This window comes from Triticum urartu, chromosome 1A (genome assembly GCF_056163025.1).
Source record: "Triticum urartu cultivar PI428250 chromosome 1A, HENAU_Tu73, whole genome shotgun sequence".
In the NCBI taxonomy this organism is placed as follows: Eukaryota; Viridiplantae; Streptophyta; class Magnoliopsida; order Poales; family Poaceae; genus Triticum; species Triticum urartu.
The window spans coordinates 538620037-538761645 of NC_141873.1; the positions used below are offsets into that span (position 1 = coordinate 538620037).

The following is a 141609-nucleotide window of genomic DNA, read 5'->3' on the forward strand; positions in this document are numbered from 1 at the left end:
CGAGGCACGTGGAGACGACGATGTATCCCGAAGTTCACACCCTTGCAGATGGTAATCTCCGTTTGGAGCGGTGTGGAGGCACAATGCTATCCAAGAAGCCACTAGGGCCACCGTAATCTCTTCACGCCCTCACACAATGCAAGATGCCGTGATTCCACTAAGGGACCCTTGTGGGCGGTCACCGAACCCGTACAAATGGCAACCCTTAGGAGCGGTCACCGAACCCGTACACTTTGGCAACCCTTGGGGGTGGTCACCAAAGCCCGTCAAATTGTTCGGGGCGATCTCCACAACCTAATTGGAGACCCCGACGCTTGCCCGGAGCTTTACACCACAATGATTGAGCTCCGAACAACACCAACCGTCTAGGGCGCCAAGGCACCAAGAGGAACGAGCTCTAGGGTGTCCAAACACCCAAGAGTAATAAGCTTCTCAAATTTCACTTTCACGTATCACCGTGGAGAACTCAAACCGATGCACCAAATGCAATGGCAAGGGCACACGGAGTGCCCAAGTCCTTCTCTCCCAAATCCCACCAAAGCAACTAATGCTAGGGAGGAAAATGAGAGGAAGAACGAAAGAAGAACACGAAGAACTCCAAGATCTAGATCCAAGGGGTTCCCCTCACTTAGAGGAGAAAGTGATTGGTGGAAACGCGGATCTAGATCTCCTCTCTCTTTTTCCTCAAGAACTAGCAAGAATCATTGGAGGGATTGAGAGTTAGCAAGCTCGAAGAAGGTCAACAATGGGGGAAGAACACGAGCTCAAAGGATAAAGTTCATTGGGGAAGAAGACCCCCTTTTATAGGTGGGGAAAAATCCAACCGTTATGCTCACAGCCCGCACCGAGCGGTACTACCGCTCCAAGGAGCGGTACTACTGCTAGGGCGGTAGTAGCCCTTTGAAACACAACAACGAGGAGGCATAAAAGCCAGAAGAACCGTCGGAGCGGTAGTACCGCTTGACCTCACGGTACTACCGCTAGGGGTAGCGGTACTACTGCTAAGGGTAACGGTACTACTGCTTGCGAGCGGTACTAAAAAATTACATCCGTGCCTACCACCGCTGGACTTGTGACGAGTTTTTGGTCCCGAGCGGAAGTAGCCACGGAAGTAGCCGCGGTAGTACTGCTCCAAGCGGTAGTACCGCTCCCAAGAGCGGTAGTAAAAAATTACATCCGCTCCTATCCGCGGTAGTATCGCTGCAGCCTTTTCAGAACACCAAAACTACCACAACTTTTGCAAACAGACTCCGAATTCGACGAAACCAAGTTTGTTGGAAAGCTAGCGACAAGGGCTAACACAATCTTGAAAGAAATACCAATAAGAAGCAAATGGGAAAAGGCCCAAAAGAAAAAGGTGAGAACCCTTTCTTGGAAAAGACCGGTAAAACCTCCAACACCGAAAACATCATAGAAGACGCATGCAAACTCCGTTTTCGATGAACTCAAGCTTGTCATCAAGATGACCATAAGCTCTAAGACTCACAAAGAGAACCAAACAAGAACCAAGAAACATGATGCAAGGATGCAATGGTTTGAGCTCTCGACGAACGATACGATCAAGCTACTCACTTGAGAGCCCCCCTTGGTAGTACGGCAATCGATCCTATAACCCGGTCTCCCAACTACCATCACGAGACCGGTAAAATAGAAAATCTATCAAGGGCAAACCTTTGCCTTGCACATGATCCACTTGAGCTAGATGATGACGATCTTGACTCCCTCAAGTTGGATACCTTTCTTGATTGCGTTGGCTCGATGAAGACTAGTTGATTGCTCCCCATACTCCACTATGGGTGAGCCACTCTTCCACACATCTTCACAAGTCCATTGTCACCACAATGGACGGCAAGCTTCAAGCATTTGATCTCTTCGTGATGCTTCACTTGAATTTGCACACCGCAACCTAACCCCACAAAGAACTCTCACGAAGACCATGGGTTAGTACACAAAGCGTAATGGACAATGCTTACCATACCATGGGATCACTTGATCCCTCTGTACATCTTGTACGCTTTGTGTGTTGATCAACTTGATTCACTCTTGACTTAGTCTTGATCAACTTTGATTCTTTCCAACTCTCTTCATTTGGATGATGTCTTGAAGGTAAACATGAATGATCAAACAATCTTCTTCTTCAAGACATGCTTGCAATAAGCTCAACTCTCAAATGACCAATCTTTGGATAATTCCTTGAATAGCACCTTGGTCGACACAAACTCTCCTTGAAACCAATACATGTACTCCAAGAAAAGCCTATGGACAAAACCTTCAAATATAACTCAAGGCAACCATTAGTCCATAGAGATTGTCATCAATTACCAAAACCAAACATGGGGGCACCGCATGTTCTTTCAATCTCCCCCATTTTGGTAATTGATGACAATCACTTTCAAGAGAGTTTATACAAGGAATTATGCATCACCAAGCAATGCAACAACCGATAATGCATGTGTATGAGATGCAAATGCTTATGAACAAAACCAAAGCAAGGAGAAAACTCTGAAGACTTCTCCACAAAACTCTCTGAAACTTCTCCCCCATTGGCATCGATTGCCAAAATGGGCGAAAAGCTTAGAAGGCCAATATAAATTGTGTATTTCTCAACAAGAGAGTGGAATGCAATACACATATCCAACGGTAATACTTGGAGGAAGACCAACTATATTGAGGCACCAAGATTGCTAAAGGAAGATATGCCACAAGGACATAACAAAGAGAGACGCAAGCAATCAAGCGATCAAAAGATACCAATTGAAGCAAGCAATCAAAGGATATCAATTGAACCAACTAGATCAAAGATCCTACGAGCCACAAGAAAAAAAGGATATTATGATATGAGCATAGGAGTGTTCTAAAGAAACTAGAGAGGCTCCCCATGATTTGTGCACACATAAGAATATTTATATTTGGATACAAAGTGCACAAAATAGGATCATAGCTCCCCCAAAATCAATAGAAACTTACAATAAGTGCAAGTGAGCATATAGGAAACCAAGCCTAGTACTTGCAACAAACACATGGTTGAGCAACAAGTAAAAGAGGCAACTTAAGAATGGGCTCAACCAAAATGATGTGTGTGAGTCAAGGCAATGCACTTGAGAAGACTAATGTACGGATGCGCATTAAGCATCAATAAAGTCTTGAAAGAATGAGGCACACGGTGCAAGGCCTATCATTCTCACACACAACTAGCAAATGGATTCACAAGCTTACTAATAAGCATATAAAGAACCTATGCTTGTGACAACCCATGGTGAAGATAGAGGATGAAGGCCTCATCAAGACGAGGGATACCAATTAAGATGGCAAAAGCCTCGTAAAGATAAGCATGAGGAAAATAATCTTCACCACACAAGAGTGCATCAAGATGCAACGATAAAAGACACGCACTCAAGGCAAAAGCTTTCACGGAGCCACCAAAGAAATAACATAAGAAAGACAAGGTGGACGTGAAAGAAAGGATATCAACTAGATATGCAACTTCTCTCAAGTGTATAAGATTCTAGGTAGACAAAATCATGATGATATATATCTACAAAGAAGGATGTACACCCGAAATAGTTACAACACGAGGAACAAGATATCCAAAGGGAGGTCATACATATACCAATAAGATATTTTCTTGGAAGCATAACACATGGCTAGATATGGTCTTATAGTATATAAATGAATTCCTACCACAAACCCATCAAAGACATCACAACTAGCAACAAGAGATCATTGTTGGGATGCTTTGAGAAAGGGAACAAGTATCACAAGAATGAATGAATAACATGCCATGATACAACGTACACAAGGTTGATGCAAGAAATGTGTGCATGAAGAATATGAAGATACTTGTTACCGAGTTAACATTGGAAGGATGTGGTAGATACCAATTGAAGGTAGATAGTAGTTCATTGATCATCGTAGCTCGACTCCAATAAGCACATGATGACAACACCTTCCTTGTGAGTGAGCCGAGCATCCAATGTATCTCCAATTGTTCCTAGAACAACAACACAAACAAAATGGTACCCAAACTTATTGGGACCAAAGAGTTAGAGAACCAACAATACATAGGACAAACTCCACATAAAAATGTGCATATAGATACGAAAATGAATTTCATGCACATCTCATCCAATTTGAGACTGGAGTTTCTCGTATATATTGGGTCAAAGAAACAAAGCATGCCAAAGATACTACACGAAGTTAATATGCATGCTCAAGACTTTCAAGAACCGATACCAAATGACAAAGAAATACCAAGAGAAGAAAAGATACCAAATGAATAACTCATCACTTGAAAGATATCAATTGAAAGATACATCAAGGAATGAGATATCCATTGATACACACAAAAATAAAGATGTCAAACTCCCAAAAGAGAGAATGGTTCCAAACAAACCAAGCCCTCTACAAAGTTTCATAATGGCACAAAGTACCAAAAGAAACGGCTTGCCTTCCACAAACACACACTTGATAAGGATCACAAGATGAGTGTTTTATAGAGAATAGGATAGCTCCCCCAAGACTAGTGCATTATAGAGAATTTGCATTTGAATACAAAATGCACAAGGTGGGATCACCACTTTCACTATATATAGAAAACACTAGACAAGGTCAAGAAATAAACAAGATCCACAAGTGGTATGGAAGACAAAGGGAGTTGATACAATCCTTGGCAAGAGAAAAAGGCAAATAAAAAGCAAAAGCCAATGTAAAGATGATCAATAAATTCTACCACAAAAGTGAGTACCAATTGTCAAAAGACAAGAAGTAAATGGAAATAATTCCCGATGGTAGATAGCAAGGATATCCGACATCATCTTCACACCAAACAAAAGGCAAATTGTAACTTGTAGAGCTAACATGCTGTTGGGGAACGTAGTAATTTCAAAAAATTTCCTACGCACACGCAAGAACATGGTGATGCACAACAACGAGGGGAGAGTGTTGTCTACGTACCCTCGTAGACCGGAAGCGGAAGCGTTATAACAACGCGGTTGATGTAGTCGTACGTTTTCACGACCCGACTGATCAAGCACCGAAACTACGGCACCTCCGAGTTTTTGCACACGTTCAGCTCGATGACGATCCCCGGACTCCGATCCAGCAAAGTGTCGGGTATGAGTTCTGTCAGCACGACGGTGTGGTGACGATCTTGATGTTCTACCGTCGCAGGGCTTCGCCTAAGCACCGCTACAATATTATCGAGGATTATGGTGGAGGGGGGCACCGCACACGGCTAAGAGATCAATGATCAATTGTTGTGTCTCTGGGGTGCCCCCCTGCCCCCGTATATAAAGGAGTGGAGGAGGGGGTCGGCCAAGGAGGGTGGCGCGCCCAAGGGGGGGAGTCCAACTCCCACCGGGAGTAGGACTCCTCTTTTTCCTATTAGGAGTAGGAGAGGGAAGGAAGAGGAAGGAAAGGGGGGGGGGGCGGCCCCCCTCCCAATTCGGATTGGGCTTGGGGGGGGGGCGCCCCCTCCCTTGCTCCTTTCCCCTCCTTTCCACTAAGGCCCAATAAGGCCCATATACCTCCCGGGGGGTTCCGATAACCTCCCGGTGATCCGGTATTGTCCCAATCTTACCCGAAACCTTTTCGGTGTCCAAATATAGTTGTCCAATATATCGATCTCTATGTCTCGACCATTTCGAGACTCCTCGTCAAGTCCGTGATCACATCCGGGACTCCGAACAACCTTCGGTACATCAAAATATATAAACTCATAATGAAACTGTCATCGTAACGTTAAGCGTGCGGACCCTACGGGTTCGAGAACAATGTAGACATGACCGAGACATGTCTCCGGTCAATAACCAATAGCGGAACCTGGATGCTCATATTGGCTCCTACATATTCTATGAAGATCTTTATCGGTCAGACCACATAACAACATACGTTGTTCCCTTTGTCATCGGTATGTTACTTGCCCGAGATTCGATCGTCGGTATCTCAATACCTAGTTCAATCTCGTTACCGGCAAGTCTCTTTACTCGTTCCATAATACATCATCTTGCAACTAACTTATTAGTTGCATTGCTTGCCAGGCTTAAGTGATGTGTATTACCGAAAGGGCCCAGAGATACCTCTCCGACAATCGGAGCGACAAATCCTAATCTCGAAATACGCCAACCCAACATGTACCTTTGGAGACACCTGTAGAGCACCTTTATAATCACACAGTTACGTTGTGATGTTTGGTAGCACACAAAGTGTTCCTCTGGTAAACGGGAGTTGCATAATCTCATAGTCATAGGAACATGTATAAGTCATGAAGAAAGCAATAGCAACATACTAAACTATCGGGTGCTAAGCTAATGGAATGGGTCATGTCAATCACATCATTCTCCTAATGATGTGATCCCATTAATCAAATGACAACTCATGTCTATGGTTAGGAAACATAACCATCTTCGATTAACGAGCTAGTCAAGTAGAGGCATACTAGTGACACTTTGTTTGTCTATGTATTCACACAAGTATTACGTTTCTGGTTAATACAATTCTAGCATGAATAATAAACATTTATCATGATATAAGGAAATAAATAATAACTTTATTATTGCCTCTAGGGCATATTTCCTTCAGTCTCCCACTTGCACTAGAGTCAATAATCTAGATTACACAGTAATGATTCTAACACCCATGGAGGCTTGGTGCTGATCATGTTTTGCTCGTGGAAGAGGCTTAGTCAATGGGTCTGCTACATTCAGATCCGTATGTATCTTGCAAATCTCTATGTCTCCCACCTGGACTAGATCCTGGATGGAATTGAAGCATCTCTTGATATGCTTGGTTTTCTTGTGAAATTTGGATTCCTTTGCCAAGGCAATTGCACCAGTATTGTCACAAAAGATTTTCATTGGACCCGATGCACTAGGTATGACACCTAGATCGAATATGAACTCCTTCATCCAGACCCCTTCGTTTGCTGCTTCCGAAGCAGCCATGTACTCCGCTTCACATGTAGGTCCCGCCATGACGCTTTGTTTAGAACTGCACCAACTGACAGCTCCACCGTTTAATGTAAATACGTATCCGGTTTGCGATTTAGAATCGTCCGGATCAGTGTCAAAGCTTGCATCAATGTAACCATTTACGATGAGCTCTTTGTCACCTCCATATACGAGAAACATATCCTTAGTCCTTTTCAGGTATTTCAGGATGTTCTTGACCGCTGTCCAGTGATCCACTCCTGGATTACTTTGGTACCTCCCTGCTAGACTTATAGCAAGGCACACATCAGGTCTGGTACACAGCATTGCATACATGATAGAGCCTATGGCTGAAGCATAGGGAACATCTTTCATTTTCTCTCTATCTTCTGCAGTGGTCGGGCATTGAGTCTTACTCAACTTCACACCTTGTAACACAGGCAAGAATCCTTTCTTTGCTTGATCCATTTTGAACTTCTTCAAAACTTTGTCAAGGTATGTGCTTTGTGAAAGTCCAATTAAGCGTCTTGATCTATCTCTATAGATCTTAATGCCCAATATGTAAGCAGCTTCACCGAGGTCTTTCATTGAAAAACTCTTATTCAAGTATCCTTTTATGCTATCCAGAAATTCTATATCATTTTCGATTAGCAATATGTCATCCACATATAATATCATAAATGCTACAGAGCTCCCACTCACTTTCTTGTAAATACAGGCTTCTCCAAAAGTCTGTACGAAACCAAATGCTTTGATCACACTATCAAAGCGTTTATTCCAACTCCGAGATGCTTGCACCAGTCCATAAATGGATCGCTGGAGCTTGCACACTTTGTTAGCTCCTTTTGGATCGACAAAACCTTCCGGTTGCATCATATACAACTCTTCTTCTAGAAATCCATTCAGGAATGCAGTTTTGACATCCATCTGCCAAATTTCATAATCATAAAATGCGGCAATTGCTAACATGATTCGGACAGACTTAAGCATCGCTACGGGTGAGAAGGTCTCATCATAGTCAATTCCTTGAACTTGTCGAAAACCTTTTGCGACAAGTCGAGCTTTGTAGACAGTAACATTACCGTCAGCGTCAGTCTTCTTCTTGAAGATCCATTTATTTTCAATTGCTTGCCGATCATTGGGCAAGTCAACAAAAGTCCACACTTTGTTCTCATACATGGATCCCATCTCAGATTTCATGGCTTCAAGCCATTTTGCGGAATCTGGGCTCACCATTGCTTCTTCATAGTTCGTAGGTTCATCATGATCTAGTAGCATGACTTCCAGAACAGGATTATCGTACCACTTTGGTGCGGATCTTACTCTGGTTGATCTACGAGGTTCAGTAGTAACTTGTTCTGAAGTTTCATGATCATCATCATTAGCTTCCTCACTAATTGGTGGAAGGTGTCACAGAAACCGGTTTCTGTGATGTACTACTTTCCAATAAGGGAGCAGGTACAGTTACCTCATCAAGTTCTACTTTCCTCCCACTCACTTCTTTCGAGAGAAACTCCTTCTTTAGAAAGGATCCATTCTTAGCAACAAATGTCTTGCCTTCGGATCTGTGATAGAAGGTGTACCCAACAGTCTCCTTCGGGTATCCTATGAAGACACATTTCTCCGATTTGGGTTCGAGCTTATCAGGTTGAAGCTTTTTCACATAAGCATCGCAGCCCCAAACTTTCAGAAACGACAACTTTGGTTTCTTGCGAAACCATAGTTCATAAGGCGTCGTCTCAACGGATTTTGATGGTGCCCTTTTTAACGTGAATGCAACCGTCTCTAAAGCATAACCCCAAAACGATAGCGGTAAATCTGTAAGAGACATCATAGATTGCACCATATCAAGTAAAGTACGATTACGACGTTCGGACACACCATTACGGTGTGGTGTTCCGGGTGGCGTGAGTTGCGAAACTATTCCGCATTGTTTCAAATGTAAACCAAACTCGTAACTCAAATATTCTCCTCCACGATCAGATCGTAGAAACTTTATTTTCTTGTTACGATGATTTTCAACTTCACTCTGAAATTCTTTGAACTTTTCAAACGTTTCAGACTTATGTTTCATTAAGTAGATATACCCATATCTTCTTAAATCATCTGTGAAGGTGAGAAAATAACGATATCCTCCACGAGCTTCAACATTCATTGGACCACATACATCTGTATGTATGATCTCCAACAAATCTGTTGCTCTCTCCATAGTACCGGAGAATGGCGTTTTAGTCATCTTGCCCATGAGGCACGGTTCGCAAGTACCAAGTGATTCATAATCAAGTGGTTCCAAAAGTCCATCAGTATGGAGTTTCTTCATGCGCTTTACACCGATATGACCTAAACGGCAGTGCCACAAATAAGTTGCACTATCATTATCAACTCTGCATCTTTTGGCTTCAACACTATGAATATGTGTGTCACTACTATCAAGATTCAATAAAAATAGGCCACTCTTTAAGGGTGCATGACCATAAAAGATATTACTCATATAAATAGAACAACCATTATTCTCAGATTTAAATGAATAACCGTCTCGCATCAAACAAGATCCAGATATAATGTTCATGCTTAACGCTGGCACCAAATAACAATTATTTAGGTCTAATATTAATCCCGAAGGTAGATGTAGAGGTAGCGTGCCGACTGCGATCACATCGACTTTGGAACCGTTTCCCACGCGCATCGTCACCTTGTCCTTAGCCAATCTTCGCTTAATCCGTAGTCCCTGTTTCGAGTTGCAAATATTAGCAACAGAACCAGTATCAAATACCCAGGTGCTACTGCGAGCTCTAGTAAGGTACACATCAATAACATGTATATCACATATACCTTTGTTCACCTTGCCATCCTTCTTATCCGCCAAATACTTGGGGCAGTTCCGCTTCCAGTGACCAGTCTGCTTGCAGTAGAAGCACTCAGTTTCAGGCTTAGGTCCAGACTTGGGTTTCTTCTCCTGAGTAGCAACTTGCTTGCTGTTCTTCTTGAAGTTCCCCTTCTTCTTCCCCTTGCCCTTTTTCTTGAAACTAGTGGTCCTGTTGACCATCAACACTTGATGCTCCTTCTTGATTTCTACCTCCGCAGCTTTTAGCATTGCGAAGAGCTCGGGAATGGTCTTATCCATCCCTTGCATATTATAGTTCATCATGAAGCTCTTGTAGCTAGGTGGAAGTGATTGGAGAATTCTGTCAATGACGCAATCATTCGGAAGATTAACTCCCAGTTGAATCAAGTGATTATTATACCCAGACATTTTGAGTATATGCTCATTGACAGAACTGTTCTCCTCCATCTTGCAGCTATAGAACTTATTGGAGACTTCATATCTCTCAATCCGGGCATTTGCTTGTAATATTAGCTTCAACTCCTGGAACATCTCATATGCTCCATGACGTTCAAAACGTCGTTGAAGACCCGGTTCTAAGCCGTAAAGCATGGCACATTGAACTATCGAGTAGTCATCAGCTTTGCTCTGCCAGACGTTCTTAACGTCGTTAGTTGCATCAGCAGCAGGCCTGGCACCCAGCGGTGCTTCCAGGACGTAATTCTTCTGTGCAGCAATGAGGATAATGTAAGTGCATCTAGTGCCTCTTAGTGATTTTGGTGTATTGAAGACTTATAGGTTAAGGGACTAATGCGTTTGTGAGTGTACACATGTCTATAAGTCTATGAGGAGTTTGATATTTACAGGAAAAGTCGACCCCTAAAAATGAATATCTTTGACTGAAGATTTTGGTATTTCTGAAGACTTTCATGAAGACTTTGAAAGTGAAGAAATTGGTGTGTCCGTGAAGACTTGATATTCATACGAGGAATATGAAGCTTGAAGACTTTCATTTTCATAGTTTTGTTTTTCTCTTTCTTGAGTCATAGGAAACACTGTACTGCTAAAGGGGGTCGAGGAAATACTAAGGAAAAATTTCCATGTGATGCTCAACTCAAAATCCTACACCTACCAATCCCTTCGAGTGAAGCCATTCGAAATCTCATACAGTTCAGTCAATTTCTTCAGTGATAGAGACGAAGTTCTTCTGGTCTATGAGGAATTTGTCCTGACTAAGGAGTTAGGAATTCGCCAGTGCGGATTGCCTACACAGTGAGGAACATGATAGACCTGAGGATTTTGCTACTCAAAATTCCGACCGTTGCTGTGCTATGCGCCAGCTGTCCCAAAATATCTATCCACCTAACGGTCATATCATTGAAGGGCATTTATGTCTTATCATGTCGGACTGCTCCCTAGGCTATAAATAGCCGCCCCCTACAACCACTAGCTGGTTGGCTGCTCCGAGAGAAACTGACACTTGTCATTTGAGAGCAACCCATCCTCTGAGGACTTTGAGCGAAAATCATCAAGTGAGGAAAAACCAAAACCCAAACTCCTAAAAAACCCAAGTGATTGAGCATCACTGAAGAGATTGATCCTGAGTGAATCTGACACTTGTTACCTTTGAAGACTGTGCTTCTTCCAGACGGTTAGGCGTCATGGTCTAGAGCATCCAAGAGGAATTGTGGATCGCCGAGTGACCAAGTTTGTGAAGGTTTGGAAGTCGCCTGAAGACTTACCACGAGTGATTGGATGAGGTCTGTGTGACCTTAGTTCAAGGAGAATACGGTGAGGACTGGGTGTCCTGAGCTGTGTGTTCAGGACTGGGTGTCCGGGACTGTGTGTCCTCGAGTTTAAATACTCAGCCGCTCTAACCAGACGTACAACTGAGACAGCAGTTGGAACTGGTCTACCAAATCATTGTCTTCACCAAGCTTACTGGTTCTATTTCCTCAACTCTTTCATTTCCTCATAACTGTGCTGTGTGTTTGTTCATATCTGTGTTTGAAGACTTTGACCAAAGACTTTCTCAATTTCCTCAGTTCAATTTCTTCAGTCTGTTTGTCTTCATCCCGTGTTATCCTGTGATTACGCTTCCTGTACTCTGTGCCTGTCTTCATTTCGTCATGATGACTATGCCTGTATTCTGTTATGTTTACTTTTGAGTACTTATTCCGCTGCTAGTAGTTCTTCGCTAAGGAATTTCCTCACTGGCAAGTTCCTCAGTGAAGAATTTCATAAAAATCACCTATTCACCCCCTCTAGTCGATATAACACACTTTCAGTTGGTATCAGAGCAAGGTACTCCCTTGTTCTGTGCGATTTTGGTTTAACCGCCTAGAGTTTTAGTTATGTCGACCGCAGGTATGATCAAGGTCTCTGCTGGGTGTCCTACCTTCGATGGGACGGACTATGCCTACTGGAAGAATAAGATGCGAATTCATCTTGAAGCAATTGATAACGATCTCTGGTATGTTGTGGAAAATGGTGTTCCCTCAGTCACACCTTCTCTGAATGCTGCGGATGTCAAGAGATTCAAGCAACTCGACTCTCAAGCGAAGAATATCATATGTGGCCATCTGAGCAAAGGACAGTATGGCAAAGTGAATGCTTTGGAAACAGCGAAGCTTATCTGGGACAGGTTGTCCAAAGTGAATGAAGGAGTCTCAACTCAGCATGACTCTCGAGTTGATGTTCTTCGCAATCTCTTCAACCGCTTCAAAAGACTCGACAATGAAAATGTTCAACAAACCTTCGATCGCCTCACTGACATCTCAAATGAGCTTCAAGCACTTGGTGCCACTGACATCACCGACCATGAGGTGGTGAAGAAATTGCTGAGATCGCTTGATTCCTCATTTGACACTCTGGCATTGATGATACAAGAACGTGCTGATTACAAGTCACTTGATCCCGCTGATATTCTCGAGAGGCTAAATACTCATGAGTTCCAACTTGCTGAAAAGAGAGATCTCTATGGTTCAAGCTATGGCAGAACACATGCACTGAAGGCCAAGGCAGTATCTGAGTTCGAAGATGAAGACTCTGGTAGCAGCCTTGGTGATCCTGAAGAACTGATCCATGATCTGGCTCTGCTCATGAAGAAGTTCCAAAAGTTCTCAAGACGTGGTCGCCTTGGAAGATCCTCAAGGAGTAATGATTCCTCATCTAGTGACTACAAGAAGAGGCTCTGTCACAAATGCAAGAAACCTGGACATTTCATTCACGATGCAGGGCTGAAGGGATTGTACACGACAGGCATGTACAAAAGCCTCAAAGGGCATCAGACTCTTTGTGATGTTCTTAGAAAGCAGATCCTCAACAGGAACCCTAGGAAAGAGGGTATCACCTTTGAGAGGAAACTCAATGCTGATGGTACATATTGGAAGCCTGAGCAGTACCCCAAAACTACATGGGTTGCTGCAAAGGGACCTCCAGTTGATCCATCTAACTTATCTGGATTTGCATGTGAATCTCCTCATTCTGATGATGAGTCAGTTGACTCCAACTATAAGCTATTCAAAAATCAGAATGGTGAAGTATTTGCTAGATATGTTGGCACTAACTGCAGGAACGGCTCCCCTATGAAGAAAATCTGGGTTCCCAAAACATGCCTTGAAAATCTTCAGGTGAATGTCATCATGACGCCACCTGTAAGAATAGGAACCCCAGATCAAATTCTTCATATGGATCAAATTCTTCATATGGACCAAATTTCTCATATGGAGCAGAGTCCTCATATGAACATCATCGTGCTAACCCGTCTGTTTCGCAGGGAAGATCTAAGGATTATGGATATGTGCATTATTCTTCAAATCATTATGTCCATAAGTCCTCGAAGAATTTCTCTGCATACTCTTATGCTTACTCTAACCCCTCTTATGTGAGACGAAATGGACTGACTTCTATGCCATCCTTTTCGTATGGAGCTCGCAGAATGATGAACTCTTTGCCACCCCTTCAGATGTGGGTGGTGAAGAAAAAGAACTAATCTCTTCTGCAGGGTCAGGTCTCCAGACGCACGTAATCGTCTGAAGAATTTGCTGGAGACCTGAGCATGCCTAATAGGACGCAGGCTAATCATGAAGAAATGAACTTTCATTTCTCACGTCCTCATATTGCTTTATCAGTTCTTTTACTTGATGAAATTGATCTGATGAATTGATGTCATATTCTTCACTGATGAAGTATATGAGTTTGTAAGCTACACTAATTCATCTGCATGATGATCAACCCAAAGCCACTGAGTGGGTCCTTGATAGTGGATGTACAAACCACATGACTGGTGACAAGAATCTATTGATGGATGCTCCATTATCTCCGTCGCATCTGAAGCATATCATTTTTGCTGACAAAGGCAAAAGTCAGGTATTGGGTCTAGGTAAGGTTGCGATTACAAAGGATCGACACGTGGACAAAGTCATGCTTGTTGAGTCCTTAGGATACAACCTTATGTCTGTCTCAATGCTTTGTGATCTTGGTATGGTTGTTGTCTTTGGCAAGTACCGTTGTGTTGTGGTTATGGAAGCTGACAATTCCAAAGTCTTCGAAGGCTTTAGGAGAGGAGATCTGTATATTGTTGATTTCTCTACAGGACCACAACCAGCCGTGTGCTTACTTGCAAAAGCTTCAGAAGGCTGGCTCTGGCATCGACGACTTGGTCATGCAGGCATGAGGAATTTGCACACGCTTGCAAAGAAGAAGCATGTCATTGGCATCGAGAATGTCAAATTCCTCAAGGATCACCTATGCGAAGCCTGTGAAGCTGGGAAGATGACGAAGGCCAAGCATCCAGCAAAGACTATCATGACCACCACTCGCCCGTTTGAATTGCTTCACATGGATCTCTTTGGTCCTAATCATTATTCTGCTATTTCAAATGAAGCATCTCAATATGGCTTTGTTATTGTTGATGATTATTCTCGCTATACATGGGTACACCTTGTTACTTACAAACATGAAGTGCAGGAAGTCTTCAAACGATTTTCCTCGAGGGCTTCAACCAACTTTGGTGTGAAGATCAAGCACATCAGAAGTGACAATGGCACTGAGTTCAAGAATTCTGGTCTCGATGACTATCTTGATGAACTTGGTATTACTCATGAGTTATCTGCTCCCTACACTCCTCAGCAGAATGGCGTCGTGGAGCGCAAGAACAAGACTCTTGCTGAGATGGCTCGCACTATGCTTGATGAATACAAAACGCCTCGTCGTTTCTGGACTGAGGCAATTGATACTGCGTGCCACATCATCAACAGAGTATATCTTCACAAATTCTTCAAAAAGACTGCCTATGAACTCCTCACTGATAAGAAACCCAATGTAAGTTGTTTCAAAGTCTTCGATGCTAAATGTTGGATTAGAGATCCTCATCACAACTCAAAATTTGCACCGAAAGCACATGAAGGTTTTATGCTTGGTTACAGAAAGGACTCGCACACCTACAGAGTCTTCAACAACGTTCTTCACAAAGTTGTTGAAACTGTAGATGTGCGGTTCGATGAAACTAATGGCTCGCAAAGAGAGCACCTACCTACTGTGATAGATGAACCAGCACCTGTGGAAACTATCAAGTTCAAGGCTACTGAGGATGTCATTCCTACTGAAGAATCTACTGAAGAATTCATTCCAGAACATGAAGAACATCGAGCTAATGCACCTGAAGAAAATGCTGATCAAACTCTTCAACAACAACCAGCTCATCCTCGCATTGCAAAAGAAGTGCAAGTTGAAAAGATCATCAATGACATCAAAGCGCCAGGTCCTCTCACACGCTCAAAAGATTCACATTTGTCTAACTTTTGTGGGCAGTATGCTTTTGTCTCTATTACAGAGCCCACTAAGGTAGATGAAGCATTTCTGGAGCCTGAGTGGATTCAGGCCATGCAAGAAGAATTACATCAGTTCGAGCTCAACAATGTCTGGGAACTGGTCAAACGTCCAGATCCTCGCAAGCACAATATCATCGGCACAAAGTGGATCTACCGCAACAAGCAAGATGAAAATGGCCTTGTGGTGAGGAATAAGGCACGGCTTGTAGCTCAAGGCTACACACAGGTTGAAGGAATTGATTTCGATGAAACTTTTGCACCTGTTGCTAGACTTGAGGCTATTTGCATATTACTTTCTTATGCTAACCATCATGATATCACTTTATATCAAATGGATGTGAAAAGTGCATTCCTCAATGGTAAGCTTGAGGAAGAAGTATATGTTGCTCAACCCCCAGGTTTTGAAGATCCAAAGAATCCTGACAAAGTCTTCAGACTCAACAAGGCCCTCTATGGCCTCAAGCAGGCCCCACGGGCTTGGTATGATACCTTGAAGGAACTCATCATGAAGAAAGGCTTCAAACCCGGTTCACTCGACCCTACTCTTTTCACTAAATCTTATGATGGTGAATTATTTGTGTGCCAAATATATGTTGATGATATTATCTTTGGCTGTACTGACCAACGTTATAGTGATGAATTTGCCTATATGATGAGTGAAGAATATCAAATGTCTAAGATGGGAGAGTTGAAATTCTTCTTAGGTCTTCAAATTCGTCAACAACACAATGGCATATTCATCTCTCAGGAGAAATACCTCAAGGATGTACTGAGGACATTCGGCATGCAAGATTGCAAAGGCGTCAAAATTCCTATGCCCACAAATGGCCATCTGTGCACTGATGAAAATGGTATTGACTTCGATCATAAGGTATACCGCTCCATGATAGGTTCCTTATTGTACTATGTGCATCTAGGCCAGATATAATGCTTAGTGTTTGCATGTGTGCCCGATTTCAAGCTACACCGAAGGAATCACACCATAAGGCTGTGAAGCATATTCTTCGATATCTAGCTCACACACCAACACTTGGATTATGGTACCCCAAGGCTCGGTTTTTGATCTTGTTGGATATTCTGACTCTGACTATGCTGGTGATCGTGTGGATCACAAGTCAACATCTGGTACATGTCATTTCCTTGGACGATCTTTGGTCTGCTGGTCCTCGAAGAAACAGAGCTGCGTATCACTATCTACTGCTGAAGCTGAGTACATTGCCGCTGGTTCTTGCTGTGCCCAATTGCTATGGATGAAGCAAACTCTCAAGGACTACGGTGTCAACATGAAGAATGTGCCTCTCTTCTGTGACAATGAGAGTGCCATCAAGATTGCTCACAACCCAGTTCAGCACTCGAAGACAAAGCACATTCAGATTCGTCATCATTTTCTTCGTGATCATGTGTTGAAGGGCAACATTTCTATTGAGCATGTGAAGACTGAAGAACAGCTAGCCGATATCTTCACAAAGCCCTTGGATGAGAAGAGATTTAGCAAGTTGCAGTGTGAGCTAAATATCCTAGAATCTTTGAATGTTCTTTGAAAGGACACTCATCCTAACACTTATGCAAAATTGATGACTTAGATGTGCAACACATGAAGAAACGTTTTTCTTCAATCAATGAAGAATAACACTCTTAGTGTGAACAAATTAACGAAGAATTTGATTCTCAGAACCCTACGATAATTGTACGCGGTGTCTGAAATCATCATTCTTATACGTGGGTCACGCCACCACCAAAATTTGAAATTCCTCAATTATTCATATTCTTCAACTTTGCATAGTCTTCAATGGTTCCGTCATTTTTCTTCATTGGCTATATATATATATATGAGTTTATGTCCTCTACAACATTCACTTATTGCTATTTCTTCAAGTTGGTTTTCTGCTAAGTGAATGTGATCGGACCCTTCCCCTCTATGCTTTACTCAACCCAATCTGTTCACAAATTCTTCATGTGCATTCTATTTGAAACTCGTTCAAAATCTTCACTGTGTCCTTGTCAGCTAAAGAAATTGCGAACGGAACTTTAAAACCTATCTTATCTAAATTTTCGGCTTTGCCGCTCAAACCGTTCCGCATCCCACGATACACTTATCCACTCACCCACGATCTAACACGATCTCCACGTCTCACTACGTGGGTGACACATGTCATGCGAATGAGAAGGGTCAGGGGCACGTTCGTCCAATTCTTCGGGCGAGCAGTTTTTCACCGTGGCTATAAATACCCCTCCTTCCCTTCCTCACTTCTTTTACTCCGCTCGACCTCTCTCTCCAGCTCAAGCTTCTCAAACCCTAGCGCCGCCGCTACTTCATCGCCGCCGGTGAGGAAGAGCTTCACTGCCTCGACCTCATCGCCGATGTACTCGTGCCGACCGCGGACATCTTCACTCCGCCGCCGCCGTAGCCGTCTTCCTCTGCCAAGTTAGGGCGTGGAAGATCTGCACAGACGAACTTCACATCTCCTCACTCCAGTTCGTCGTGTTCTTCATCCAGGGTAATTAAAAGTTACTTTTACTGCCCTCATTGATTCGAATGATTATCTACAAAATCTTCAAAAGTGTTTTTCTTCATATCTTCACACACTGAACACATCACAAGTCATCTATTCTTGATTCGTTTCTCTAAGCATCATTTTTCTTCAAGATTCCTCAATTGTGTGGATCTTTGATCTATACAACTCTGGAACCTAAGACAAAGAACGCTTAGTGAAAATCTTCAAGACTCATCTGGTCAAATTCCTCAAACTTGTTCTTTTTGAAAAACCTTCTGAGAACGCATATGACCTCTCCAAATTCCTCGCAACTATACTCTGTTCACAGGTACACATGTCAGCTGCTGAATCACTAGGTTCTCATCAACTTAACTCATTTGCAGCGTTCCTCGAAGAAAAGTTGCGTACTTCTTCAGAGAATTCGATTGTTCAAATTTCTCAACTGAAGAAAATGGCTGATGCTAAAAGGCCACAGAAGGGAGGAAAGAGGCCTGAGGTAAATACAGCGTTTGAAATCCCTGATGACATATATGCTGGGTACTGCACACCTACTGAGGAAACCAAGAATGAGCGCAAAGTGTGCAAACAGAGGATAGAGAGGAGATGGGCAAGAGAATGGAGGGAGTACAGATATGTCACTCCTAAGTACATGAAGAATTTCGCACTCAATCCTCCATGCCCAAGAGCTCCATTGGCACCTGGCCAAATAGCAGATCCCACCAGTCTCAAGCACGGTGAGGAATATCCTGATAAATGGGCCAAGCGCCAAACCAAGTTGGCTAAGCAAGCCAGAGAAGCAGTGAGGAAATTCAATGAAGACTGTGCCGCTGCTGCTGCCTCTGCTGTCAAGCCAAAGAAGGCTATGTCTAAGAAGCCTGCACGCAGGCCAAGTTCCTCAGCAATGCCTTCACGGCGATGGCATCAAAGCCCTCACGGCCAATTCCTCATCCTGCTCCTGTTCCTCCAAAGTTCTCAGCTCCTCCGCCAAAGCCTTCAGCTGTTCCGACCAAATCCTCAGCACCTGTGCATCTCGCTTCATGCCAAAGGACTGCCGGCATCTCCGTTGCCTCAGGTGTCTCAGCTAGTTCCTCAGCTACACCAAGTTCCTCAGCTGGCCCCTCACTGCTGAAGACAAAGGCCACTGCTGGACGAGGTCCTCGCCCAGGTCCTCAAAAGAAGCAAGTCGCTTTCCAAGTGCCGTCTGATGAAGACGAAGCTGATGATGATGAACTTGCAGAAATCATCAGAGACAGGCAAGTCAGGGCCGCTAGAGCCAAAGGATCAGAAGTGTCACTGCTTTTGGATCCCAAGCTGATACTCGACTACATTGATGATTGGCACAAGGACCCCAACACTCCCTTGCCTGACTTCAAGCTAACTCCTGGCCAGAGTCACATGCTGACCCACTTCATTCAAGAAGAAAAGTGGAAATTTGAGAAGGCCAGGCAGATCAAGAAAGCGCAGTACAAGAAAGAGTGCTATCTGAAGAAAAACGTTGTCTCTATGACAACTGAAGAACTTGTCACTATTCAGACTGAGATTAAGAAACTCAGTGATAACTTTGACGCATATCGCTCTGATTGGCTTGGAGCCAAGGTTCGTTTTGTGAAACTTGCGAATAACTTCACTTCCAATGTTGTAGCCCCAACGCAACAGGAAATTCCTCAGGCTAAAGCATCTGCTCAGCCTACTGAAGAAAATGCCAGCACCGCTGATGATAATCAGGCTGCTGAAGATAATGTGAGTTCCAGGGCTGATGACTGCATTCCAGCCACTGAAGAAATTGCCAGGGCACCCACTAGTGGTGTGCCTGAAGAAACTGAAGAACTCAGGGCAACTGCATCAGTTGTGCCTGAAGAAAGTCAACCAGATTCCTCAGCTGCTCCTGCACCAACTTCAACTCCAATCCTTCCATATGCATCAGATGTGAAGAAGACCAAGGCTGCAGAGCGTGCTGCAGTGAAGAAAAGGAAAGCATCAGCTGCTTCAGATTCTTCAGCTCCAAAGAAAATGAAGCCTATGACAAGTTCATTTGCAAATCCGATTGATGTTGTTCCCATCTCAACCAGGCCATCAAAGGACCTTGTTCCTTTTGATGAAGAATATGTGATACCTAGCGGATCGGATGAAGAAACTCCTTCTGCTGCTTCGTCTGAACCGTTGGATGAAGAAATTGAAGTGGATGCAATCCCTTCAACACCTATCATCTCCTAGCCTATGCCTCAGTTCACAGCTGAAGAGGCTGGCGTTGAAGAAATGGAAGATGAAGATGTGGACATTGGCTGCTCCACACCCGTAATCAGTGATGAATTCTGGGAAAGTCAGCATCCAAACTCTCCAATGTTCACCCCTCTACAACAAATTCCTCAGTCCCCCACACAAACTGTTCACATGGGCTCTGAAGAAACTCATCCCACTGCATCTATCCATGAGGAAATTCCAGCCACTAGCACTGAAGAAACTGCTGCTGCTGAACAACCAATGACGCAGACTGCCACTGAGGAGGAACTAGAAATTCCTCAGCCTAAAGAACCTGCGATTGAGATTCCTGAGGTCGTGATGCAACTCACTGACACTCCTCTGCCGAAGCCAAAGGATCCTTTCTCACACAAGCAAAAGTTCAAGGCTGATGATTTCTTCAGCGAGCACGTATTCTTCGAAGATTACAACCCATATGACTCGGCTCGCATTAGGAAGAGATACTTCTGGACTGCCAGTCAAGCAAATTTCTATTCCTCAGTGTTGTTCAACAAGGAGAAAATCTTCTACCATGAGCATATTCCTCACGTGGATATGGAATCTCTGCCGTGCTTCGCACCAGTCCTCAGTGTTCTTCATGACGCTGGACTGCTCAACTTTTTCTCTGACATCTGCGATTGGAATGAAGAACTGATTCTTCAATTCTATGCAACGCTGCACATCATCGGAGATGCTGAAGATGTGAATTCATGGGTGTTGGACTGGATGTCTGAAAACACTCACTACACTGCACCATCCTCTGAATTGCTTCATGCTCTACCACTCAGTCCTCCCCTTGAAGAAGCTCGCTGCATCTACATTGAACCTGAGCTCACACATCATTACATGCAGGTGCTGATGAAGCCTTTGAAACCAGGTCAGGCACCACGAACCAAATTCCTCGTGAAGGAATTGTTGTATGTGCCCAGAACTGTCTATCGTATTCTTACGAGGACAATCAGTCCCATCAAAGGCCACGACTCATCTGATGAGGAAATTGTTGGCATCATGAAGAATTTGGTATTCAACATCGTTCATGGCATTCCTATCAATTATCACGATTTCTTCATGAGGACTATGGCCAATGTTGCACTGTCTCCGTTTGAGCTGAAGCCTTATTCACCTTGGATTATGAGATTCCTCAGGACAAGGTCTTCACTCAACTACAAAGCTGATTTCCAGAATCACCTCAGCTACTTGCCCCCAATTGAAGTCCTCAAGCAGACATATTCCTCAGTTGATGGAAAGGGCAAGGCACCAGATGTAATTGATGAAGGCATTCGTCCATTGGATGGTCAGTTTCGCAAAGCTGCATCTTATTCCACCAATGATGACTCTTCCACACATGACTCTGCCAATGCACCTAAGTCCACTCCTCAAGCCACTGCTCCGCGTGTGATGACTGACCGTGAACTTTTGCTTAGTCTTCACCAGAAGGTGGATCGAAATCACAAATGGGTTAAGCGTCAGTTTGGTTCACTTCTTCACAACATGACTGCCACACACAATGCAGTGAAGAAAAACCACTACTACCTCCATCAAGTCTTCGGTCGCACCTGGGCAATCATGTCACATCTATATGGTGAAGAAGATCTTAAGAACATGGGTCTCAAAGAAGATTTTGACTGGTCTGCACCTCCACCGAAGAAATTCAAGAAGGTCCAAGTTCCTTCTTTGGTGGCCAGCTCATTTTCTTCATCGCGCGACACTGATGAACATGAAGATTTGGACGACACTGCGGTAGGCCCTACATCAACAAACGACCCCAACAACGCTGGCGCTCCTTCATCAACATGATTATCTGCAGGGGAGTTAGTCCTCATTTTCGATCCTTTTGGTCATTCGATGACAAAGGGGGAGACATATGAGTTAGTCTTCAAGCGGGTCTACTATATGGGTGTTTTTTTATTTGCTAAGTTACAACTCTCGTTCTTCTGAAACTTTATTGGATCGAGTTGTAATCTTAAACCCGATGGTGCTCTGATACTTTTGATGCACTGTGCTCTGATACTTTTGATGCACTATTCTGCATGCTTATTCCTCGTTAATATTATTGCACGCATGCTGAATTTCATCAGGCACCATATTTCATCATGCATTTCAAATTCTTCATATTATATGTTAAATGTGTGTATGAATTACAAGATATAGGGGGAGATCCCCGTGATTCAACTCTTCAAGTGTGCATTGCTTCAAAGGCAAATTCCTCACTATGCACATCTTCAGGGGGAGTTCTTCTATATCTTGCAATCAAATTCCTCAATATCAGTAGTTACACTTCATATGCTTATCCCCGTTGAAAACTTAACCTATATTGTCATCAATCACCAAAAGGGGGGAGATTGTAAGTGCATCTAGTGCCTCTTAGTGATTTTGGTGTATTGAAGACTTATAGGTTAAGGGACTAATGCGTTTGTGAGTGTACACATGTCTATAAGTCTATGAGGAGTTTGATATTTACAGGAAAAGTCGACCCCTAAAAATGAATATCTTTGACTGAAGATTTTGGTATTTCTGAAGACTTTCATGAAGACTTTGAAAGTGAAGAAATTGGTGTGTCCATGAAGACTTGATATTCATGCGAGGAATATGAAGCTTGAAGACTTTCGTTTTCATAGTTTTGTTTTTCTCTTTCTTGAGTCATAGGAAACACTGTACTGTTAAAGGGGGTCGAGGAAATACTAAGAAAAAATTTCCATGTGATGCTCAACTCAAAATCCTACACCTACCAATCCCTTCGAGTGAAGCCATTCGAAATCTCATACAGTTCAGTCAATTTCTTCAGTGATAGAGACGAAGTTCTTCTGGTCTCTGAGGAATTTGTCCTGACTAAGGAGTTAGGAATTCGCCAGTGCGGATTGCCTACACAGTGAGGAACATGATAGACCTGAGGATTTTGCTACTCAAAATTCCGACCGTTGCTGTGCTATGCGCCAGCTGTCCCAAAATATCTATCCACCTAACGGTCATATCATTGAAGGGCATTTATGTCTTATCATGTCGGACTGCTCCCTAGGCTATAAATAGCCGCCCCCTACAACCACTAGCTGGTTGGCTGCTCCGAGAAAAACTGACACTTGTCATTTGAGAGCAACCCATCCTCTGAGGACTTTGAGCGAAAATCATCAAGTGAGGAAAAACCAAAACCCAAACACCTACAAAACCCAAGTGATTGAGCATCACTGAAGAGATTGATCCTGAGTGAATCCGACACTTGTTACCTTTGAAGACTGTGCTTCTTCCAGACGGTTAGGCGTCATGGTTTAGAGCATCCAAGAGGAATTGTGGATCGCCGAGTGACCAAGTTTGTGAAGGTTTGGAAGTCGCCTGAAGACTTACCACGAGTGATTGGATGAGGTCTGTGTGACCTTAGTTCAAGGAGAATACGGTGAGGACTGGGTGTCCTGAGCTGTGTGTTTAGGACTGGGTGTCCGGGACTGTGTGTCCTCGAGTTTAAATACTCAGCTGCTCCAACCAGACGTACAACTGAGACAACAGTTGGAACTGGTCTACCAAATCATTGTCTTCACCAAGCTTACTGGTTCTATTTCCTCAACTCTTTCATTTCCTCATAACTGTGCTGTGTGTTTGTTCATATCTGTGTTTGAAGACTTTGACCAAAGACTTTCTCCATCGTAGCATCATTGTCGTCTCGGCAATCTTATGCTTCTACGACTATCGCTACCACTTAGTGATAAAGTAAAGCATTACAGGGCGATTGCATTGCATAGAATAAAGTGACAACCATATGGCTCCTGCCAGTTGCCGATAACTTGGTTACAAAACATGATCATCTCATACAATAAAATTTAGCATCATGCCTTGACCATATCACATCACAACATGCCCTCAAAAACAAGTTAGACGTCCTCTACTTTGTTTGTTGCAAGTTTTACGTGGCTGCTATGGGCTTAGCAAGAACCAATCTTACCTACGCATCAAAAACAACAAGATAGTTTGTCAAGTTGGTGTTGTTTTAACCATCGCAAGGACCGGGCGTAGCCACACTCGGTTCAACTAAAGTTGGAGAAACTGACACCCACCAGCCACCTGTGTGCAAAGCACGTCGGTAGAACCAGTCTCGCGTAAGCGTACGCGTAATGTCGGTCCAGGCCGCTTCATCTAACAATACCGCCGAACCAAAGTATGACATGCTGGTAAGCAGTATGACTTATATCGCCCACAACTCACTTGTGTTCTACTCGTGCATATAACATCAACACATAAAACCTAGGCTCGGATGCCACTATTGGGGAACGTAGTAATTTCAAAAAAATTCCTACGCACACGCAAGAACATGGTGATGCACAACAACAAGAGGGGAGAGTGTTGTCTATGTACCCTCGTAGACCAGAAGCGGAAGCATTATAACAACGCGGTTGATGTAGTCGTACGTCTTCACGGCCCGACCGATCAAGCACCGAAACTACGGGACCTCCGAGATTTTGCACACGTTCAGCTCGATGACGATCCCCGGACTCCGATCCAGCAAAGTGTCGGGGATGAGTTCCGTCAGCATGACGGCGTGGTGACGATCTTGATGTTCTACCGTCGCAGGGCTTCGCCTAAGCACCGCTACAATATTATCGAGGATTATGGTGGAGGGGGCACTGCACACGGCTAAGAGATCAATGATCAATTGTTGTGTCTCTAGGGTGCCCCCTGCCCCCGTATATAAAGGAGTGAAGGAGGGGGCCGGCCAAGGAGGGTGGCGCGCCCAAGGGAGGAGTCCAACTCCCACCGGGAGTAGGACTCCCCTTTTTCCTATTAGGAGTAGGAGAGGGAAGGAAGAGGAAGGAGGGAGGAAGGAAAGGGGGGGGCGGCCCCCCTCCCAATTCGGATTGGGCTTGGGGGGGCGCCCCCTTCCTTGCTCCTTTCCCCTCCTTTCCACTAAGGCCCAATAAGGCCCATATACCTCCCGGGGGGTTCCGATAACCTCCCGGTGATCCGGTATTGTCCCAATCTTACCCGGAACCTTTTCGGTGTCCAAATATAGTTGTCCAATATATTGATCTCTATGTCTCGACCATTTCGAGACTCCTCGTCAAGTCCGTGATCACATCCGGGACTCCGAACAACCTTCGGTACATCAAAATATATAAACTCATAATGAAACTGTCATCGTAACGTTAAGCGTGCAGACCCTACAGGTTCAAGAACAATGTAGACATGACCGAGACACGTCTCCGGTCAATAACCAATAGCGGAACCTGGATGCTCATATTGGCTCCTACATATTCTACGAAGATCTTTATCGGTCAGACCACATAACAACATACGTTGTTCCCTTTGTCATCGGTATGTTACTTGCCCGAGATTCGATCGTCGGTATCTCAATACCTAGTTCAATCTCGTTACCGGCAAGTCTCTTTACTCGTTCCATAATACATCATCTTGCAACTAACTTATTAGTTGAATTGCTTGCCAGGCTTAAGTGATGTGTATTACCGAGAGGGCCCAGAGATACCTCTCCGACAATCGGAGCGACAAATCCTAATCTCGAAATACGCCAACCCAACATGTACCTTTGGAGACACCTGTAGAGCACCTTTATAATCACCCAATTACGTTGTGACGTTTGGTAGCACACAAAGTGTTCCTCTGGTAAACGGGAGTTGCATGATCTCATAGTCATAGGAACATGTATAAGTCATGAAGAAAGCAATAGCAACATACTAAACGATCGGGTGCTAAGCTAATGGAATGGGTCATGTCAATCACATCATTCTCCTAATGATGTGATCCCGTTAATCAACTCACAACTCATGTCTATGGTTAGGAAACATAACCATCTTCGATTAACGAGCTAGTCAAGTAGAGGCATACTAGTGACACTTTGTTTGTCTATGTATTCACACAAGTATTACGTTTCCGGTTAATACAATTCTAGCATGAATAATAAACATTTATCATGATATAAGGAAATAAATAATAACTTTATTATTGCCTCTAGGGCATATTTCCTTCAGTCTCCCACTTGCACTAGAGTCAATAATCTAGATTACACAGTAATGATTCTAACACCCATGGAGGCTTGGTGTTGATCATGTTTTGCTCGTGGAAGAGGCTTAGTCAATGGGTCTGCTACATTCAGATCCTTATGTATCTTGCAAATCTCTATGTCTCCCACCTGGACTAGATCCTGGATGGAATTGAAGCATCTCTTGATATGCTTGGTTTTCTTGTGAAATCTGGATTCCTTTGCCAAGGCAATTGCACCAGTATTGTCACAAAAGATTTTCATTGGACCCGATGCACTAGGTATGACACCTAGATCGAATATGAACTCCTTCATCCAGACTCCTTCGTTTGCTGCTTCCGAAGCAGCCATGTACTCCGCTTCACATGTAGGTCCCGCCATGACGCTTTGTTTAGAACTGCACCAACTGACAGCTCCACCGTTTAATGTAAATACGTATCCGGTTTGCGATTTAGAATCGTCCGGATCAGTGTCAAAGCTTGCATCAACGTAACCATTTACGATGAGCTCTTTGTCACCTCCATATACGAGAAACATATCCTTAGTCCTTTTCAGGTATTTCAGGATGTTCTTGACCGCTGTCCAGTGATCCACTCCTGGATTACTTTGGTACCTCCCTGCTAGACTTATAGCAAGGCACACATCAGGTCTGGTACACAGCATTGCATACATGATAGAGCCTATGGCTGAAGCATAGGGAACATCTTTCATTTTCTCTCTATCTTCTGCAGTGGTCGGGCATTGAGTCTTACTCAACTTCACACCTTGTAACACAGGCAAGAATCCTTTCTTTGCTTGATACATTTTGAACTTCTTCAAAACTTTGTCAAGGTATGTGCTTTGTGAAAGTCCAATTAAGCGTCTTTATCTATCTCTATAGATCTTAATGCCCAATATGTAAGCAGCTTCACCGAGGTCTTTCATTGAAAAACTCTTATTCAAGTATCCTTTTATGCTATCCAGAAATTCTATATCATTTCCGATTAGCAATATGTCATCCACATATAATATCATAAATGCTACAGAGCTCCCACTCACTTTCTTGTAAATACAGGCTTCTCCAAAAGTCTGTACGAAACCAAATGCTTTGATCACACTATCAAAGCGTTTATTCCAACTCCGAGATGCTTGCACCAGTCCATAAATGGATCGCCGGAGCTTGCACACTTTGTTAGCTCCTTTTGGATCGACAAAACCTTCCGGTTGCATCATATACAACTCTTCTTCTAGAAGTCCATTCAGGAATGCAGTTTTGACATCCATCTGCCAAATTTCATAATCATAAAATGTGGCAATTGCTAACATGATTCGGACAGACTTAAGCATCGCTACGGGTGAGAAGGTCTCATCATAGTCAATTCCTTGAACTTGTCGAAAACCTTTTGCGACAAGTCGAGCTTTGTAGACAGTAACATTACCGTCAGCGTCAGTCTTCTTCTTGAAGATCCATTTATTTTCAATTGCTTGCCGATCATTGGGCAAGTCAACAAAAGTCCACACTTTGTTCTCATACATGGATCCCATCTCAGATTTCATGGCTTCAAGCCATTTTTCGGAATCTGGGCTCACCATTGCTTCTTCATAGTTCGTAGGTTCATCATGATCTAGTAGCATGACTTCCAGAACAGGATTATCGTACCACTTTGGTGCGGATCTTACTCTGGTTGATCTACGAGGTTCAGTAGTAACTTGTTCTGAAGTTTCATGATCATCATCATTAGCTTCCTCACTAATTGGTGGAAGGTGTCACAGAAACCGGTTTCTGTGATGTACTACTTTCCAATAAGGGAGCAGGTACAGTTACCTCATCAAGTTCTACTTTCCTCCCACTCACTTCTTTCGAGAGAAACTCCTTCTTTAGAAAGGATCCATTCTTAGCAACAAATGTCTTGCCTTCGGATCTGTGATAGAAGGTGTACCCAACAGTCTCCTTCGGGTATCCTATGAAGACACATTTCTCCGATTTGGGTTCGAGCTTATCAGGTTGAAGCTTTTTCACATAAGCATCGCAGCCCCAAACTTTCAGAAACGACAACTTTGGTTTCTTGCGAAACCATAGTTCATAAGGCGTCGTCTCAACGGATTTTGATGGTGCCCTTTTTAACGTGAATGCAACCGTCTCTAAAGCATAACCCCAAAACGATAGCGGTAAATCTGTAAGAGACATCATAGATTGCACCATATCAAGTAAAGTACGATTACGACGTTCGGACACACCATTACGGTGTGGTGTTCCGGGTGGCGTGAGTTGCGAAACTATTCCGCATTGTTTCAAATGTAAACCAAACTCGTAACTCAAATATTCTCCTCCACGATCAGATCGTAGAAACTTTATTTTCTTGTTACGATGATTTTCAACTTCACTCTGAAATTCTTTGAACTTTTCAAACGTTTCAGACTTATGTTTCATTAAGTAGATATACCCATATCTTCTTAAATCATCTGTGAAGGTGAGAAAATAACGATATCCTCCACGAGCTTCAACATTCATTGGACCACATACATCTGTATGTATGATCTCCAACAAATCTGTTGCTCTCTCCATAGTACCGGAGAATGGCGTTTTAGTCATCTTGCCCATGAGGCACGGTTCGCAAGTACCAAGTGATTCATAATCAAGTGGTTCCAAAAGTCCATCAGTATGGAGTTTCTTCATGCGCTTTACACCGATATGACCTAAACGGCAGTGCCACAAATAAGTTGCACTATCATTATCAACTCTGCATCTTTTGGCTTCAACACTATGAATATGTGTGTCACTACTATCAAGATTCAATAAAAATAGGCCACTCTTTAAGGGTGCATGACCATAAAAGATATTACTCATATAAATAGAACAACCATTATTCTCAGATTTAAATGAATAACCGTCTCGCATCAAACAAGATCCAGATATAATGTTCATGCTTAACGCTGGCACCAAATAACAATTATTTAGGTCTAATATTAATCCCGAAGGTAGATGTAGAGGTAGCGTGCCGACTGCGATCACATCGACTTTGGAACCGTTTCCCACGCGCATCGTCACCTTGTCCTTAGCCAATCTTCGCTTAATCCGTAGTCCCTGTTTCGAGTTGCAAATATTAGCAACAGAACCAGTATCAAATACCCAGGTGCTACTGCGAGCTCTAGTAAGGTACACATCAATAACATGTATATCACATATACCTTTGTTCACCTTGCCATCCTTCTTATCCGCCAAATACTTGGGGCAGTTCCGCTTCCAGTGACCAGTCTGCTTGCAGTAGAAGCACTCAGTTTCAGGCTTAGGTCCAGACTTGGGTTTCTTCTCCTGAGTAGCAACTTGCTTGCTGTTCTTCTTGAAGTTCCCCTTATTCTTCCCCTTGCCCTTTTTCTTGAAACTAGTGGTCCTGTTGACCATCAACACTTGATGCTCCTTCTTGATTTCTACCTCCGCAGCTTTTAGCATTGCGAAGAGCTCGGGAATGGTCTTATCCATCCCTTGCATATTATAGTTCATCATGAAGCTCTTGTAGCTAGGTGGAAGTGATTGGAGAATTCTGTCAATGACGCAATCATTCGGAAGATTAACTCCCAGTTGAATCAAGTGATTATTATACCCAGACATTTTGAGTATATGCTCACTGACAGAACTGTTCTCCTCCATCTTGCAGCTATAGAACTTATTGGAGACTTCATATCTCTCAATCCGGGCATTTGCTTGTAATATTAGCTTCAACTCCTGGAACATCTCATATGCTCCATGACGTTCAAAACGTCGTTGAAGACCCGGTTCTAAGCCGTAAAGCATGGCACATTGAACTATCAAGTAGTCATCAGCTTTGCTCTGCCAGACGTTCTTAACGTCGTCAGTTGCATCAGCAGCAGGCCTGGCACCCAGCGGTGCTTCCAGGACGTAATTCTTCTGTGTAGCAATGAGGATAATGTAAGTGCATCTAGTGCCTCTTAGTGATTTTGGTGTATTGAAGACTTATAGGTTAAGGGACTAATGCGTTTGTGAGTGTACACATGTCTATAAGTCTATGAGGAGTTTGATATTTACAGGAAAAGTCGACCCCTAAAAATGAATATCTTTGACTGAAGATTTTGGTATTTCTGAAGACTTTCATGAAGACTTTGAAAGTGAAGAAATTGGTGTGTCCGTGAAGACTTGATATTCATACGAGGAATATGAAGCTTGAAGACTTTCATTTTCATAGTTTTGTTTTTCTCTTTCTTGAGTCATAGGAAACACTGTACTGCTAAAGGGGGTCGAGGAAATACTAAGGAAAAATTTCCATGTGATGCTCAACTCAAAATCCTACACCTACCAATTCCTTCGAGTGAAGCCATTCGAAATCTCATACAGTTCAGTCAATTTCTTCAGTGATAGAGATGAAGTTCTTCTGGTCTCTGAGGAATTTGTCCTGACTAAGGAGTTAGGAATTCGCCAGTGCGGATTGCCTACACAGTGAGGAACATGATAGACCTGAGGATTTTGCTACTCAAAATTCCGACCGTTGCTGTGCTATGCGCCAGCTGTCCCAAAATATCTATCCACCTAACGGTCATATCATTGAAGGGCATTTATGTCTTATCATGTCGGACTGCTCCCTAGGCTATAAATAGCCGCCCCCTACAACCACTAGCTGGTTGGCTGCTCCGAGAGAAACTGACACTTGTCATTTGAGAGCAACCCATCCTCTGAGGACTTTGAGCGAAAATCATCAAGTGAGGAAAAACCAAAAACCAAACACCTACGCATCAAAACAACAACGATAGTTTGTCAAGTTGGTGCTGTTTTAACCTTCGCAAGGACCGGGCGTAGCCACACTCGATTCAACTAAAGTTGGAGAAACTGTCACCCGCAAGCCACCTATGTGCAAAGCACGTCGGGAGAACCGGTCTCGCGTAAGCGTACACGTAATGTCGGTCCGGGCCGCTTCGTCCAACAATACCGCCGAACCAAAGTATGACATGCTGGTAAGCAGTATGACTTATATCGCCCACAACTCACTTGTGTTCTACTCGTGCATATAACATCAACATATAAAACCTAGGCTCGGATACCACTGTTCGGGAACGTAGTAATTTCAAAAAAATTCCTACGCACACGCAAGATCATGGTGATGCATAGCAACGAGAGGGGAGAGTGTGATCTACGTACCCTGTAGACCGACAGCGGAAGCGTTAGCACAACGCTGTTGATGTAGTCGTACGTCTTCACGGCCCGACCGATCAAGCACCGAAACTACGGCACCTCCGAGTTTTAGCACACGTTCAGCTCGATGACGATCCCCGGACTCCGATCCAGCAAAGTGTCGGGGAAGAGTTCCGTCAGCACGATGGCGTGGTGACGACCTTGATGTACTATCGTCGCAGGGCTTCGCCTAAGCACCGCTACAATATTATCGAGGATTATGGTGGAAGGGGGCACCCCACACGGCTAAGAATATGATCACGTGGATCAACTTGTGTCTAGGGGTGCCCCCTGCCCCCGTATATAAAGGATCAAGGGGAGGAGGCCGGCCTGCCCCTATGGCGCGCCAAGGAGGAGTCCTCCTCCTAGTAGGAGTAGGACTCCTACTAGGAGGGGGAAAGAAGTGGGGAGGGAGAAGGAAAGGGGGGCGCCGCCCCCCCTCTCCTAGTCCAATTCGGACCAGGGGGGAGGAGGCACGCGGCCCACCTTTGGCTGCCCCTCTCTCTCTCCACTAAGGCTCATATGGCCCATTACTTCTCCCGGGGGGGGTCCGGTAACCCTCCGGCTCTTCTGTTTTCTCCGAAATCACCCGGAACACTTTCGGTGTCCAAATATAGCCGTCCAATATATCAATCTTTAAGTCTCAACCATTTCGAGACTCCTCGTCATGTCCGTGATCACATCCGGGACTCCGAACTAACTTCGGTGCATCAAAACTCATAAACTCATAATATAACTGTCATCGAAACCTTAAGCGTGCGGACCCTACGGGTTCGAGAACAATGTAGACATGACCGAGACACGTCTCCAGTCAATAACCAATAGCGGAACCTGGATGCTTATATTGGCTCCTACATATTCTACGAAGATCTTTATCGGTCAGACCGCATAACAACATACGTTGTTCCCTTTGTCATCGGTATGTTACTTGCCCGAGATTCGATCGTCGGTATCTCAATACCTAGTTCAATCTCGTTACCGGCAAGTCTCTTTACTCGCTCCGTAATACATCATCTCGCAACTAACTCATTAGTTGCAATGCATGCAAGGCTTATGTGATGTGCATTACCGAGAGGGCCCAGAGATACCTCTCCGACAATCGGAGTGACAAATCCTAATCTCGAAATACGCCAACCCAACATGTACCTTTGGAGACACCTGTAGAGTACCTTTATAATCACCCATTTACGTTGTGACGTTTGGTAGCACACAAAGTGTTCCTCCGGCAAACGGGAGTTGCATAATCTCATAGTCAGAGGAACATGTATAATGTTGGGGAACGTAGTAATTTCAAAATTTTCCTACGCACACGCAAGATCATGGTGATGCATAGCAACGAGAGGGGAGAGTGTGATCTACGTACCCTTGTAGATCGACAGCGGAAGCGTTAGCACAACGCGGTTGATGTAGTCGTACGTCTTCACGGCCCGACCGATCAAGCACCGAAACTACGGCACCTCCGAGTTCTAGCACACGTTCAACTCGATGACGATCCCCGGACTCCGATCCAGCAAAGTGTCGGGGAAGAGTTCCGTCAGCACGACGGCGTGGTGACGATCTTGATGTACTACCGTCGCAGCGCTTCGCCTAAGCACCGCTACAATATTATCGAGGATTATGGTGGAACGGGGCACCACACACGGCTAAGAATATGATCACGTGGATCAACTTGTGTCTATGGGGTGCCTCTTGCCTCCGTATATAAAGGATCCAAGGGGGGTGCGGCCGGCCCTAGTAGGAGGCGCGCAGGAGGAGTCCTACTCCTACCGGGAGTAGGACTCCCCTCCCTTTCCTTGTCCAAGTAGGAGAGGGGGAAGGAAGGGAGAGAGGAGAGGGGGGCGCCGCCCCTTCCTCCTTGTCCAATTCGGACTAGGGGGAGAGGGGGCGCGCGGCCTGCCCTGGCAGCCCCTCCTCTTCTCCACTTTAGGCCCATGAGGCCCATTAACCCCCCGGGGGTTCCGGTAACCCCCCGGTGCTCCGGTTTTATCCGAAACTTCCCCGGAACACTTCCGGTGTCCGAATATAGCCGTCCAATATATCAATCTTTATGTCTCGACCATTTCGAGACTCCTCGTCATGTCTGTGATCACATATGGGACTCCGAACTAACTTCGGTACATCAAAACTCATAAACTCATAATATAACTGTCATCGAAACCTTAAGCATGCGGACCCTACGGGTTCGAGAACAATGTAGACATGACCGAGACACGTCTCCAGTCAATAACCAATAGCGGAACCTGGATGCTCATATTGGCTCCCACATATTCTACGAAGATCTTTATCGGTCAGACCGCATAACAACATACGTTGTTCCCTTTGTCATCGGTATGTTACTTGCCCGAGATTCGATCATCGGTATCTTAATACCTAGTTCAATCTCGTTACCGGCAAGTCTCTTTACTCGTTCCGTAATACATCATCTCACAACTAACTCATTAGTTGCAATGCTTGCAAGGCTTATGTGATGTGCATTACCGAGAGGGCCCAGAGATACCTCTCCGACAATCGGAGTGACAAATCCTAATCTCGAAATACGCCAACCCAACATGTACCTTTGGAGACACCTGTAGAGATCCTTTATAATCACCCAGTTACATTGTGACGTTTGGTAGCACACAAAGTGTTCCTTCGGCAAACGGGAGTTGCATAATCTCATAGTCATAGGAACATGTATAAGTCATGAAGAAAGCAATAGCAACATACTAAACGATCGGGTGCTAAGCTAATGGAATGGGTCATGTCAATCACATCATTCTCCTAATGATGTGATCCCGTTAATCAAATAACAACTCTTTTGTTTATGGTTAGGAAACATAACCATCTTTGATTAACGAGCTAGTCAAGTAGAGGCATACTAGTGACACTCTGTTTGTCTATGTATTCACACATGTATTATGTTTCCGGTTAATACAATTCTAGCATGAATAATAAACATTTATCAGGATATAAGGAAATAAATAATAACTTTATTATTGCCTCTAGGGCATATTTCCTTCAGTCTCCCACTTTCACTAGAGTCAATAATCTAGTTCACATCGCCATGTGATTCAACACTAAGAGTTCACATCACCATGTGATTAACACCCATAGTTCACATCGTCATGTGACCTATACCCAAAGGGTTTACTAGAGTCAATAATCTAGTTCACATCATTTATGTGATTAACACCCAAAGAGTACTAAGGTGTGATCATGTTTTGCTTGTGAGATAATTTTAGTCAACGGGTCTGTCACATACAGATCCGTAAGTATTTTGTGAATTCTATGTCTACAATGCTCTGCACGGAGCTACTCTAGCTAATTTCTCCCACTTTCAATATGTATCTAGATCGAGACTTAGAGTCATCCAGATTTGTGTCAAAACTTGCATCGACGTAACTTTTTACGACGAACCTTTTGTCACCTCCATAATCGAGAAATATTTCCTTATTCCACTAAGGATAATTTTGACCAATGTCCAGTGATCTACTCTTAGATCACTATTGTACTCCCTTGATTAACACAGTGTAGGGTATACAATAGATCTGGTACACATCATGGCATACTTTATAGAACCTATGACTGAGGCACAGGGAATGACTTTCATTCTCTTTCTATCTTCTGCCGTGGTCGGGCTTTGAGTCTTACTCAATTTCATACCTTGTAACACAGCCAAGAACTCTTTCTTTGACTGTTCCACTTTTGAACTACTTCAAAATATTGTCAAGGTATGTAATCATTGAAAAAACTTATCAAGCGTCTTGATCTATCTCTATAGATTTTGATGCTTAATATGTAAGCAGCTTCACCGAGGTCTTTCTTTGAAAAACTTCTTTAAAAACACTCCTTTATGCTTTGCAGAATAATTCTACATTATTTCCGATCAACAATATGTCATTCACATATACTTATCAGAAATGTTGTAGTGCTCCCACTCACTTTCTTGTAAATACAGGCTTCACCGCAAGTCTGTATAAAACTATATGCTTTGATCATACTATCAAAGCGTTTATTCCAACTCCGAGAGGCTTGCACCAGTCCATAAATGGATCGCTGGAGCTTGCACACTTTGTTAGCTCCTTTTGGATCGACAAAACCTTCCGGCTGCATCATATACAACTCTTCTTCCAGAAATCCATTCAGGAATGCAGTTTTGACATCCATTTGCTGGATTTCGTAAAATGCGGCAATTGGTAACATGATTCAGACAGACTTAAGCATAGATACGAGTGAGAAACTCTCATCATAGTCAACACCTTGAACTTGTCGAAAACCTTTTTGCGACAATTCTAGCTTTGTAGATAGTAACACTACTATCAGCGTCCGTCTTCCTCTTGAAGATCCATTTAATCTCAATGGCTCGCTGATCATTGGGCAAGTCAATAAAAGTCCATACTTTGTTCTCATACATGGATCTCATCTCAGATTTCATGGCCTCAAGCCATTTCGCGGAATCTAGGCTCATCATCGCTTCCTCATAGTTCGCAAGTTCGTCATGGTCTAGTAACATGACTTCCAGAACAGGATTACCGTACCACTTTGGTGCAGATCTCACTCTGGTTTACCTACGAGATTCGGTATTAACTTGATCTGAAGTTACATGATCATCATCATTAGTCTTCCTCACTAATTGGTGTAGTAGTCACAGGAACATATTTCTTGTGATGAACTACTTTTCAATAAGGGAGAAGGTACAATTACCTTATCAAGTTCTACTTTCCTCCCACTCACTTCTTTCAAGAGAAACTCCTTCTCTAGAAAGGATCCATTCTTAGCAACGAATGTCTTGCCTTTGGATCTATGATAGAAGGTGTACCCAATAGTCTCCTTTGGGTATCCTATGAAGACATATTTCTCCGATTTGGGTTTGAGCTTATCAGGATGAAACTTTTTCATATAAGCATCACAATCCCAAACTTTAAGAAACGACAACTTTGGTTTCTTGCCAAACCACAGTTCAGATTGTGTCGTCTCAACGGACTTAGATGGTTCCCTTTTAAACGTGAATGCAGCTGTCTTTAATGCATAACCCCAAAACGATAGTGATAGATCGGTAAGAGACATCATAGATCGCACCATATCTAATAAAGTACGGTTATGATGTTCGGACACACCATTATGCTGTGGTGTTCCAGGTGGCGTGAGTAGTGAAACTATTTCACATTGTTTTAACTGAAGGCCAGACTCGTAACTCAAATATTTTACCTCTGTGATCATATCGTAGAAACTTTTATTTTCTTGTTACGATGATTCTCCACTTCACTCTGAAATTCTTTGAACTTTTCAAATATTTCAGACTTGTGTTTCATTAAGTAGATATACCCATATCTGCTCAAATCATCTGTGAAGGTCAGAAAATAATGATACCCGCCACGAGCCTTAACACTCATCGGATCTCATACATCAGTATGTATTATTTCCATTAAGTCAGTTGCTCGCTCCATAGTTCCGGAGAACGGCGTTTTAGTCATCTTGCCCATGAGGCATGGTTCGCAAGCATCAACTGATTCATAATCAAGTGATTCCAAAAACCCATTAGCATGGAGTTTCTTCATGCGCTTTACACCAATATGACCTAAACGGCAGTGCCATAAATAAGTTGCACTATCATTATTAACTTTGCATCTTTTGGTTTCAATATTATGATTATGTGTATCACTACGATCGAGATCCAACGAACTATTTTCATTGGGTGTGTAACCATATAAGGTTTTATTCATGTAAACAGAACAACAATTTATTCTCTTACTTAAATGAATAACCGTATTACAATAAACATGATCAAATCATATTCATGCTCAACGCAAACACCAAATAACACTTATTCAGGTTCAACACTAATCCCGAAAGTATAGGGAGTGTGCGATGATGATCATATCAATCTTGGAACCACTTCCAACACACATCGTCACTTCACCCTTAACTAATCTCTGTTTATTCTGCAACTCCCGTTTCGAGTTACTAATCTTAGCAATTGAACTAGTATCAAATACTGAGGGGTTGCTATAAACACTAGTAAAGTACACATCAATAACATGTATATCAAATATACTTATGTTCACTTTGCCATCCTTCTTATCTGCCAATCACTTGGGGTAGTTCCGCTTCCAGTGACCAGTCCCTTTGCAGAAGAAACACTTAGTCTCAGGCTTAGGACCAGACTTGGGCTTCTTCACTTGAGCAGCAACTTGCTTGCTGTTCTTCTTGAATTTCCCCTTCTTCCCTCTAAACTTTTCTTGAAACTAGTGGTCTTGTCTACCATCAACACTTGATGTTTTTCTCGATTTCTACCTTCGTCAATTTCTGCATTACGAAGAGCTTGGGAATCGTTTCCGTTATCCCTTGCATATCATAGTTCATCACGAAGTTCTACTAACTTGGTGATGGTGACTAGAGAATTCTGTCAATCACTATCTTATCTGGAAGATTAACTCCCACTTGATTCAAGCGTTTGTAGTATTCAGACAATCTGAGCACATGCTCACTAGTTGAGCGATTCTCCTCCATCTTTTAGCTATAGAACTTGCTGGAGAATTCATATCTCTCAACTCGGGTATTTGCTTGAAATATTAACTTCAACTCCTGGAACATCTCATATGCTTCATGACGTTCAAAACATCTTTGAAGTCCCGATTCTAAGACATTAAGCATGGTGCACTAAACTATCAAGTAGTCATCATATTGAGCTAGCCAAACGTTCATAACGTCTACATCTGCTCCTGCAATAGGTCCGTCACCTAGCGGTGCATCAAGGACATAATTCTTCTATGCAGCAATGAGGATAAACCTCAGATCATGGATCCAATCCGCATCATTGCTACTAACATCTTTCAACACAATTTTCTCTAGGAACATACCAAAATAAACACAAGGAAGCAACAACGCGAGCTATTGATCTACAACATAATTTGCAAAATACTACCAGGACTAAGTTCATGATAAATTTAAGTTCAATTAATCATATTACTTAAGAACTCCCACTTAGATAGACATCCCTCTAATCCTCTAAGTGATTACGTGATCCAAATCAACTAAACCATGTCCGATCATCACGTGAGATGGAGTAGTTTCATTGGTGAACATCGCTATGTTGATCATATCTGCTATATGATTCACGCTCGACCTTTCGGTCTCCGTGTTCCGAGGCCATATCTGTATATGCTTGGCTCGTCAATTATAACCTGAGTATTCTGCGTGTGCAACTGTTTTGCACCCGTTGTATTTGAACGTAGAGCCTATCACACCCGATCATCACGTGGTGTCTCAGCACGAAGAACTTTCGCAACGGTGCATACTCAGGGAGAACACTTCTTGATAATTAGTGAGAGATCATCTTATAATGCTACCGTCAATCAAAGCAAGATAAGATGCATAAAAGATAAACATCACATGCAATCAATATAAGTGATATGATATGGCCATCATCATCTTGTGCTTGTAATCTCCATCTTCGAAGCACCGTCGTGATCACCATCGTCACCGGTGCGACACCTTGATCTCCATCATAGCATCGTTGTCGTCTCGCCAATCTTATGCTTCCACGACTATCGCTACCGCTTAGTGATAAAGTAAAGCATTACAGCGCGATTGCATTGCATACAATAAAGCGACAACCATATGGCTCCTGCCAGTTGCCGATAACTCGGTTACAAAACATGATCATCTCATACAATAAAATTTAGCATCATGTCTTGACCATATCACATCACAACATGCCCTGCAAAAACAAGTTAGACGTCCTCTACTTTGTTGTTGCAAGTTTTACGTGGCTGCTACGGGCTTAAGCAAGAACCAATCTTACCTACGCATCAAAACCACAACGATAGTTTATCAAGTTGGTGCTGTTTTAACCTTCGCAAGGACCGGGCGTAGCCACACTCGGTTCAACTAAAGTTGGAGAAACTGTCACCCGCAAGCCACCTATGTGCAAAGCACGTCGGGAGAACCGGTCTCGCGTAAGCGTACGCGTAATGTCGGTCCGGGCCGCTTCGTCCAACAATACCGCCGAACCAAAGTATGACATGCTGGTAAGCAGTATGACTTATATCGCCCACAACTCACTTGTGTTCTACTCGTGCATATAACATCAACATATAAAACCTAGGCTCAGATGCCACTATTGGGGAACGTAGTAATTTCAAAATTTTCCTACGCACACGCAAGATCATGGTGATGCATAGCAACGAGAGGGGAGAGTGTGATCTACGTACCCTTGTAGATCGACAGCGGAAGCGTTAGCACAACGCGGTTGATGTAGTCGTACGTCTTCACGGCCCGACCGATCAAGCACCGAAACTACGGCACCTCCGAGTTCTAGCACACGTTCAGCTCGATGACGATCCCCGGACTCCGATCCAGCAAAGTGTCGGGGAAGAGTTCCGTCAGCACGACGGCGTGGTGACGATCTTGATGTACTACCGTCGCAGGGCTTCGCCTAAGCACCGCTACAATATTATCGAGGATTATGGTGGAAGGGGGCACCGCACACGGCTAAGAATATGATCACGTGGATCAACTTGTGTCTATGGGGTGCCTCTTGCCTCCGTATATAAAGGATCCAAGGGGGGGTGCGGCCGGCCCTAGTAGGAGGCGCACAGGAGGAGTCCTACTCCTACCGGGAGTAGGACTCCCCTCGCTTTCCTTGTCCAAGTAGGAGAGGGGGAAGGAAGGGAGAGAGGAGAGGGGGCGTCGCCCCTCCCTGCTTGTCCAATTCGGACTAGGGGGAGAGGGGGCGCGCGGCCTGCCCTGGCAGCCCCTCCTCTTCTCCACTTTAGGCCCATGAGGCCCATTAACCCCCCAGGGGGTTCCGGTAACCCCCTGGTGCTCCGGTTTTATCCGAAACTTCCCCGGAACACTTCCGGTGTCCGAATATAGCCGTCCAATATATCAATCTTTATGTCTCGACCATTTTGAGACTCCTCGTCATGTCCGTGATCACATCCTGGACTCCGAACTAACTTCGGTACATCAAAACTCATAAACTCATAATATAACTGTCATCGAAACCTTAAGCGTGCGGACCCTACGGGTTCGAGAACAATGTAGACATGACCGAGACACGTCTCCAGTCAATAACCAATAGCGAAACCTGGATGCTCATATTGGCTCCCACATATTCTACGAAGATCTTTATCGGTCAGACCGCATAACAACATACGTTGTTCCCTTTGTCATCGGTATGTTACTTGCCCGAGATTCGATCGTCGGTATCTTAATACCTAGTTCAATCTCGTTACCGGCAAGTCTCTTTACTCGTTCCGTAATACATCATCTAACAACTAACTCATTAGTTGCAATGCTTGCAAGGCTTATGTGATGTGCATTACCGAGAGGGCACAGAGATACCTCCCCGACAATCGGAGTGACAAATCCTAATCTCGAAATACGCCAACCCAACATGTACCTTTGGAGACACCTGTAGAGCTCCTTTATAATCACCCAGTTACGTTGTGACGTTTGGTAGCACACAAAGTGTTCCTCCGGCAAACGGGAGTTGCATAATCTCATAGTCATAGGAACATGTATAAGTCATGAAGAAAGCAATAGCAACATACTAAACGATCGGGTGCTAAGCTAATGGAATGGGTCATGTCAATCACATCATTCTCCTAATGATGTGATCCCGTTAATCAAATAACAACTCTTTTGTTTATGGTTAGGAAACATAACCATCTTTGATTAACGAGCTAGTCAAGTAGAGGCATACTAGTGACACTCTGTTTGTCTATGTATTCACACATGTATTATGTTTCCGGTTAATACAATTCTAGCATGAATAATAAACATTTATCATGATATAAGGAAATAAATAATAACTTTATTATTGCCTCTAGGGCATATTTCCTTCATATAAGTCATGAAGAAAGCAATAGCAACATACTAAACGATCGGGTGCTAAGCTAATGGAATGGGTCATGTCAATCAGATCGTTCACCTAATGATGTGATCCCGTTAATCAAATAACAACTCTTTGTTCATGGTTAGGAAACATAACCATCTTTGATTAACGAGCTAGTCAAGTAGAGGCATACTAGTAACACTCCGTTTGTCTATGTATTCACACATGTATTATGTTTCCGGTTAATACAATTCTAGCATGAATAATAAACATTTATCATGATATAAGGAAATAAATAATAACTTTATTATTGCCTCTAGGGCATATTTCCTTTAGATATTACCTTAGCAATCATAGCCTCATGAGCTATTTTTAGCACATTATGGGATACAAGAAGATCATCATGAGAGCTAGAAAGCTTTTCGTGACTTTCTTCCAATTTCCCATAATTGCTAGATAGCAACTCAAGTTGAGCCCTTAGCTCAACATTCTCCTTTAAAATGGATGCTTCACAAGAAATAGAGTTAGTAGCACAAGCATCATCATTAACAACAAGAGGAGAAGGCAACTTGGCAAGCTCTTTTAAATAAGAAGCTTCAAGTTGAGCATGAGACTCGGTGAGTTTGATGAGCTCACCCTTGATGACCCTTGAGCCATTTACGAGGTGCTCAAAATCCTCAAGGAGTCCAGCATGAGCAACTTCAAGCTTAGCATTTTTAGTTTCAAAAACATTGGCCACCTCAAGAGCTCTATCATGATATTCCTTCACTCTAGATAACTCTAGAGCAAAAGTCTCCTCAAGAGATTCCTTGGTGGTTTGTTCAAGTTTAAGAGCTTGAGAGAGGTCCGCAATCTCATTAGCGTAATCACGCTCATGACCTTCCATTTTATCAATGGTGACCTCATGCTCCTCAAGATGAGATTCCAACTCATCAATATATTTCTTGCCCTCAATAGCAATAGACATGATTTCCATGAAGTTGGAACGAGCAATTTTATTCTTAAGAAGAGCTTTAAAAATTATTTCCCCCTTAACTTTTAAGGAGGCAACATCATCATTCTCTTCATCATAATCGACATCATCATCACTCTTGCCATCATCAATATTATCACAAGATATATTGGGATTCAAAGTGGGAGATACCTTTGAAGCCTTGGCCATAAGGCAAAAGCAATCGATGATGATGTAGGATCCCTTGAAGCACCGTTCAAGACCACATCTTGTTCCATGGAGTGTTGGGTTTCATCTACATTGTTAGCACAACAACTCGAGGAAATAGATACATTTTTATCATGGCAACAAGACATAGCAAGCATATCATCATGAGATTTGAGCAAGCAATTTCTACAAGATATGCAAGAACTTTTAACACAAGCATGTGAAACATTTAGAGTGCTCGAAGTGTTAAAGTCCAAAGGTGAAGAATTGCAATAATAAAGTGATGAAGGATCATCAATAATAAGCTCACTATAATCATTGCAATGAACACCACTACTCACCATATCATTACCTTGTGGCAAACCACATGTAGGTGAAGTACAAGAAGTTGAGAAAACTATACGACCGGAGGTGGAAGGAGGACAATCATCTCCACAAATCTCGGACATGCCATATTTGTCTTGAAGCTTTGTCCACAACTCATGAGCATCCTGAAACGGCATGAGTTGAAATATAACTACATTGCTCAAAGCATCAAAAAACACATTAGAAGCTTGAGCATTGAGATAAGCATTTTTCTCATCCTCTAAAGATAATCTTTGTGGATCCTTTGGAGGAGAAACCCCATATCTACCATTTGCTCTAAATTTGGGTCCATGACCCTAAAGAGATTAAGCATGCGAATTACCCAAACATCAAAATTTGTGCCATCGAAACTAAGAGTGTCAGAGAATCCTAAACCCCTGGTCGACATCCTTACTCTCTAGGCAGTTAAGCCCTATAAAGAGACATGAGGCTCTGATACCAATTGAAAGATCGTGGATGTCGCCTAGAGGGGGGGTGAATAGGCGCTTTAAAATAATTATGGTTTAGGCTTGAACAAATGCGGAATAAACCTAGCGGTTAATTTGTCAAGCACAAAACCTACAACAACTAGGCTCACCTATGTGCACCAACAACTTAGGCTAAGAAAGATAAACTACTAGGTGATAGCAAGATATATGACAAGAAACAATATGGCTATCACAAGGTAAAGTGCATAAGTAAAGAGCTCGGGTAAGAGATAACCGAGGCACGCAGAGACGATGATGTATCCCGAAGTTCACACCCTTGCAGATGGCAATCTCCGTTTGGAGCGGTGTGGAGGCACAATGCTCCCCAAGAAGCCACTAGGGCCACCGTAATCTCCTCACGCCCTCGCACAATGCAAGATGCCGTGATTCCACTAAGGGACCCTTGTGGGCGGTCACCGAACCCGTACAAATGGCAACCCTTGGGGGCGGTCACCGAACCCGTACACTTTGGCAACCCTTGGGGGCGGTCACCAAAACCCGTCAAATTGCTCGGGGCGATCTCCACAACCTAATTGAAGACCCCGACGCTTTCCCGGAGCTTTACACCACAATGATTGAGCTCCGAACAACACCAACCGTCTAGGGCGCCAAGGCACCCAAGAGGAACAAGCTATAGGGTGTCCAAACACCCAAGAGTAATAAGCTTCTCAAAATTCACTTCCACGTATCACCGTGGAGAACTCAAACCGATGCACCAAATGCAATGGCAAGGGCACACGGAGTGCCCAAGTCCTTCTCTCCCAAATCCCACCAAAGCAACTAATGCTAGGGAGGAAAATGAGAGGAAGAACGAAAGAAGAACACGAAGAACTCCAGGATCTAGATCCAAGGGGTTCCCCTCACTTAGAGGAGAAAGTGATTGGTGGAAACGCGGATCTAGATCTCCTCTCTCTTTTCCCTCAAGAACTAGCAAGAATCATTGGAGGGATTGAGAGTTAGCAAGCTTGAAGAAGGTCAACAATGGGGGAAGAACACGAGCTCAAAGGATAAAGTTCATTGGGGAAGAAGACCCCCTTTTATAGGTGGGGAAAAATCCAACCGTTATGCTCACAGCCCGCACCGAGCGGTACTACCGCTCCAAGGAGCGGTACTACCGCTAGGGCGGTAGTAGCCCTTTGAAACACAACAACGAGGAGGCATAAAAGCCAGAAGAACCGCCGGAGCGGTAGTACCGCTTGACCTCACGGTACTACTGCTAGGGGTAGCGGTACTACTGCTAAGGGTAGCGGTACTACTGCTTGCGAGCGATACTAAAAAATTACATATGTGCCTACCACCGCTGGACTTGTGACGAGTTTTTGGTCCCGAGCGGAAGTAGCCACGGAAGTAGCCGCGGTAGTACTGCTCCAAGCGGTAGTACCGCTCCCAAGAGCGGTAGTAAAAAATTACATCCGCTCCTATCCGCGGTAGTACCGCTGCAGCCTTTTCAGAACACCAAAACTACCACAACTTCTGCAAACGGACTCCGAATTCGACGAAACCAAATTTGTTGGAAAGCTAGCGACAAGGGCTAACACAATCTTGAAATAAATACCAATAAGAAGCAAATGAGAAAAGTCCCAAAATAAAAAGGTGAGAACCCTTTCTCGGAAAAGACCGGTAAAACCTCCAACACCGAAAACATCATAGAAGACGCATGCAAACTCCGTTTTCGATGAACTCAAGCTTGTCATCAAGATGACCATAAGCTCTATGACTCACAAAGAGAACCAAATAAGAACCAAGAAACATGATGCAAGGATGCAATGGTTTGAGCTCTCGACGAACGATAAGATCAAGCTACTCACTTGAGAGCCCCCCTTGATAGTACGGCAATCGATCCTATAACCCGGTCTCCCAACTACCATCATGAGACCGGTAAAATAGAAAACCTATCAAGGGTAAACCTTTGCCTTGCACATGATCCACTTGAGCTAGATGATGACGATCTTGACTCCCTCAAGTTGGACCACCTTTCTTGATTGCGTTGGCTCGATGAAGACTAGTTGATTGCTCCCCCATAATCCACTATGGGTGAGCCACTCTTCCGCACATCTTCACAAGTCCATTGTCACCACAATGGATGGCAAGCTTCAAGCATTTGATCTCTTCGTGATGCTTCACTTGAATTTGCACACTGCAACCTAACCCCACAAAGAACTCTCACGAAGACCATGGGTTAGTACACAAAGCGTAATGGACAATGCTTACCATACCATGGGATCACTTGATCCCTCTGTACATCTTGTACGCTTTGTGTGTTGATCAACTTGATTCACTCTTGATGTAGTCTTGATCAACCTTGATTCTTTCCAACTCTCTTCATTTGGATGATGTCTTGAAGGTAAACATGAATGATCAAACAATCTTCTTCTTTAAGACATGCTTGCAATAAGCTTAACTCTCAAATGACCAATCTTTGGATAATTCCTTGAATAGCACCTTGGTCGACACAAACTCTCCTTCAAACCAATACATGTACTCCAAGAAAAGCCTATGGACAAAACCTTCAAATATAACTCAAGGCAACCATTAGTCCATAGAGATTGTCATCAATTACCAAAACCAAACATGGGGGCACCGCATGTTCTTTCAACAAGTCACCACTTACATGGTCACCAACTCAAAATTTGTTTCAACGAGAATCTGCCTCGATAATTAGACTTGCACCACCTATCATCGTAGCTTTATTGCAATATGTTCAGAAGTGTGTGTCGCCGCCACCTGCTCTCATGTATGGGCACAAGAAGTGCAGCTTACTAGATGTGAGTGGTTCTTCCCTTTTTGCGCCGAGAGGCAATAGAAGTGATATGATTCATGTTCAAGCAGCAAAGGAATTGGATGATATGTTTGTTATTGGCAATCTTAGTGCTCAACAATATTTGGGTCAGTGGATAGTTTTCAAGTCACAAAAAAGGCTCCACAAGGTAGTATTAGTGGCAGATCAACCCATTTCTAGTATGCATTATAAGTTACTAAAACGGCCATGGGATGTAGGAGATTGGAGTTTTGGTTGTTCTAGGTTCTACCTATTGACAATAGGATGGGCTAAGTGGTCACACACAAATGGAATTGACACAAGTAGCAAGCTACTTGTTACAGCTCATGTTGTCATGGCTAGCTTATTTGCTGGTATCTGGTACAGTTCGGAGGAATTACTGACATTTCCGTGGAATCCTGAACAGCAAGCAATTTCTGGTCCCAAGTACCTAGCTAGCATTGAAGTAACTGCAGCTATTTGTGTTCGACCCCTCAGTTGTTTATGGACTTCAGTTGAGTTGAAAGCCTGGTCTCCACCAGTGCGGCATGTTCCTGGTCACCATTACATGCGACTAATGATTTGGAGGATAACTGAAGATAAACCTATTACTGCATGTTTGGTTATGCTACAGACCACTGAATTTTCTTCCACAGAAATGAGCTCATGGCAGATATCTAGTTTCAACATCACTGTCAGTATCCCAGCTGATTACTCCTCTGCATGCTCTGTTCCTGACAATACATACCTGCAGTCTGTGTCCGAGTGCTATCCTGTTAAGATGGTGATCAGTAAATATTGTCATGCTAGTGTTTCTCACTTGATGGTATGGAGGATTGCTTGGGTGTTCTGTTCACTGTCTACTATCGAGGATTGCAACTTCCAGTGTCCAGCCTTTATAAAATTGACTCATTGGTTTGTACTGACTCAACCAAATGCCTTGCTTCCGATTGTGATTCCTTGGGTGCTAACTTTCCAAGCTTCGCAAGTGACTTTGGATCCAGGTGACAGTCTATTGATTCCTGCTGCATATGTTATTGTTACCATCACATTCTGGAGACACTTCAAACTGGGCATACTTTCTCCATTGCATTACAAGGATTTGAGCTTCTGGAGATATTTAAGTGTGGACCAGATGAGCTAAAAACTGGGCATGTTATTCAGTCTGGTCTGGGGCATATCCAATGGAAGATTGCATGGTCGCTTAACTTGAAAAACTTAAATATTGTCAGCCAGTCCGAGCAAAACATTCTTGCCACAACATACCCTAAGTTGTATTTTCTGTGGCACCCAGGCGATGTCCTAGTACAACATATCCTCTTGGTGGAGGTCAGCTGCCTAAACTGCAAAAGGCTCATTGTAGAAGCTGCTACACAATATAATTTTGAATGTTTTGCTTGGGAATTTACATGGTCACTTCACTCAGTGTGTTGTGCTGGCATGGAAAATATTGTACCATTTCAGTTCTCTATTTCTATTGCCATGAGGAGCTTCCGGAGCCTTGAGTTTTGTCAAGGGAAGTTGTCATGGGATCCGGGCATCGGGGCCCTTCTCTATTTCTTCGGATTTTTTGCTCAAACTGAAGTAATAGGAAGGAGGAATCTTGCAGCTCCAGCTTTCTACTCAGACAATGCATGTGTCGACCACCCCTACTACCTCGACGCATTTTGTGACCAAGTGAACATCAGCGACGACTACTTCCTTGAGCAAGTCGGCGTTTTCTGCTCCCTCAATCTCGCCAAGTTCCGCCTCAACTACGCCACCCACCGCGACCTGGGCGAAATCATGAAGCATCAAGTAACATGGGATCCAGGAGGTTCGACATGGCATCGGCTTGAGGTCAAGCCGGATTTCAAGGAAGGGGGAATGTTAGCGACCGCCCCTACTCTCGTCATGGGCTGGACTATTGGGCGCGCATATTGGGCCTGGGCTACTGGAAGGCAGCGACTACAAATACAAGTGAACAGGCTACGGACTACTCGGCTAGGATTTGGACGGCTTCGGCCTCCTCTGCTTCTGTATCTTCTTCCTCTCGTGTTCCTCTCCTCCTCTGTACTAGCTAAACCTTGGTGAATCCATGGCTTGTAGTTCAAATCCTTGAGCAATTGATCTCTGTACTAGTGTGTTGCTAACATTCTTCCATCCTGTTGCATACAAATCCCATTTGAACAACATATTAATTCGGAACTTAATATATCTAATGCATATATTTAAACAACATTTCAAATTCAAAGACAACGCAGAGCCCAAATGAAGTAATTATACAAATAAAACATGACAAAATGCACAACAATCAAGTGACGTGAAGTTGCCACAAGTGCTAAGCAAGATCATCTAGAGTTGGCGATGAGTTTCTTGCTTCTCGATCCCATGTTGTGAGGAATCTTTGGATCATGGTTGCTTCATGTTCTGGCTCCACATGTTCCCCATTGTAGACGCACCTAAGGTCCCCCCGCTGACCTTTCTCATCCTCAATGATCATGTTTGTGCAAGATTGTACTTGTTGTCATGATATCCCACAATATCTTTGGGTTTCAATGCTCAACGGGGTCACCTAATATTGCAAAGAAAGCATGAAGCACCCCAAAAACTCTCTCAACATTCTTTCACATAGATTTTTTTCACTTTGTAAAGTGAGATTTCTTGTTGCCCTCCGAATGTTCAATTGCCTTCACAAATGTGACCCATGAAGGGTAGATGCCATCATCAAGGTAGTAGCCAATGTTGTACAGTTGTACTTGTTGTGGGAATCATTGGGCTTTTAGCCCATTTATTGTTACCAATAATTTTTGATAATCCTAGAGGCCCATGTGGCCCATTCATGCATGACAAGGGTTGTATGAAGTTTAGTCCCACCCTGGTTGGGGAGGAGGCTTTGGACCAACATATAAGGTTGGATGGTCTCACACACCCCTAAGAGACTGAGAAGAGGGCACATACACGTGTGCTCCTCCTCCGTCACCCATCTGACACGTGCGTTGTGAATGAGCCAAGCCAGGTAGTCATTTCTCTTCCTCTCCCTGGTGGGCCAGTTGCAACCCATCTATAAGGGCGATCCTCCATAGACACCAACGTATTATCTCGCATGCCTCTGGGTTCCAAACGTTGTGTCACCTGCCACTTTCCCATCTTGCTCCTTGGCGCACACCTTGAAGAGAGACAACTTGCCTTTGAAACCCTCCCTCTTGTGATCTTGTACGGCAGAGAGGTGGTCACGGTTTTTGGGAGCACTTTCATGCGACTACTGGATTCTTCATCACCGTGGTTGTGGACGACAACTTCCCGACGTCAATAACCTCCTCAAAGACATGGCGATCTATGCACCTGGTTCTTCTTCCACCACGTCGTACGTTCTCATATCCCTTATGTTAGGGATTGTTTCTGGATCTCGTGCCAACAATCGATATGGATATGATGTTTGTCTTTTCTGTATCCGATTGGATGACTAGTTACATCACTATGCTTCTTGATTCGGTTATCGTGGTTATCATGTCTTACTACTATTTTCCTAGATTCAACTTATTGGAAATGTTCAAATCTTCAACACTCGTGACCATTGAGTGTTGGGGAACGCACTAATTTCAAAAAAAAAAATCCTACACACACGCAAGATCTATCATGGTGATGCATAGCAACGAGAGGGGAAGAGTCTTGTCCACGTACCCTCGTATACCGTAAGCAGAAGCGTTATGACAATGCGGTTGATGTAGTCATACGTCTTCATGATCCGACCGATCCTAGTACTAAAAGTACGGCACCTCCGCGATCTGCACACGTTCGGCTCGGTGACATCCCACGAACTCTCAATCCAGCTGAGTGTCGAGGAAGAGCTTCGTCAGCATGACGGCGTGATGACGGTGATGATGAACCTACCGGCGCAGGGCTTCTCCTAAGCACTATGACGATATGACCAAGGTGGATTATGATGGAGGGGGGCACCGCACACGGCTAAGGGATCAATGATCAACTTGTGTGTCCTAGGGTGCCCCTGCCCCCGTATATAAAGGAGCAAGGGGGGAGGTCGGTCGGCCCTTAGGGCGCGCCAAGGAGGGGAGGACTCCTCCTCCTAGTAGGAGTAGGACTCCCCCTTTCCTAGTCCAACTAGGAGGAGGAAGGGATAAGGAAAGGGGGGCGCCGCCCCCCTTCCCTAGTCCAATTCGGACTAGAGGGGGAGGGGCGTGCGACCCTTCCTTGGCCGGCCCTCTCTCTCTCCACTAAGGCACATGTGGCCCATTAGTTCCCCGAGGGGGTTCCGGTAACCCTCCGGCACTCCGATTTTCTCCGAAATCACTCGGAACACTTCCGGTGTCCGAATATAGCCGTCCAATATATCAATCTTTATGTCTCAGCCATTTCAAGACTCCTCGTCATGTCCGTGATCACATCCTGGACTCCGAAATATCTTCGGTACATCAAAACACATAAACTCATAAAACCGATCGTCACCGAACGTTAAGCGTGTGGATCCTACGGGTTCGAGAACTATGTATACATGACCGAGACATGTCTCCGGTCAATAACCAATAGCGGAACTTGGATGTTCATATTGGCTCCCACATATTCTACGAAGATCTTTATCGATCAAATTGCATAACGATATACGTTGTTCCCTTTGTCATCGGTATGTTACTTGCCCGAGATTCGATCGTCGGTATCTCAGTACCTAGTTCAATCTCGTTACCGGCAAGTCTCTTTACTCATTCCATAATGCATCATCCCGTAACTAACTCATTAGTCACATTGCTTGCAAGGCTTATAGTGATGTGCATTACCGAAAGGGCCCAAAGATAACTCTCTGATACTCGGAGTGACAAATCCTAATCTCAATCTATGCCAACTCAACAAACACCATGGAGACACCTGTAAATCATCTTTATAGTCACCCAGTTACGTTGTGACGTTTGATATCACACTAAGTGTTCCTCCGGTATTCAGGAGTTGCATGATCTCATAGTTATAGGAACATGTATAAGTTATGGAGAAAGCAATAGCAACAAACTAAGCGATCATCGTGCTAAGCTAACGGATGGATCAAGTCAATCACATCATTCTCTAATGATGTGATCCCGTTAATCAAATGACAACTCATGTCTATGGTTAGGAACCATCATTGATTCAACGAGCTAGTCAAGTAGAGGCATACTAGTGACTTTCTGTTTGTCTATGTATTCACACATGTACTAAGTTTCCGGTTAATACAATTCTAGCATGAATAATAAACATTTATCATGATATAAGGAAATATAAATAACAACTTTATTATTGCCTCTAGGGTATATTTCCTTCATTGAGAACATAGTTGCAAGGTGGAGTTTGGCCGGCAACAAACCTTGCGAATAGAGGAGATCTCTGCAGAACATTGATGTCATTGTGAGAGTCAGGCTCCAAAGTACGATGTAATTGCTTCAAGAATTATGGTTGGATCATGGCAAGGCCCTCTATATGGCCCATGCCATGTGGCATGACAAATCTTTCATGTCCAATGCATCAATCAATGGGTTCAAACATCCTTGGCCATCCGATTCACCTAGAGCCATGAGCCTTGCATGTCTTCATCATTGGGTGCCCTTAAGTACTCTGGTACAAAATTCTCGATCACGACTTACTTGAATCTAATCACACACTCGAGGATGATATCTTCTCCAATGCGAATGTACTCACGATGTAGTCAATCGCAATTCCATATGCAAGCACTCACACTACCACGGTATACTTCATCAATGGAGTTGAATCACTCCAAGAATTAAATCTTGCAGCTAAGTGGATGGGTGTTGGATGGTAGAATGCTGACTCGTAATTTGAGTTGTCAGAACTAACAACATAAATGAGGAGTGAATTATGTGACTCCTCGTCACAAAGATTTACTACAATCATTTAGCTTCAGACAACGGATTTGGTACATGTCAAGGATAATCACCTGTCGATGTAGACATGTAGTAGAATCAATTTATTGGCAGTTGGATGTCGATGGGCACAATTGTGCATTTTCACTTCTTTGTTGCGATGAACCGGTTCATCGGATACTCCGAGGACAAAATGGATTTGGGAGCCAAGGAATTTCTGAAACACAACTTTATATGCCATCAATTAAGTTGTTCTCCCTTCCCTGTCATGACCTCTACCAATCGGCATCATATTCTCCGGTTTGGCCATTATACTTACCATAGAATCCATACCTTCTCTACTCCTCCTACCTTTGAACAAAGTTGGGAATCCATATCATCTCTGTCCATCACCCATCACCACAAGATGGGCATGTAACAAATGTAAAGTACTCTCCCCGTTCCAAATCAATTGAAGTTCTAGTTTTGTCCAAAGTCAAACTTGTTTAAGTTTGACTGTTTCTATAGAAAAATATACCAACATCTACAACATCAAATTAGTTCGCACCATATATATTTGATGCAACAAGTTCAACCCAGGACAAATCTATAACTTCATTTTATCTGGAGCAGAGGGAGTAATTTAGTAGAGGTTGATTACAAAACACATAGAAGTTTCTCAAGGAATTTTAAAAATGTTACTTGCAACAGAAGCTTTGTACCCAAACGACGACATTGAGAAGCTTCGTACCCAAGCTTCGAGGTTGGATTTGCAGATTGAGCCGGAACAGCCCCAACGCCACAAGCATATCGGCGGCGATGTTCTTAGCAGCAACATCTGGCTGCAGACGCTGCGATCAAAATTCAGAAGAGCCCTGGGCATTCCGGCTTTTCCAATGAAAAGCTCCCAATTAATTCAAAAAAATCTGGCTCCAGACGTTGCGATCATGGAGGTAATGAATTCAAAAAATGTTACGCAGTTTTGGCCTTTTGGGAGATGCTAACACTATGTAGAAGTTCATGCTCTAGTCAATCCAACCAAAAGACCGATTTGATGGAAGAGATTATTAGGCAATACATTTATACGTCAACACACCGAACGTCAAATTTCTTGATTCTTTGCTACCATACTTTAGGTGAAGAAGAACATGTTCCTGTACGCCTAGCTTTATGGAAAGCAAAGCAGTATGCCTACTGATCTCTCAAGAGAGAGCATCCAGTTCCGTTCTCCACTTACATTTCTCATCATCATGTATACTACAATCCTGCCAGCTGCCATTTTGGCTGGATCTGCCCTTTTTTTTTCACCAGCTACTTTAACCCATATAAGTACACTTGTTCTTAGAAGATTAGCTAGCTGCTCATCTTACCACTTACCACCTGCTGCACATATCTGGAGTGGAGGCAAACATGGTACACTAGTGATCTCACCAGTATTCAGTTTCATTTTCAGTCAAGCAAATCGGATTCTCATCACATCTGAATTCTTAGTTAGTCCTCCTTTCATGTTTGTTTGTACTTACGTTCTTCTGTAAACATTCCTTAAAAATTCTAAAAAGCTAGCCTTGTTTTGTCCCGAGAAAATATATAGATTTTGGTTTAAAAAAAGCATTCACTCCGTTGCTGAAATTCCAAGCTGCACCGTTTGTTTCAGCAGCAGCAGCAGCCGCCGCCGCCTCCGAGGAAGATGGTCGCGTCCAAGAAGCTCATGAAGGTCGGGCCTTGGGGCGGCACCGGGGGCAACCCGTGGGACGACGGCGGGCACACCGGGATCCGCGGCGTCACCCTGTCGTACGACCACCGCTGCGTCGTCTCCATCGCCGTGGAGTACGACAGGAGCGGCCTTGCCGTCCCCGGCGAGCGGCACGGCGGCGCCGGAGGCAACCACACCACCCAGGTTGGTACTTGGTACGTACGTCGATACACTCGATCGGCAAGATCACCTTCACAGCCGTGCTTTTTCTTGACTGGACTGCTGCGTGCGTATGCGTAGATCAAGCTGAGCTTCCCGGACGAGCACCTGACAGCCGTGAGCGGCCGGTACGGCGCGGTGGCGCCCGGCGGCTCGCCGGTGATCCGGTCGCTGGCGTTCAGGACGGAGCGCGCGGCGTACGGGCCGTTCGGCGCCGCGGAGGGCACGCCGTTCGAGTTCGCGGTGGAGGGCGGCGTGATCGTGGGGTTGTGCGGGCGGAGCGGCTGGCAGCTGGACGCCGTCGGGATGTACGTGACGCCGCTGCGGCCGGAGAAGCTGTATGATAAGGTGCAGAAGCTGGGGCTCATGGCCTACCGCTCGGTCATGCACCGTCTCGGGCCGGCGCCGGCGCCGCCGCAGGACGAGCTGCCGGAGGCGAGAGTGCAGCATCAGCATCAGAACGGCAGTGTGGTTCAGACAAGTCGCAAGAATTACTAGTGGTCACTGGTCAGTGTGTCATTAGCTAGAATGGCAAATTCATGGCTGCATCTCTGTTGTGCATATGATTGATTCAGCTACTCCCTCCGTTCCAAATTACTCGTAGTGGTTTTAGTTCAAATTTGTACTAAAACCACGACGAATAATTTGAAATGGAAGGGGTAGTATATATGAAACCAAAAATATATGCTTAATACAGGAGATTTACTACGGCCACAATGACTTTAACACGTCACCGGTATTTAAACAGTTGGAGTTTGACCGGCTTAAGCTTACGCCAACGTTGTCAACATTTTCGGACCCTCTCGCTGCTTTTCTTTTTTTTTGAGAATACGTCAATGGCGTATCATATTTTAATAGAAGATAGAAAACGTATTTACAAGATGTGTGGCACGAATGCGAACATTCAGTGCACACGATTACACCAACACCAACCCCACCCAAGAGAAATTTAGACTAAGTCCTCACAAAACGTTGTAACCTTCCAACACCGCCCACTGCTTGCCGCCATTCTCTACCTCTCGTAAGGTACAAATGACGAGCTCCGAAGGTGCCTTTTGCGGTTCCATCCTATTGAAGACACTCGCGTTCCTTTGCTTCCACAACGCCCATAGGACCGCGGTTACCAAGGTGTCAAAGCCTCTCCTATCCGCCCCTTGGAAGCTCTGTCTCATTCTTAACCACCACTACAGAGTAGTCTCAGTGGAGGACCCTCTCGCTGTCAGATGAGGAGGATAATGATCCCAAACATGATGACAAGCAATTTTTTTTTTGCGAATATGATGACACGCATTTCTTCCACCTGGTTAATGACACAACCAAAGTAGACTTAACTGATACTGTACATGATACCCCCTTCAATCCATATTAATTGGCATTGGTCTAGTACAACTTTAGTACAAAGTTATACTAAACCCGTGTCAATTAATTTGGATATAGGAGGGAGTACCATGTTATGTGAGCTTATAGCGTGTGTAACAAAAAACAAGTGTACTTCAGCAAAGAGGATGAAGGTTTCTAAATTTGATAATGGTTCATCATGAAAGGCATATGCTTCGAAATTGTAGAAGTCTTGGGTACTTGGCTAAGCACAAACGCATTGCGATTATGTAAGGGATAATGTGTTAGGCTTTCTGGGTATAATCAAGCCAGGTAAACATGATTTCCAGACACGTGATCTAGACCTTTTTCGTGAGGCCATGATTGTGTATGGCATGTTTTATCCGTCTGGGAGGTCCGTAGAAGTTTGTTGGGCATCCACTCGACATTGGAACTTTTATTAGGTGAATATCATATTAAGTTTCACTTTCGAAATAAGTCTGGTAATTTCCTATGGAGCCTGATGGCCATTTATGGCGCCGCTCAAGAGGAGTTTAAGTCTGCTTTTCTTACAGAATCCCTCCTTAGTAAGTCACCCTGGTTCAAATTTGAACTAGTGATTGAAAAGATTCTAAAGAGTATCAACTAGAGAGTCCCTGTAAGTGAAAACACCTTCCTTGACTTTTGAGATCGGTCCCAAGATCATCTTTGAGGTTTCCAAAGAGCTAACACGACCATACTATCCTTCGATCAGATGACCACATATGATGCTCTTCGCCTGGGCATCAAATTGTAGTTGCCTTTTGACTTCACTGCAGGGGTTTGATAGTTGGGTTAACCTTGCAAGTAATCTACCGCAGTGAAAGAAAGCAGAAAAGGCTTGTATTATGTTGTTGCTACTAGGGATAAAAACATGACTGCGTAGTTGTCCTTTGAACGCATGGTGAAGACAATATATCATCTACTTCATGTCATCTTACTTATTGCAATACTCTATTTTTACTTAATACTTTAAGATGTATGCTCGATATATAGCAGTCTTGGGTTGAGTATTACATATAGATGCAGTTGGATAATGGTCTATCGATATTGGGATGTGATGCTCATAAATTGAAAGAGCGTTTATCAACTAGAGGGGGAGGGGTGAATGGGAGGGTTTTATCAAATTCTTTGAAAGAAGCTAATTCCTCGAAGAAGAATAGAGTAAACAGTCGCATGCAAAATAGTCCAAAACAAAGTTATGTAAAATAGATCAAGGCAGGTAAACTAACTTAGAGTAAGCTAGACAGAAGACAAAACTAAACATGATATAAGGTAGTGCAAAGCATTAGATGCATTTACATAAATATTGCAATTTAATCGATATGCAACTGTAATTTGTTCACCACACCATGCTATATTTTCAAGAGAAACCGCTAGTGAACCTCCGGATCTCGGTCCAAGCAACACTTTCTTTTAGTTTTTCTGATTACTTTCTTGTTACAATTCATTCTTCCATACACTCATTCTTTTTCATATTTGTAACTAGCAAAACTAGTGAGATTGACAATCTTAATAGTATCGTTGGAGCCAACATAATGTTGTATCTATATGTGCAGGTGTTATCATTGGTTGTGTACTCAAACTCCCTTTGGTTCAACAAACCCTTACTTGGGGGCCTAAAACCCTCCTAGTTTGGGATGGAGGGAGCTGATTTATCTCAGGAGTTTTGCGGGAATGACGTTTTTAAGACCCGAGGGAGACTGTGATATAAGAATGAAGTAGATGCAAGAGCTTAAGTTTAGGGATGTCCAAGGCAACCCGAAAATTTCTCGATCAACAATCATCAGTTAGTTTTGTTTGGAAATAGACCAGGACGAAATCCCTGCACGGCTTGTGGCATCTCCTGTGTTGGTTTTCAATATTTTGGGTGTGGTGTTCATTGGTTGCAAATTCACAAAAATATAGTTAGAATGATAGACGTGGCACTCTTAGTTAACTTTTTGTATCATAGTATAATGGAAGAGTTTGGCGACTTATCCAGATAGTTACGATTATATGGCTTGTTTTCCAGAATAATCGGAATCTGTAGTTTCCAAGGTAATATTTTCGTTATGGAGTCAGAGACTTTGTATAACGTCACATGTTTGTGTTATTTCAATGTTGGAAATTTTAAGATCAAGCAGACCAGAAGATAAATAGAAGATGCAGCATGTGCAAATCCAACAGCAGGCACCACCAATTTTAACAAGCAGCGATCACCAGTGCAAATCAAACAATAATTATAGATCGACACAAACCATCCTTCTAACACTGTCAGGGTACAAACTAGGGCGGGTTTGTAACATGGTTCCTCCAAGGGTCTCACTTATGACTCAAAACTGTCGGAACAGACATGGTAACATGTGCGCTGAAAGGCAATCTCAATGAGTTTACAGCTTAGTTGGCTGCCTGTTCTTCTTCTTGATTCCAGACTTGGAAACCTGGAGGCTGCGGTACACGGCGCTCAGCCTTGCAAGGGCCGGCTTGGTCAGATCAGGCCTGTAGTAGTTGTCGCAGACCTAGAGAACAGAAGAACAACCCGTTAAAGCCAAAACAATTCTCAGGGCATCTTCAAGTCAAAAGGTAATGAAATTATCTTCCAATTAAGCACAATACATTATGTAGATGAATAACAGGAAAACTGATCCGAAGGTTGAGCTCAGAAGCCAAGCGTAAAAATAATATTTCATCGGTGAACCAATTGATCGGTTGGTTTCCTTATGAGTTACGACTCGTCACAGCAATACCTTAAACCAGTAGTCAAACCACAGCAAACAGTGTGTAGTTCAAACTCAGAAGCCAAGCGTAAATGAATATTTCACTGAAAGAACCCAATTGATCGGTTGGGACTTCTGAAGTGTTACGGCTCATCACAGCAAACAAATGGGTCAGCAACAAAACACAAACACACAAATAAAACAGATACTGTAACAAGTTCTGCTCAGAAGCCAAGCGTAAAAGAATATTTCACTGAAGAACCCAATTGATCAGCTGGGTCTTCTGAAGTGTTACGGCTCATCACAGCAAATATTTGGTCAGCAAAATCAACACACAAACACACAAATAAAACAGATCCTTTAACAAGTAAAGCTCAGAAGCCAAGCGTAAAAGAATATTTCACTGAAGAACCCAATTGATCAGCTGGGTCTTCTGAAGTGTTACGGCTCATCACAGCAAATATTTGGTCAGCAAAATCAAAACACAAACACACAAATAAAACAGATCCTTTAACAAGTAAAGCTCAGAAGCCAAGCGTAAAAGAATATTTCACTGAACGACCCAATTGATCGGTTGGGACTTCTGAAGTGTTACGGCTCATCAAAGCAAAAAAATGTTCAGCAACAAAATACAAACACACAAATAAAAGAGATTCTCTACCAGTTCAGCTCAGAAGCCAAGCGTAAATTAGTATTTCATTGAAGGGCCAATTGATCGGTTGGGACTTCTGAAGTGTTACGGCTCATCACAGCAAAAAAATATTCAGCAACAAAATACAAACACACAAATAAAACAGATTCTCTACCAGTTCAGCTCAGAAGCCAAGCGTAAATTAGTATTTCATTGAAGGGCCAATTGATCGGTTGGGACTTCTGAAGTGTTACGGCTCATCACAGCAAAATTTTGTTCAGCAACAAAATACAAACACAAATAAAACAGATTCTCCAACAGTACAGATGAGAAGCCATGCGTAAATTAGTATTTCACTGAAGGACCAATTGAACGGTTGGGCTTATTATGAGTTACGACTCACCAAAGCAAAAAACTTGTTGGCAACAAAACACAAACACAAAAATAAAATAGATTCTTTAACAAGTTAGCTAAGAAGCCAAGTATATAAAATAGTATTCACTGAAGAACCAATTGATCAGTTGGTTTTCTAATGTTTACGTCTCATAACAGCAAAATCATAGGGTGGCTAATTAAACACAAACATACAAAAAAAAACCTAGCAGGTTCAGCTCAGAAGCCAAGCGTTAATGATATTTCATCGAATAACCAATTGATCACTTGGTATTCTTATTGTTACGGCTCATCACAGCAATACATTGGCTCACCAATGAAACCCAAAGACCAAAACAGACTTAACTTGACAGAGATACATCTTAAATCTTACGGTACATGTGTAAAGCATGTGAACAGACAAGAGTTGTAGCTTAGAATCCAAGCATAAGTGGAATTCAAGTACAAAGGGCTGGAGTTAATACCTGGTTCTTGACGGACTTGGCCATCTTGCGGAACTCCTTGCGCATCAGAGTCTTGTGCTGGAGCTTGGCAGGGGTGTTCTGCTTCTTGGTCTTGGTCGTGGACAGGACGACAGCCTTGTCCTCTCCTGCAGAGGGCTGGACCGCCACGGTCTTGCTGTTCGCCAAGCCTGAAAACCACATCAACACAACAACAAGTTAGCTCCTTGCAGACACACTCACAAACACATCAATTGGGTAAAAAACAGAGCAAAGAGCTACGGACCCGAGAACTTGTAGGAGTGGACATTGTAGAGGTTGTTGGGCTCCTTGCTGAACTGCACCTTGGCGTTGCTGTTGCCGAACTGCTTGATCAAGAAGCAGTTGTTCTTCTTCACCAGCTCCCAGACCAGAGACCCCGGAACGGTAGTCATTTCCCTAGGCCTACATCACCAAAACAACACCCAAACGTCAGTCAGATCATACAGCTAGCAACAAGCAACAGGAGACAATAATCCTACAGAATCAAGGCACCATTCGACCATTTGACGCAAAAATGGACGCTGATTTACAAGGGGAAACATGGGTTACAAAAAATATACCGCACAAGCATCAGTGAAGCTTGAGCGTCCCAACGACTACTGACAAGTACGAACAGATCTCACTGGCAAGAGGAAATCATAGTGCGCGGTTCTAACGCGGGTTTGGATCTAGCCTAAGGACGAACCGCCTACGCAAAAGAGCTACTCCAAACACTTCCAGCGGAGATGCTATAACAGCGGACGAGATCATGAACCGCGGGACCTAGAACCAGCACGGGTTCGACGGGGTGATGCGGCGACGAATCTAAGCAGGCAGCGATTCGAGCACCTAGATCTGTACACGAGGGACGTGAGGGGAGAAAGAGATCCACCGCTTACCGGAGGTGAGGTCGCCGCGGCGCCGCCTTGGTCTGCTCCGGTGGGTTGGGGGTGGTGGTGGCTGCGGAAGGTTGGAACAGCCCGGAGCTCGGCGCTTTATACTCGGCGGCGGCTCATAAAACCCTAGGTTGGGTGCACGCTTTGTGTGGTCAGTTGGGCCGGAGGCCTCTAGCCCATTTTAGCTTTGAACCCAGCACACATCGGCCCGAACTAAATACTGGCCCATACACATCGCAATGCGATTGGCACAGGCCAAAACGAAGTGGAGCCATTCATGTAACCTCGTCTTTCCAACTCAAAAAAAAATGTAACATCGTCTTTCTTGACTAATAAAATGCAACCTCGTCTTCCATCCCTAAAAAAATGTAACCTCATCTTCCTCCCTTCAAAAAGAAAATAAAAATACAACGTCATCTTTTTCCCTACATCTTCTCCGTCAAACAGGGTCCCATCAAAAGAAAAAAAAAACAAGGGTCTCATGAAAGGCAACAAGGCAACTCTTTTTTTTTCCCTCTACAACCTCTCTGTCAAAGTGGTTCCAGCACGTCAATCACAAGAGTGTATAAAAATGGGAGATTAACGACGAGACAATCACCAGCTGCTGCTACCTGCGGAGGAATAGGCAATGGCTATGGAAGGAGGACCAACGTCCACCAAGTTCATCGCCGCCGCCTAAACGGAACAGGGGTGGAGTCATGGTGCCAAGCATTCTTTGCCTTGGCCAGACAAATCAAGAACAAGTGACAATGGCACGCATTCGATCAAAAGGGTAACAACGGCCTTCCATGCATTCACTTTCTTACAACTTGGAATCACTGAAACAACAAGTCCATCTCATTGCACTATGGTAAAAATAGGTTCAGACACAATGATTATTTTGGCCGAGATGCGACTACATCCCAGAAGAGAGCCCCCTCGTCTGGGCACCAAAAACAGGCGGAACAAAATGTGTAGACAACATCAGCAGAGTGAAGAGACGTTGATCACTAAGCTTTCTTGCCAGTGACCCCTGCGACCACCTGCGGAAGTACCAAGAGAACAAAAGTTAAACCTTGTCTTAGTCGATAATGCTGACTCATACACGAACTCATCTCAGTAAATAAAAAGGCACAGTTTGGAGGAAAGACAGGGGTAATGATACAATATTTCAGCCTGATTATTCAGAAGCATGAGAACCTGGAAATGGTCCGATGGACCATGACAAATCATGTGACTGACAACAAAAGGTGTGATGCAGGGTTTCAAAAGATACCCTGTGCAATTCAGCCAAATCTGTGAATCAGCTATTTAAGGCATGTCTGGAAAGCAGGATTTTCATGGGAAAGAGCTCAATTCCACCCAGAGGATTCCACATTTACAAAGGAGACCTTGGTACTCTTTTCCAGGAGTTTGTAGCTCATTACAATACAAACTTTAATTTGTAAGTTTACTGACTCGCCAATATCTTGGTTAGTGCACAAAGAACATGATAAAACTGGGAAATGATAAATGGTGTGGCTAGAACATTTGAGAGGGCTAAATGATAAAAGCGATTTTCATAATTATATGAAGTGGTAGCACACAGAAGCGAATAAAAATTGTAGGGGATCAACATACATCTTTTAGTTCAACCGGGGTTTTGGCATTTTTCTCAGTCTCCCAAGAATCCAACATTGGCCTAACAACCGCTGGAAGAAATAGACCTGAAATTGCATATCATAGCATCAGATATGATCACATAAGCTATCACAGCCAAATCAGAAGATCTTACAAACCATGCACTAAATTTGCACTGTCAGAGAAACATGCAAACGGTTGGTTCATGACCTTAAAAGGCTACAACTGCCCACTGCTCAGAATGGTTATGCCCATCCAACAGCTATACTACACCACCAAAGCATGCAGTTTGATTAAACACTAGTTGGGGCACAACAGACGAAATGTTTTTGGTTTCGACAATTTATGCACTTAGTTTTTTGGTTGAAAAGTAGAATACAAAATAATTGCTGCCCACTGTTTGTGATGTTTCACACTAAATTTGACCACACTAGTTGTAAACAAAATGAATCCTGTTGCAAAGGGGAAAAAAGAACAGACACATAGAGTATATGCAATAATGGCTGTCATGCGGTCATAAACACTTCAATGAAGGAGAAACTAAGCAAACATTTGGAAGAAAATGCAATTGATATTACCGTACACCTCCAACTAAGTTCCAGTAAAACCCTTCACTATGGTTGTTCAATTTAACACACAGATTGCTGGAAAAATTCTGCTTAAGATCAACTGACAAGTATAACTAAGGAAATCATGACATGGCTAAAATACAGAGGTAACTCACACTACTTCTGAACTTTGATGAATGAACAGCAATCATGAATGTCAAGAAGTATAGAGGATACAAATAATCAATGAAGTACATCGGGTGTACACTGATAGTAATATGGTCTAGGAAATAACATTGAATTCGAGACATTAAGCCAATCTTGTTTGCAGCTAGTCCAAATGTGTTTCATATCTTAAACAGTTAAAGACACAATCTGGTTTTCTTAAGCAGTAAACAAAGTTTAAGCTGTGAGAAAGTGTGATTCAGTTTCCAAGGAAATGAACGCACATGGTCTAGCTAAGTCAGCACCCAACGCTAGGTAGTCAGCTCGTATGTGCCAATCTGTAGTCACATTTCAGTTTCATGAATGGATAGGCATAACAACAGGCGGGCCTTGTGGCTGTAGCCTATAGGTACACAGGCATAAGGGTGATGGAGTAAATCTTTGGGGACATGTATTGGTAAAAACAGAAAAGTGTAGCGCAGCTCAGCACACGACTATGTTTTTGGCATTAGCCCGGAGCAACCCTTATCAGCTCGCACCTGCTCTGACCAAATCTAGCAGGAATAATACAGTCGAATCATCAATCAACAATACTTATATGACCACAAGAAATGCATACTAGTACTCTTCCTTTGGCTGGAATGGAATGGATGGGTAGCAATGCTTGAATCATTATACTGATGATAGGGGCAAATGTATGCAAGGTCTAAGGTGTATAGCTCATGAATCATGAGTCACGGATCGAGCGGCAAAACTGCGAGGAAGCGCGCATCTGGAACAATCCTAGATCCAACAGAGTTTAGCAGGCGAAAACCACATGGAAGCGCTCAGAGCCCGCCCCATCCATCCATCCGTCCGTCCAACCGGAGGACCGATCCCCGTCCTGCGAAATCCTGGGAACCTGGCCGGGCGGGGGTGCTCAGGAGGAACGCACGCGAGGAGAAATGGAGGCTAGCGATGCGCGCGGGGGCGCGTACGGGTTGGTGGGCATAGGATGCTAGGGTTGGGGCGGGAGAGGGGGTACCGAATCCGGCGATGAGGCAGGAGGCGGCGACGACGGGCTCCTTGACGACGAAGATCTTGAGCCTGCCCATCACGCCCATGGCTGCTGCTGCTGCTCCGCGATCCCCTTTCCTTTCCTTGGTTCCTCGCCGTCGTCGCCGGACGCAGACACGGGTGGGTGGGTGGACTGGGCAGAATGGGAGAGGGAGGGGCTGAGTGAGAGAGAGATGCGTACCTCGTAGGCCCAACTTCCTTCCTTCCACCACCACCCGGGCCGCCCGCCCGCCCGCTGTAACAGCGAGAGGCCCAAAGCCCAACTTGGGTCGAACGGTGTGGTGGGTGGAGGCGCCTTCGACTGGAGGAGGCGTACTCTTGTCTCAAAAAAAAAAGGAGGAGGCGTACTCGGGATTATTCCGTGCGCGCCGGCGAATATCCGCTCCCGCGACCGCGAGTGCGAATATTTGGGCGAGAAGATCCAGCGAATGTACCGTCCGCTTTCTCTCTCTCTCTCGCTGCTTTTGCCTTGCTTGCAGTGCACGCACGGCCACCCGCACTCCTCTTCTTCGTCCGTCTCTGCCGCGCGTTTCATTCGCCCATGCCCTCGCCGCCGGTCATCCCCGCGTCGCCGCCGATCACCGCTTCACCAGGTCAGCTTATCTGCTAGTAGCAGCTTGTTATCTCCGTGCCATGTCGTGTCCTGTCCTCTGCGACATGTCAAGCCAGTTCCGGCGCGGGGCGGGGGGATTCGGAAGGTTCCCGTGCCATCGTGAAGGACAGCAGGATGATGACTCGGTGAATAGTTGAGTAGTGATGTTCATGTCCCGACGTACGTACGTGCAGCACGCGTCCTTCCTGATGTGCCGCTAGCTAGTTCCCTTGGACATACGTATCATCATATCAGCTGACGAATTCTTCTTCCTTCTTCTACGAGGATCAGTGACGAGAGGCAGTTGGGTGCCTTATTTTCTCCTGCCTGCCCGCCTGCTGTTTTTGTTTTCAGTTCCAGCCTTTCAAGACTGCTGTTTTGGTTGGTCGGTCGTGTGTCTGGAGAGAACCTCGCATCGTCCTTAAGATTAGTTTGTGTCCTCGGCTAATCGGCTTTCCGCATCTTGCCATCATTGTTCAGTTAGTTGAGAGACTCGAGCTACATCTTGACAGAATGGCTGGAAATGATAACTTGTTCAGTTATGAAGATTGAGATGTTCCGGCAGAGCACTGATGTCGGAAGACGGCACTGACCTAAGGGAGCATTTGATGGCAGACACAGATTGATGAAGCAAGCAGGATGCAAAGAGAGTGTGCATGTATTTGTATCATCATCCTTCTAACCAGGACACCTTCATTCTGTCGCATGTATCATCAGCAGGAGCGGGGAAGGGGGCCTTTCGGCGCAACATTCGAGCTCGTATTGCATTGCACCAGGAAGAAAAAGGTCGCTGCTCTTTCGCTTGCTGAGGTAAGATCAAATCATCTTATCCGTGATTTCCTAAGGATTTATTTTACTTGCTCAAGCTTTCGAACATTCCTTTCCATCAATCCGCCCCTTCTTCAACTATGACGCCGTGCGTGTGTTCTTCAACCTGTGATTTTCTTGTATATACCGGCTTCCAATTTGCCATCGCTCTAAAATGAGCAAGTCTACACTCTAAAATGCGTCTGTATACATCATATATAGTTCGTATTGAAATCTCTAAAAAAATCTTATATTTAGAAATGGATGGAGTATATGCCACTGTTGTATACGAGTATATCCGCAACTAACATTGCACAGGTAAGAAAATATTCACCTACCCCAGAAGGGTGCAGAGAAGTGAAGATCGAGTCGATTTATTCAAAGGGATGATCACAGCACAACAATGGAATACACAACAACGCCGACATCAACAACGCAACGCAACATGCGGCCGTGTACATATTGGTCACAGCTTAATTACACTCATCACACAAGGTACATCCATTTGCTCTCTCCGAGCTACAGTAATAGTACAATGTATGGCAGCACATCTCAATCACCACGCCCTGCGACGCTTCTGCCCAGGTGCGCGCAATGCAGGTATAGCTCCTCTGTTCTTCAGTCTTGAAACGTTGTTTCTGCCGAGAGCAGAGGGCCTTTCTCAAGGGAGGAGGAAAAATAGGTTCAATTCTTGCGGAGATGCTACTCTAAATTCGTCTCATCTCCACAGATGGTATACGGAGGAGACATGAAATATGATCTCCTCGCCGGCTTCGGGGGTATAATTTACATGTCTTTTGTTTCTGCAAAATCAAACACACCAACTGCGGTAAGCGAATCTGCCAGGAATTAGGAAATACGACGACTTATGTACGTAGTGGAGGAAGAGTTTGTTTACCTTATGATGACTCGATCGCCGCGACCCTCACGGGCTTCGTTACTCTTACAATGTTCCTCACATGCTCAAACGCCATCACTATCAGGCCTATGACATAAAGAAAGCTTAGTTGCAACTTTGCAAGTAGGTTATACGCTGCTACGGCAGCGTTGCCAGCTTCGCCTGTTCGTATCGTGAGGGTTACAGGCCTCGCAGAAATAAGGGCCCCGGTTTCTGGTCGTAAAGATCAGCGTAAGAGGTGTGCCTTCCAAAGCCTTCGAATGAATTTTGCGACCGTCAGCCGGTTAAGCATACCTGATGTGTTCTCCGGCTGGGACGACCACTCTTGAGGTGCCATCGCATACTTGGTGGCCTTTATCAGATCCATTAGGGCGTTGTTGACCTGTCATAGATTGATAATCACATCAGTTCCTTACTTTCTTATGCTCTACGGTCACTTGTAAAGATGAATGAGAGGAGAAATCAATGCTCATTATCACAATTGTGTTTCTTGTTTTTCTTTGGAACATGAATTTGACGACTGTTAGAGTTATAATATAAATCATGTATCCCTTTGTATTTATCCCGTTGTATAAAGGGTTTCCTGCATATGTTCCACACCTGTACATGTATATATATCGGCCTATGGCCTCATGGGAATACAAGTTGCATATTTCCTAACATGGTATTAGAGCTAGGTCAATTTTTTTTTGCACGCTGCAACTCGCGCTATTGATCCAACCCGCGTCGCCGCCGTCCTCTGTGGCAGCTGCTCCTTTTCTCTGTCTATCGTAGCCGGCGGCTCTCCACGCCCGCTACTCTTCCTTACAGGTCAACTCAGGCCGGCTCCTTCCCCAGTCCCGTCTCCCTGGATCGAACACGAGCAAGCCGGTTTTCCTCTGGATTGAGTTGGCCCCGCTCGAGCCGGCTTCCTCTGGATCTGATCTGCTGCCAGCTGCCGATCTCGGAGGAGTTTGCTTGCCTGCAGATCTGCCCACGGCAGGACCGGGCCTCCAGATCAATCACCCGTTTGTCCTCAGTTGAAGATCTCATCGATCCGTGCTACATCTCCATGTAGTGCTACTTTGCTCTCCGGTGATACGTGGTGCTAGCCACTTCCTACGGGTGCTGCTTGCTGCTTCTGCTGATACGTGGTGCTGGTGTATTGATTCGTCACGCCGCCGGATCTCGGCTGATTGGTCTGCTATGTTCGTCTGCCCCTGACTAACACACACACAAAAAAAAAATGTCTGCTGCATCGGGCTATGTTGCTGTCCCTTGCTGTCCGGTGATCTTTGATGGTACTAACTACACCGAGTTCACTGGCTTTATGCGCATTCACATGCGTGGCATCCGTCTCTGGGGTGTTCTTTCGGGCGAGGTCTGCTGTCCGCCACGTCCAGTTCCTCCGGTGGCCCCTACTCCGCCAACTCCATCGGTTCTTCCTACGGATGCTAATCAGGTCGCCAAGGATGCAGCTAAGCTTGCTGATGAGGCTGCTGATCATGCTTATGATGAGAGGGTTTTGGCTTATGAGGAGGCTCTTCAAACGTACCATGGTGCTCTGTCTGTTTACACCCAGTGGCTTGATGATGATGCTCGTGCTGCAGCTGTTCTCACTGCTAGTGTTCTGCCTCAGTTTGCTTCTGAATTTCTGGGTCTTCCTACTGTCTTTAAGATGTTGACCCGTCTTCGTCAGCGCTATCAGCCCTCTGGTGATGCCTTATACCTCTCTGTGGTCCGTCAGGAGCATGCTCTTCAGCAGGGTGACTCTACTGTTGATGACTTCTATGCACAGAGTTCTGCTATCTGGCGCCAGCTTGATTCTCTCCGCAGTGCTGGGTGTCGTACCTGCCCCTGTTGCCAGGCTGTCCAGGCCAATTTGGAGTTTCATCGCGTCTATGAGTTCCTGTCTCGGCTCCGTAAGGAGTTTGAGCCCCGGCGTGCTCAGTTGTTTCCTCGTGGCCGTATTTCTCTCATGGAGGCGCTTTCTGAGATTCGTGCTGAGGAGACTCGCTTACGTGGTGCTGGTTTGCTAGAGGTTCCCTCTGTGCTCGCTACTCGTGCTCCTACGCCACCTGCTGCACCGACCCCTTCTCGCTCGAGTGCTCCGCCGCTCTTGCCCACTCCTTCTGGAGGCTCAGGTCGCCCCCGTCCACATTGCGACTATTGCAACAATGATGGTCATCTTAAGTCTCAGTGCTACACGAAGAAGAAACACCTGCGCAAGGCTCGATCATCATCTTCAGGGACTTCGTCATCTACCTCGACAGCTTCAGCCATTGCTTTGACTGAGCAGGATATTCTGAGACTTAAGCGTCTGCTCGCGGCTTCAGGTTCTTCCTCGACGGGTACTGCTGGTTCTGTGACTGATGCTTCCCGCACCGAGCAATCACCCTCTACACAGTCAAGTACATCCCCATGGGTTCTGGACTCTGGAGCTTCTTTTCATATGTCTTCTCATTCTTCCACTTTGTCCTCTCTTCGATCACTGGATTCTCCTGTTCATGTTTTCACTGCTGATGGTACTCCACTTTCTATTGCTAGTAGAGGCAATCTTACCACTCCTTATTCTGTTCCTGATGTTGCTCATGTTCCTCGACTTACCATGAATCTGTTTTCTGCTGGTCAACTTACGGATTCTGGTTGTCGCGTCATCCTTGACGTTGACTCTTGTTCTGTCCAGGACCGTCGCACGCACACTCTGGTTGGGGCTGGCCCTCGCCGCCGTGATTCTCAGGGTCTTTGGGAGTTGGACTGGCTTCATGTTCCTTCCGCTGCCACCACCATCGCCAGTTCTTCCGCTTCTGTCGCCTCCGTTACTGGTTCCTTCCAGCAGTGGCATCATCGACTTGGTCATCTGTGTGGTTCTCGGTTGTCTTCTTTAGTTCGTCGAGGTCTTCTGGGGTCTGTCTCAGGAGATGTCTCTTTAGAGTGTCAGGGTTGTCGTCTTGGCAAGCAGATTCAGTTACCATATTCACATAGTGAGTCAGTGTCCAAGCGTCCTTTCGATTTAGTCCATTCTGATGTATGGGGTCCGGCCCCTTTCGCTTCGAAAGGTGGTCATAAATACTATATTATTTTCATAGATAATTTCTCTCGTTACACATGGCTTTATTTCATGACTTCTCGTTCTGAGGTGTTGTCTATTTATAAGCGTTTTGCTGCCATGGTTCATACTCAGTTCTCTTCACCCATTCGTGTTTTTCGTGCTGACTCCGCTGGCGAGTATATCTCTAAGATGTTGCGTGGTGTTCTTGCTGAGCACGGGACTCTCTCTCAATTCTCTTGTCCTGGTGCTCATGCTCAGAATGGTGTGGCTGAGCAAAAGCATCGACATCTTCTTGAGACGGCTCGTGCATTGATGATTGCTGCCTCTCTCCCGCCTCATTTTTGGGCTGAGGCCGTCTCCACATCCACCTATCTTATCAATATACAGCCTTCCGCTGCTCTACAGGGTGGTGTTCCTTTCGAGCGACTTTTTGATCGTTCTCCCGATTATTCGATGCTTCGCTCGGTTGGTTGTGTTTGCTATGTTCTTCTTGCCCCTCGCGAACGCACCAAACTGACCGCTCAGTCTGTTGAGTGTGTCTTCTTAGGCTACAGTGATGAGCATAAGGGCTATCGTTGTTGGGATCCTATTGGTCATCGGATGCGTATCTCTCGAGACGTGACTTTTGTTGAGTCTCGTCCCTTCTACCCACGCCCATCTTCCTCGACTTTTTCAGTGCAGGATATCTCTTTCCTCACTTTTCCTGACTCACCTATCACCCCCGTCGAGACTGTACCTCTCCGTTCCACTTCCTCTCCTTCTCCACCTCTAGTTGATTTGCAGCCACCATCCTCCCCGGTCTCCTCGCCTAGCATGTCACCGGGTTCTCCACCTTCATCTCCGGTGACTTCCTCCCCGGTCTCCTCTCCCAGCCTGTCACCGGATTTTACACCTTCATCTCCGGTGACTTCTTCGTCGCCACCCCCCGATTCTACCTTGACGATTCCTCCTATTATTCCATCTTTTCCTCAGCATTACACTCGTCGTCCACGACCAGTCGATGCCTCTGTGGATGAGTCGTCATCTTCCTCTCAGCCTACTTATGGCTTGCGTTCTCGTCCTCGTCCGCCTGTTGATCGCTTTGGATTTCCCACCGCTGGTGCTGCTGTTCTTGAGCCGACTTCTTACCGTCAGGCTGTTGTTCATCCTGAATGGCAGTTTGCGATGGCAGAGGAGATTGCTGCTCTTGAACGCACTGGTACCTGGGATCTTGTTTCTCTTCCTCCCGGAGTCCATCCGATCACTTGTAAGTGGGTCTACAAGGTTAAGACTCGCTCCGATGGTTCTCTTGAGCGTCACAAAGCTCGTCTTGTGGCTCGTGGTTTTCAGCAGGAGCATGGTCGTGATTATGACGAGACTTTTGCTCCTGTGGCCCATATGACCACTGTTCGTACACTTCTTGTCGTTGCCTCTGCAAGCCACTGGTCTATATCTCAGCTTGATGTTAAGAATGCCTTTCTTAATGGTGAGCTGCGTGAGGAGGTGTACATGCAGCCACCACCTGGGTATTCTGTTCCCGATGGCATGGTATGTCGTCTTCATCGCTCTCTCTATGGCCTTAAGCAAGCCCCCCGCGCCTGGTTTGAGCGCTTTGCCTCTGTGATCACTGCTGCTGGTTTTTTAGCAAGTGCTCATGATCCAGCATTGTTTATTCACCTTTCTCCTCGTGGTCGGACTCTTCTTCTTCTTTATGTTGATGACATGATCATCACGGGGGATGACTCCGAGTATATTGCCTTTGTAAAGGCCCGTCTTAGTGAGCAGTTTCTTATGTCTGATCTTGGACCTCTTCGCTACTTTCTTGGGATTGAAGTCTCTTCTACCTCTGATGGCTTTTTTATATCCCAGGAAAAGTATATCCAGGATCTTCTTGCTCGTGCTGCTCTTACTGACGAGCGCGTTGTTGAGACTCCTATGGAGCTCAATGTTCACCTCCGTGCTACTGATGGTGATCCTCTCCCTGACCCGACGCGTTATCGTCATCTTTGTTGGCAGTCTTGTCTATCTAGCTGTCACTCATCCGGACATCTCTTATCCGGTTCATATTCTGAGTCAGTTTGTCTCTGCTCCCACCTCAGTTCACTATAGTCATCTCCTTCGTGTTCTTCGATATCTTCGAGGCACGATCTCTCACCGTCTATTCTTTCCTTGCTCCAGTTCTTTACAGCTTCAGGCCTATTCGGATGCTACGTGGGCTAGTGATCCTTCAGATCGCCGTTCACTTTCTGCTTACTGTGTTTTTCTTGGTGGTTCTCTCATTGCCTGGAAGACGAAGAAACAGCTTGCAGTTTCCCGTTCGAGTGCCGAGGCTGAGTTGCGAGCAATGGCTCTTTTGACGGCAGAGGTGACTTGGTTACGGTGGTTACTTCAGGATTTTGGTGTTTCTGTCACTACACCGACTCTGCTCTTATCTAACAGTACAGGTGCTATCAGCATTGCACGCGATCCTGTGAAGCATGAGCTCACCAAGCATATTGGTGTTGATGCTTTCTATGTGCGCGCTGGTGTGCAGGATCAGGTTATTGCTCTTCAGTATGTGCCTTCCGAGTTACAGTTGGCGGATTTCCTGACGAAGGCTCAGACTAGAGCACAACATGGCTTTTATCTCTCCAAACTCAGTGTTGTTCATCCACCATGAGTTTGAGGGGGGGTGTTAGAGTTATAATATAAGTCATGTACCCCTTTGTATTTATCCCGTTGTATAAGGGGTTTCCTGCATATGTTCCACACCTGTACATGTATATATATCGGCCTATGGCCTCATGGGAATACAAGTTGCATATTTCCTAACAACGACGACCTAGTTGTATCAGTATTTCATTCATATGCTTTATTGTAACTTTGTAAGGCTCTCTTTGGAACAAAAAGAAGCCGTTCTTACAGGTCAAGGTCTGAGAAGAGTCTTGATGGTCAGTCTATTAAGATGTCTTACTGTAACCATATATGTCTGGCAACTTAAATAGTTAAGTCAATGTGTACAACTTTCTCAAACATACTGGTGTCTGAAAGGGGCAATTGTCTCACTTTGTAGGTTTGTATGTCTGCTTACATCGCTTAAGGAATTATGAGATGTACTCATAGTTTAAGTTAAAAATTAAAATCTGGTCCTCATTAACACTTCTACTGGGCAATGGGCACACAGGCCATTTTAAAGACAGATAAAAAATATCTTCAAAAGTAGCATGTTCCAACGATGCTCTCAGAGATCATCTGGAATTCTTCATCCAGGTTGCAGCATCAAGCAATAAGATTCTCATTTCGCATAAGTTCAGGATGCGTACTCTTCTATGTCTAATTTAAATGTGATCCCATGATTCACATCTCAGCGGAAAATGCAGCTTTAAATCGTGAAACTCAGCCTACCAGACAAATGCACATCCTAAAAAGCTCCATCACGATCATTTATATGCAAACTCTATTGAAATTATTTGCTCGGTTTACGACAGTTGTGAGTATTTCAATGATTCGATCTACCCAGCTCTACTACTTTACCAAACTTGATGCTTACCTCTTCTGGTCTTTCATGGCTGACTAGATGTGCACCATGAAGATCCACCATTCTAGCAGCAGGAAGAAGCCTTTGTGCAAGCCGTCTCGCATGGCATACTTGCGCAATAATATCATGCCTGTATTATTTGTAAAGCAAGGTATACTTAGAAAAAAGAGGAACACACATTAAGCGTGCAGATTCTGAGAAACGGATGCATATTGCTCTGGATATTTCAAGACTAACCTTCCATGAATAACTGAAACTAGAAAACCGGCAGCACGTATTGTATCCAGTTCTTTAGTTGTCACTTTGTGAGTCCAGCATGCGTTAATTTGACCTTCAAACCCGCAATTAGATTGCATCCCTGAAGATGATATGCCCTTCACATATTCCTGAAAGTTCAATGTACAAGTACAGATGAAATTTCCATAACAAAAGGAGCCAAATATATGCAGACAATGTTCCAAAGTGGGTACAACAAAAGCTTCCTTTCATCCAAACAAAAGATCCAACAGTTTATCCCTATGCGGTGCATTGTCTTTATATTCTAAAGCAGGAAATGCAAAAGCATAATGCCAAACTTCCACAAAAAGAAGGCCTAGCCAGACACCTACAAGATGCTTTAACAGAATTCTTGAATGACCTCCTTAACAGGACAACCCCCAGCAAACAGCATGATAATCAACAAATATAATCCAAAAAAATTAGTCTGATGCACACGGTAAAACTAGCAGGAAGAATAATGAATACTCCGTGCAAGTATATGGCATTCACCTTGTACAGGATTGCTCTCCTTGTGCAGGATCCAACTTCCTCATCAAGGTATTCCTGCATTTGAGTGACACATGTTACCACTGGAACAAAAAGCATGCACAGAAAAACTAGTTTGCACATTATTCAGACAATGACAAACAGTGCATCCTCAATTTCTCACCTTGGTATAGTGGGTTTCCAAGTCCACAAGAGCTCTTTGCTCCGGAGTTCTCGCCCTTAAGAACCGGAATGCGAGAGATAGCATCTGTGCATCTACCTGAAAAATTGGCAGCATATCAGTCAGCACTGGCAAAGTTCCACATCTCAAACAAAGTAACCCCTTGGCCTGTTCTCAGGTACTCAGAGCTCCCCAAATGAACAAGCAGGTTGCAACATCGCAGTACCTTGGGGAAACACTCCATCCCACCGCCGGTGACGTTGAGCAACGCCAGCGAGGACATCCGGTGAGGCGCCATCGCTGCAAGCTTGCAGGAAATCATCGCGCCCATGGAGTGGCCGAAGACGTGGGCTTTCTTCCACCCCAGATGGTCCATCAAGGCCAGCGCGTCCCTCGCCATGATCGATGTCCTGAAAGAGAAGAGAAGGTCGTTGATTCACACGGTCAGTACAGAGAACCATCGGCCGTTGACTTTTCAACGCGTTTCATGGAGCTAGATGTCGCCCTCTGTTTCTTCCTCTCGGCCGCACGCGTGGTACTACTAGTAGAGTATTATTTTCTCATGAATGAAAGCAATCGCGAAGAAAGGGAGGATGAATCGAGTAAAACGTGCATTTATTCTCGCCGAAAGCTACAATCTTCCTTGCAGATCTTGGGAGACCAACAATGTCGATGTCGTCCACCTAACCTAACTCTGCCCGCCGATGATCGGAACCGACGGAAAATTGGATCTAGGAGACGACGGTGGAGAGAAAGAGAGACTCACGAGTAGTAGGATTTGTGCGGGGGGATGGAGCTGCGGCCGACGCCGCGGTTGTCGAAGCAGCAGACCTCGATGCCCTCGCCGACGTCCTCCTCCTCCACCGTCGCCGTCGCCGACGCGGCGGCGGGGGCGCCGGCCTCCTCGTCCGTCCGCGCGGCGGTGGGCTCGTCGCCGCCGTCGGCCGGCTCCATGGACCCGGTCAGCCCCCGTATCTGCGGGCCCCACGAGTCGTGCGTCCCCGCCAAACCTGCGCATCAATCAAGAGAGCGAAGAACCATTTCTCAGAGAAGAGTTCCTCCGAACCAGAAAAAGGATTGAATTTTCCTATCGGATTGGGCGGGGCGGCGTGCTTACCGATGACGAGGAGCACCTTGGTGGCGCCGCGGCCGTAGCGGCGGTAGAAGAGGCGGACGCCCTCCCACTTGTCGCCGGCCTGGTACCGATCCACCTCGCAGTAAGGCATTGCTCCGCCGGTCGCCTGCCTCTCGCCGCCGCCGCGATTGTTCGGTGGGTTCTCTCTTCTCTGTCTCTCTTCCGGCGGATTTATGGATTTATTTAGCTTCTGGTTAGAAGTAACAGGTGGGTTTGGTTGCCGAATCGGATTTAAAACGAGGGGAAACGGAGTGGAGCTCGGGAGGGGAAGGGCGGGCGATTTATAGCCGCCCGCGAGCCGGAGTCGTACAGCCGGGCCGGTGGCCGAGTCGGGGCCGCGAGGGAAACGGGTGTGGAGGAGGGAGGAGGGGGAGACGGATTCCCTCCCGCCCGCCCCTGGAACACGTGGATGGATGGATACGACCTGCGCGGCGCGCCGGCGGGGACACGTCGGCGTGTCGCCGTCTGCTGAGTCAAAGGGGACGCGCTCGCGGGAAGATGGGGGTGTGGGGATTGAGGTCCACGATTTTTGGGTGGCGATTCTTTTTTGCGAGCGTGATGGCGAGTGGTGCTCGGCGGCAGGGAGTAGCGCTGTGCTATTTTGTTTTGCTTTTCTGGGTGGACGGACGAACTCGTGGTTGGATAAAGCCGCCGCGACGACGATGATGATCGATCGATGGGGAAGCGGCGGTGGATTGTCTGGTTGTGCTGTGCGATTCCATAATAAAGACAAGAGAAGGTGGTAGTGTGGTGCATGAAGTGTTACACATACGAACGTTCAAAAAAAAAAGTGTTACACATATTGTGTGGCGGCTGTATCCAGGAGGGATGGAATGACACCATCATGGTCCTTATCCTAAAGGTGAAGAACCCTCAAAGTCCAAAAGACCTACACCCAATTAGCCTTTGTAATATTATGTACAAACTTGTTCCAACAACATCGCAAACCCGTTGAAGTGCATCTCGGGGGGAGATCATTTTGGGTAACCAAAGCGTCTTTGTTCCGAGTAGGCTTATCTCTGATAATACAATATTGGCTTATGAAATGTTACACTTTCTAAAGAGGAGAACTGAAAGTGCTATTTATCTATCAGAGGAGGGTGAATAGACGATTTTTATGACTGTCTTCGGAACAGGCAATGTCTTCGAAGACGCGGAAGCAAAACAATAACTACGCTAGACATGTTGACATAACAACACAATTGATGTGTGAAGTGAATGCAAACAGAAAACTAGGTAGCAGAGAACAATATACAGAAACAGTTAATGTGAAGACAAAGATGTAATCAAAGAGATTATCCTACACAATGACTTCAAACAGAATGAGCAAGCGAAGCCTTCACAATGCAAAACAGTAAGCGAGGAATTGGAGTGATAGAACTAGTTGCCAGAGAAGACAAGTGATTTGTTGAACTAGTTCCACATGGTGTAACAGTTGTATGTCTAGTTAGAAGGCTAAGATTAAACTTAAAATACCGTGTCTTCAACTTATTCCCCTTGAGATAAGGTCACTGTAGACCTCACCCAATCACTCAAGTAAGTCTTCAAAGGTAGACTTCTAAACCTTCACATACTTTGTTCACCGGCAATCCACAATGACTTTCGGGCTCAGAATGCGACGCTTAACCGACTGGAAGATCGTAGTCTTCAAGGGTAACAAGTATTCAGTTCACGCATAACAGAATGTCTTCAGTGATGCTCAATCACTTTGGGCTCTGGGTGTTTGGGTTTTTTCTGGCAGAAAATTTCTCTCAAAGGCTTTGGAGGTGGGTTGCTCTCAAAAGATAAAAGTTGTGCAATACTCAAAGTCTTCGATGGTGGAGGGGGCGGGCTATTTGTAGTCAGTAGGCAACCCAACATGATATGACCGAACCGACCCTGGGTCAGTGGCCAACCGACACGTGTCCAACAGTCGGATTTCAAACACACGCGATAGCTTGGCTTGGACTACAAGCAAAGCTGACTCATCCAACTCTGAAGGAGATTTTCTCTCATTATTTTCACACGGAAGATATAGGCTTTTGGTTGAGTAATTACTTCAACAGTTGTCTTTGTTCCACCTCGACCCCACTTAATAATGCAGTGGTTCCTATGACTCAATAAAAAGAAAATGAAACCTACAAAGAAGCTAACTCTTCGCATTCCATTATCTTCATGGGCAACCATTGACTTCAATGTCCTCTGACATTTTTAGGGATCGTCTACGACAGTTAAACCGAATCTCCAGGGACTTCTACCTATGTTATCTTGTGAATCTCATAAACACATTAGTCCCTCAACAAGGTTTGTCATTAATACTGCCAAACCAACAAAGGGGTGACATTAGATGCACTTACAATCTCTCCCTTTTTGGTGGTTGATGACAATCTAGTTGAAGTTTTCAACAGAGATATAAAAACGCGAAGGTAAGGAGTAAGGACATGGAGATTATGATTTCATGATATCGAGAGAACTCCCCCTGAACATATGAAGATTTTGCTTTGAAGGCAAATGCACATGGTAGGTTTTGATTGTGGAGAACTCCCCCTGTATCATGGAATCCAATCATAGTGCATAGCAGATAATTTGAAGATAATGAAATGCACAATGACATATGGGAATCTGCAGAATGACTCCACGCGCATAAGATCAAATTTAAGCAGCGCACAAAGAAACCAAAGTAGCAAATGTAGCCGATGTCCATCAATACTTAAGTTTATAACCCAAAACATCAAATGAGTAGAACGGGAGTTGCAAACTTAACAAAATATAGACAACCCAACCCAATATGCCCGCTTGAAGACTATCAACCCGTATACTTCTCCCCCTGTGTCATCAAATGACCAAAAGGGGTTGAAGACACAGAGTGTCTAAACTTTTCCGGGAGGTGGTGAAGGTGTTGGTGCAGCCGGGTCGACATTGTCGATGGGCGGAGCAGAAGGGCCTGGCGCTAAATCTTGAAGCAATGCAGGAGAAACTGGTGAGGTAACATCATCTTCATCATCAATAACATGTGCATGAATTGTAGGATGAAGAGTAGTCAGAGGCTTCATTGGATGGCGTCTCACGCCATTTAGCATTGGAAGGCGATGTGAAGCAGAACTTGAATTTTTTAGTGAAGCCATCAACTTCAAGATCATCTTCAGAGCACATCAACGTGAGGCTCTTCCAAGCTTGGCGACATGCTTCAGGAGGAACAAAAGCATTCTTGGTTGACAAGTTACGAATGCGATTGATGCCAGTTAGAAGAATTAGCGTTAGACATTGACAGGTGGATTTTTTTTTCTATTGTAAGGGATTAGCGTTAGAAATATCCAAAGTGTAAGAAGAATTGTAGTGAAACCGAGCAAAAATCACTACTAAAACATCACAAATTCTCGAGCCATCAATGTCTAGAAAAAATCGTCAAAAAGTCTCGTCATGTTTGGAATCCTTTCATCGTGTCTATCAAATCTCGCTGCGTAAACAAGATAACTTGACACTAGACTGCATTTCATCAATTGATGGTTGTTCATCGAGTGTCAAGTTCGTCTCGTTCATGTACGTTGATACCCCTACTACAGTGATAGTAGATTTTTATTTTGTTCATCGATTTTTATCAACACATTGTGATTCATAAAAAGCAATACTAACATGAATGTTTCCCTTGTCAAGGAATAGAAGCTGATTATGTATCATCTACTCCCCCGTCCACAAATAAGTGTGTGATAAACATAGGAGATTCACAGTGACAGTCCATCTTCTTAACAAAGGATGCAATGGTGTCAAAAGCTTATCGCTATATACTTTTGGATGACCCAGCTATTTCTTTTTGCGGGTGATGACCCAACTATTTAAGCCGGACGACTAGCTTATCACGTGGCGAGGTGGGACTAACACAGATGTGAAAATCTTAAGCTGAGCATTTTTTTGGGTGTGTTTTGACAGCCTAGCCGGCTCAAGACGGACAAGATGATCGGCGTGCATGCATGACCCTGCATATGTAATAGATATTCTGGAAATAGGGTATATAGTTACAAATGATAAATTTTAAGGCCGGCTCGGTCACTGTCTGCGGGCGCGTGCCCAAATTTGCAACCTGTCGGCTGTAGATGCTCTTAGAAATACGGATTAGTCATTTCTCGTTTAATAGATGGCAAAATAGGGAAGCGAATTTGGTGTCCCAAAGCATTCGACTGCTCAAGTGACGGGAAAAAAAGCATTCACCCGCGGAGAGACAAGATTGAGTCATCCTGCCCAGTCGTCCATCACTCAGAGATCTCCAGCTTCTGGCTATCGGTCGACACGACACGATGACCGCGTGCGTGCGCCGGGCGGGGCCACGAAAAGCGGAACGAACGCGCACGGGCGGTGGACTCGCACGGGCGTCGCCGTCCACTTGCTGCCCCCCGCCCCGCTCACCGTCGCTATCTCCCTATCCGTCCGTCCACCCACCGGTGCCACAGGCTGGGGCCGGGCGGTGCCGCCGCTCCTCCGTCTCCACGCGTTCGCTGCCGTACGTGCGTCTGCGTCGGTGGCGGCCGGGTTCGCCGCGATGCCGCTACCGGCGCTACGACCAGCCACCGGCCGATCCCAGTGGCAGTGATCCTTTTCTCGTGCCGTTCGACATTGCGTCGCCGCGCGTTGGCGTGTGGGCATCGCGCCCAGCACTCGAAATCTAGCTCGTCCTATTCCCACCTAGTAGTACAAATTATTATTAGTGGACTATAAATGTAGGCACGTCCTTCATGAGAAACGGGGGAGATGAAGAGAATAAGTGCGTCACTGTCACTTGATTACTTCTCGCGTACACTCAATTGGATTCCTTGGCCGATCGGAAGCTTCAGAAATGGGTTCCCGAAAGAGAAACAAAAAACTCGGAAGGAAGCTGTAGGTCTACAGGTTTAGTCCATGTTTGGTTCATAAGTTTTAGGACCTTTTTTAGTTTGAACTAAAAAGTCACTAATCCCTAAAAAGTCCCTATCTATTTGGTTTTTGAAACTAAAATGTCATGTTACAACTAGAAGTCCTAAAAAGACTCTCGCTCAGGGTTTTCTTTCATAAATCTCAAATGCCCACCTTAAATCTCTATAAGAGCCTCTTATTTGGTTTAGATGAGACTAAAGAGACTTTTTTTAAATCCTACATTAATAAGTTTCTGTAAACAAACACCCTCTTAGCTAGCTCCCTTGCCACCAAGAAAAATTGGAGTTGGCGCATGGCATCCATGTCGTCGTATCCTTTTCTTAATGGCCGATCTACTGCAGCACGAGCTCAAACAAAAGCGATTATCTGCCTCCGATAAGATATACGGAACGGCGCTGCTTTCCGATAAAACAATGCGATCTCGTGCATGCCCGGCGGCACGAAATCAATCATGGTCCACCGGCTCCTGCTCCGCCCACTCAGGCTAGTCATAGTGGGAATAACTTAGATAGTAACATAGCGCATTTCAAGATTTTTTTGCTTATGTGGCATATAGTTAATGAGAAGAGAGGTGTTTAGAGTAACATAATATGTTACTGTAACATAGCGCTTCCCGAGAAAGGATAAGTTTATAGGCTAATAAATGAATGACACTACTATTATGTTACTACCTCTCTCTTAGTTTAGAGGGCGTGCGCGTACCTCTGGTCGTCAATTTGACCAACCTAAACTTTAGATGTTCTATTTTCAAACGATATAATTTTTATGTTATATAGTTTATATTAAGGTGATAAAATTGATAATCTAGGTATACGCGTAGGACTTGTAAACTGAAGAGGAGGTAGTACTCTTGGTTCAGGGACTTTTTAATCCCAGAAACTAGAAAAAATCCCTAAAAAATCACTACAAACCAAACAGGAGGGACTTTTTCGACACACCATGAAAAAGTCCTAGAACTTCTAAACCAAACACCACCTTAAACTACTGTCATATGCATGACACTAGTATAAGTTACTTCCCGACCAGCCTCGTGAGCTGTCCAAGCTGCAGGCTAACCACGCCACGCATCCATGAAGGATGGCAACAAAATCGAGCGAGATATCCGATCCACAAACGTATGGGTGAGGGAAGTGGAATGGTCGAGTCGACCAGACATGCACGCTCCGGCACTTCAGCCTTCAACCTTTCACTTCCATCCATCCACCAATTAATTCTTTTTTTAATCAATTCTTCGAGGATATCTTGTTTCCGGAGAGCCCGGCAAATTCAACGACGTGGGCGGTGGGAAGCCTCTGGACCTTTTCTTTGTCGGCGGGGTTAACCGGAGCAAATGAATCAGATTAGATTAGCGACGGCTAACAGCGCTGCTTAATTAATTATAATTAGGAGGCGTCAACCAAAAAGCTCAGCCATGAGTGGGAGTGGCCCATCATCATTTGCACAGCGACCTAGCCAAGCCATCTCGTCTGACCATGACCTGCGGCGCCTATCTTTTCTTTGCACAGCACAAGTCTCAGAGCGTGGGACGGCATTCTTTTCCTTTCCCCCAGAAAATGAATGAAGCCATACCTCAAGAAAACCACAGACTAGATTATCGCGAGCCAAGTTGGACTTCTTATCTGACCACGCAACGATCCGAGCGAGACGCCGGGCTGGGTGAGGCAAGGAGAGGATACACAGTCCAAAGAATCACATGTCACTCAAGAAAATTCAGATACTCCTGCTTATGCCTAAGACAATATATGTGGCTGCAGTCGCACAAGCCGTTACAAACTGGTTGCTTGCAGAATTTTAGAAGGTGCGGTGCGGTGCGTCGTGGCCGCACCGCACGCCACCGGATAGAGCTGGTTGGTTCTCAGATGTTCCTTCCCGAATCGGGATGCGTTTCATTTCAGCTCTGGAAGGTGAGAGAAACATTGCTGAAACAGGAGATGCATGCATGGTTCCTACGTAGCCCAGCTGGCCGTGTCCGGAGTGGTCGTAGTCAATAACCTCTGCCTGTCCGTTTGGGCCACTCCGTGGTCGTAGTCCATCTAACAACCAATCACAAACCTCTCTTCCCCTGATTTTCAGGAAGGTGGGCCGTCCCGCTCACTTGTTGACCAATAAAAACTAACCCATCTGTAAAAGCCTGTAAACTGTTTGTACGTGTAGCATTGCCGCTGCCTGTCACTGCTACCCCTGTCCTGCTGTGTAGTATAGTATGTGACTCTGCATCTCGAGAGGGTAAAGACAAGTGTGACTCTGAAGTAAACAAACGTACCAGTACACAGTATAGCCAGTACTACATCTGTAAACATATACTACGTTTGCAGTGTACCCTCTCAAGTCAATCGCCTGGTTAGCACTAGCCCTCAGACCTCAGTTATCATGAATGTGTGACACAATGCAAGAGTGTACAGAACACCACTGGCCGGCTCTGTCATTAATTCATCTCTCTCTGGCAGACCAAGCAAAGCTTCTTAATAACCAGGAACAAAGAAAAAAGGAATAGTTCTCACAGAAACCAATTCTTTCCGGATTAACTTGTACGCACCTTTATCACTTTTGAAGTCGAAGTATCCCTGTCATGACTACTTCCTACCGTTGAAGTTTTTCCTGCCCTGGAATCAGATAAACTAATGAATGTCGTTCCACGGGGATAAACTGTTGAAAGAACAACCGAAGGCCCAGCAAAAGGGAAGGAATAGTGTACCTGAAGATGCAGTGACCAGTAGAGCCACCAAAAGGGGTTGCGGGAGGACTGTCTTGAGTTTAGGCGTCGAGATTTTTCAGCTGCCGTGCTATGAGTTACGGCAACGCCGACCCTCAAACGAATACAATATTTGTCCACAGATTGGTCTGGACTTGTCGGTGAACCTGGCTACGGGAGCCGGTCATTCAACCCTGTCCTAATTCCTAGTCAGAACAGTCATCCCCTCTCAAGCCGTGTACTCCATCACGCCCCTTATTGTCCCGCAAGGAACGCTGCACAATCTAAACAAGATTGAGAGGGCCTTCCTTTGATCGGGATCGGACAAGACAGCTAGTGCAAAGTGCAAAGTCAACTGGGGGGGGGGGGGGGTTGGTCTGTTGTCCTAGTGCATACGGAGGCCTAGGAGTTTTCAACACCGACAAGTTTGCCCGCACCTTGCGATTGAGATGGCTTTGGTATGAATGGAAAGAGCCGAGCAAATTGTGGGTGGGTTTGGGAAACCCATGCACCGTGGAGGACCATGATTTTTTCTATGCCTCCACGACGATCATCTTGGGCAATGGTGCAAAAACAACTTTTTGGGACTCCCCTTGGTTGCTTGGTCGGAAGCCCAAGGATATTGCCCCACTAATTTTGAGGTCAAGAGGAGAAAAAAATCTGGAAAGTGCGTGAGGCTCTGACTGGGAATGATTGGATGCTAAAGATCAAGTGAGACACCGTCATCACCGGAAACCACGTTCGTGAATTCACACTTTTGATGCTTGTTCATGATTTTCATCTTGACGAGTTTACCGAAGATATGGTGAAACAAACAGAATAGCTTTTTGATCGGATGTCTCGTCTAGGGTTTCCCAGGGCGGGCGACTCGGGGGCAACCCCCACGCTGCCGCCACCGCCGGCCTCCGCGCCGGCCGTGTGCGACAATACCTCTGGTCCCCTGCAGGCGCAGGCGGCTGGACGCGCTGCGGCCTCGTCCGCACAGCGATCGCTCGTTGATCTCGTCGTCCCCCAAGTGGACTCGGCCATCAGGTCTCCGGAGACTACACGTCCGGAAAGCTTAAGGTTTCCTGATCCCTCATGCAAGGAATGGCTCGGCCTCCTCTCTTTAAATCTAAAGGAGGGGAAGACGCTGGAAATCAAACACGGAGAACCACCAGATCGGCCGCTGCTAGCTGCTTCGCTGCCGCCGCCACTGGACGCGCTGTTGTCGGCGCCGCCGTCAGTATTGGAGAAGATGGTGGGCTCAAGCGCACCGGGAAACGGATCTAAGCCGATGCCTACGGAGTACCTAGCAGTCGGTGGGGGCGATCATGGGGTTCCCTCTGTGGATGCTACCCGCCCGAAGCCCTCTGCTAGGGATGTTGTGGATACCTCGGCCGCTACTCCTAGTGCGCAGGATCTGGCCATCGGGCCTCAGCGAAGTATTCAGGTGGCGCTAGCTACTTCTGAGATCTCAGGTACTCCAAAGAAACGCAAAACCACGACGACGCTGGAGGGGCAGCCGTCGCACTTTCCAGGAGGGGTCCATGACCAGGATATGTCGGAGGAGGATGCTGAATTGGAGGCAGTCGGCCTAGGGGCCGCCGACGAACTGACGGGGCCGGCGGTGCCCCGTCAGGAGCAATGAATATCCTAAGCTGGAACTGCCGAGGAGGGGGGAGTCCTCGGACAGTTCGTGATCTTGTGAGTCTCGTGCAGACTCACTCCCCTAGTATCGTTTTTCTATGTGAAATGAGGCAATCCAAGAATAAAATGAGTAAGTACCGTGATCGGTTAGGGCTCAAGGGTTTTGATGGTTTTGATAGTGTCGGTCTCAGCGGAGGTCTCACGTTGTTTTGGCATGAGTCTGTGCAGTTGGTTGTAAAGAATATGAATGAAAGATATATTGATGCGTGCGTGACGAGTAAGGAGGGTGAGGCGCCTTGGAGGCTCACTTGTGTCTATGGAGAACCGCGGACTGAGGATCGACATAACATGTGGTCCATCCTTCGGAACCTCCACCAACAAGCTGACATGCCTTGGGTGGTGATCGGCGACTTTAATGAGGCTATGTGGAGCTTCGAACATTTCTCGGCAACTCTCGATCGGCAGGTCAGATGATTGATTTCCGTGATGTGTTAGAGGTCTGTGGATTGGGTGACCTTGGTTTTGAAGGACTGCCATATACATATGATAACAAGCGGAGTGGTCGGGCTAATGTCAAAGTCCGCCTCGACAGGGCGGTCACCAACAATTCATGGCGGGACAGTTTTGAGCACGCGAAGGTGGACCATCTAGTCGCCCCAAGCTCAGACCACCTTCCCATGTTGCTTCGGTGTGCAATGGAGGATCGGGGAAGAGATGTGGGCAGAAGATGTCGCCAATATGAGGTCATGTGGGAGAGGGATCCCACGCTTCCGGAGGTAATCCTGAATGCTTGGAAAGATTTGGGAGCTATGCTTAATCTTGGTGAGTTTTCTGTTGGTCTCGGCACTGTTATGAAACAATTGCAAAGTTGGAGCGGGAAGAAGTTTGGTAATCTTCTGAAAGATATTAACAAATCCCGGTCCCGCTTGGAGGAACTCATGTCTATGAATGCACATAGAAGGGAGATACGCCAGGAGATAGACCGGCTTAACGAACTCCTATACCGGGAGGAGATGATGTGGATGCAGCGATCCCGTGTTGCTTGGCTGAAAGAGGGGGATCGGAACACGCAATTTTTTCACAGGAAAGCGGTGTGGCGCGCAAGGAAGAATCGTATCAAGGCATTGGCGGATATCAACGGAGTGGTGCATACGGATCACTCAGCGATGGCGACCTTGGTCACAAACTACTTCGCGGAGCTGTTCATGGCGGATATATCATTATGCCAGGCCCCTGTGCTCAATCTAATAAATCCTCGTGTTACTGACCACATGAATGATGGTTTGTGTGCAGAATTTTCTAACAAGGAAATTGCAGATGCACTATTCAGATCGGGCCGCTGAAGGCGCCGGGACCAGATGGGTTCCCCGCAAGGTTTTTCCAACGCAATTGGGCGGTTATGAGGGACCAGGTGATTGCAGGCGTGAATGAATTCTTTCGGACTGGAGTAATGCTGGAGGGGGTGAATGATACCACCATTGTTCTCATCCCAAAGGTGGACAAACCGGAAAGGATGACTGATTTTCGTCCCATTAGCCTCTGCAATGTCATATATAAGGTGGTTTCGAAGTGCTTGGTAAACCGGCTACGTCCTCTACTAGATGAGATTATCTCGCCTGAGAAGAGTGCATTTGTGCCTGGTCGGATGATTACAGACAATGCTCTTATAGCATTCGAGTGCTTCCACTCTATTCAGCAGGAGAAGGACCCGGAGCGGAGTTTTTGCGCCTATAAATTGGATCTGTCTAAATCTTATGATAGGGTTGATTGGATCTTCTTGGAGCGAATGATGCAAAAGATGGGTTTTGCTCGCCGGTGGGTGGACTGGATTATGGCTTGTGTCACCTCGGTGAGATATACAGTGAAATTTAATGGAACCCTCTTGGATTCGTTTGCACCGTCGCGTGGGCTTCAGCAAGGTGACCCGCTCTCCCCGTTTTTTTTCTCTTAATCGCTGACAGTCTCTCTGCTTTGTTGAAAGATGGTGAAGCAAGGGGAGATTTCACACCTCTGAAAGTATGCCGTCGAGCGCCGGGCATATCTCACCTCCTCTTTGCGGATGACACACTATTGTTTTTCAAAGCGGAGGAGGAGCAAGCGAGAAGGGTCCAACACATTCTGCATACTTATGAGAGGGCCACGGGGCAGAGTGTTAACCCGGCCAAGTGCAGTATTATGTTCGGTCCCTCTTGCCCCGAGGTCGAGCAAGAAAGGATCCGTGCGGTCCTGCAGGTGGTCACGGACATCTTTGAGGACAAGTACCTCGGCCTCCCCACGCCGGAGGGAAGGATGGGACGAGGCAAGTTTCAAAATCTACAGTCCAGGTTATTGAAGCGCATCATAGCATGGGGAGAAACTCTATCCCTTGCTGGCAAGGAAACGATGATAAAAGCGATTGCACAGGCCATTCCCACATACATTATGGGGGTGTTCAAGCTCCCCATGTCTGTTTGTGATGATCTGAACCGAATGGTCCGGAACTTTTGGTGGGGATCCGCGAAGGGGAAGAGGAAGACTCACTGGTTGGCGTGGCCCAAGATTTTAGAGCAGAAATCCAAGGGCGGGCTGGGCTTTAGAGATTTTCGCACCTTCAACCAAGCCCTCCTCACGAGGCAGGCTTGGCGACTCCTAACGAAACCGGACAGTTTATGTGCGCAGGTGTTGAAAGCTCGGTACTATCATGATGGCAGATTGGAGGATACGGTGTTCACCGGAAATGCGTCCCCAACATGGCAGACCATTCAACATGGTCTGGAGCTCCTAAAGAAGGGTACCATATGGCGTGTGGGAGATGGTAGCCAAATTCGCATCTGGCAGGACAGGTGGATACCCCGGCCACCGTCTTGCCAGCCGATCACCCAACAGGGGACATGCCGTCTCCGGAGAGTGGCGGACCTCATCGCTGAGGACGGTTCCTGGCGCATGGATCTTCTGTGGAGATACTTCCTTCCGACGGACGTACATGCCATCACCACCACCCGCACGACGGCCCGGGAGACTGAAGATGTCATTGCCTGGGCTCCGGAGAAGAACGGCATCTTTACCGTTCGATCCGCCTACCGGTTCGCCATGGACGAGCGCGAGCGCCCATCGGCGACCGCCATGAGCAGGGCACCGGATGGTCGTCGCGCCATCTGGAAGACCATATGGGGGTGCCCTGCTCCCCCGAAGGTACGTGTGTTTGCGTGGAGAATTGTTACCAACTCCCTTGCCACTTGGGCCAACAAGTGCTCTAGACGACTTGAGGTGACTGATATTTGTCCCCTATGTGGTATGGAACGAGAGGATTGCTTCCATGCTCTGTGTAGGTGCACCTTGGCGAAGGAGTTGTGGCATGCCATGGCTAGGGACTGGAATATCCCAAGAGTGGAGGAGGTGGTGAACACGGGGCTGGAGTGGCTCTTCTCACTCCTGGAGCCGCTTGATGAGGACACACGCATGATTGTCCGGATGACGTTGTGGCGTGTATGGCACGTCCGCAACGAGATCACCCACGAGAAGAAGCCTCCACCAACCGAAGCATCTAGGCGATTCCTCCAGGGCTACATCAACTCCTTGCTGTGCATCAAGAAACACCCTAAAGCTGACATGGAGAAGGGGGAGATGGTCGTCCTAGGGCCTCAGCAGCGATCTGCTGCTCGTGCAGCTCCGAAGGAGGACAGGAGATGGATACCACCTGGGAGGGCAAGCACCAAACTGAACACCGACGGGAGCTATGTCCCGGCGACAGGCGCAGCAGGTGGAGGGATGATCCTCCGTGATGTTCTTGGGCAGATCATCTTCACGGCATGCAGGGAGTTCTGAGCATGTGATAACGCCCTTGCAGCTGAACTTGAGGCGTGTAAGGAGGGGCTGGACTTGGCGCTACACAGGACCGACCGGCCGATCGTCGTCGAGATGGACTCTTTGGAGGCGGTGGCCATGTGCACGGCCGCTTCGATTGATCGCTCTGTCCATCGCAACCTCGTGCAGGATATCAAAAGACTGGCGACGACAGAGGGACGGAAGGTCCTTTTTTTCCATTGTAGTCGTTCTTAGAATAAAGTGAGTCATGAACTTGCATCTTATGGTCGTCGCACCCCCCGTACTGCTGTATGGTTCCATTCAGGAACGGATGTCGTTGTAAACTTGGTGATGGCTGAATTGCCACCTTGAATAATGAGAATTTCTATTTCCCGCAAAAAAAGAGTTTACTGAAGATGACATTGTTTGGAAGCACTCCTTGGACGGGATATACTCCGCGGCACTGCCTACAAGGCACAGTTCCTCGGTTTGCTCTTTCCCCCATGGATTTCATGGTTTGGAAGGTTTGGACGTCCCCAAAGGTTAAGTTCTTCGCATGGCTAGCCTTGCAAGGCCGGATTTGGACCATCGGTCGCTTGGAGTGCCGAGGTTGGACAAATTGTGGCCTATGCCCTCTTTGCAAAAGAGAACAAGAAAAAGGCAGCCCCCTCTTCGTCAAATGTTGTTTCACCAGGAGGCTTTAGAACATGGTCATCGCAAAATATGGGCTCGTGCACATGAACACCACCGTTTGGCATCTTCATGAGTTGCTCTTCGATTGGTGGGATAGAAGAACCGACATGACAAATCCCAACAAGAGAGCTATGGCTTCCCTCACCACAAGAGCGCGCCGCCCCCGATCCTCCTTAAAATAGTTACCGATGAGGCTAGCCTTTGGGTTATTGGCGGTGCTAAGAAACTAGGGAAAATTGTATTAAGCGAGTAATTGCCATGCCGTGTGGGGTGGGGTCCTGTAACCGACTTAAACTCTATTATCCTCTTTATTTAATAGATGAGGCAAATCTTTTGCCTCCTTTTCAAAAAAAATGATTAGTTAACTAATTCATACTAGTAGCCTTCCACCAAATCTTTTAGTTTACACCACCACAATTAGTAGCCTGCCGCAAAACAAATACGCTAGAAGCACTTGAAGAAAAAAAATAAAAGAAATAAATTAGTGGGGGTTCGGCCAAACTTCTAGCAGCTTTCAGCCAAACATATAACATGCTAAACAGTCTAGCCTTCCTTCCATCAAATGCATGCTAATGCGCCTGGCGTCAAATATATGCATCAAATACATATTAATCATTCTTCTTCCGTCAAACAACAAAAGCCTCCACCAAATCCTGGACGGACAAAGTGGACAGGGATATGTGGGGGTTTTGATTGGTCAGACGGATATCCGAATTCTCATAAAGCTCTCTTGATTTGCATTCAGTTTACAAAAAGAGGACACGCAGATATGTCCTCGGATAAATACGGGTCCGCATTGAATGACAAAGTGTGTCATGAGAGCTCGGTTGAGCGGGCTGTTTGAGAGTCCGTGTTGAAGATGCCCTTAGTGATCTTATCCCCTTCGAGGCAGGATCTAGCCGACATACCGGTGATGAGCGGGTGAGGCATCTGCATGCATTGTCTTTATTTTATATTCAGAAGCCATGAGTTATAAGAGTACCTATAATCAAACTTGTCTAATTTGACTCCCTATACATCTGAGGATGTGTCTGGTGTCTGGTCCTCCCTCAATTGTCCGCCTTCACAATTGTCCTCCTTATATGCAAATCCTCATACCCATACAATCTCATGCAACATATGTTCAAAATATGCCTAGGCAATAATGTTGTATTATTTATTTCCATGTTTATATTAAGAGTTTAAATTCTATGCTATAAATGTTATGATCCTAAAATATGCGATTCAATGGAAAGTTCATTAGCACATGTGGAAGGACCAGATTCCTAATCTTGCTCCAGGATTAGCTTAAGTGTTGTTTGTGATCATGCTTTCCGGATCTTGAGATATTGTTAAGTGTAACGATAGTCCCAAAACAACATTGAAAATATGACGTTAGAACAATTCTAATGATCATATTTAAATGACCCAACTTCTTTGTTACACTTTGAGATGCTATCGCCACAAGTCTATTTATATAACACAGAGAGTTAACATACACTACTAGGGAAAAGCCTAGCAGCAGCGCGGGTTTTAGCCCTATCAGTAGCGCGGGGCGATGCACTACTGATAAGGCGCTACAGCTAACGTATAGCAGTAGCGTGCCTCCGCCCACGCTACTGCTAAATCGACTTAGTAGTAGCGACTTCCTGGAGGAGCGCTACTGGTAATTACTAGTAGCGCTTCTCCCAGCCCGCGCTACTACTATTATTCCGTATTTTATTTCTTTTTTATTTCATGTTGTATTCATACACCTCTATACAAGTTTTCATACAAGAGCAATTTAGAGATTGTTTTTACATCATAATGAGTTATTACATCATTGGGTGAAAGAACCGTGGACTAGTTTCAAGTGGATGGACATCCACTTGAAACTAATCCACGGTTCTTTCACGCAATGATATAATAAATATCATTATCATATCATTAACAACTTATCATCATAATACATCATTTTCATATAACAACTCCTCATGATCATCGTTTTGATCGATGAGACATCACATAGCAAGTTGGTCACTAGTCATAATCACAACTACTCCTCATCATCAACTCTAACACATTGTACCACATAATAAACCTATTGTACCTCATAGGACCTACCACATTCTTTTAGGACCTACTATATTCTCTAAGGTAAAATAGCAAAAAACAAGATAGCCCCTGGCTCTCCATTATGGAGAATGCAGATTATCATGTCTCCAATTCTTGCCTTTCGCTTAATATTGCTTCTAAGAACCTCCTTACGAATGTCCAAACATTTTTTCCACTCTTTGATTAGCATGTGTTCACCGGTTTCAGAAATCCGATATGCACAGGTGAGATCCGTGGGATGACCTGGCTATAGGTTCAGAACTTCAAGGCGACCATTGTAATACATCAGATGAGGCACACAATCCATCGGGATTCTCTGTTGAAAAACATAGTAATAACTTCGTAGTTAGCAATGATGTACTAGTTTTAGAAGTATGCAAAAGATGAACGGATGTCGTAATAGTAAAAAATCTTACCAGGGTATCTCCATAGAAGTTATCGTGGTTCAACACGTGCACTAGTGGCACGTATTCACCATAATTTGGAGGAGTTCGATAATAGGTATTGTAATTATCAAAGAAAGTACAAAATGCGATCAGATGATTTTTCTCCTTATAAGTTAATTCAGAGCCATCAGTGTAGTGGGTTTTGTCTACCATCTTCTGCACATTCTTTGAAGATTCAAAATAAGCTGTCAACTATTTTGAAATAAACAATATAAATTAGTTAATAACTATGTTTGAGAAACTCACATTGCGGTAGAATCGGAAGCGTATCAACAAGGACCCAAATGTCCATATTGTTTTGCTTGATGTCAGGATCACCAAGATCCATGGTGACAATCATACCCTCATAAAAACCATACATTTTGCAAAGTGCTTCCCAATTTTGGCAACCAAAATGGGTTACGCTCTGAGAATTGTACAGATTTACTTCAAAATCGATATCATGATGGGTCCTTAGGTGTATTTTCTTTGTTTGAAAATTTTCATGGTCTTCAAAACCCATCATCTCCAAGACATAGCGTCTTGCATGGCATGGGATAAGCTAGTCGAATTGTAAAAGATGAAAATTAGACGTTGAAATAGTTGAAATCATGCTTAATTATGAAAAAAACACTTGTCATTGTTGCGTACCGTTTCAACATCGAAGGTCTCCTCGAGCTTAATGTTGAAGCGCCGATCTTCGTCCAGCTCAACGAACATGTCGCACATACCTCGATCGTCGTGGCACCAGCTGCACTCCCCCGGGAGACTGTCGTCGTCCGAGTACGACATTTCCTACGTTCATAATTCAAAGATTAAACTTGTACAATTAAATATATGTACTAGAAAACCTAAATTAGATCATTATTTTTCGAGAAAATTCAGACCACTCGATATTTCCTACATATTCTAGCACAAGTCATGCCAGAATTCACGGAAAAATCCGGCATGACTTTTGCTAAAAAAGGACAAATCGAGCGCCTGAAATTTGCCGGAACGGAAATTAATCAACACTCCGGCAAAACATAGGCCACTCGGAGGTGTAAACTGAACATGAACGGCCACTTGAGCAACAACATATCCTATTTGAGCAAATATGACATGTTTAACTAGTTTTATTAATTCAACTAGTTCTTACTAAATATAAACTTACTATAAATAGAAAAAAACTAGTTCTTTCTAAAAGTAAAGTAGTTCAACTAGTTACATTAATTATCTTACTAAAAATACGTTAGTTCTATTAATTGAACTAGTTCAACTAGTTTATTAATTTACTTACTAAACTAGTTCAACTACAACTAAAGTAGTTCAACTAGTTTATTAATTTACTTACTAAAAATAAAATAGTTGCTTTAACTAAAAAATAAACTAGTTCTATTAATTTTCGTACCAAAAATAAAATAGTTGTATTAACTCAACTAGTTCAATTAAGCACTTACTATGAATAAAAATAAACTAGTTTTTACTAAAAATAAACTAGTTCAACTAGTTATATTAATTTTCTTACTAATTCTATTAAACACTTACTAAAATTTAACCCTAACTAATTTGATGAACTCTAAAATTTAATCCTAACTAATTCGATGAACTCTAAAACTAATTCTACTTAACAACTACTGTCGTAATTAGCATCTAATTTGATGAACCCTAACTAATTAGATGAACTCTGAAATTTAACCCTAAGAACCCTAGCTAGGCAGAGGTAGGGGAGGAGGAGGAGGAGGAGGGCGTGCTCACCTCTGGCGCCGGCGGAGTTAGGGAGAGGGGCACGTGGCGTCGAGGTTGGGGATGGGGTCGGGGCGGCGGGCGCACGGCGGAGAGCGGCGATGTAGGGGGGGGGGGGTGTCTAGGTCGGGGTGGCGTCGAGGTCGCGGTCGAGAGCGGGGGTGGCGTCGAAGGTGTGCGGAGAGCAACGGGTCGCGCGCGGCGGCCGACGACGATGTAGGGCGGCGACAGCGAAGGAGTACGGATTTGGGGGAAGTGGCCGTGGGGAAGAACGAAGCTAATTAAGTTAAAAGTAGCAGTAGCGCGTTCCAGGAAGTGCGCTGCTGCTACCGTAGCTATAGCGCGTTTCCTAACAAGCGCTATTGCTATTCCTTCTCTTTTTTATTTGCTTTCCATTTAATTTTATTTTCATTAGCAGTAGCGCCTTTGTCCGTAAACACGCTGCTACAAAACAAGTAGCGGTAGCGCGGTTCCACGTAGATCGCTACTACTATGTGTAGCCTATCGGCTAAGCCGTGGAAATTTTAGTAGTAGCGCTTTTGTACTCAGGCGCGCTACTGCTATAACTGTATCTGCAGCGCGGTTTTAAATACCGCGTTGCTACTAATTACCACTAGCGTGCGTTTTTATCCCGCGCTACTGCTAATGTTCTGTGTATAGGGTTTTCCCTAGTAGTGATATGCCCGCCCGGAACCTCCCTGGAGCCCGGCGCCCGAGCCAGGCGGGCTCGTCCCGCATCACACGCCGCCGCCCGGTCTGCGTCGCCACCTCGCCGACCTCGCCGGAGTCCGCGGCCGCCACCTCCGCTAGGTCGCCGCCTCCCCATGGCCTCCCTCTCCTCATCTCTCCCTCTCGCTGACCCACTCTCTCCTCTGCTGCCATGAACAGCAGCAACCGCCGCCCGGAGCTCCCGCCGCCGTCTTCGACCCCGGCGTGCGCCCCGATCCCGCCGGCCCCAGATCTGGCGAGCCGCCGGCCGGATCCGCCCATTCCCGCTGCCCCGGCCGCCTTCTGGCCTCCCAATCTTCGTCGCCCGTCGCGCTCCGGCGCGTCGCCCCTCTTCTGCCGCTCCCATCAGGGAGGACGATAGGCTCCGTGCCCGCCCGCATTGGCGCTCGCATGGGCCACCACCTCGCGGGCCTTGCCAAGGCCCAGCGCGCCCAGCCTGTCAAGCCGGCCCGGTCCACCTTCCCTTGGCCCAGCTGACCTCCTCCGCTACCTGGGCCTCAGCCCGCAAGGTGAGCTCCGCCCCCACTGCTATCCATCGCTCTGGGCGTATGTTAGTTGCCGTCGCTCACTCTGTTTGGCCCTGAAAACGACTAAGTCCCTGGCGTTTTCAACATCATTCATGCATTTCGTGTAGGCCATATCTTGGTGCATATATGACCGATTGTGATGATCTTCATATGTATATGTTGCACTCTCTGTGATATATATGATGGTGTGTTTTTCACGTATGTTAGGATTCATATTGATGCCTTAATCATCGTTGCATAAGTGCTAAATGTTATAATCTGCTGGAAGTTGTCATAACTTGCTAATTTGTCTTTTTCATAGCATTTTGCGTGTTTATCTTTTGAGCATCATGTCAACATGTTTTAGGAGAGTATTCATGCCATCTTTACAGTAGTGCAATCCATGTATTTTTATGTGCCCTGTGGTGACTAGCACAAACATGCAAAGTAGGGTACTTGCTATTGTTGATATCAGTGACTTGATGATTTCTGCTAAGTCTGAATCTGCTACTTTATGTTGCCATGTTAACTTGATGCTACAAGTGAATCCATGCATAATCTGGAGATGCTCAGTAAGGATGTTTTGTAGATCTTGTTGTGCTCTATCCATCTGTGCCCTTGTTTGCAATTATGGCCTGCTGTAGCTTATTGTTACCATGCCCTAAAGTTTGCTAAATAATGTTGTTGTCAGTCTGTTAACAGTAAGTTCATTCTTGCCATGTGAATAGCTAGTGTTCTAAGCCTCCTATGACCATGTTCTTGCCATGAGTAGCTGAACAAATATGCCTTCTTGCTGTTTGTTACATTCATATGCCATGAAATGCTTTGTGGTGAGTTGCACAAACTCGCAAACATGCCCACTTGTCGTTGTTCCTGCCATGTTCAGTTTATTTCACTAAGTCTGTGAATCTGTTATCATTCTTGCCATGATGTTTTGAGCATGTTCGAGTGGTATTTAGTAGTAGCTCAGTGTTCATGTTTTGTAGTGCTTGACATGTACATGCTTGCGATGCCCTTTGATGCCATGAGATGTTCCTGTAGCATATACTTTTGTTGTCTCAATGTATGCATCGTGAATCTGTTTTCAGCCTTGCTCTGGTTTTCACTAAGTCTGAGAATCTGTTATGACTTGCTTACTTGTCTTGATGAATGCCATTGACATAGATGTTATATGGAGAATATTAGTAATCAGATTTTGCCATGTATAACCGGTGCTTTAATGCCATGCTTTTGTTTGCCATGGTCTTGCACTGTAGCATGTTTATTTCTTGCCTCCAACATGCCATCGTATAAACTCTGCTCATGCATATGCTCTGTTTTCACACAGTCATAATCTGTGTTATCAAGTTGCTTTTTTCCATTGATCATCTTGGATTAATCTTGATGCCTATGAACCTGAACCTTAATGAGCATGTAACCTGTACTTTGAGTGCATATCAAGTTTGTGTCCATATGTTTCCTGTTGCATGTTGTTTCCTTGATTGCAAAGTGCTTAGTTGCTGTTTTGGGCAGATTGTGTTTGAAACTTGTATTGAGTGTATGTGTTGAACCGTGGCTCCGTTTGGAGCATGGTCTACATGAAACTTGCTTGGTTTTGCATGTAGTTTCATGTTACCTTGTTGCATCCTTGTTTTGGAGTGTTTATGATGTTGTTTTGCTCATATATTCTAGGCCGTAGCTCTGAATTAAACAAACTTTATATGTAACTTGACTAGAAAGACACGTAGATCATCTTGGTGCACTTTAACTTGCTGTTTAACAACTTCAACATTATGGGTTATTCAGATCTGACCAATTTCGAAAATTGCATATGGGGAGTTTCTGGAATTGTTGTATGTTGTTTCCGGCCTCATTTAAACTTGCTTTGATATGTTGTTCTTGTATGCATCATCTCTTGCCATGTGTAGCATCATGTAGCCTTGTCATGCATCTTACTTGGTTGAGCATCATGCCATGTTATGTGTTGTGTGTTTACCGTGTTGTTTGCTTCTTTCCGGTTGTGCTTCTTCTCGATAGTTCCTGTTTCGTTGCGATCGTGAGGATTCGTTCATCTACGCTTGGTTCGTCTACGTAACTTCATCTACTTCTTGGACTCGTTCATCTTCCTAGCGGGATTTCAGGCAAGATGACCATCACCTTGGATCTCACTACTATCTTTGTTATGCTACTTGTCTCGATGCTATCGCTATGTCGCGCTACCTACCACTTGTTTATCAAGCATCCCAAATTGCCATGATAGCCTCTAACCTTTTCACCCTTCCTAGCAAACCATTGTTTGGCTATGTTACCACTTTGTTCGACCCCTCTTATAGCGTTGCTAGTTACAGGTGCAATTGCAGGTTGTTCCATGTTGGGACATGGATATCATGGGATATCACAATATCTCTTATTTAACTAATGCACATATATACTTGGTAATGGGTGGAAGGCTTGGCCTTTTGCCTGGTGTTTTGTTCCACTCATGCCGCCCTAGTTTTCCGTCATACCGGTGTTATGTTCCTTGATTTTGCGTCTCTAACACGATGAGGGTTTATGGCCCCCTCTTGGCAGTTCGCTTTGAATAAAACTCTTCCAGCAAGGCCCACCATTGATTTTAACATTTCCCTAATAACAACTAAAACTTGCATAGCGACTGGCTAGCACCCGAGGATTCTTAATCAACCCCCGGGCCAGTGCTCCTCATGAGTGCTGGTCCAAACTAGAGCACCTTGCGGCGCCCCCTGGGCAACTTGGGTCTCAGCGACTGTAAGCTTAGCTCATCCTCGTGGCCTGAGACGAGATACGCGCGGCTACTATCAGGGTGTCGGCACGTTGGGAGGTCTTGCTGGATTTGTTTTACCATTGTTGAAATGTCTTGTGCACCGGGATTCCGAGTATGATCGGAGGGTCCCGGGATGGAGGATTGTCTCCGTGGATCGTGAGCTTGTCGTGGGCTAAGTTGGGACACCCCTGCAGGGTTTAAACTTTCGAGAGCCATGCCCGCGGTTATGTGGCAGATGGGAATTTGTTAATATCCGGTTGTAGCGAACTTGAAGTAAACTCAATTAATATACACCAACCGCGTGCGTAACCGTGACTGTCGCTTTTCGGGGTAGTTCAAGAGGAGAATATGGTTGGGTTATGTTTGAACGTAAGTAGTTCAGGGTCACTTATTGATCATTACTAGTTTGCGACCGTTTGCGTAGTTTCTCATCTTACTCTTGTACTCATAAGTTAGCCACCATAAAATGCTTAGTCGCTGCTGCAACCTCACCACTTACCCCTTTCCTGCCCTTTAAGCTTTGCTAGTCTTGATACCCATGGTAATGGGATTGCTGAGTCCTCGTGGCTCACAGATTACTACAACAACATTTGCAGGTACAGGTTATGCGATGATCTGACGTGAGAGCGATGTTTGCTTGTTTTGGAGTTCTTCTTCGTCGTCGATCTTGGGTTAGGTTCCTGGTCGGCAGCCTGGGCTAGCAAGGTGGATGTCGTTTGAGTTTCTATTTGTGTTTCAGCCGTAGTCGGATGTTGTTCTCATGTATGAGGTTTGATGTATTCATGCGGCATTTGTATGTCTTGTATGTATCCCCAACTATTATGTAATGGTACGATGTAATGATATCCACCTTGCAAAAGTGTGTCAATATGTGGTTCTATCCTTGGTGGGACCTTCGAGTTCCTTTAGGATAGAGTCGCATATTGGGCGTGACATCAAATGTCATATGTAACACAGTGATTATAACAACACGTTTTAGGTACATCGAAAAGTCAGGCGAAGGACTCAATAGCTCAAGAGTCTGACAAGGGACTCGATAGCCCTAGATTACCTTCAATATCTTGCACCCAGGATCTGTGGTGCATGCCATGTATTTTGCAGCACCGTCAAGGAATCATCGCGTAGATTTGAGGTGCAATCTCAGCCACTGATCGTCCATTGATCCATTGGTCGGTCCAGAATTTGCAGTTGGTGCCGTTGCCAATAGTCTAGGTGGTGGATGCTCGAAAGATGGTGCTAACATCCGCGTCGTGCGGCATGTGCAGGTCGCTCCAAGGCCTAGATAGTCCATGCATTTGAGCCAAAGCCAACACGTTCGAAGGGCGATGCTCACGTGCTGCAAGTCACGGATGCCAAGCCCGCTAAGAGAAAGTGGCCGATAAACTCTCTGCCAGTTAATGAGGCAATGGCCACCATTCGCCTCCTTACTCCCAACCCAAAGGAATCCACGGATGATCCGGTTCACTTTCTTGAGGACGAAATGGTTGAAGGCGATGATGATTCGGAAGTGGGTCGGGATTGTGCAAAGGGCGTGTCAAACAAGGCTAGCCATCTCCTTTGAAGAGCATGGATGCATGCCAAGTAGATAGCTTCTGGTCAATCTTATGGATGATAGGTAGAAGGCTCATGGATGGAGAGAGGCAGACTTGCACCTGGAATTGCATCATCGGGCATTGCATATCAGCCGCAACAGTGGCAGTGTGCTTGTCCGTGCACTAAATGGGTCTTCAGATGAACTTTGGCAAATGCTATGCCCACCCAAAACTCTTCTCGGACCCCGCGCCCCATCCTCCCCATTTTCTCTCCTTCCTTCTTTCTCTCTTGCCTTCGTCGCCGCTCCACCACCCCGTCTGCCACGCCACACCCCTGCTAAAACTCTAAGTCTCCGTCACCTCCAGCGCTCCAGCAGGGCTCCATCCCGCTTCTCCTCCGTCGCCTTTCAACCCTTGTCCTCCGACCGCCCCGCCAGGTACTGTCCAGCAGAGCGAAGCCGCCGAAGACGAAGATCTGTCCGGGGAGCAAAGTCTCACCCTGGACCGCATCGTTGTTGACGATCAAAGGAGCCATCGGGCCTAAAGGCGACGACACAGAGGAACTCTCAATGAAAGCACCAATGTCGGTGTCAAAACCGGCGGATCTCGGGTAGGGGGTCCCGAACTGTGCGTCTAGGCCGGATGGTAACAGGAGGCAGGGAACACGATGTTTTACCCAGGTTCGGGCCCTCTTGATGGAGGTAAAACCCTACGTCCTGCTTGATTAATATTGATGATATGGGTAGTACAAGAGTAGATCTACCACGAGATCAAGGAGGCTAAACCCTAGAAGCTAGCCTATGGTATGATTGTTGTATATGGAGTTGATTGCCTACGGACTACAACCCTCCGGTTTATATAGACACCGGATAGGGTTAGGGTTACATAAAGTCGGTTACAATGGTAGGAGATCTTGAATATCCACATCGCCAAGCTTGCCTTCCACGCCAAGGAAAAGTCCCATCCGGACACGGGATGAAGTCTTCAATCTTGTATCTTCATAGTCCAGGAGTCCGGTTGAAGGTATAGTCCGGCTACCCGAACACCCCCTAATCCAGGACTCCCTCAGTAGCCCCTGAACCAGGCTTCAATGACGACGAGTCTGGCGCGCAAATTGTCTTCGGCATTGCAAGGCGGGTTCCTCCTCCAAGCCCTTCATAGAATATTGTAAACACCAAGAGTAGTGTCCGGCTCTGCAAAATAAGCTTCCACATATTGCCACAGAGAGAATGATATAAACACAAATCAAATCTGCTGACGTATTCCGCAGTGCGTCATCACACTATGGCCAAGTCCTTCACTCGAATCGTTTTTACTTTTCCACCTCAGCATGTTTTGCGAGGCGGTTTCCTTGGCACGTCTTGTCAAAGCAGAGATCGTGTACCCCCTTTACGGGATTCTCATCAATACGGACGTGGGTAACCCAACCGCGCCATTTATCACGGTGCTTGGGAGGCAAGCAAGTTTTACTAGGCTGGTGGGGACGCACAACCGCATCCGCCCATATAAGGGGATAAGGATCCACCTTTTTACCTACGCCTTCTTCCTCCTTTGCCTATCCATCTCCTGTGCACTCGAGCTCCAGCGCCCAATCCCGCACTTCCCACCTCAACCTTCTCCAGCAATGTCCGGAGCGGGAGGCAAGTGGATGGTCTCCTCCGCTACGGAGGGCCAAGTCAAGAAGCTAAGGAAGGCCGGATACTTGTCTAAGGACATCGCGCACCGGCTTCCCGAAAAGGGGCAGCTTCTCCCCACCCCAAGGCCCGATGAGAGGGTAGTATTTCTTCCACACTTCCTCCACGGACTGGGTTTTCCACTCCACCCATTTGTCCAGGGGCTCATGTTCTACTACAGCCTGGATTTCCACGATCTGGCCCCGAACTTCATCCTCAACATCTCGGCGTTTATCGTCGTGTGCGAGGCTTTCCTCCGCGTCCGCCCTCATTTCGGCCTCTGGCTCAAGACCTTCAACGTCAAGCCCAAGGTGGTGCGCGGCAGCCAGGCGGAGTGCGGAGGCGCCATGGCGGGCAAGATGGCCAACGTCCTATGGTTCGAGGGCTCTTTTGTGGAGACCCTAAAGGGGTGGCAATCCGGGTGGTTTTACATCACCGAGCCACGCGATCCGAACTGGATCGCAGCCCTCGAGTTCCGATCTGGACCCCCCACGCGGCTTATGTCCTGGAAAGAGACGGGCCTGTCGTGGGGTGACGAAAAAGAGGTGACCGGATTGCAAACATGCATCCAGTCCCTGGTGAACAAGCCAATCCGGCTTGTTAATGTAATCCAGGTTATGCTCGTCTGCCGGATCCTCCCGTGCCAACAACGGGATTTTAATCTGTGGGAGTTCGACCCGGCGCAGCACCAAACCCTTAGCAGGCTCTTCGACACGACATACGAAGATGCCTGGAAGATGCTATTCAAGGGCGCCGAGGCTCCCGCATCCGCTTCCGAGGACCGCGGATACAGCTCGTAGCGTCACGCTAGCGAGGTAAGCTATCTTTACCTTTTACAGGATGTTAAGCTTTTTTCATAGTTTGACTCTATGCGGGATCTAAACTCCCTTACCTTTGACAGGCTTGGCGAGCGATATCCGGACCGATCAACTGTCCGACTCCGCTGCCCGAAGGCCCAGCCCCAGCTCTACTAGTGAAGCTGCTGGTTCCGGCGCCTTATGTGGTGCCGGAGAAGAAGGCCAAGAAGAAGAAGACCACGGGGACTCAAAAGAGTGCCCGCAATGTGGTGGTGTCGGACTCGTCATCTGACGAGTCCAAGATGCCCTCCTCCCGCGAAAATGGGGAGGAGGAAGAAGAAAGCTCTCCCCCCCAGCGGAGGGAGGAGAGAAGAGGAAGGCCGCCCCAACGGGGGAGGCCGAGGGGTCTAGGAAAAGGAAGACCCCTCCGCCGGACTACGCCCCCAACGCCGAAGAGGGCAAAGAGGAGTGGCCAAACAGGGCCAAGCGTTCGGCGAAATCGTAAGTTCGGATATCAGAATAACTCATGATGTTCCTTTGTTGCACATCTTTCCCTAATGTCGAATGTAATTATGCAGTCCGCTCTGGGCCGAATTCCACGAATCGTTGGGCGGCTCCCTGGACTCATCGGACGTGAACTCAGTTCCGCCCGCTGTCTTCCCCCGCACTGCAGACGACGCCGAAGTGGCGTCGCGACAAGCTCCTGGGCAGGAGGAGGTGGTCCCGGAGGAGCCGCAAGGCAACCTCCCGGACTCCAGGAGTGAAGGGGATAAGGCTCCCCAGGGCTCTCAGCCCGGCTTTGTGCAGGACACCGCGCCGGAATCTTCCACAGTTCTGGACCGCGGTAGGCGAACTCCTTCCAAGAGGAGCAAGCCTTCTGAGCCGGCGGCCTCCGTCCAACCGGAGGTGCCGGACAATCTGCTGGAGGTGCTTGACGATGCCTCCATCGACGAGGGGCACCGTACTATTATGAGTACGGTGATCCAGAAGGTTCAGTCCGCCAAGAGCGGACTGACTGAAGCTTGCGCTAGCCTTCTAACAGGCTTCGAGGTAAGTAAAAATATGTAAAAATATTGCCGCATAGACAGTAGCCCCTGATGCTCTGTTTGGCGTTCGGAAAGAAAAGCCGAATAGAGGATCTATTAAATATCGCAGGAGTCTAACAAAAAAGAGTCAATATGCGTATGCAGGCTTCGCTGCTATCCACCGCCGCACTGACTGCGGAGGTGGGTGTCCTGAAGCAGGACCTCAAGCGGACTGAGCAAGAGCTCGGCCTTGCCAAGCGGTGGCTCGAGGAGGAAGAAGGTAAGAAATACCTTACAGAAAAAGTGCCTATAAAAAGGCTTGATTGCAAAAAAGAGTAACAGGATTGTACTGCTTATTGTAGGGGCCACGACTGAGGTGGCGACCCTTAAGCAGGCGTTGTCTGAGGCCGAAAAGAAAATGGCCGCGGAGCGCACCGAGCGAGACAGACTTGGGGCTCAGGTCGGCGAGGTGCAGCAAGAGCTTCAGACTCTCATGAAAAAACATGAGAGTTTGGAGCTTGAGTCAAAGGCGCAAGCATCCGAGCTCGCGACGGACCTTGAGACTGCCAAGTCTGCCAAGGCCGAAGCCCAAAAGGCCCTCCAAGAGTTGGAGGAGATGAGGAAGATAGCAGCGGGTAAGGCATTCTTCATGCAAAGCAGAAATATAAAAGTAAACTACTTGTTACTTACCCGAATCCGGAGCTTTCCAGGGGCATTCGCAGATCTTCCCCGCAGCGTATCCGCCGCCGCCGCATTCTACCGAGCTGAAGAGGGCAGCTCGACGGAGAAGGTGTTCTGGTCTCAGTATTCTGAGGCCGGACACCCTGTGCCTTTAAGCGACCAGCTAAAACAGCTGGCCGAGCTCCACAAGGCGGCCGAACAGGCCATGAAGGGCTTCATAGTTCGGCTGTGGCCCGGAGAGGCCCTGCCTGGGAGCTATTTCGGGCTGGTGCGGCGGCTGGTGGAGGCCTGTCCGAGGCTCGAGGTCATCAAGCGCTCCGTCTGCATCGAAGGTGCCCGTCGGGCCCTTGCCCGTGCAAAGGTGCACTGGGGTAAGCTGGACGGTGAGAAGCTTGTGAAGGACGGGCCGCCGCCGGGGAAGGAGCATCGCAAGCCCGAGAACTACTACAAGGATGTTCTTGCAGGTGCCCGCCTTGTGGCGGATGAATGTACCAATGATGTGATTTTTGAATGAACTCGCTCGTGTTTATCCTGTGCGCTGAAAACTTGTTCATATGCGCTAAGCAATGCTTAATGAATTTAAAATATTACTTTCTGTGCGGCCGTTTATCAAAAAATTGAGAGATGGCTAGTCGTCGGCTTCTGCCCCCATGCCACTAGTGCTGGGGTGTTCGGGATAAACCTGAGCGCTCTTTTTCCCATAGTTGGGTCCTTCGAGGGAGGCGCTCAGCACAACGAACCAGGCAATCGGACTATAATACTTGAACACTCTCACTTAGCCATAGAACTCTATAATTTTAAATTTCGGCGAAGCCCCTAGTCTGGAAGACCGAGTTCGGGGCGCTATCCACGCCTTGGCCGGACAAAGCCAGCTCCTCGCTCGAAGCGGCATAAGTCTTTAGGGACTCGAAAAACCTCTCGAACAGCGACCGGTCTCTCGCCTCATCATGACAGTCAGTTTTAGCTTTCTCCACTGAGGTGCTTAACCCAGCTGAACCGGGGCACAATCGCAGTGGTTCTCCTAGTGCTACCTTAGCCGATAGAGCGGAACGTAAGGCACCAAAACATAGGAGCCGGGCAAACCCAACTATTGACCCAAATCATGATTCGGAGCTGATGCATATAGTGCTATAAGTTCGGGGTGCCGCACTTGTGAAAGTGTACGGACTTCTCACGCCATTATAAGGGGTACTGAAGTCCCTGGCGTGCTTGCCGTACCATGGTGTACGGGTGCAATCATGTCATTTAATAAACATAAATGTGAAAAGAAGATAATGCAAAAAATAGACAAGAAGCTAAGCATTGTTTATAGAGAGTCTATTTATCAAAGCCGAACGATACAAATAGTGCGGTAAGCAAAAGATATTGGACTATTCAGTATGTCCTGACCAGGGGCAGGCCGCGGAATTGTATTTAAAACAGGTATACCGCTCGTAATAGAGACCACCTGGGAGTTTCATAATGCGGCATGGCTTGTTTGCCTCCCTGGATCTTGCATCGTTTGTGCGGCAGTCGAATTGCCGAACAGGTCGTCCGAAGTATGGAGTCCTGAAAGTAAGAAAAAAAATAAAAAAAGAATCCGGCAGCCCCTAGTACGTTTTAAGCCGTATTTTGGGCGTGTCGTTATTGTGCCCCTTCCCCTGTGCCCATGGTATTTCAAGGGCGTAGTTATGTCCGCGAGGTACTAGTCTCGCTATGTCGTGAAAGCTGGGGTTGGGGCCGCATTGCTACGCTTGCTCAGAGTGTGCCAGGCGGTCATGCTGTGGGTTACTCCGGGCGCGCTTGGCAGTGTCTGGCTTTTTAATGGCCGGACTGGAGAATTGCCTGAGAAGGCTACTTTGTACCTCCGCTGCGAGAGCCGCCGTATGCTCCTCCGTACGGAGGGAGCGTTCGGTGTTTCCGTTGACCGTAATTACTCCTCGAGGGCCTGGCATCTTGAGCTTGAGATATGCGTAGTGCGGCACCAGATTGAACTTTGCGAATGCGGTTCGTCCGAGTAGGGCGTGATAGCCACTGCGAAACGGGACTATATCGAAGATTAACTCTTCGCTTCGGAAATTGTCCGGGGATCCGAAGACCACGTCAAGTGTTACTGAGCCTGTACAGTTGGCTTCTACACCTGGTATAACGCCTTTAAAGGTCGTTCTTGTGGGCTTAATCCTTGAGGGATCTATACCCATTTTCCGCACTGTATCCTGATAAAGCAGGTTCAGGCTACTGCCGCCGTCCATGAGGACTCTTGTGAGATGAAATTCGTCGATGATTGGGTCGAGAACCAATGCGGCGAAGCCGCCATGACGGATGCTAGTGGGATGGTCCCTTCGATCAAAAGTGATCGGGCAGGAGGACCATGGGTTGAACTTTGGGGCGACTGGCTCCATCGTGTATATGTCCCGTAGCGTACGCTTCCGCTCCCACTAGGGAATGTGGGTTGTGTATATCATGTTCACCGTCCGCACTTGTGGGGGAAAGCCCTTCTGTCCATTGTTGTTCGGCGGCTTGGGCTCCTTGTCGTTGCTGTGCAGCCCCTTGTCTCTGTTTTCGGCCCTTAACTTGCCTGCCTACTTGAACACCCAACAATCCCTGTTAGTGTGATTGGCTGGCCTTTCGGGGGTGCCATGTATCTGGCACAAGCGATCGAGTATTCGGTCCAAACTGGACGTGCCCTGAGTATTCTTTTTGAATGGCTTTTTCCGCTGACCGGATTTATAGCCTTTGAATCCGGCATTGACTGTCGTGTCTTCATTGTTGTCGCTGTTAACGCGGCGTTTTTGCTTATTCTGACGTGTCCTGCCACTTTTGTCCTTGGTATCCGAATTACCAGGGTTCTTTGATAAGTTGTTACTGCGAGCTAGCCAGCTGTCTTCTCCCGCGCAAAAGCGGGTCATGAGTGTCGTGAGGGCTGCCATGGATTTCGGCTTTTCCTGTCCCAGGTGCCGGGCAAGCCACTCATCGCGGATGTTATGCTTGAAGGCTGCTAGGGCCTCTGCGTCCGGACAGTCGACTATCTGGTTTTCTTTGTTAGGAACCGTGTCCAGAATTGTCTGGCCGATTCCTCTGGCTGCTGAATTATGTGGCTTAAGTCGTCGGCATTCGGTGGTCGCACGTAAGTGCCCTGAAAGTTGTCAAGGAATGCGGCTTCCAGGTCCTCCCAAGAACCGATTGAGTCTGCTGGCAAGCTGTTAAGCCAATGTCGGGCTAGTCCTTTAAGTTTGAGCGGGAGGTATTTGATGGCGTGTAGATCATCGCCGCGTGCCATGTGGATATGAAGGAGATAATCCTCGATCCATACCGCCGGATCTGTTGTGCCATAGTATGATTCGATGTTTACGGGTTTGAAACCCTCTGGGATTTTATGATCCATTACTTCATTCGTGAAGCATAGCGGGTGTGCGGCGCCTCTGTACTGGGCTATATCACGACGCAGCTCGGAAGAGCTATGTCTGTTGTGTTCGGCCTGGCCGGATTTGTTGTATCCGGAGTGAAGATCATTGTCACATGCCGTAGGGCGCCTGCGCGATCCGTAGATCGATCTTGTTTGTCTTGCCTTATCCTCCAGTATGTCTCGCAGGTCGGGCGCATTTTCCTGTGCCTTAGTTGAGCGGCGTCGGGGCATGGCTTGGGTGGAGGGCCGAGAGGCCTCTTTGTTGCGGCCGCGAGGTGGCCGGTCTGCCATGTCATGCGCTGGTGATGTAGGTACTTCCTCCTCTGATCGGGGTAGCGGCCTACGCTTCGGGTAACTCTTGGAGGGGCGTTCGAGTTCATACTCTTCGGCCGCAAGGACTTCAGTCCATCTGTCAGCTAGCAAATCTTGGGCAGCTCTAAGCTGTTGCTGCTTTTTCTTGAGGCTGCTTGCCGTGGCTAAAAGCCTGTGTTTAAAATGCTCTTGTTCGGCGGGGTCTGATGGTATGACGAATTCGTCGTCATCGAGGCTTGCCTCGTCTTCGGAGGGAGGCGTATAGTTATCATCCTCGACCTCTCGGTCTGCCGCTCTCTCATGAGGGCTGGCTTCTCCATCTTCCTGTGCCGAATCTTGCTGAGGTGGGTGTTCTTCGGCGCTATCCAGGGTAGTATTATCTCCCGTGCCGGAATCACCGTTTTTGCTTTGGCGGTTTTAGAGCAGCGCCGCTGACGCCGGCGCTTTGGCTGTTTCTTGGGGGCGTCATCCCCCACTGTTCCATCGCCATCTCCATCTTTGGAGTATCCACCATATATATGTCATATGACGAGGTGGCCTTCCAGCGCCCTACAGGTGCTGGTTCCTGTTCGTCTCCTACATTGTCGTTCATGCCGTCGATGTCTTCGGAGCTGAAGTCAAGCATGTCGGTTAGATCGTCGACAGTGGCTACAAAGTGGGTGGTGGGTGGGCTTTGAATTTCCTCATCGTCCGTATTCCACGCTCGCTGACCGTAGTCCGGCCAGGGCTCTCCTGATAAAGAGAGAGACTTAAGAGAATTCAGGATGTCGCCAAAAGGCGAATACTGAAAGATGTCTGCGGCGGTGAACTCCATTATCGGCGCCCAATCGGATTCGATTGGCAGGGGCGCGGGGGGTTCGGAGTCCGGGGAGGAGTCCAGATCCTCGGAGTCACGGGTCGTGCAGAGTGCGGGGCTAGCGTTCGGCTCGATCGCTTTCGGGATCGCAGCCCCCGAGGTGACGTCCAACCGCTCATCCTCGATTGGCACAATAGGCTCCAAGTTAGGGGTCGGAACCGATGCGTGTGCGGCCTCCAGGACACTGTCCGGGGGCAGAGCTAGATCATGCCCCTCGAGATAGTGTGGCACGCTTGGCCGTGGCTCGAGCCCGTCGAAGATCATGTCTCCGCGGATGTCAGCCGTGTAGTTTAAGCTTCCAAACCTGACTTGATGGCCAGGGGCGTAGCTTTCGATCTGCTCCAGGTGGCCGAGCGAATTGGCCCGCAGAGCGAAGCTGCCGAAGACGAAGATCTGTCCGGGGAGCAAAGTCTCACCCTGGACCGCATCGTTGTTGATGATCAAAGGAGCCATCGGGCCTAAAGGCGACGACACAGAGGAACTCTCAATGAAAGCACCAATGTCGGTGTCAAAACCGGCGGATCTCGGGTAGGGGGTCCCGAACTGTGCGTCTAGGCCGGATGGTAACAGGAGGCAGGGAACACGATGTTTTACCCAGGTTCGGGCCCTCTTGATGGAGGTAAAACCCTACGTCCTGCTTGATTAATATTGATGATATGGGTAGTACAAGAGTAGATCTACTACGAGATCAAGGAGGCTAAACCCTAGAATCTAGCCTATGGTATGATTGTTGTATATGGAGTTGATTGCCTATGGACTACAACCCTCCGGTTTATATAGACACCGGATAGGGTTAGGGTTACATAGAGTCGGTTACAATGGTAGGAGATCTTGAATATCCGCACCGCCAAGCTTGCCTTCCACGCCAAGGAAAGTCCCATCCGGACACGGGACGAAGTCTTCAATCTTGTATCTTCATAGTCCAGGAGTCCGGCTGAAGGTATTGTCCGGCTACCCGAACACCCCCTAATCCAGGACTCCCTCAATGGGGCCGCCGGCGTTGCTGCTCCTGTTGATGGCGCGACGCTGGCGGCAGGAGGTCCAACGGTCGGCGTGGCACGCGGAGGTGGTTGGTCAGATGGGCTGGCCGGTCCTTGGCTTTGGATAGTTGAGGCTGCCGGTGAAAACCGTACTTCGGCCCCGGCCGGAGTCATCGATGGCGGCGCCTTCAGGCGTCGTATCCTTGTTGGAGGCGTCGATGTGTAGTCCTCATCCTCCTTTCCACCATACTCCAGGGGAAACCCTAGATCTGGTCTTCCGGATTGGACAATGTTGAAGCTTAGAGCTCACCCTTGAGGGCATTGTTTTGGAGTTGGATTTGGTCAGAGGGACTCGTGGCTCGTGGGTGGAGCGGATGCACGTCGGTCGTCGAGGTTGGGCAGCTTGAGCACCCTTCACATGCGAGGCATCAGATGAGCCACGTTGGTCGGTTCTCGTGGGATCGGAGCGGCATATGTCCGCCTCCTTTGGGCATGTCGTTCCTCTCTGGTGTCGTCGAGGTTGATGGATAGGCTCATGGCAGACTTTGTCAGCCTTGCTGGCGTCTTGTATGTATTGTGGTGTTTTAGGCCTAGATTGTTAGATGTGGCTTGTCGTTGTTCAGGTTTTCGCCCGGTTTTCCTTTAATAAACCGAGCAGTTCAGGTCCTCGTACCGTCTTCTTCTCATCAATGAATATAACAGCTCTCCTGTTATCATTCAAAAAAAAACGTTGTTTACAAGAAACTGTGGTATTCCTCTAACACACCAGAAGTACGTACTTGGTACGGTGTCAGCGACAATGAAACTTTGATCTAATTGATTCAGATAGGCTCAGCGCACCATCATGAACAGCGACCAATTACTCGAAACTTTTTAATAACTTCTGTTTCTTTTCAATAAAACCAACACTGGAAGCGAGCTACGCCATCTCGTTTGACCAATGCCCGTACGTGATGCCTATCTTCGCTGAAGAAAACTCCTGGGCATTCTTTCTCCCAAATAGAAGCTACGACCAATATTAATCAGGCACAAAAGATGGAGTTTGATCTGACCGGGCAACGCTCTTATAGAATCCATGGAAATCCAGGAGGAAATGGTAGGGCGGCACGGCGAGGCATATATAGGGTCGGCACAGTCCAAAGGATCGCACATGTATATTTCTCTGTTCACTCACGATCGAGAGTTGAGATACACCGAGGAGCTAGCCACGTTTAGCACGTCACCAGAGAGAAAGATACGTATCGCCAAGGTTGGCTCTGAGATTTCCCTTCCCGGACTGGACTTTTGGAGTGTTCCATCTGAACTCTGAGATTACAACATCACATCACACCTAAAACAACAGATGCTCCTGATTTTGCAACGTACCACACTCTTCTGGCTGTTATTATTTTAGCTAAAATATTCGATCCGGCATTTTGTAATCTTCCTGAGTATGGTGGTACATTACCAGATCGATAAGCTAAGGCATCCCTTGGTTCACAAGATAGAAATGTTATAGGAATCGAAAAATCATAGAAAGTGAGATGACATGTATCTCAATTCGTATAGAGAAAAAGATTTCATTTGATGTATTGGATAGGAATTTTTCCATTGAGTCTTTACTGCCCCCCCCCCCCCCCCCCCAAAAAAAAGAGGCCTAACTGTACAAAATACCCCTGAATAGTGGATACGCAAAAAAAAAAAACGCACACACATGACACCACTCCAAAACACCGGACCCGGAGAGCTAGCAGCTAATGCCCTCCCTTCCCTGGCTTCCTGTGTGGATCGTGTTTGGAGTTGGCTCCTCCATAGTCGTAGTCCTGAACCTCCGTCAGAACTATCATCCTGCTGTGACTCTGCATCTGGAGACGGTAAAGAGAAGTGTGACCCTGGGTTAAACAAACGGAAAAGGACCAGCAGACTTCATAAGCAGTTCTGTGTGTTGTAGTTTAATTAGTAGTGCCATCTTCAGTCAATCACCTGACCAGTACTAGCATTTGACATTTTGTTATCATGAATGTGAGAAAATGGGGAATAATGATTTGGTGAGATACAGTCATTCCTTGAGTAGCGTTAAACTGAACACAGTGAACCACTCATGATTTGCAATGGTCCTGCTGCTGAACAAGGATGTTTGTTTCGCTTGTTAAGCAACAAGTGGGGTGGTGGCGCAGTTGGCTAGCGCGTAGGTCTCATAGCTGAATGCGAGTGATCCTGAGGTCGAGAGTTCGAGCCTCTCTCACCCCACCATTTATTATATGACCTTGTAGTGATGAAACGCTCTGCGGCAACTTGGGTCGCCGCATGTGCACCTGATTCGTCAGGTGAACTGAGCTAGTCTGAACATTGTCTTCTTTTTCTTAATTTTTTGTTCAGCCTTTAACAGTGCCTTCATCTGTCGTTAGACCTGTAATGAAGCGCTTGGAGATGCCATCTTCACTAATCCATTCACCTGACTTTTTTTTTAAACTTTTCTTTGTTTTCAATAAAACCAACACTGGAAGCTTAGCTAAGCCATCTCATTTCACCATGACCCGTACGTGATGCACTGATGCCTATCTTCTCTCGAGAAAATACCCGGTTCGAGGGATTTCTTTCTCCCAAATACTCCTAGAAGCTTGTTCAAAAATTTTTTTTACTCCTAGAAGCTACGGCCAATATTAAGCAGGCACAAATGACGGGAAAGCTACGTATCTACGGGTTAGCCAGACAATCGCCATGGTTGGTTCTGAGATTTCCCTTCCCTGCCGAACTGGACTTTTGGAGTGCTTCATTTTAACTCTTAAGATTACAACATCACAGTACAGCTAAAAATAATAGATACTCCTGATTTTGTAATGCACCACTCTCTTTTTATCTGTTACGAGTATTCTTTTACCTCAAATACTCCTGATTTGTAATACCAGATCGACAATCTAACTGTCTCAGATAACAAAATGCCCTGAATAGTGAACACGCACACACATGACACTAGTCCAAAACACCGGACTCTGTCGAATGGTTGGGAGAGCGAGCTATTAGCTAGTGCCTAGTGTCCTCCGTTCCCGGGCCTCCTGCGTGGATCGTGTCTGGAGTTGGCTCCTCCATAGTCGTAGTCCAGAAAATCCGTCAGAATCCTCATCCTGCTGTTACTCTGCATCCGAAGATGGTAAAGAGAAGTGTGACCCTGGGTTAAACAAACGGAAAAAGATCAGTAGACTTTATAAGCAGTTCTGCCTGTTGATCTGTGTACGTATCTAGAGCCATACACAATTGTAGTTTAGTACCATCTTCAGTCAATCAGCATTTGACATTTTGTTATCATGAATGTGAGAAAATGAAAAATAATGTAACGGAGTGTACATAATGACACTAGCTCTGGCATTCCCTTCAATTTCTCTCAGACGGACCAAGCAACATTAATAATTAACAAAATGCCATACTTTTCATAGATGACACCATATGTTTGACATAACCCAAGTCTACCAATTCTTTCGGATTATTAACATATGCAGACCTTGATGTCAAAAACATACAGACCTTTGTCACTTTGGAGGCATCCCTATCACGTTCTGTCGTTGAAACTTCTCCTGGATGCGCTGAAACCAGATAAACTAATGAAGCTCATTCGCATTAGGGTAAACCGATGAAAAAGAGGCAAGAGGGAAGAAACATCGTACCTGAAGATGATGCAGTGATCAACAGGGCCATCAAGAAGACGGCGGTGAAGACGGGCATTGTCAGTTTAGCCATCCGATTTCTTGTACCACTCCTACCTGTGCTATGAGTTAGTCATCTTATCTCCTCCTTATATACTGGCGATGAGTGGAGTGTGCAGCTGTAAGAGGGCAAGTGGCGGCACCTTTTTTGCAATGGTGCAAATGATTCAGGTCACCATTGATTTGGTCTATGCGACAGTGATGAATCTGATCAGAACAATGTCAACCACTACGTATGGTGCTTCATTTGCCCGAGATCATGCATGCATATGCTTCCAGCTTCAGAAGTGCACGAGCTGGTCTGGTCGTCCTCGACAACATCGATTGTTTGGCCTTTTCAGTTTTCACTATGCACACCGATGACAAAATCGTTCGATCGTGCTGAACCACGTGTGGTTCATGTATAGGAATAGTAATTACTCCCTCTGTTCATCACAATAAGATGTTCTAACTTAATTTTGAATCAAATAAATATAGACATATTTTAGTGCATGTGTTTGTTCACCCATTCTAGTCCGTATATAGTACACATTCAAATATTCAAAACATCTTATATTTACGGACGGAAAGCCTACAGATAGTTAGCTAGAAGATTGATACGAGTCGGTGAAATGGAGGGGACTACGAGCGCAACGATGCGTCAGCGTGAGTGCACGGGCACGATCGAACGGATAGAAGGGTCCTGGATGAAATGCAGTGGTTACATCTACATGCATGTCATGTGGTACTCCTAACCTAGTAGCCTACCCGGCCTAGCCAGCTATCCTGATTACAGTGATGTGTGCGTCTACATGCACTATCATCATCCTTGTCGGTGCGTCCATGAGTTGTGCCTGTGGGCAAAGCTGCCACTACGACCAAGATGCATGCACAGCACCGCACCTGTGGGATCAATGATGACCGGCCGCCACCTACGTGGCAGCGGGTTGCAATTGTGATGCACCGGAGTATTGATTTGCTTTTCTTTTTGAGTAAACGAGGACGTTGCCGCTGCGTGCTTGCTTTGATCGGGGTCCTAACCTACCCGGTCGAGCCGTCAAGGCGGAGGCAGAAGCGCTGGTTGCTGATTTGGTTCTCACTCCATGGGTTAGCTTCCGAGTGGACCAAGGCATCAAACTCAACTATGGCACCTATTAGGAGCTTTTATTTATGGCTTTTTTATCAAAGTAAAAAAGCTGAAAAAACAAAAGAAAAAACCCAAACAATCAGGGCCTATAAGCCCCATAGCTTGGAATAAATGCTTTCATAGCAGCTTGCCCGAGAAAAACGAAGCCTTAAAAATTTAGTGCCTACCTACAACTCGTACCTGTAAATTCAAATATAAGACCTAAGCCTTTTTTTGGTAATCAACCATTTGACTTGCTTGTAGGTAATAACAATAATTCTAGGATCACATCTGATGGTGATGCTGAATCAGAGGCTGACTCTCCATCGACAAAAGGGACACTTCTCGACCTTTATTCAGGTCCTGGTGGAATGTCCACCGGCTTGTGCCTGGGTGCAACAATAGCTTGGTCATCAACTCCAAATGGTATAATTCTACCTTACTTGTTTAAAAGTACAAGTTAGTGATTTCTCTTCAATACCATGTGCATATATAATATCATTTTTTTTAATATTTCCAGCGACGGGTTGTTGATCTTAATAGCTATGTATGTGAGCCCTTCAAGTTTAACCATCCAAGCACAGAGGCATGTCGCAATGCATCTTATACGTATGCTATACAAGTACTCTCTCTAGTCTACCGAATATAAATTGTCTTGGTCTTTTTAATGTTTTCGTAAGAAAAAGGCAGAGAATTTTCTAGCCTTTCTTAAGGAATGGAATCTCCTATGCGACACGTATATCCATAACAATTAGGCTGATGGTTTTAGCTGATTCGTTGAAGGATGAAGAGGAAGACCATGAACTTGGAAAAATGCAAACCCGTTGTAGAGAAACTTACATCGATCTGCTATGGCGGCGCCAAGAGGGAAAATTGCATATACTTCAAAGGTATTACTTTCATTCTCATGTTCATTTTTAGTATTGCTGCACTTTTTTGTGTATATGTCATACTAATTCTATTTTATAGCAGCTGCAATGGATGGAGCAAAATTGGGAAGATACCTGGGAGTCCATTGAGAAACTCTGGTTGATAATTATTAGACATTGTCGGTAAACTTTTATTTAATGTGCACTACCTTTTTTCAGTGTTCAGTCAGTGTCCATTTGAAATTAAACAATTCGTTCAAGAAGGTGGCGTAAAAATTTACAACTGCCTATGAGTGCCTGCGATCTTTTTCCTAGATTTTAGCTCAATGCTATATTAGTTGGTACCCCCTTCATCCGGGTTTATTAGGTCCCTTTCATTTTGGGCTAAATTTTGACCAACAAATTTAACTAATGAAATCTAAATTATATGTCACAAAAATTATACCGTCAGAAAGCACTTTCAAATACAAATCTAACAATGTACGTTTGTAGCATATATTTTATATTTTATTAGTCATATGGACGGTCAAAGTCTGGTTCAAAATACTAGGGGGCCAATTAAATACGGACTGAGGTAGTACTATTTGACTTTACATTTTAAAGGGCGACATTGATGTCTTCTGCATGATTCAGCAGGCACAACGGGCATACAAACTGTGAGCAGCCCTTACAAGACGACAAGAATAGACAGATGGTCATATTTATGGATATTGTGTTCTTCCTTAGACCAAAGTTCTTTCAACGTTGCCCAAATTCTTAAATTTGTTGGTGGTTCTGTTGTTAGATATGCCTTGAGTCGCATATGGCTCAAGGCATATCTATCAACGGAACCATCAATGAACTTAAGAATAATATCGACAACGTTCTTCATGAGAACGAACTTTGGTGTAAGGAAGGACACGATGTCCATAAATATGACCATCTACCTATTTTTCTCATCTCGTAAGGGTCGATCATAGTTTCTATTCTGATTGTGTCCGCTGAATCTTTGATAAGGCGGTCCCCGCACAAGACGCCCCTTAAAATGTAAAGTCACAAGTAAATGTTATCAACCAATCTAGTGTTGGGCTAAAAAACTAGAAAAAAATAGTGAGCACCCAGTGGTAAAATTTTACGCACATAGCATTCTAACAAGTTGATTAATTTTAAGTGGGCAACGACTGAACATTGAAGAAGGATTAGTGAATATTAGATAAAAGTTTGCTGACAATGTCAAATAATAACCAACGAGAGTTTCTCAATGTACTCCCGGGTATCTTCCCTATCATGGTTTATCCATTGCACCGGTTAAAAATTTGTATTCGAACAACATATACAGTAAAAAGTGTAGCAAGACTAAAAATGAGCAAGATGAGAACGAACTAAGCATCTTGAAATATACATAATTTTCTCTCTTGGCGCCACCATAGCAGCTCGCCGTAAGTTTCTCTACGATGGGCTTGCATTTCCTAAGCTCATGGTCTTCCTATTCATCCATCCACGAACGAGCTGAGCCATCAGCCTTATTGTTATGTATGTACATGTCGCATAGAAGATCTCATTCCTTAAGAAAGGCTAGAAGATCCCATGCTAACCTACATAGGCAACGGCCTACGGAGGCCCGTATGCCTGCACTCAATTCTCCCTACTCGGATCGATTACTATTGTCCGGGAGCTTCCCTGGCTGCGCCATGGTGTTGGTAGCCACCTCCAATCATCCCAACATTGCTCGCCGGCACATCGAGGACGTGGTCCCTCAATGGCGATGATATTGTCCCACACCGGCGGCCGCGTCCTCCCGAAGGCTGCTAGGGTTAGCCACATCAGCACGTGTGGCAGCGAGACGGTAGGGTCGCGGCGTCCTTGAAGGGTTTGGCCGGCGACTGGGGCTAGAGTGGCGGTGGCGAGTTTTTGAGAGGAGAGGGATGCGAGATTGCGGCGATGATTGAGGAGAGAGGCGAGGAGTGAGCGGGGGAGATGGGGTTGTTCGACTATTTATCATTACGCTTAGGAGGAAGATCTACCGGCAGGGGAGTGGGTGGGAGGAAAAATCCGGCAGGGGGGTGGGTGTGAGGATTGGATGAAGGCTAGGCAGGATGCAATCAACATGGAAGGAAAGTAAAGCTTAGGTTCTTTTTAGGTATTACCAGGCAATTACCCATGCTTTGCAACGGGACATAAATATTCTAGTGAACTAATATGGTTGTATACCAAAAAGTACACTTAGAACATAAAAGTAACATAAGAAATCATGTAGCAAAGAAGCAATCAAAACCCGCAGCCCGCAAGAAATGATCTTCCCAATTGAAAAAAATGCAGAATGTAACTTTAATTGTTTTAGATCTGTTGCAATATGAACCCTGACTAATATTATAAAAAATCTACTATGTCATATGAATTCTCATAACGGAATGAAAGAAGTAACTGCAGTGCCCTACGTGGCACAACGATTTTCAGAAATATTTATGTACCGTGTGAGACAAATGGTTGTGTTCTACTTTAAAAAGGCCAGATTATAAGGAACCTTTGTTCTAACGAAGCACGAGATTTTCAAAGTTTTCACTCTTAAGCATTATAACCTTTGATCATGAAAAAAGGGACTGCAAGCAGTTTCTAACTGGAAGGAAATAAAATGTGTACCTTTCAAAACGTCCAACAACCTTGCATTGTATTGCCTCGTCAGTCTCGGGATACGCATAATGGATATGGTCATTAGGTGGTGTGTTTTTGGCAAAGACATGTACAATGACCGGTAATGGTAGGGATAAGACACCGATGCATCATCGTTAATAATTAAATAAATTAAACGAGCAATGTGCAGCAAATGAAACAACACCTGAAAGATCTCTGGATTACCGGTAGTGGAGGCGGCCAAGAATGCGTGCCTGCATGCATGACAAGGACGTGTTTACCAAACTTAGGAAACAAATGAAAAATATAATAAATCCAACAAAAAGAGCTAGGGAAACTTATTAATGGTGTGCTCACGAGTTCCATCGCCTTGGGTGTGGCGATGCGGGCCGTAGATAGATGGTACGATGGAGGTGATCGAATCCTGGCCTGATCCATGGGTTATGCACATCATGGTTTTGAATATTATGAGGACAATGGATCCATAGGTGGTCGTAGCAGCGTACTAGTCCTGTCGTTCCGGCCTCCGTACCGGTGACACAGATCGATCAAATTTTACTATTCATCACCCAGGATGCAGAATAAGTTATTCTTCATCCGAGGTAATCTTACGATCACTTCTTAAATAAATTACCTTTAAAATATAAATAGTTACATGTATATTGATTTAATATGTAAAATTTGGTATAAAAAACAAAAATATAGGTTATAAGACCAAAAAATCATATTTTATGTATGTTTTACACTATGTTTTTACATTCGTAATTTTATATAACATAAAATATTTTTTACGGTGAGTACATATTTTCTTACGTTCTCTTTTTATGTATGAAATAAGATAAAATTTCCGAAACGTAAATATCGGTGCATTGACGTCAAAATAGAGAGGGGGTGAAGAATAACTATTCCTCATCCAGTGTGACGAATAGCGCGACCCTATATATATATATATCATCAGATTCTACCTTGATATCAGCATTGATTTGATCCTAGTACTAGCAATTAAATGATCCTTCAAAAAAAAGTAGGTAGTAGTAAATTAAGCTCCATTTCTCTCTGCAGATTGCGACATGAAATATCCACTAGAGTTAATACTCCTACTTCTCTAACTTACAAATGTTATTCCTTTCTTACCCGTTTGTGTGTAGGGAGGGAGAAATCTGTCTGGTTACATTGGCAGAATAGCCGGGTTCTTCTAGGGCGTGGACAAGGGCCGCTACTTCACGGTGGGTTTTCCGTATAGAAGATATGGTGATATGCGAGGAGAAACTTTTCCAAGACCACACCCATGACTCGAGGCACGCGTTCTTGTCCGATGAACTTGACTGCATTGTGTCGAAGGTCAATATCGGCCATATTGATCCAAAGGTGGGAATCTGTGATGCCTGCCTCATTCATCTACATTTTCTCATTTTTTTTACACACCATATCGTAGCTCGATCCAGAAGCCAAGGCTCGAGTGGCGACTGATGGGGACCTATATTTCAACATGGCATAAATATCACACAAGGTAATTGCTACACCAATTCCCAACTCCCAACCTTGGCTATGCTTTGCACAATACAATGGTGTTGTTATGCAGACTAATTCTATACTGTTGTGCGCTCTCCTTTGAATGTTTTGATTTAAATTTGTTGTAAACCCAGTAGATGTTCAAAATTAACTACAAGGCTTCGAAGATTTCTTAAAATACATGTGAAACTATTTTGCTACCAAGCTCAGTGTGGTCGATCATAATCATGTTGAATTCTGAAATTTAGTGTACACCTACAACTTGTACCCGTAAATTCAAATATAAGAGCTAAGCCTTTTTTAAATCAAATATTTGAGTTTGTAGATAATAACAAGAATTCGGGAAACATTTCTGATGGTGATTCTGATTCGAAGGCTGATTCTCCATCGACAAAAGCAACACTTCTCAATCTTTATTCGGGTTGTGGTGGAATGTCCACCTGCTTGTGCCTGGGTGCAGCAATAGTTGGTCTTCAACTCCAAACGGTATATTGTGTCGTCAATATACTATTTGGAGTTGAAGACTAGCTATTACTGCACCCAGGCACAAGCCGGTGGATATTCCACCACAACCTGAATAAATGTCGAGAAGTGTCGCTTTTGTGGGTGGAGAGTCAGCCTCCAAATCAATATCACCATCAGATGTGATCCTAGAATTCTTGTTATTATCTACAAGCAAGTCAAATTTTGATCGCCAAAAAGGCTTATGTCTTATATTTAAATTTATGGTTAGAAGTTGTAGTTGGACACTAAATTTCAGGCTTCAACATGATTATGATCAATTGAACTTGGTGGCAAATTAGTTTCACATGTGTATTTTAAGAAATCTTCAAATCTGATTAATTTTGAAAATCTAATGGATTTATAACAAATTTAACTCCAAATATTCAAAGCAGAGGGCATGTCAGTATAGAATTAGTTTGCGTAACAGTACCATTATATTGTGCAAAGAATAAAAAGGTTGGAAGTTAAGAATTGGTGCAGCAATTACTTTGTGTGTTATTTGTAGAAGTGGAGTAGGGACGCTATATGTCATGTCCAAATACAGGTCCCCGTCACCTGGTAGTCGAGGCTTGGCTTCTGGATCGAGCTACAACAAGGTCCGTAAAAGATGAGAAAATATAGATAAGTGAGGCAGGCATCACAGATTCACAGATTTGGATCAACCTGGACAATGTTAACCTTCAACACAATGCAGTGAAGTTCATTGTCATTCCTTTCGTCGGACAAGAACACACACATCGGGTCATGGGTGTGGTCTTGGAGGAGTTGTTCCTTCGATATTACCGTATCTTCTGGACAGAAAACCACCGGCAGGTGATGTAACGACGGTCGTCCGTGCCCTCGAAGAACTCGACTATTCTGTGAACACAATTATGCACAAGGAGCATCCATTCAAAGGTGAGCTAGCGGTGTTATGTTTCACCGAGACGTGGATGTCGTCCCCTATGGAGTAGATTATGCCGTCGACCATGGTAGTGGCATAGTTGGACCTCACTTAGACGTCCTGGTTGACAACGGTCCTGCTCAAACACATCCAGCACCGACGCCACAGATAGCCAAGACCGAGATGGCCCTTGGTGGATTTACCAAAAGATAGGACAAATAGATTGACGATGCGTTACCTGCTTTGGGCATGGTGGCGACGGTATTGGCTGGGCCACTTGCTGTGAACCTCATCGGCGAGGAATGGCCCACCGACGAACACAGAATCACTCACCTTTTGTGTAGGATCCTCGACGCAGGTCATCCTGCTTCATCATTGATCTCTTGGCCTTCTTCATCTTGCTAGACACCGACAAATTGTCACGTGGACACTTGTTAATGACGTTCGCCTCCTGCTTCCGATACTTGACGGCGGGCGTGCACCTACATGTCGAAGCCTGCATCGGCTGCACTGCCATTGCTAGCTGGCTATCACGGGTTTGGTCGCGATGGATAGAGGGATGGGTAAGAGTGTGTAGATGAGAGGTAAGGATTTGTAGTGCAGGCTGGGGGTTTTCTAGGATATTGTGGGAGAGGAAAGGAATGGAGAGGAGACTGTTTAAATGTTGAAGATTTTCTGAAAAAATTGTTGCGATTGCACCGATCATATCAGAGGCCAACATTCGGGGCATGCATCTGGTTCAAACCTCATCCACCAATTGTTTCCTGCCATTTTGATTGATGAGATCGTAATTTTAGTTTCTTTCCTTCCTTTCATGCCCAGGCCAACATATACTCCATTATTCGAGCGACTATGTATTTACATAGAGTAAATCTATACAACATTTTCTATTGTTTTTCATGCACACGGTGTTAAAATGGTGTGTGTTCACATATATCCATGCATATTATGCTCAAGAATCCTTCCATTATAGTATTGTACTACCGTTAATCACAACCCTAATGATGGCCAATTGTTGTGGATACGGGCCGGCAGCTCACTGCAGCCACGACACTAGCCCTTCCCAAATGGGGTTTAGACGGTTTCTCGGGCCTTTCACGGCAACTTCCTCCTCTTCATACTCTTTTTAAGAAAACTTCCACCTCTTCACACTTGCGATGGTTGTTCTTGCCTATAAAAGACCCTCCTCCCCTCACCTCACCTTTCACTCATCTTCTGCACACTAGCTGCAAACTACTTGCTTTTTGCACCCTAAAAAAAACACCACGGGAGTAGGCTATGTGGGCAGAGTCAAATGGGGTGTTGGCTTGTTATCCATGGTGCCGAGGGAAGAACTAGAGAACCCATAATTCGCTAATAAGATTAATTATGTTTTTGTATTTTATTATTATTTTAAGGATCCTTTTACACTACATAAATTATTCTGAAACGTTCATTTTTTGACCCAACGGCCCAGATAACACTATACTTACTAAAAATAACTTGTTATACTAAGCATTATCGACCATTGTTTCAAACCATGCACCGCTGCCTCTCACGCTCAATGTTGGCCACAACCCCAAAATTGATTCCGGTTTGACCTCTTATGGACGTGTCTGGAAGGATTCCAAGAGGCTGTCAAGGAAGCTTGAGTTTGTAACAATTGTATTGGCGACCCTTTTAAGCGGTTGGATGCCCTGTTCCACATCATAGTGGAATACCTGCTGGGGGGGGGGGGGGGGGCAAGGATTCAAATTGCCGTCGAAAATGCCATCATTTTCAAGCTCGAGGATGCACAAGAGATAAGAACTCTCATGGTGCTGGAGTTATGGTTGTGGCGCACATTAAAATTGTCTGTGCTAGGGCTTGCTTCTTCGGAACGCATGATCGCGCGACAAAGAAGGTGATGCACTAATGCTAACACGAAACACTTCCCGGCAGTGTAATGGACGAAGAGTGAAAAACTTCACCCTGCTGTTAAAGTGAGTGGCACGGTCATTTCGGACCAGGAGGGCAAGATGGAGGCTTTTTCGTAGGCTTTTGAGGGGCTGCTGGGAGCACTAGAGATCTAAATGCTATTTGGATGAACGATGTTGATCTCAAGACTTGGATGCATCTTTTACGGAAACTAAAGTCTGGGTTCATGGGCATCTTTTATCAAACACAAAGGCCTAGAGTATCATCAAACAGGATAACAATAGTAGAACATAAAAGCGCGCGTTGCCAGGCCCGTTCATCTATACCAATATAAAAAGACCCAAATGGGCAGATCCAAACCATCTCGACCGTCAAATCATGTTATCTAGCGGTTCAGATCGCTCCAATGTTGAGCGCCAAACACGTTTAATGCTCTAATTACCCACCACTGTCATTGGTTATAAACACGTTTTGACTCAACACTATCCCTTGAAATCTGTCATGTAATTAATATCCGACCATTCCCGCGAATATCTTACCAAATACCAACATGCAACAGGTATATCTTACCTAATATAACGTGCAACTAACATCCTACCTAATATAAACATGCATTGCACGTACATTATTACTAGTTTGAGAAAGAGCAATAAGTATTTGGAAAATTTGGACAATTAAATATCTGGAAATTAAACAGTTCAAGTTACATTGTGGAAGGTGAATGCATACATGCCTACATCCGTGGCATTTTTTTTGGAAGGTTACAAAATGTTAATAGTGCGGTCACTGCTAAGTGAACATTGGTGATTACGGCACCATGAAAGAAAAACATTGTAGACCAATTTAATAATTTTGCTCCATTCTCAAAGGGACATGGTATCACTAAAATCAAAGCAAAATTAGGTGAGGAAGTGAGCAAAGTGGAAAACTGCATGTAGATTGTTTGTGCATCTTTGTTTGGGCTGGGTGCACACCAGAGCCAGGAGAAACCGAAACGAAATAGGAAAACACCCATTCCTAAGCCTTGTTCACGTTTGTTTTAAGATCCTAGGCCATGTTCATGGGAAGGCTGAACCTGCTAGTGGCCGAGGAACCCACTACGGCCCGGTTCGCGTTAAGGCGCTTGTTTGCAGATCCAACGGCTGGTGGCCTTAAATCGCTGTGAGAGGTCCTAGGTAGCTCAATTTTATTGTTCTTTATTAATAGCAACCATTTTAAAGCTCTATGTGGGAGCTGGCCAAGGTTTCGGCGCACTTAACAAAACCCTAATCACGCTAATCCCCAAAAAACCGGATGCAATAGAGGTGGGAGACTTCAGGCCAATTAGAGGAGAGGGAGGCGAGATTGCGGTTATGTTTGAGGTGAGAAGCAAGGGACGGGGATATAGGGTTGTTTGACTATTTTTGATTACGTTTGTGAGGAATATTTACCTTTACCGACGGGGGCGTGTGTGGGAGGATCGGACAAAAAACCGGCGTAGACGTGGGTGAGAGGATTGGATGAAGGCTAGGCAGGATACAGTCAGCATGGCAGGAAAGGAAAGCTTTGCTTCATTTTAGATATTACAAGGCAATTGTCCGTGCGTTGCAACGAGGCATAATATTCTAGTTAACTAATATGATTGTATACCAAAAAAGTACACTTAAGACATAAAAGTAACATAGGAGATCCTGTAGTAAATAAGCAATCAAAACCTGCAGCCCACAAGAAATGATCTTCCCGATTTGAAAAAAAATGCAGAATGTAACTTTAATTTCTTTTGCGGGGGAGGATGTAACTTTAATTAATCTACCATGTCATATGAATTCTCATAACCAAAAAGAAAAAAGTAACTGCGGCGCCCTACGTAGCACTATAATTTTCAGAAATATTTATATAGCGTGTGAGATAGAATAATTGTGTTCTACTTTAAAAAGGCCAGATTATAAGGAACCTTTGTACTAACGAAGCCGAAGATTTTAAAGTTTTCACTCGGAAGTATCATAACCTTTGATCTTGAAAAAAGCGATTATGAGCAGTTTCTAACTGGAAGGAAATAATGTGTAGTACCTTCCAACAACCTTGCATTGTATTGCCTCGCCAATATGAGCTAAATAGGATACGCAGAATTGATGGTCAAGAGGAGGTGTGTTTTCAGCATCAAAGACATGTATAATTGACTGGTAAAAGTTAATAGTTAAAATAAATTAAACGGGCAATGTGCAGCAAATCAAACAACACATTAAAGATGTCTGGATTTACCGGTAGTGAAGGCTGATGGCCAAGAATGCCTGCCTGCCTGCATGACAAGAGCGTGTTTACCAAACTTAGGAAACGAAGAAACAAAATCCAACGAAAAGAGGTGGAGAAACTTGTCACGAGTTCCATCGCTTTGGGTGTGGCGACGCGGGCCGGCCGTGCTCGAAGGTACGACGGAGGCGATCGAATCCTGGGGTGATCCACGGGTTATGCACGTCATGGTTGAATATTAAGATGACAATGGATCCATAGGTGGTCGTAGCAGCGTACTCGCGATGAGGCCGGTGTCCAGTCGCCATGAGGCCGGTGTCGACAAGACGCCAAGGCCATGTCCAGACGTGAGCCAGCCGTCGACGTGCAGGCGCGACGTCACACGCGGCGCTGTGCGAGGTGGCGCTGGGGTTGTATTGGCGCGGCGACGTCCTGGAGATCCAACTCCCCCTTTGGAGGCGGCACGGGCACAGTTAAGATCCTGCGGGAGGCGGCCCTGATTCGTTCCTTTCTCTCCGGAGTATTGGATTGCATTCCGAATTGTTGGGCGTGACGTGCGCCTGTTTTCCTCATCCTGCGATCTTATCTTAGGTGGGGAAAAAACCGGGCAGAGGAGTGTGTTTTTGAGAAAATCGGATATTTGCCACTTTGGCTATTTGGCTTTGCAAAAATGCCACCTTCGAGACGGGCTTTGCAAAATTGCCACCCGGACCGTGGGCAAACATTCCTCATGAGGGCAGACGAAGGGAAGGCAGGACGCGGTCAACATGGCAGGAAAAGAACCCTAAGTTCTTTTTTTTAATAATTTTTTTAATAATTTTAACTGACGATGAATTTGAACGCATTACAATCGAAGTCGTTCACATACACTTACCCCTATGAAAACAAGGACGCACACCCTGTCCCACCTCCGAGCCGAGAGACCGAGCCGGCATAGCAACACCGATTGTTGCACTTCCCAAGGGGCAATGAGACGGTACATAATAATGACAACATGCCCTTCATCTAAATAACTTGATAATTTTGTGACATATTTTGCTTTTAGGAGGCAACATGCCTTCCATGGCTGTGAGACAACAGCCTGGCCAGACCAATGCAAGGAAGAGATCACACAAGACAATATATGTCAACTTTTTAGATCAATAATAATCAAGCAACAACATCAAATAAAGCATCCATCATATTCGATTGGATTTGGATCACACAGCAGGAATAATCATACAAGCATATACATATATTGGATTGGATTGGGATCAACACTTTAAGATTATCTGTCAACTTGAGCATCCCAAAGGAATGCAGAAATCCACTCGAAAGGGATCATATCAGTAGTAGTCAGAAGCCGGCTGGGCTGGCTAACTCTGCAGCAAAGGCCAACAAACCACGAGTTACAGTCTTGTCAGGAGCACAACAAACAAATTCTTTTGACTTGCAGCACAATTCCATATTCCACAACAGAAAACTATCATGCCTCCAATGAAGGTTCTGTAGGTTCTTCAGCGTCACCTTCAGCAGCATTGGGATCATTAACAATTGTGACACCCTCAAGATCCAAAGGGCTGCCAGTCATCGGATGAATAGGGCTTCTGTCACGTGGCCCACCCTTCCGGCCCATAGCTAGCAATGGAGGTGGAGGCAGAACACCAGCGCGGAAGAGGATACGCTGAACGGGATCTGATGGCTGTGCCCCAACAGACAGCCAGTACCTACAACACAAGTATGGTTATATGGTGTCACTATAGTTGTATGGTGTCATGTGGTCTTGCAGGGCAGGTGGAAGAAACAGCATGGCATATTTGTAGCAACTACTCTTAGGCCTGCTATGGATGAAATCGAACACATCTCATGTACTTGCAACACATCCCAATGGAGGGAGGCAAAGCAAACGTAGAAGTGAACGGTGCTTGCCAGTTGGCACTACAATCAACTACTCCCTCCGTCCCATAATATAAGAACGTTTTTGGTACTACACTAGCATAGTGCAGCCGCAGATAGTTTGCTTGTCATTCTTCTGTTTTGCCTACCCACTCAATATCCCCAATGATACAATGTACCGCCACAAAGGATGAGAACGGCAAGGCCCGAATTGTTTAGGTTTCATAGAAAAGGCATAGTCTATTTAGCTTTAGCCTCTAAAATACCACCCAATCGTCTATCAAAGAATAAGTTTACTTGAATGAACAAACACTGTTGCTTCTAGAGTAGGTGCAGCAGAAGCTGCAACATTGGAAATTTCTCCAAAAGGGAGTATAACTGAGGAAGCAGAACTCACTTGACCCGGTCGAACTTGAGCCCCATCCTCTTGCCACCATCCTTCCCTGCAAACAGCAACAGAAAAAGGGGACACATTTCATCGTCAGCCATTCTTCAGTTACACCGCCTCCGAAAATGTGAATTTTATTTGCTAGTACATACTAGTACTAGTTAGACAATAGTCAGGCCAACCTGTGTGTACTACTTAAGCTTGGCACCCCTGCCGTGCTATTATAGATCCGCAACTGACAGAGGCGCAAAATCGCATCACCAATGCTTGGCAGGCGCGACCAGAGAAGCACGACTAAGAGGGGCCGATCCTTTCCGAATCAAGATGCGAACACCACGGGGGTACAAGAACAGATGGACTGGGGGTTCGGGGTGGGGGGCTGTCTCACCGGGGAGCGGGTTGTAGTAGCCGAGGACCTCGAGGTGCTTGCCGTCTCGCGGGGAGCGGCTATCGGCGGCCATGACACGGTAAAAGGGCCGGTTCCGGCAGCCGAACCGCGCGAGCCGGATCCGCACCACCATGGCTTTCTTCTTCTTGTTCCTCGCCGCCGGCCTTCGTTTCTCCGGGTGAGAGGGGTAGTGTGGGAAGAATGGTTTTGGGTTGGCGATTAGTGCGTGCCTTCTGGGCTGGGCTGGGCTGGGTTTATCCAAATGATATTTCTTAGTGGGCCTATATCAATGCCCTAAATTGGGGCCGATCCATGTACGCGAATTTGATCGCAGATCCTACTACCCAAGCTAAAAAAAAAGAGCAAATGATCCTAAAAAAACTAATAAAAAACCCTAAAAAAGTGATCCTAAAAAACTCAGGAGATTTAAATAATCCTCCAAAGCATGAGTGAATGTTATGCTAAAAGCAAGTAAAATTAAGCTTTATTTATCTTCCTTTTTCTAGAAACAAAACCTTCAGTTGATCAATTTACTGTAGGTTGGCAAGAAACAAAATGAATTTCACAAAGCGCAATAAAAGTCCCTGGAAAATCTTTGTCATGACTCTTATAAAATTTGAGTAGGTATCAGTGGCGGACCTTGACAAGAAAGTGTGTGGGCCGATCCATTGTACTCCCTCCGTTCGGAATTACTTGTCGCGGAAATGGATGTATCTAGACGTATTTTAGTTCTAGATACATTCATATCCGAGGCAAATAATTTCGAACGGAGGGGGTACCATATAGGGAATGAGCGCTTTCAGAGAGCTTGTCCGAAGCGTGAAGGTCGACCATGACGACAGACGACAGGCCAGAGTTCATGCAGTCAACGAACATCCTGTCCGAGTCTCTCCTCGCCTCTTCGCGATGTGTCGCCGGCTCGAGGAAGCCCAGCTTATCTCCTACAGCAAGCTGCAAGGCAGCAGAGCCAGTTCATACCTAATGATTTTTTTTCGTGAGATCAGCCTATCTCCAACAGCAAGCTGCAAGGCAGTAGGGCCAGTTCATACCTAATGATAAGAAAAATTTGTTTGGGGGGGGGGGGGGGTGTCATTCATATTCATGTACATCAGAAAAGGGTATTTATAACTAAAATAGCACCTCACATTAAGATCAGTCAACTGCTATTAAACTAACATATTAGGGGTTATTATGTAAAATTGATCCAAGCAAAGGCATGAAATCCACATCTCTCGCAGCCTCATACTTCAATCCATGTACTCAGTTGTTGGCTTGTCGTCGTTTTGCAGGCACCCACAATCCAGTCAGCAAATCGTAAGAGGGAGAAAATAAATAAATCAAATAACAGAGAAATTCCTCGGATTGATACAATGTTGTATTGATAGTGCAAAGCATCAACTTGGAATTTACCTTGTGTGTCTTGTCTCTCATGCCGGCTCTGCTGACTAAGATTTTACAATGAAAGAGCAGAAAATTGGTCTTAGTTGCGCACACAAAAACATTTATTGGGTGAAAGAACTTTGTATTGGTGCGGTAATCCACTTCTGAGCCCGGGCTCAGCTGCACCTGCCCTGATGAAAAAAATCAAAACAAATACTAGAAAAATTCCATTAAAAAATTACGTGGTAGATAATTTGATGCACGAGGTTCCCTCCAATTTCCCAACTATTTGGAAATCCGAGTAGCTCTCGGCAAAAAAAGACAAATTCGGGGTCTGCAAAAATGTTTAGTGTTCACGCACTATTTTGACCCGATTTGTTGTGTTTTGCTGAGAGCTGCTCACATGTCCAAATGATCTAAAAATTGGAGCGAACCTCACGCATCAAATTATTTACCACACAAAAATTGGAAATTTTCGAATTTTTTATTATTTGTTTTGATTTTTTTGACCGGGTACAGATGAGTCTGGGCACCGAAACGCCGCACTCGTATTGGTGAGTATGGTTACATCTAATAAACAATATCTTCTTAAGAACCAACATCATATTTCTACATAGAAAAGTCAAAAAGTAGAAGATGCTAAAAGTTGCAAACAACAACATCTTTCTTCATTCATTTTCTTCATTGGTTAACTTCCATTCTTTCTTATTTTCTTTATATTTCAAAATAGTCTAATTAATATACTTCAGAACTTAATTTATGTAAAATTTCAAAAAATTCACCGTGCATAAAAAAATGTTAATACATTGTGAAAATTTGATCATGCAATTTAGGAAATGTTTGTACTGATTTGAAGAATTTTTGTTGTTGTTTGATTTATTTGTTTTCTTCCTCTTACGGTTCGTGTGTCTTAAAAAATGTTTGTGATATTTTTAAATATGTTTATAAACTTAAAATAAAAGCTCATATAAATTTAATAAACAAGTGCATAATGCCATTAAAAAACCAAGCTCGTGAATGATATAAAAAAATGTGCACGCGTCTCAAAACATTGTTCATGAAATTTTTACAAATGTTTATTTAATGAAAAAATGTTCACTTAAGTATAAAAGATGTTTAACACCATTAGAAAAGTGTACATGACATTTAAAAGGATTTCACATTCATAAAAAAATTTGGTGTCATTTTGAGAAAAAATATTCAAATAATGTGAACAATGTTTGGGGTAATATATATATAATGTTTCGTACCATTCACAAAAATGTTGAACGTGTATTTGAGAATATTCAACATTTTATGTAAAGAAGCATTTAAACATATATTTCAAAATAATATTCATCATGTATTTGAAAAATGTTCAACGCATAACAAAAAATGTTACACATGTATACACAAAATGTACAACGTGTATTGAGAAAAGTTGACATTTATTTGAAAGTAAGGTAAAAGAAAATTTTGGTAAAATAAAAAAAGGATTAAGGAACATAGGAAAAATATTAAAAAAAATACCGCATTGAAGTTCTTAAAACTGGTCCAAACCTCTCTAAAGAATTTTCCCGAATTCACTTTATGGGCCGGCCCTGCACTGTAGATCATGTAGCGGTTTAGGAAGATTCCTATAGTCTGGTTCGTACCGACCTTAGAACCTTCCTTATTGTTGTTTCTATGTGTTTTTTATCGGTGTTTCATTTGGTTTTTTTCTTCACTATCTTTTTCAACAATGTCTACTCTTCAATAGTCAATACACACTGTATATTTTTAGTATGCATGCAAAACATTTTTTTACAAAGTTGAAAGTTTTTTAAATACATGTTTTAAACATTGCGAATATATGTTAAACATTTGTCAATACATGGTGAACATTTTTAACGGCGTTAAACATTTATTTAAATTATGCGAACATTGCTTTATCTTATATATACTTAAATGTGAGAGATTTTTTTTTTGTGTGTGTGGGGGGGTGGGGGGGGGGGGGGGGAACCGCCCCCAAGCCTTTTCACGTAGCTCCGCTATTGGTAGGTATCATATCCATGTACCTCTTATCAAGAGGGCAATTAAAGTTTCATTCATATTCATGTACATCAGAAAAGGGTATTTATAACTAAAATAGCACCTCACATTAAGATCAGTCAACTGCTATTAAACTAACATATTAGGGATTATTATGTAAAATTGATCCAAGCAAAGGCATGAAATCCACATCTCTCTCAGCCTCATACTTCAATCCATGTACTTAGTTGTTGGCTTGTCGTCGTTTTGCAGGCATCCACAATCCCGTCAGCAAATCGTAAGAGGGAGAAAATAAATAAATCAAACAATAGAAAAATTCGTCGGATTGATACAATGTTGTATTGATAGCGCAAAGCGTCAACTTGGAATTTACCTTGTGTGTCTTGTCTCCCATGCCGGCTCTGCTGACTAAGATTTTACAATGAAAGAGCAGAAAAATGGTCTTAGTTGCGCACACAAAAACATTTATTGGGTGAAAGAACTTTGTATTGGTGCGGTAATCCACTTCTGAGCCCGGGCTCAGCTGCACCTGCCCTGACGAAAAAAATTCAAAACAAATACTAGAAAAATTCCATTCAAAAAAAATGTGTGGTAGATAATTTGATGCACGAGGTTCCCTCCAATTTCCCAACTATTTGAAAATCTGAGTAGCTCTCGGCAAAAAAGACAAATTCATGGTCTGTAAAAATGTTTAGTGTTCACGCACTGTTTTGACATGATTTGTTGTTTTTGCTAAGAGCTGCTCACACGTCCAAATGATCTAAAATTGGAGCGAACCTTACGCATCAAATTATTTACCACACAAAAAATGATTTTTTTATTATTTGTTTTGATTTTTTTGACCAGGTGCAGATGAGCCTGGGCACCGAAACGCCGCACTCGCATTGGTGAGTATAGTTACATCTGATAAACAGTATCGTCTTAAGAACCAACATCACATTTCTTCGTAGAAAAGTGAAAAGGTAGAAGATGCTAAAAATTGCAAAAAACAACATCTTTCTTCATACATTTTTTTCGTTGGTTAACATCCATTCTTTCTTATTTTCTTTATATTTCTAAATAGTTTAATTAATATACTTCAGAACTTAATTTATGAAAAATTTCAAAAAATTAACTGTGCATAAAAAATGTTAATACATTGTGAAAATTTGATCATGCAATTTAGGAAATGTTTGTACTGATTTGAAGAATTTTTGTTGTTGTTTGATTTATTAGTTTTCTTCCTCTTACAGTTGTGTGTCTTAAAAAATGTTTGTGATATTTTTAAATATGTTTATAAACTTAAAATAAAAGCTCATATAAATAAAAAAAATGCATAATGCCATTAAAAAACCAAGCTCGTGAATGATATAAAAAAATGTACACGTGTCTCAAAACATTGTTCATGAAATTTTTACAAATGTTTATTTAATGAAAAAATGTTCACTTAAGTGTAAAAGATGTTTAACACCATTAGAAAAGTGTACATGACATTTAAAAAGTTTTCACATTCATAAAAAAAAATTGGTGCCATTTTTAGAAAAAATATTCAAATAATGTGAACAATGTTTGTGTAATATATATAAAATGTTTCGTACGATTCACAAAAATGTTGAACGTGTATTTGAGAATATTCAACATTTTATGTAAAGAAGCATTTAAACATATATTTCAAAGTAATATTCATCATGTATTTGAAAAATGTTCAACGCATAACAAAAAATGTTACACATGTATACACAAAATGTACAACGTGTATTGAGAAAAGTTGACATTTATTTGAAAGTAAGGTAAAAGAAAAATTTGGTAAAATAAAAAATGGATTAAGGAACATAGGAAAAATATAAAAAAAATACCGCATTGAAGTTCTTAAAACTGGTCCAAACCTGTCTAAATAATTTTCCCGAATTAACCTTATGGGCCGGCTCTGCACTGTAGATCATGTAGCGGTTTAGGAAGATTCCTATAGTCTAGTTCGTACCGACCTTAGGCTGTGTTTGGTTCAACTTCAGCTTTCAACTTTTGGGTCCAAAAGCTATAAGCTGAACCAAATGGGTAAATTTACAAAGCAGCTTTTCAGAATCTGCAGCTTCTATGTAGTGTAAATTTTGAAGCTGGGATACCCCAACTTTTCAGCTTCTCAGCTTCTAAACCAACCATTTTCTGTTGTCCCCTAAAACCTAGTAGTATTTACCCATCAATGCCACTGGTAAGTCATACCTCTTCATTGTGTTTCACAGCCGTTTCTGCTAAACAACCGTTTTAGCCAAACAGCTTCCAGCTTTTCCACAGCTAAAATTTCACAGCAGCTTTTTCACAGCTCACAGCTCACAGCAGCTTTTACAGAATCTGCAGCTCAACCAAACACAGCCTTAGAACCTTCCTTATTGTTGTTTCTATGTGTTTTTTATCGGTGTTTCATTTGGTTTTTTTCTTCACTATCTTTTTCAACATATGTCTACTCTTCAATAGTCAATACACACTGTATATTTTTAGTATACACGCGGAACATTTTTTTTACAAAGTTGAAAGTTTTTTAAATACATGTTTTAAACATTGTGAATATATGTTAAAACATTTTTCAATACATGGTGAACATTTTTAACGGCGTTAAAAATTTCTTCAAATTATGCGCACATTGCTTTATCTTATATATACTTAAATGTGAGAGCATTGTTTTTAAATATGTGAAGATTTATTAAAAATGTCATGTATATTATTTTTGGATGATATGAAATATTGTTTTGGGAACCACGCAAAGTTTTACACTTCATGAATATTTTCAAAATGTGCGATGAGCATTATTAATTTTTTTTGAGAACCACGGAGTAAAGAGCCTACTCCCTGGTGGGGTTACAATCTGAGTACATCAGCTGGGTAAGATTATCCGGGACCCTTTCTAACAGAACTTGGTTGCCTGTAGACCTGGCCATTGCAGCTAGCTCATGCGCCAGGTGGTTTTTGTTCCGGCTGATGACCTTTACGACGGAGCTCTCAAATAGGTTCGGGTTGTGTCGGATGTCGGCCACAAGAGGAAAACATGCCGATTGGTTTCCACATCCCTTCTCCAAGAGTTGTCCCACTGACGAACTATCAGTTTCCACGATCAGTTTTCCGTTGAAAACTTTAGCCAGCTCTCTAACACCCCCAAGTACAGCAGCAACTTCTGCTTCCACTGGAGAGTTACATTTGCCCAATTCTAAGCAAGCCGAGAGGCGGACTCGTCCTTGCGCGTCTCTTGCTACCGCCCCTCCCCAACTGTCGCCTGATGCTTGGATAAAGGAGGCATCCGTGTTTAACTTCACCCATCCCTCCTCCGGTGTCATCCACCTTGCTGTAGTGGCAACTGAAAGAGTGCCTGGACCTGACTGACGTAGGCTGTAGCTGCTCATCCGGTCCTGTTTCTCCGGAATCTGGGCATTGGCAAATTCCTCCTCGTACCTTGTCAGGAGTATTGTCGATCCCTGAACGGTGCCCTTACCATCCCCATGTATGGCGTCATTTCTTAGATTCCAGCATTGCTAGAATAGCATCAGAATACGTCGCCTGGTTATCTCATCCTGCGAGTTCAGAAGTATTTGCAGCCAGTCTGTTCCTGTGTACCTGAACTTGTCTTCCTTTGGCAGGTTCCAAATAGGCCTCATAGTAAATCTCAGGGCTTTACTCCTGGTACACACATTGACCGCATGGAACTCATTTTCGTCCTCCTTCCCACACAAGCTGCATATACTATCTGTGGTGATCGTTCTCCTGCATGTGTTTAGCTTCGTGGCCAAGGAATTGGTCGCCGTTCGCCAACCGAAGATTTTTATTTTCTCAGGTACCTTAGCTTTCCAGATCATGTCCCACAGGTTTCGAACTCCTGCCTCACTGTTAGAGGCCGAAGCCCCTGAGGTGGAATTGCGTTTAATCATATCAGCCAGTTTGTAAGCACTCTTCACCGTGAATTGTCCAGATTTCTCATAATGCCATGCAATGCTATCTGCAGTTTCAGCACTTGGTAACCTTAGTTTGCAGATTTCCTCCGCATCAAACTGGTAAAAAATCTGCTTAATCAGATCTACATTCCATTGCCTTTCGGTTGGGAGTAACAATTGATTGACCCATCGGATTCTTGTCCTCCGAATAAAACTAGCTGTCTTTCGGCCCTCGCTATGAGGGAGCCAATGATCCTTTTGGATTTGAATGCTCTTGCCATTCCCTACTCTCCAAATCACTCCCTCCTTCAGCAATTCGAGGCCAAATTCAATCCCCCTCCATGAGGGTGAAGCGTCCGAACTGAAGACCGTATCCAGGAGGTTACCTCGTGGGTAATATTTTGATTTCAGGACGCGAGCGCACATGCTATATGGGTTTTGTACCAGCCTCCAGGCTTGGCGGGCTAGGAGAGCTTGGTTAAATAGGTGCATGTCACAAAATCCTATGCCCCCATTCTTCTTGTGTCTCGTCATATTCTCCCAAGACATCCAGTGCACCTTCCGGTGGTTCTCCTTATCACCCCACCAGAAGTCCCTAATCATCTTTTGATATCTCTCGCAAAACCCCATGCTCATTTTGAACACGCCCATGATGTAAGCCGGGAGTGCTTGCACCACTGACTTGACGTTAACCTCCTTGGCTGCCTGAGACACGAACCTTTCATTCCAGTCGCAACACCTCTTACCGAGTTTGTCCATGATCGGTTGAAAGTGCTCATCCTTCATTCTACCCTCCGGCGTGGGGAGGCCCAAGTATTTGCTCTCAAAAACAGAGATAGTTACTCCAAGGATCTCCTTGATCTCTTCCCTGACTTGCACCGGACAAGCCTCGCTGAAAAGGTGCGAGCATTTACTTTGGCTTAAGAGCTGTCCGGAACTCCGTTGGAATATGTTCAGGATCTCCTTCACCTTTCTAGCTTCTTCCACATTAGCTTTGAAGAAGAGGAGGCTATCATCCGTGAAAAGAGGGTTTGATATTCCTGGACTATTACGAGCAATTTTGAGTGGAGTCGGTGAACCCTTTGCCACTTCTCTCCTTAGCAGCCCCGCCAGTCCTTCCGCCACGAATAAAAACAAGTATGGGCTAAGCGGGTCTCCCTGTCTTAGTCCCCGGGACGGATGAAAGGGATCCAACAGCTCCCCATTACACCTTACTGTGAACCTCACTGACCTAACACAAGCCATCACCCACTCAATCCATTTGTCAGCAAAACCTATCCTTCTTAGGGCCCCCTTGAGGAAATCCCAGTCCACCCGGTCATAAGCCTTGGCCAAGTCCAGTTTGTAGGCGCAGTAGGAGTCCCTCGGGTTTTTGCTATGTTGAATTTTGTGGAAACACTCAAACGCTATGAGGGCGTTGTCCGTGATCAGCCTACCGGGAACGAAAGCACTCTGAGTTTCAGACACTAGATCATCCAGGAGGGGTCTCAATCTGTTAACTAAAACCTTCGAGATTACCTTGTAAATCACATTGCATAAGCTGATGGGTCGGTAGTCCTTAATAGTCTTTGGGTCTTTCCCTTTCAGAATGAGTACTATAACCGTGTCATTCACTCCCTCTGGCATGGCACCATCCTCGAAGAATTTGATCACCGCTTTCGTGACATCCTCCTTCACCACATCCCAGTTCCATTGAAAGAAACGGGCTGGGAATCCGTCGGGACTTGGTGCCTTAAGCGGGCCGATTTGAAATAGGGCATCCCCCACTTCCTCTGGAGTAACAGTCTTGGTCAGGGTTGCATTCATGTCTTCATCAACTAGCGTCAGGTAGCTGTCGAGTAGAGTTTGTGGGTCAACTGTATCATCTCTGGTATATAGGTCCTTGAAAAACTGATTAATTTCGGCCTGTATTTCCTCCATTTCTCTATCCAAGAACCATCCGTACCTTGTAGCTTATGGATTTTATTTTTTTTCCTCCTCCAGGTAGCCTTGCGGTGGAAGAATTCGGTGTTCTTGTCCCCTTCTCTCAGCCAGGCAATTCTAGACCGTTGCTTCCACATGATTTCCTCTCTGAGTAGTAGTTCATCCAGCTCTCCGGTTGTGATCTTGATCTTACATTCAATTTTAGGTGTAACAGTTTGGTTCCACAGCCACTTTAGTCTGCCTCTACACGAACTGATCTTGTTCTGTAGTGAGCAAAAATCTTTCAGTGCCCACGAGCTCAAGGTATTCTACATGTCTCTCAGCTTTGCTACGACATCTTCCATCGATCTGCCTTGTCCTCCCCTCTCCCATGCATTACGGATTGTGTCAGGGAGTGACTCCACTCTTTCCCACATTGCTTCATATCTAAAACTTCTTTTTACCGGCCACTCCTTCCTTTTTCCAAGTCGTAGTAAAACAGGGACATGGTCTGATCTTGCAGAGATGATGTGCTCCACTGTTGCATTCCTGAAGGCCGTGCTCCATTCTGGTGTGGCCACTGCCCTGTCTAGGCGGGCTTTCACATTACCGGACCCGCTCTGTTTGTTGTCGTACGTCCATGCCATACCTTTGTAGCCAATATCATGAAGATTACAATCCGATAGAACCCTTCTGAAGTTTGCCATGTTAGTTTCAGATCTCTTTGCCTTAGAGAAGTGTTCACTCTGCCACATAGTCTCATTAAAGTCCCCGATCACAAGCCACAGTTCAGAGGCATTTGGTCTCAATCTTCTCAGTACATTCCGCATGTGGATTCTCTCATGAGCTTTCGGCTCTCCATAGACAAAAGTTCCCCTCCATCGGGGGCTGTTAGGAGACACACGGATCAACACATCAATATACCTCGGGCCAACGGCAAGTTCTTTTATTTCTACATTTTCATCATAGAAGAGGGCAATACCAGCACTCTTTCCAGTACCGGCATGCTTGATATAGTGCTTGAGGCCTAGCCTCCATCTTAATTTATTGACGTAGTCATCCTTTTGCCGTGTTTCAGAGAGGAAGACTAGTTTGGGTTTGAGCGAATGCACTAGCCCAACTAGCTCACGAACTGTCCGGGGTTGGCCAATCCCCCGGCAGTTCCAGCTCAGGACTGTCATGGCTCCTGGTGTGCGCCATCTTTAGCACCCACCAGGTCGCCGGGAGCCCCAGTTCCGACTGCTTCCTTGTCTTCCTCCTTGCCCTTGCTGCTTGCTTCAGCGTCTGCCTCTGTCCCTTTCTTCTTTTTGTTCTGATCCACCTCATTGTCCTTAGTCGCCCCCTTGATCTTGCTGAAATTCTCTTCATTTTGTTCCCCTCTCTTACCCAGCATCGAGGCAGAAGGAAACACATACTTCCTGCGGCCCTTCACCCCAGCTGGGATCATCTCCTGCCCTGCCTTATCAGTAGCAGTCGCATCTCTCTTCTCTTCACCTTCTAGCCCATGCAGCCCCGTCACCACGTGGAGACCAGCATCACCAGCACCCTTAATGAAGTACTAAGGTAATGGGCCAAAGCCTGGAGGGAAGAGTGGTTCACTGCCATTGTCATCCTTAGCTTTTGCTGCGGTGAACTGTCCAGAGTTCACCATCGTCTTCCCAGGTCCTGTTTTCACTGCTGTCTCTTCCACCTCCTTCCCATCCACCTGCATCTGCTTGTTTGGTGCCGCTAATTCAGCTGGGACGGTCTCCTGGATTGGCTTCTCTGCTGTGTTCCCCTTCCTACCCTGCTGATCGTTGTCTCCTTCCTCAGTAACCTTCAGAGCACTCACCGCCGCTATTGCCTCTTGCACCATTGGGTTTGCCATGATTTCTTCAGGGACCGCCATGAGCCTTGCTTTGGCCTGCTTTGGGTAGACATGCACCTCCTTGCCGAACACCTCCTGCCCAAATTGGAGGAACCTGCGAGTTCTGCTGACATTTGGATCCACATATCCCCTTCTACTAGAGCTATGCTTAGCAGGGGAGGCACGCATTGCTGCTGTAAACCTCATCTTTTAGAGGTCAACAGGCAGCTTACAGTTGTGTTGTCCATGCCCTATGAGACCACAGTACCCACAGAATCGAGGCACTCTCTCATACTTAACCTCTAAGCAATAGAAATCGTTCTCTGACTTCTCATGGAAAGTTACATCACTACAGAGAGGCACATCTACATCGTGCTTGATACGGATTCTAATGTAGTCCCCCCAAATTTTACCTTCCTTGTCACAGTCCACAGCCAGGACCTCTCCTAGCTCTGCACCCACCTTCCATGCAACTCTTTCTGACATCATGATGGGAGGAGTGTCGTGAACACGTACCCATATTGGCATGTGAGCGACTTCAACATCAGCCGGTCTCTGGCTACCATCCACTGCCACCATCAGGAAAGCATCTCCCTTGTGAGTCCAGGGGCCGTTGTTGAGGATGTGCCGGCGATCTCCTTCCCGCTCAAACTCCATCAGGTAGCGGTTGTTCTTGAGTGGGGAGTAGGTTAGCCGTCCCCTCAAGCCCCACTTGCTCTTCATCTCTCGGAACAAACCTTCAGTGCCGAAGGCTTGTGGCGACAAGAAGAGGCCCACTGCGATCCAGCGGGTGCGCATTGCCGCCTTCTCCGCAGACAGGTCTAGTTCCACAGCCTCCTTGATCTGCCCGCAGATGATGGCAGGAAGCTTGGGATCAGCAGCATCCCCGACGGCCCCCACTCTGGGCGTCGGGATCATGGCCTCCTCTGGGACAGACAGGGCGTCGATCGCACCCCCATGGCCATGGGATGAGCCACCGTGCAGCACGACCCTTTCCGATCTTCCTCCCTCCGACCGCTTGGGTGGCACCTCACTTTCACTCATGGCGCCCTTGCCCTTGCTCATGAGGCTCTCCATGGACAAGCCGGTGGCAATCGCAGGTGGAGGTCGAGGAATAGTACATGCTACATGCCCTTGATCCTGGGTTTTATACCCCATCGGTGCAGATCCGGTCCTGGCGACTTGCTCTGGCCCTGCAATTGGTATGTGATCTCGTGATATCGCTGTATCAGGGATGGTAATCATCTCCAAATCCTTTTCTCTTCCTCTGTCCGGCGGATCTCCCGGCGGTAATAGTTCCAGCCTATCCTTTCTCCCAATCCACGAGCGCCCCAGATCCCTTCTCAAGCTCTGAATCTTGTCTTTGATTCGATCCATACCCCCCACCTCCGGTTGGCCCCGATTTTCCCCGCCCCGATTCTTAGTTTCCTTCCTTTGGATTTTCCTCATCTCCATCTTCTTGATCGCATTCCTTACCTGCATCCAATCCTTTCTCAATCCTAATGAATCCCAATCGGGGCATATCTCTTCCTTCCTACAGATATCCTCGCCCTTCCTCCGGGAAGGGTGAACTCTCACCGCCGGCGCGGCATTCTCGGGATCTACCCCCGATCGCCTCGCGATCGCCTCGAAAGGGGGAGCGTAAATTGCGGGGCGGTCCATTCTATAAGGAGTTTTCCTGCATTATTAAAATTTAACTAAACTTTATTTTTAGTATTTTATAAGTAAAAAAATTGAGCAAAACAATTTATATGTAAATAACATCTGCTTAGGGAGCCAGCGTTTCTCTCCAGACGGGCCCTTACATACCCAAGCATCTATTCCAGAGAAGGTTTTTGCCTCAAGATTCACCCACTTGGCTGAAAAAGACCTTACAGTAAACCTATACATGGCACGTGGTATTAATTTGGGATGTGGTGGTGTACAAACGCCTCATGGATCCATTTATTTCATTGAAATTTTTTGAACGGGTGTGGCATTTGGTTTGGTTGATTTAGCGTTTTTTGGTTGTGTTTGGCTCAATCTGTTCGTGTGTGTTTGTGTGTGCGTATGTGCTGTCCCTTTCGGCTGTTTGAATGTGGTTTCTTCCTCATGTGCTATCGCTTTCGGTTCTGCCGACGTGGTTGTTTTTTTAGCGTGTGTCACTGTCCATTCTAGCATATGTTTGAAACAGATAGTTCATCACGTTTGCAAAGCATAACCACTGTTAGGTTTGTCCATAATGGTCAAGTTATTAGTTAATATCAGAGTGGTCACAGGTAATAACAAGAGAGAGCTGTTAATGGGATGCGGGACACTAGATCAATCAAACGACTACAAAATACTCATGAATATAAACTGTAGAAAATTCAAGGCAAAAAGAAGAGATGGATTAGCTGATTAATCGAGTTGTTGCATGCATGCAGACTAATTGGGTGAGGCCGCGTGGTAGCAAGCGGACCAATTGGAATTGGCCATTTGATTGCACTTGATTGCAGCTGTCAGGCGACAAAAGGTGTCGGCCGTAGCTATGTGATGAATCTGGGCTGCACAGTTGACTGGCACTTGGTTCCAGATGCATGTCGGGCGGTGCCATGCATCGGGATCGGTCGAACGACGCAGTCCACCAATCGGAAATGCCTGCGAGAGTTGCGTTTGCTTCCAGGAGTAAAGCGACAAGATTTGTGCGCTGATCCATGCAGATCCATGCAGATTTGGGCAGCTCAATAGTAATAGCGTGTGTTTCATCACCATCAGCTAGCGATCCAGGACTTCGTACTAAACTGCTACTAAATTCACAAGAGGGAGCATTTCAATAAATAAAAAAAATCTATCGATGCTTTATAATATCATGCATACATGTATGATGTATCAACAGTTCTTTTTAGTTCTACTTCATACCAAAAAATAAATTTGCAATGTTTGAACAAATATGAAGTATAAAATTATATTATGAAAGGGAATTTTTTGATTTTCAAAACTAATGAACTTGGGCCTGCTTACAACACGTATTCATCAGTTAACTACACTTTTTTGGGGTAATTGCTCTTTCAAATCTCCATAAGAGGGCAAAAACACCACTCTTCTCGAGATGATCTCAGTCAGCTGGATGGGCTCCACACTTCCCGTGCCATTTTATATGTTTTAAATTGCACTTCAGATAGCGTTCACCAGTTAACTGAAACTTATTGTGTTCTAAAATTTAATCCAGGTGGTGTCTTTGGACTAAGGCCACTCTGGAGTGGTAACATTAGCACAACTGATGGTTGGTTTTTTTCCCCTGTTGACATGTATCTCCTTTCTTTTGATGTGAATACATCAATAGAATAAGGGGTTTCTAATATTACTGTCTTACATAGTTCACAGATTATTGAAGCTTTTTGCGGCTATGGAAATCTGACCAGAGACTATTCGGTCTTATCTCTGAATTGAAGATAAGAAATGTAAATGTTCAGATATGTATGTTACCCCTTTTGTAAACTAATATAGGACCGTTTAGACTACTACTTTAGATCACTAAAGTTGTGATCTAAACGGTCTTATATTAGTTTACAAAGGGATTACCTCCTAACCACTCTTTACAGATTTATTATCTATGAAATGCATCCAAGCAAGTCCTATCTTATCTGCAATTACCCCCTTAGATATCTGGAGTTTAGAGCTCACTATCCTTCCAGGTTCTCTACTGGTTGTATTTCCTTGACAACTTCGAGGGAGGAATAAGTACTGTTTGTCATTCTTTGACATGTATAATACAATACTAGAGATGTGAATTGTTGGAGTTCATTTAGTGGAGTATTAGTAGATAAATGTTTTCTTTTCTTCGCATTCAACTGGTGTATATGTGTTTAGTCCATTCCCAAAATGATTTGTAAAGTTGCCTTAACAACTAAACAGCCTTCATGTGTATTGGTACTCTGTTTTTTGGGCAGCTGGAAGAAATCAGTTTATCAGTTAACAAATATGGAACGGAGGGAGTAGTTAGTTAGGCATCACAGTGAAGCTTGGTGAAGGGGCATTTTTTTAGGCCTACAAGGCTGGATGCACTGTATCAAAGTGGTACCATCCGATGGGCATTCATTTGTCAACTACCACTTTTTTTAGCTGTATCGTGTACCAAAAAATTGAATTGACAATGTCTGAACAAATATGAAGTATAAAGTTATATCATTGAAGAGAATTGTTTTATTTTCAAAACTAATGAAGTTGGATCTGCTTAAAGCACATATTCACGAGTTAACTTCACTTTTTAGGGTAATTGTAATTTAAATATCCACAAGAGGACAAAAACACTACTCTTCTGGAGATCATCTAAATAAGATGGAAGGGCTCCACACTTCCCGTGCCATTTTATGTATTTTAGAATTTACTTCAGAGAGACTTCATCAGTTTGTGCTCTAAATTTTACTTTAGAGAGTGTCTTTGGACTGAGGCCGCTTTAGCACAATTGATGGCTGCTTTTCCTCCCCTGTGGACATGTACCTCCTTTATCTAGATGTGAATATATCAATAAAACAAGGAATTTTTAATATTACTGTCTGACGGAGTTCACAGATTATTGAAGATTTTTGCAGCTATGGAGTGAAGAAAATATGCCCTAGAGGCAATAATAAAGTTATTATTTATTTCCTTATTTCATGATAAATGTTTATTATTCATGCTAGAATTGTATTAACCGGAAACATAATACATGTGTGAATACATAGACAAACAGAGTGTCACTAGTATGCCTCTACTTGACTAGCTCGTTAATCAAAGATGGTTATGTTTCCTAACCATAGACAAAGAGTTGTTATTTGATTAACGAGGTCACATCATTAGTTGAATGATCTGATTGACATGACCCATTCCATTAGCTTAGCACCCGATCGTTTAGTATGTTGCTATTGCTTTCTTCATGACTTATACATGTTCCTATGACTATGAGATTATGCAACTCCCGTTTGCCGGAGGAACACTTTGGGTGCTACCAAACGTCACAACGTAACTGGGTGATTATAAAGGAGCATTACAGGTGTCTCCAAAGGTAGATGTTGGGTTGGCGTATTTCGAGATTAGGATTTGTC

At 45.0% G+C, this 141609-nt stretch overlaps 10 protein-coding genes and 11 non-coding genes across 27 annotated transcripts; 5 read left to right on the plus strand and 16 right to left on the minus strand.

Moving 5' to 3' along the window:
- Positions 1-53030: 53030 nt before the first annotated feature.
- On the plus strand, positions 53031-54552 carry LOC125530383 (jacalin-related lectin 19). Of its 3 annotated transcripts, none has more exons than XM_048694788.2 (3): positions 53031-53263; positions 53505-53758; positions 53844-54552. In XM_048694788.2, the coding sequence occupies exons 1-3, from the start codon at positions 53038-53040 to the stop codon at positions 54258-54260; spliced, it is 897 nt and encodes a 298-aa protein (XP_048550745.1). In that variant the 5' UTR covers positions 53031-53037; the 3' UTR covers positions 54261-54552. The 3 variants fall into 3 exon arrangements, with proteins under 3 accessions (XP_048550745.1, XP_048550749.1, XP_048550747.1); XM_048694792.2 differs by having other exon boundaries at positions 53125-53263; positions 53508-53747; XM_048694790.2 differs by having other exon boundaries at positions 53129-53263; positions 53505-53747.
- Positions 54553-57273: 2721 nt separating this feature from the next.
- Positions 57274-60358, minus strand: LOC125530384 (large ribosomal subunit protein eL28z). Its single transcript, XM_048694793.1, has 4 exons — positions 60202-60358; positions 59568-59725; positions 59306-59472; positions 57274-57619 (listed from the first exon to the last, which is right to left on the minus strand). Exons 2-4 carry the CDS (start codon positions 59713-59715, stop codon positions 57491-57493), a joined length of 444 nt encoding a protein of 147 aa, XP_048550750.1. The 5' UTR covers positions 59716-59725; positions 60202-60358; the 3' UTR covers positions 57274-57490.
- On the minus strand, positions 57755-57845 carry LOC125530390 (small nucleolar RNA R24). Its single transcript, XR_007292914.1, has one exon. It is a non-coding gene; the product is annotated as a small nucleolar RNA R24 (small nucleolar RNA).
- On the minus strand, positions 57888-57980 carry LOC125530394 (small nucleolar RNA R24). The gene has a single exon (XR_007292917.1). It is a non-coding gene; the product is annotated as a small nucleolar RNA R24 (small nucleolar RNA).
- LOC147992372 (small nucleolar RNA R24) lies at positions 58037-58128 on the minus strand. The gene has a single exon (XR_015614447.1). It is a non-coding gene; the product is annotated as a small nucleolar RNA R24 (small nucleolar RNA).
- LOC125530385 (small nucleolar RNA R24) lies at positions 58187-58278 on the minus strand. The gene has a single exon (XR_007292909.2). It is a non-coding gene; the product is annotated as a small nucleolar RNA R24 (small nucleolar RNA).
- LOC125530386 (small nucleolar RNA R24) lies at positions 58337-58428 on the minus strand. The gene has a single exon (XR_007292910.1). It is a non-coding gene; the product is annotated as a small nucleolar RNA R24 (small nucleolar RNA).
- LOC125530393 (small nucleolar RNA R24) lies at positions 58483-58573 on the minus strand. Its single transcript, XR_007292916.1, has one exon. It is a non-coding gene; the product is annotated as a small nucleolar RNA R24 (small nucleolar RNA).
- On the minus strand, positions 58628-58718 carry LOC125530391 (small nucleolar RNA R24). Its single transcript, XR_007292915.1, has one exon. It is a non-coding gene; the product is annotated as a small nucleolar RNA R24 (small nucleolar RNA).
- LOC125530389 (small nucleolar RNA R24) lies at positions 58771-58860 on the minus strand. The gene has a single exon (XR_007292913.1). It is a non-coding gene; the product is annotated as a small nucleolar RNA R24 (small nucleolar RNA).
- Positions 58915-59004, minus strand: LOC125530388 (small nucleolar RNA R24). The gene has a single exon (XR_007292912.1). It is a non-coding gene; the product is annotated as a small nucleolar RNA R24 (small nucleolar RNA).
- Positions 59056-59143, minus strand: LOC125530387 (small nucleolar RNA R24). Its single transcript, XR_007292911.1, has one exon. It is a non-coding gene; the product is annotated as a small nucleolar RNA R24 (small nucleolar RNA).
- Positions 60359-60964: 606 nt separating the features above from the next.
- On the minus strand, positions 60965-63738 carry LOC147992373 (fiber). The gene is made up of 3 exons (XM_087529656.1): positions 63535-63738; positions 61798-61883; positions 60965-61220 (listed from the first exon to the last, which is right to left on the minus strand). Exons 1-3 carry the CDS (start codon positions 63611-63613, stop codon positions 61188-61190), a joined length of 198 nt encoding a protein of 65 aa, XP_087385782.1. The 5' UTR covers positions 63614-63738; the 3' UTR covers positions 60965-61187.
- A 2125-nt stretch (positions 63739-65863) lies between these two features.
- LOC125526962 (alpha/beta-Hydrolases superfamily protein) lies at positions 65864-74795 on the minus strand. 2 transcript variants are annotated; one of them, XM_087529645.1, is made up of 9 exons: positions 74433-74795; positions 74082-74325; positions 73542-73725; positions 73319-73414; positions 73159-73212; positions 72628-72776; positions 72403-72520; positions 66158-66245; positions 65864-66076 (listed from the first exon to the last, which is right to left on the minus strand). In XM_087529645.1, exons 1-9 carry the CDS (start codon positions 74539-74541, stop codon positions 65865-65867), a joined length of 1254 nt encoding a protein of 417 aa, XP_087385771.1. In that variant the 5' UTR covers positions 74542-74795; the 3' UTR covers position 65864. The 2 variants fall into 2 exon arrangements, with proteins under 2 accessions (XP_087385771.1, XP_087385774.1); XM_087529648.1 differs by having other exon boundaries at positions 65864-65950; positions 74433-74794.
- LOC147992374 (uncharacterized) lies at positions 67089-71480 on the plus strand. Its single transcript, XM_087543067.1, has 5 exons — positions 67089-68901; positions 70066-70157; positions 70332-70421; positions 70743-70842; positions 71407-71480. The coding sequence occupies exons 1-5, from the start codon at positions 67089-67091 to the stop codon at positions 71478-71480; spliced, it is 2169 nt and encodes a 722-aa protein (XP_087399193.1).
- Positions 74796-84125: 9330 nt separating the features above from the next.
- On the plus strand, positions 84126-84998 carry LOC147992375 (uncharacterized). The gene has a single exon (XM_087539014.1). It carries the CDS (start codon positions 84126-84128, stop codon positions 84996-84998), a length of 873 nt encoding a protein of 290 aa, XP_087395140.1.
- Positions 84999-85054: 56 nt separating this feature from the next.
- Positions 85055-93560, plus strand: LOC147992376 (uncharacterized). The gene is made up of 4 exons (XM_087539015.1): positions 85055-85574; positions 85637-87394; positions 87482-87663; positions 93243-93560. The coding sequence occupies exons 1-4, from the start codon at positions 85055-85057 to the stop codon at positions 93558-93560; spliced, it is 2778 nt and encodes a 925-aa protein (XP_087395141.1).
- Positions 93561-109732: 16172 nt separating this feature from the next.
- On the plus strand, positions 109733-109820 carry TRNAM-CAU (transfer RNA methionine (anticodon CAU)). Its single transcript is given in 2 exon segments — positions 109733-109770; positions 109785-109820. It is a non-coding gene; the product is annotated as a tRNA-Met (tRNA).
- Positions 109821-110318: 498 nt separating this feature from the next.
- On the minus strand, positions 110319-111328 carry LOC125537822 (uncharacterized). Its single transcript, XM_048701140.2, has 3 exons — positions 111233-111328; positions 111093-111151; positions 110319-110739 (listed from the first exon to the last, which is right to left on the minus strand). The coding sequence occupies exons 1-3, from the start codon at positions 111303-111305 to the stop codon at positions 110602-110604; spliced, it is 270 nt and encodes an 89-aa protein (XP_048557097.1). The 5' UTR covers positions 111306-111328; the 3' UTR covers positions 110319-110601.
- A 12673-nt stretch (positions 111329-124001) lies between these two features.
- Positions 124002-128786, minus strand: LOC125526990 (small ribosomal subunit protein bS16m/bS16c). 4 transcript variants are annotated; one of them, XM_048691580.2, is made up of 4 exons: positions 125531-126111; positions 125152-125197; positions 124386-124585; positions 124002-124240 (listed from the first exon to the last, which is right to left on the minus strand). In XM_048691580.2, the coding sequence occupies exons 1-4, from the start codon at positions 125661-125663 to the stop codon at positions 124215-124217; spliced, it is 405 nt and encodes a 134-aa protein (XP_048547537.1). In that variant the 5' UTR covers positions 125664-126111; the 3' UTR covers positions 124002-124214. The 4 variants fall into 4 exon arrangements, with proteins under 4 accessions (XP_048547537.1, XP_048547532.1, XP_087385799.1 ...); XM_048691575.2 differs by having other exon boundaries at positions 124351-124585; positions 125531-126109; XM_087529673.1 differs by lacking the exon at positions 125531-126111 and adding an exon at positions 126170-128786 and having other exon boundaries at positions 124002-124585.
- A 6261-nt stretch (positions 128787-135047) lies between these two features.
- LOC147992377 (uncharacterized) lies at positions 135048-135899 on the minus strand. The gene has a single exon (XM_087539016.1). It carries the CDS (start codon positions 135897-135899, stop codon positions 135048-135050), a length of 852 nt encoding a protein of 283 aa, XP_087395142.1.
- Between the last annotated feature and the right edge of the window lie 5710 nt (positions 135900-141609).

Coding starts and splice junctions, on each gene's coding strand:
- LOC125526990 (XM_048691575.2), bottom strand. CDS start 125,663: ATGGTGGTGCGGATCCGGCTCGCGCGGTTCGGCTGCCGGAACCGGCCC. Junction 125,198..125,530: donor CTACTACAACCCGCTCCCCG/GTGAGACAGCCC, acceptor TGCTGTTTGCAG/GGAAGGATGGTGGCAAGAGG. Junction 124,586..125,151: donor CTCAAGTTCGACCGGGTCAA/GTGAGTTCTGCT, acceptor CTTGTGTTGTAG/GTACTGGCTGTCTGTTGGGG.
- LOC125530383 (XM_048694788.2), top strand. CDS start 53,038: ATGCCTACTGATCTCTCAAGAGAGAGCATCCAGTTCCGTTCTCCACTT. Junction 53,264..53,504: donor CTGGAGTGGAGGCAAACATG/GTACACTAGTGA, acceptor CGTTTGTTTCAG/CAGCAGCAGCAGCCGCCGCC. Junction 53,759..53,843: donor ACCACCCAGGTTGGTACTTG/GTACGTACGTCG, acceptor GCGTATGCGTAG/ATCAAGCTGAGCTTCCCGGA.
- LOC147992376 (XM_087539015.1), top strand. CDS start 85,055: ATGAGGGACCAGGTGATTGCAGGCGTGAATGAATTCTTTCGGACTGGA. Junction 85,575..85,636: donor GTCGCGTGGGCTTCAGCAAG/GTGACCCGCTCT, acceptor CTTTGTTGAAAG/ATGGTGAAGCAAGGGGAGAT. Junction 87,395..87,481: donor CCCGGCGACAGGCGCAGCAG/GTGGAGGGATGA, acceptor ACGCCCTTGCAG/CTGAACTTGAGGCGTGTAAG.
- LOC125530384 (XM_048694793.1), bottom strand. CDS start 59,715: ATGACTACCGTTCCGGGGTCTCTGGTCTGGGAGCTGGTGAAGAAGAAC. Junction 59,473..59,567: donor CCACTCCTACAAGTTCTCGG/GTCCGTAGCTCT, acceptor TGTGGTTTTCAG/GCTTGGCGAACAGCAAGACC. Junction 57,620..59,305: donor CCAAGTCCGTCAAGAACCAG/GTATTAACTCCA, acceptor TCTGTTCTCTAG/GTCTGCGACAACTACTACAG.
- LOC147992377 (XM_087539016.1), bottom strand. CDS start 135,899: ATGACAGTCCTGAGCTGGAACTGCCGGGGGATTGGCCAACCCCGGACA.
- LOC147992373 (XM_087529656.1), bottom strand. CDS start 63,613: ATGGGCGTGATGGGCAGGCTCAAGATCTTCGTCGTCAAGGAGCCCGTC. Junction 61,884..63,534: donor CTGCCTCATCGCCGGATTCG/GTACCCCCTCTC, acceptor ATGCAATTTCAG/GTCTATTTCTTCCAGCGGTT. Junction 61,221..61,797: donor CCCCGGTTGAACTAAAAGAT/GTATGTTGATCC, acceptor GTACTTCCGCAG/GTGGTCGCAGGGGTCACTGG.
- LOC125526962 (XM_087529645.1), bottom strand. CDS start 74,541: ATGCCTTACTGCGAGGTGGATCGGTACCAGGCCGGCGACAAGTGGGAG. Junction 72,521..72,627: donor GTTTCAGTTATTCATGGAAG/GTTAGTCTTGAA, acceptor CAAATAATACAG/GCATGATATTATTGCGCAAG. Junction 66,246..72,402: donor GCCATGAAAGACCAGAAGAG/GTAAGCATCAAG, acceptor AATCTATGACAG/GTCAACAACGCCCTAATGGA.
- LOC147992375 (XM_087539014.1), top strand. CDS start 84,126: ATGATTGATTTCCGTGATGTGTTAGAGGTCTGTGGATTGGGTGACCTT.
- LOC147992374 (XM_087543067.1), top strand. CDS start 67,089: ATGTCTGCTGCATCGGGCTATGTTGCTGTCCCTTGCTGTCCGGTGATC. Junction 70,158..70,331: donor CTTGTAAGTGGGTCTACAAG/GTTAAGACTCGC, acceptor TCTATATCTCAG/CTTGATGTTAAGAATGCCTT. Junction 70,843..71,406: donor TCACCTCCGTGCTACTGATG/GTGATCCTCTCC, acceptor GCTGGTGTGCAG/GATCAGGTTATTGCTCTTCA.
- LOC125537822 (XM_048701140.2), bottom strand. CDS start 111,305: ATGGCTAAACTGACAATGCCCGTCTTCACCGCCGTCTTCTTGATGGCC. Junction 111,152..111,232: donor GATCACTGCATCATCTTCAG/GTACGATGTTTC, acceptor ATCTGGTTTCAG/CGCATCCAGGAGAAGTTTCA. Junction 110,740..111,092: donor ATGCCTCCAAAGTGACAAAG/GTCTGTATGTTT, acceptor TGTTTAACCCAG/GGTCACACTTCTCTTTACCA.